This window comes from Uranotaenia lowii, chromosome 2 (genome assembly GCF_029784155.1).
Source record: "Uranotaenia lowii strain MFRU-FL chromosome 2, ASM2978415v1, whole genome shotgun sequence".
In the NCBI taxonomy this organism is placed as follows: domain Eukaryota; kingdom Metazoa; phylum Arthropoda; class Insecta; order Diptera; family Culicidae; genus Uranotaenia; species Uranotaenia lowii.
In genome coordinates this window covers 115744239-115888417 of record NC_073692.1, presented here as the reverse complement: position 1 = coordinate 115888417, position 144179 = coordinate 115744239, and the positions used below count along the sequence as shown (strand labels likewise).

Genomic DNA, 144179 nt, shown 5'->3' with positions numbered 1-144179 from the left:
TTTTGCAAGGAAAATTTATTAACGTACACCATACTTTACCTCGCAACATCCAGCTTCATCAATTTTTAATTCTGATATTCTTTCTCCATGAATCTAAATTTTTCACCGATATGCCGAAAATAAATTTACAAAAATTCTGAATCTGAATTCTGAATCTGAATTCTGATTCTGAATTCTGAATCTGAATTCTGAATCTGAATTCTGAATCTGAATTCTGAATCTGAATTCTGAATCTGAATTCTGAATCTGAATTCTGAATCTGAATTCTGAATCTGAATTCTGAATCTGAATTCTGAATCTGAATTCTGAATCTGAATTCTGAATCTGAATTCTGAATCTGAATCTGAATTCTGAATCTGAATTCTGAATCTGAATTCTGAATCTGAATTCTGAATCTGAATTCTGAATCTGAATTCTGAATCTGAATTCTGAATCTGAATTCTGAATCTGAATTCTGAATCTGAATTCTGAATCTGAATTCTGAATCTGAATTCTGAATCTGAATTCTGAATCTGAATTCTGAATCTGAATTCTGAATCTGAATTCTGAATCTGAATTCTGAATCTGAATTCTGAATCTGAATTCTGAATCTGAATTCTGAATCTGAATTCTGAATCTGAATTCTGAATCTGAATTCTGAATCTGAATTCTGAATCTGAATTCTGAATCTGAATTCTGAATCTGAATTCTGAATCTGAATTCTGAATCTGAATTCTGAATCTGAATTCTGAATCTGAATTCTGAATCTGAATTCTGAATCTGAATTCTGAATCTGAATTCTGAATCTGAATTCTGAATCTGAATTCTGAATCTGAATTCTGAATCTGAATTCTGAATCTGAATTCTGAATCTGAATTCTGAATCTGAATTCTGAATCTGAATTCTTAATCTGAATTCTGAATCTGAATTCTGAATCTAAATTCTGAATCTGAATATGAGTTCTGAATCTGAATTTTGAATTCTGAATTTTGAATCCTGAATTCTGATTCCTAAACCTGTATCCTGAATTTGAAAACTGAATCTGAATTCTGCATCTGAAATTGAATCTAAATTATGTATGAGTATGTAGAAATGAAAAAAAAAACATAAATTCATTCTTCAACACGAGTAAAAAAAACGAGGGTCATAAGATCTTCATATAAATTCCCCCCCAACGCAGTTTCCTGTACGGCTCTGCATTTTGTTGACACCCGGCATGGCTTTAGACACTATAATTTCATAAATGAAATTATAATGTCTATAGGCATGGCGGACTCTGAAGGAAACGCCCATCCGCCATTTGCTGCGTTGAAAAGCAAGAAGTGTAAGATATAAACACTGTTGCCGTATTTGCCCCAGCAGACTGAGAAACTGCCCAGACCACGGTGCGTCTTAGTAATGCCTTTTACCTATTTGAGTTTGAGCCGCTTTCAATCAAGCGTGCCGATGGTTTATTGGATAGCGCTTGCAACTTGGGATCTGAAGGGTTTTGGTTCAATTCTCGAGTTAATAAAAATATTATTTTTTTATTTTGATTATCTTCAATTTATAAATGATTGCTGGTGCTGCTGCTTCGAGGCGCCACTAGCAACTTTTTTTTATGCCATAATAAGTATGATATGTATTTGGTAAAGAAAACGGTTTCAACTATTTTGTTTTTTTCCCGTTTTTGAAAGGGTTGTGTAGAAAAAAAAATGCATTCTTTTGAGACTAAAATCATTTTAATTGTGCAGCCCAGTTTCGCAAAAACGTTCTAGACATTTTTAAAATGGCACATACAAATCCACGGACATCAACAGAACTCGTCGAGCTGAGTCGATAGGTACCTATAAAGGTATGTCTAAGACCCATAATTAATGATCTCTCAAATCGACCGATAACCAAACCTTTCTGTTAGAAAGGCAAAAATGATGCCTGATACGTTTTTTTGGGGAAAAGCGAACTGGTATGTAAGGAGCTCATTTTATGTATGGAAAGAATGGTATTTAAACAGTAGAATTTCCAAGATTTATAACACGCTGAAATGGTGCCGTGGTAGCAACCAGAACTTTCACGTTGCTGGTCACGGTTCGAATCTTACTGTTTTTTTATGCTTTTTTTTTACTGAATAAGTAAAACCAACTACAATATTGATGGATAGCCGTGACGCGTGCCCTAGCATGATACCTTTTTTAGAGCTCAACCATGCATAGAGGAAAAATTCCCACAAAAGGAGGGGAAAGTAATATGACTATTAAATGATTAATCTCATTCTGTAAACTAAATCTGAAATCTTATTCTGATTCTAAAGTTTGAATTTTGAGTTACAACACTTAGTCTAATATTTGAATATAAGTTCCAATTTCAAATTCCAGGTTGATCTTTAATCCAAATTCTTAATCAGAATTCTAAATCTGAATTCTCAATCTGAATTCTGAATCTGAACTCTGAATTTGAATTCTAAATCTGTATTCTGAATCTGAATTCTGAATCTGAATTCTGAATCTGAATTCTGAATCTGAATTCTGAATCTGAATTCTGAATCTGAATTCTGAATCTGAGTTCTGAATCTGAATTCTGAATCTGAATTCTGAATCTGAATTCTGAATTCTGAATCTGAATTCTGAATCTTAATTCTGAATCTGAATTCTGAATCTGAATTCTGAATCTGAATTCTGAATCTGAATTCTGAATCTGAATTCTGAATCTGAATTCTGAATCTAAATTCTGAATCTAAATTCTGAATCTGAATTCTGAATCTGAATTCTGAATCTGAATTCTGAATCTGAATTCTGAATCTGAATTCTGAATCTGAATTCTGAATCTGAATTCTGAATCTGAATTCTGAATCTGAATTCTGAATCTGAATTCTGAATCTGAATTCTGAATCTGAATTCTGAATCTGAATTCTGAATCGGAATTCTGAATCTGAATTCTGAATCTGAATTCTGAATATGAATTCTGAATCTGAATTCTGGATCTGAATTCTGGATCTGAATTCTGAATCTGAATTCTGAATCTGAATTCTGAATCTGAATTCTGAATCTGAATTCTGAATCTGAATTCTGAATCTGAATTCTGAATCTGAATTCTGAATCTGAATTCTGAATCTGAATTCTGAATCTGAATTCTGAATCTGAATTCTGAATCTGAATTCTGAATCTGAATTCTGAATCTGAATTCTGAATCTGAATTCTTAATCTTGTAAATCTCATTTTGATTGTTTTGCATCACACGGTTTTCAACATTGAAATTTCTTTCATCCAAATTTTTTTTTTATGATTTCGGATTTTACAACTTTTAATAGTATGGTTTTACCCCTAAAAGTATGCAGCAAACTTAATTTCAGAAAAATTGTGAAAAAAAGTTTTCACAAAACAAAATCGTGTTTTCATGCGTAATGATCTTTAAGTCATCGCAAATTTATCAAAAACTGTGCAAATTGGTATTCTTGGAGAAACAATTCCAGAATTGAAAATTGATAAAGTGAGGAGAAATTTTACGGATGATGAAAAGAGCGAAAGAACATTTTTGCAAGGAAAATTTATTAACGTACACCATACTTTACCTCGCAACATCCAGCTTCATCAATTTTTAATTCTGATATTCTTTCTCCATGAATCTAAATTTTTCACCGATATGCCGAAAATAAATTTACAAAAATTCTGAATCTGAATTCTGAATCTGAATTCTGATTCTGAATTCTGAATCTGAATTCTGAATCTGAATTCTGAATCTGAATTCTGATTCTGAATTCTGAATCTGAATTCTGAATCTGAATTCTGAATCTGAATTCTGAATCTGAATTCTGAATCTGAATTCTGAATCTGAATTCTGAATCTGAATTCTGAATCTGAATTCTGAATCTGAATTCTGAATCTGAATTCTGAATCTGAATCTGAATTCTGAATCTGAATTCTGAATCTGAATTCTGAATCTGAATTCTGAATCTGAATTCTGAATCTGAATTCTGAATCTGAATTCTGAATCTGAATTCTGAATCTGAATTCTGAATCTGAATTCTGAATCTGAATTCTGAATCTGAATTCTGAATCTGAATTCTGAATCTGAATTCTGAATCTGAATTCTGAATCTGAATTCTGAATCTGAATTCTGAATCTGAATTCTGAATCTGAATTCTGAATCTGAATTCTGAATCTGAATTCTGAATCTGAATTCTGAATCTGAATTCTGAATCTGAATTCTGAATCTGAATTCTGAATCTGAATTCTGAATCTGAATTCTGAATCTGAATTCTGAATCTGAATTCTGAATCTGAATTCTGAATCTGAATTCTGAATCTGAATTCTGAATCTGAATTCTGAATCTGAATTCTGAATCTGAATTCTGAATCTGAATTCTGAATCTGAATTCTTAATCTGAATTCTGAATCTGAATTCTGAATCTAAATTCTGAATCTGAATATGAGTTCTGAATCTGAATTTTGAATTCTGAATTTTGAATCCTGAATTCTGATTCCTAAACCTGTATCCTGAATTTGAAAACTGAATCTGAATTCTGCATCTGAAATTGAATCTAAATTATGTATGAGTATGTAGAAATGAAAAAAAAAACATAAATTCATTCTTCAACACGAGTAAAAAAAACGAGGGTCATAAGATCTTCATATAAATTCCCCCCCAACGCAGTTTCCTGTACGGCTCTGCATTTTGTTGACACCCGGCATGGCTTTAGACACTATAATTTCATAAATGAAATTATAATGTCTATAGGCATGGCGGACTCTGAAGGAAACGCCCATCCGCCATTTGCTGCATTGAAAAGCAAGAAGTGTAAGATATAAACACTGTTGCCGTATTTGCCCCAGCAGACTGAGAAACTGCCCAGACCACGGTGCGTCTTAGTAATGCCTTTTACCTATTTGAGTTTGAGCCGCTTTCAATCAAGCGTGCCGATGGTTTATTGGATAGCGCTTGCAACTTGGGATCTGAAGGGTTTTGGTTCAATTCTCGAGTTAATAAAAATATTATTTTTTTATTTTGATTATCTTCAATTTATAAATGATTGCTGGTGCTGCTGCTTCGAGGCGCCACTAGCAACTTTTTTTTATGCCATAATAAGTATGATATGTATTTGGTAAAGAAAACGGTTTCAACTATTTTGTTTTTTTCCCGTTTTTGAAAGGGTTGTGTAGAAAAAAAAATGCATTCTTTTGAGACTAAAATCATTTTAATTGTGCAGCCCAGTTTCGCAAAAACGTTCTAGACATTTTTAAAATGGCACATACAAATCCACGGACATCAACAGAACTCGTCGAGCTGAGTCGATAGGTACCTATAAAGGTATGTCTAAGACCCATAATTAATGATCTCTCAAATCGACCGATAACCAAACCTTTCTGTTAGAAAGGCAAAACATGTTGTTGAGGTAGAGCAACCAATTTACACTTTTGAGAAGGTAATGCGAGTCTAGGCATACGAGTTTTTGCATTGTGCATTAGTATAAGTAAGCAAACGTTGGGCAAACAAATGTGGCAATCCCATATGAAATGAATACAAATCGATGAAAGAATCATATTTTTCGTAGATTTTTTCGAAACTATTCAAAAATTTCTTGTGTACGGAACATTTTTTTAAAAGCTAGGACATTGTTTGACTTGTTAGTGATTTTACCTGATATCGAGTGAGGTTCTTTGAAAAAAATTAAGATTTTGTACATGATACGAGCGTTTCGAGTGGAAGCAGGATAAATATTGCTGAAGTTTCTTCATCAATTTCGTGACGAAAGCTCTCAACTTCGTCTTCCTGGTTCAATTTTTTGTTTTAGATAGGCCTGAATACGTCAACAAAGGATCTGGGAGGGGGGGGGGGGCGTTTACAATGATGGTTTTCTTATTTATCATTTTGTTTTGCTTGGTTCCGCACTGATATCCAATAAAATATTTACAAAATCGTTTGCACTTGTTAGCAAATGATTCAAAATATACTTATGATTTCTTTTTTGAGATTTTGAACATTTATTTGAGCGAAAACCAACATTTTAGTTGAATTTTGCTCTTGTCGCATATAAAAACCTCTGACTTAGCGATGATGTGGTATAGTGGATAGATTGGCGTGAGTCTGGTAACCCAGGCGTTCTGGGGTCGATTCACGGTATCGACAGGAAAACTTTTGGGTTCGAATCTGAAGTTAGTCTGAAGAGATAATTGCGAGCTAAGTGGATTGTTAACCTTTGTAGGTCTCTGAAGTTTGGATGCCTTCACCCGGCCAATGATGCCTGAAAAGCAATTCAAAGGCCAAAGCTACACAGACATAGGCTGGACCTTGCTACCGATGAGAGAATCATACATACATACATACATACATATATACATACATACATACGTAAGTACACCCAAAAGACTTTGCTCCAAACATGCTCCTCATTATATCAACGCCATTGGCATAAGATGTGAACGTCAGAGTCGGTGATTCGACTTGAGACCACCGGCATTAACCTCCCTGCGCAACCATATCGCGTATGAATGAGGGAATAAAAAAAACTGTTTTCATGTCCCTCCCTTTCCCATCACAAGATGAAGGAGGATAGAATCAAACGCCAGGCACGGCCAAGCTGCCCGAGTGTTAGCAGCTTTGCGTAGAAGCAAGCAGTAGAAGAGCAAGTTTATCGTTTTCAATTCCCTTTCCAATCATAAGACAATACTGGTAAACATCGATGCCACACCTACCGATTTTTCGGTATTCATACCAATTTTTGAGGAAATTTTCGACCAAGAATCGGTATATACCGAATACCGATTTTTGGCGAAACATACCGATTTCATACCAAGAAGTATAGAATAATTTCCAAAATGCAATCAAAATTATCGTTTTTCATAGTTTTTGTCAAATTTCGAACAAATCTGAGACTAGTTATAAGCTAGCAAGCCCCAGCTTAGTGGATAGGAACTTTGGTTATTAGATATTATAGCAGTTTCGGACGTGAAAAGTTCATTATTTATTTACATAGTATTCCGTCCGTTAAAAGATCATATCTTGAAGATGAATGTTAAAAATTTAGAAACAAAGATAAGTGTGCGCTCGAGATAAAAAGTATTCAGTCTATAGAACTCAATAGCATAAAAATACTAATCAATAATAAAGTGTTTAAAGTGAATAAGACAATATGGCTGCAGAGAAGTGTCTCCTTGACAGAAATTAGAATGTTTTAAATTGCGATACTAATCGCTAATCAAACTTTGCCTTAAGTCTGACTAATGATTGATACAAAGATTACTAACAGATGCTAAAGTTTGCTAAGAGAAAAGTGAATAAATAAAAAAATTGTTGAGGACTTCACAAAATATACAAATGATTTTTATGTACAGATTTTCAAGCAAACAGCCATAACTTTTTTGTTTTAAGTACAATCGAGTTGCAGTCTTGTGGTGAAATGTTAGTCTTAATTAAAATTTTAATAAAATCAACATAATCAAGCAATCGATTGGTAAAGACAAAAATGTACGATGAAAAACAAGTTTTTTTTTATGCTTCTTTATAACACTATGGCCCTTATTCTGCGCCTCGAGTGACGTGACGATAGTAGAGTCACCCAAGTCACTCTATTCCAGCAGTCGGTTTAAGTGAGGAACGTCACTTCGGATGAACTTTGTGAGTTCTTACCCTATTCTCGTAGTCACCGTGGGTGAGAATCGTCACATTCGGGTGACGATTTTAGGTGACAATTGTCGGTACCTTTTCAGGTCGCGACGAGATAGAAATTCAATGAAAAATTTATGAAACAGGGAATAATTTGGCTCTAAAAGTTCAACAACATTACTTTACTGACCATTTTAAAAACAATTTTCACGAACAAATCTAGATTCGCTGAACTAATTTGGCAATCGATGAGGATTGTCGGTACCTTTTCAGGTGGTGACGAAAAAGAAATTTAACAGAAAATTTATGTGCATGGGAATGAAAGGCTCTAAATAGTTAATTAAATGATAAAAGATGAAAGTTTTGAATATGTATGATTTTTTTTATTTATTGAAATTGTCTTGGGTTCTTGGACGCATCCTCGAAGATGGCGCAGTCATGTTGTAAGTTTTTGTCCAGTTCTAAGATTGCGACCACTTTTCAAATCTAAAAAATAACAATAAAATCCATTAGTAAAGAACCAGTGCGCCACAATCAACTAACTGTTCGGATCGATAATTTCCGGCATGCCACGGTGGTAACTTCGGTTGGGGAAAATATATAAACCGGCACCATTCGGAGCCGTCGGCATCTGATTTTGTTTTTTCGGCAATAATACCCAAATCCGAACCCAGCTTTGATGAGCGAAATTTCTACTTACGTCGCACAAATCGTCCGTTTATCATCCTCAAGCAGCTTGCTGTGACCGTACCATCCGATGATGGCCATTTTCGAATCGAAATTCTAAACCGTTACACAAAAAACTAATTCGGAAAATCCGAAGCGAAAGCAAAATCAAAACAGCACCAGCTAAATTCTACCATTTCGACAGATGTGTTCATTCGGCCACTCACCTAGAATGAACCTCTGTCACTTTACCCATATCGACTACGGGAATAAGGTGACAAATCTCACGGTGACTCCGAGGTGAGGTGACAATCATCACGTCACTCGCGGCGCAGAATAAGGGCCTATGTCTCAGAATCCCTTTCACACTTGAGATTCAGTGCAACCCCTTCCTGTTGTCCGATTCCGCTCAAATTTGGCATATGGCCTTCTGATGACTTTCTTAAACCATGCAAGTCTTTTTTTGCCTTTCTAACAGAAAGGTTTGGTTATCGGTCGATTTGAGAGATCATTAATTATGGGTCTTAGACATACCTTTATAGGTACCTATCGACTCAGCTCGACGAGTTCTGTTGATGTCCGTGGATTTGTATGTGCCATTTTAAAAATGTCAAGAACGTTTTTGCGAAACTGGGCTGCACAATTAAAATGATTTTAGTCTCAAAAGAATGCATTTTTTTTTCTACACAACCCTTTCAAAAACGGGAAAAAAACAAAATAGTTGAAACCGTTTTCTTTACCAAATACATATCATACTTATTATGGCATAAAAAAAAGTTGCTAGTGGCGCCTCGAAGCAGCAGCACCAGCAATCATTTATAAATTGGAGATAATCAATATAAAAAAATAATATTTTTATTACCTCGAGAATTGAACCAAAACCCTTCATATCCAAAGTTGCAAGCGCTATCCAATAAACCATCGGCACGCTTGATAAAGAGCGGCTCAAACCCAAGCAACCAAAAGTCCCATAAAACAGGTACAAAAACGCTTACTCAGCCCCATCATTGATATGAAGTACGTTCTATGCAGCTCAAAATTTAAGTTCTTAATGATACTTTCAAGTTCCAAAGAAGTCTTAATGATATTCTATTCAGCTTCCAGCGGCCTCTTAATTCAGCTTCCAAAAAAACCGCAAAATGAGCAAAAAATTTTCTCTCTATCTCAACTGAACCGTTGGCTTCGGTTCATATCACCTTCTCTTGATTATTTACTGTGTTCTGTACCGGTGCCGCCATGATGCCACGCGCCGGATTTCAAACTCGACAAATTGCTCAATTGCTTCTTTCCTACACTCAAGTACAAAACTACTTATTGAAGAAAAAAACTTGCCCGGCTTGGGGATCGAACCCCGACCTTCGTGGTGAGAATCGAACACGCTACCACGAGACCACGCCTAGATGTTGTTCTCACTGAAACTAAAACTCGAAGAGGTGATCTGATTTTGAAAGCACATCAATGCACTTTTTGTGACTTATCAAATCCCGTTTGAGCACTTTTGTGTCCTTTATCTGACTTACCAAATCGCGTATTGAGCACTTTTGTGCCCTTTATGTGACTTAAGTCCCGTATAACGTACGTATAGATCACTTTTGCAGCTTTCCAGTTCGTTAATAAGCACATATAATTCACTAATGGGAATTGGGCAAAACAAGTCACATACAACGTACATATTAATCACTTTTGCAACTTTCAAGTTCATTAATGAGTACATAAAGTTTACTAAAGGGAATTGGGCAGTTGGTTCTCTATGTCAGCCAATATGTAACTTTCAATGCTTTCATTCAAGTAAATATGTGACTTTTGGTTGCTTGGGAAACTCAAATAGGTAAAAGGCATTACTAAGACGCACCGTGGTCTGGGCAGTTTCTCAGTCTGCTGGGGCAAATACGGCAACAGTGTTTATATCTTACACTTCTTGCTTTTCAATGCAGCAAATGGCGGATGGGCGTTTCCTTCAGAGTCCGCCATGCCTATAGACATTATAATTTCATTTATGAAATTATAGTGTCTAAAGCCATGCCGGGTGTCAACAAAATGCAGAGCCGTACAGGAAACTGCGTTGGGGGGGAATTTATATGAAGATCTTATGACCCTCGTTTTTTTTTACTCGTGTTGAAGAATGAATTTATGTTTTTTTTTTCATTTCTACATACTCATACATAATTTAGATTCAATTTCAGATGCAGAATTCAGATTCAGTTTTCAAATTCAGGATACAGGTTTAGGAATCAGAATTCAGGATTCAAAATTCAGAATTCAAAATTCAGATTCAGAACTCATATTCAGATTCAGAATTTAGATTCAGAATTCAGATTCAGAATTCAGATTAAGAATTCAGATTCAGAATTCAGATTCAGAATTCAGATTCAGAATTCAGATTCAGAATTCAGATTCAGAATTCAGATTCAGAATTCAGATTCAGAATTCAGATTCAGAATTCAGATTCAGAATTCAGATTCAGAATTCAGATTCAGAATTCAGATTCAGAATTCAGATTCAGAATTCAGATTCAGAATTCAGATTCAGAATTCAGATTCAGAATTCAGATTCAGAATTCAGATTCAGAATTCAGATTCAGAATTCAGATTCAGAATTCAGATTCAGAATTCAGATTCAGAATTCAGATTCAGAATTCAGATTCAGAATTTTTGTAAATTTATTTTCGGCATATCGGTGAAAAATTTAGATTCATGGAGAAAGAATATCAGAATTAAAAATTGATGAAGCTGGATGTTGCGAGGTAAAGTATGGTGTACGTTAATAAATTTTCCTTGCAAAAATGTTCTTTCGCTCTTTTCATCATCCGTAAAATTTCTCCTCACTTTATCAATTTTCAATTCTGGAATTGTTTCTCCAAGAATACCAATTTGCACAGTTTTTGATAAATTTGCGATGACTTAAAGATCATTACGCATGAAAACACGATTTTGTTTTGTGAAAACTTTTTTTCACAATTTTTCTGAAATTAAGTTTGCTGCATACTTTTAGGGGTAAAACCATACTATTAAAAGTTGTAAAATCCGAAATCATAAAAAAAAATTTGGATGAAAGAAATTTCAATGTTGAAAACCGTGTGATGCAAAACAATCAAAATGAGATTTACAAGATTAAGAATTCAGATTCAGAATTCAGATTCAGAATTCAGAATTCCGATTCAGAATTCAGATTCAGAATTCAGATTCAGAATTCAGATTCAGAATTCAGATTCAGAATTCAGATTCAGAATTCAGATTCAGAATTCAGATTCAGAATTCAGATTCAGAATTCAGATTCAGAATTCAGATTCAGAATTTAGATTCAGAATTCAGATTCAGAATTCAGATTCAGAATTCAGATTCAGAATTCAGATTCAGAATTCAGATTCAGAATTCAGATTCAGAATTAAGATTCAGAATTCAGATTCAGAATTCAGAATTCAGATTCAGAATTCAGATTCAGAATTCAGATTCAGAACTCAGATTCAGAATTCAGATTCAGAATTCAGATTCAGAATACAGATTTAGAATTCAAATTCAGAGTTCAGATTCAGAATTCAGATTGAGAATTCAGATTTAGAATTCTGATTAAGAATTTGGATTAAAGATCAACCTGGAATTTGAAATTGGAACTTATATTCAAATATTAGACTAAGTGTTGTAACTCAAAATTCAAACTTTAGAATCAGAATAAGATTTCAGATTTAGTTTACAGAATGAGATTAATCATTTAATAGTCATATTACTTTCCCCTCCTTTTGTGGGAATTTTTCCTCTATGCATGGTTGAGCTCTAAAAAAGGTATCATGCTAGGGCACGCGTCACGGCTATCCATCAATATTGTAGTTGGTTTTACTTATTCAGTAAAAAAAAGCATAAAAACACAGTAAGATTCGAACCGTGACCAGCAACGTGAAAGTTCTGGTTGCTACCACGGCACCATTTCAGCGTGTTATAAATCTTGGAAATTCTACTGTTTAAATACCATTCTTTCCATACATAAAATGAGCTCCTTACATACCAGTTCGCTTTTCCCCAAAAAAACGTATCAGGCATCATTTTTTTATATTGAGATTGGAATTTTTCGTGTTTGAATATCTGAAATCATACTTATATGATTCAGAGGGAAGGAATCTATCATGTATATTCTATATTATTTTATATATTTCCAAATATAATTTAAACTCTGTAAGAAAGGCTCCAATCCACTGTTAAGTGTATTAAATCGGGTTTTTTTGCTAGTATTTTGATTTTAAAGTAGGTATTTATTATGATAATTTAATAAATTTAATAGAAAATATCCTAAATTGTGATTTTTATTAAGCATTTAACCGTGAATAACTCTTCACACGATGATACAAACAACATTTTTTGTTCAGCAAAGTTTAAGTGCACAAAAATCCGCACCTTTTGATGGCATTGGTATAAAAAATATTTTTCGCTTGGTACACATTTTGGTCAGTTGAATTCAAAATTTTTGGACCAAAAAAATTTTTTTCTTGGAAATAGCTTGCTTGTTTTACATTTTGATTCAAATTTGGTTCATTTTTCATTTTTTACGTATAGTATTTAACTCAAACAAAATTAAAAAAATATAAAATATTTAAATTTTGTGAAAATTTTTGGACCCAGAATTTATTTAAAATCAAATCTTTTGAAAGTGGACTTTTTTCAAAGATCGCGCTTGCGGAACCTCTAACAAATTTTTTTTTCAGTCGGCCCCATACAAAAGTTTGTTCTGCACATCCTAATCTACCATTTTGAGGGTGAGCCCCCAGATTCCCAGAAGTTATGCAATTTTGGGACACCCTAACGCGCACTGTCACTTAAAATACCCAAAGTTCAAGAAAAGTACCAAAATAAGCTACAAGATATTTTAACTGAAACTGACTTTAAAACGCGAGACATTAACGACAAATACTATACATTAGCTAAGGCACTAAAAAAAGCTGCATACAGTACTCTTACAAATTCAACAGCTCCAAGCACACCGACGAGGAAAAAAGCACTTAACCGTTTGAGGAAAGCTATGGAGTGGACCAAAAAACACCCTGACATGGAAATCTATAAACACAGGCTAGCAAACAGAAGGCAAGAACTATGTGTAGCAAATAAAAAACACATGGAAAAAGAAATCATGAACTTTTTCAACAACCTTAACGATTTTGATGCAGGAGTAAGGATTCGAAAAACTTATAGTTATCTTAAAGGGTATGTCAAGTCTAGGAAGAAAAAAAGCGCTCTGATTAGTTTGAGAACATGGGAAGATATTTTAAAATCTTTTGAGGGCCCAGAAATTGAATTTTGTAAAGAACATGATTTCATACCTTTACCAAGTCCTCCAACGCCTGAAGAGTTAAAGACAATAATAAGAAATTCAGCAAATGGGAAATCGCCAGGATCTGATAAAGTTTACATGGAGTTTCTTAAATTTGCGAACGATGACACTGTTCGAATTCTAATAGAAATCGTCCAAGAAGCTTACATACAGAACGAACTTCCGCAGGAATGGAATCAAACTGTCCAGATTCCTATTCCAAAAAAATCTGGTGCAAAAGATGCGGATGATTTCAGGAGAATATCTTTATGCAACGTTGTATACAAAATTTATGCTAGGTGGTTAGATAGCAAGCTTCGAATATATGCAGGAGAGGTAGGATTGCACCAAGCTGCATTTACTAATAATAGATCTACTAGTGATCATATCTTCATTGCGAGAAGAGTGATGGAAGAGCATTGGAATGGAGGGAAAAATTTGTTCGTGCTAGCATTAGATATCAAAAAAGCTTTTGATACAGTGAAATTAAAATGTTTAGAACAGGTTTTAGCGAATTTAAAAGTACCATCACGCTTCATTGACAGAGTCCTTGCTTGTGTTAAAAGCGAAATGACGCAAATTTTATGGGAAAATCAATTATCCAGCAGCGTTAAAAGAGGTATGGGTATCAAGCAAGGATGTCCACTATCGCCTCTATTATTCAATTACATTATGCAAGATGTCCTTCTGAGAGTACAACAACAGGTAAAAAATCTTAAATTGATTGGATTAGGTAACCTGCAACTCCCCCTTCTATTGGCTTTTGCTGATGATTTACTCATAATTTCATCTAATCAATCAGAATTAGAAGAGATTTTGTGTACAGTGGAAGAAGAGTTAGCTAAAGTAGGGCTTGTTATAAACAACAACAAAAGTCAAGTTCTTATAAGACATCCTAATGCAAAAACACAATATCATCAAAGCATGTCCTTGAATGGCAAGGAGTTCAAGGTTTGCGATAAAATTAAATACTTAGGAGTTTGCATAACTTCTACACTTAATAGGAAGATGACTAATAGAGATAGGTGCCGAAGCGCATTGCAAATATCAAAATTTATCATCAACTTTTGCAAGACATTTAAACCATCATGGGAGATAGGCAAATTGATATACAAAACTGTAATAGCACCAGCACTTTTGTACGGTACCAAAGTAGCAGTTTTAACTAAAAAAAGCAGAGTTTCTATGGCAGATTATGAAAAGTTTATTCTTTTAAATATATTTAGGAACTGCAAAAAACCGGATGGCACTAAATTTAATGCCAGGAAGCTTTTAGATGGTAAGACTATAAATAGAAGAGTAAGTGTAGGAAGGATATGTTATTATGGACACATCAGGAGACGGGAAAATGACCACCCGTTAAGTATTGCTTTTAATTTGGATACTCGTAGGAAACAGAGAGGTAGACCAAGTTTTACATGGAAGAATTCACTGTTAGCAGACTTTTCGAAGATAGGCTATGAGGTAGATGAGCATTTGGATGAAGTAATAAAAGACAAAGAGAAATTAAAAAGAAAAGCTGAAGAAATATATAAAAACTCCCATAGTGAAATCTCAGATGGAACTTCCTCCGATGAAGAAAATCAATCACTTAAGCATTGGAAAAACAAGACAATGTAGATGTACATGTAAAATGAATGAACTTGAACCTAAAATGAGTGTGTGTGTTAATGTGTGCTGCAATTACCAACCAAGGTTGAAGAAAGGGGTTGAGAAACGATTTTTAATATTTTACTAATGAACTTAATATAAATTTTATTTCCAGGTGGTTTTAAAGGTAACTTGTCTATCTAACTGTATAAAATAAAATATAACATAAATCAAATTTCGGGGTTCGGGGGGGTTCCATCCGGGCATCCGATTGAAGCGATTTTTGAGGAGAGCATTGGGCTACCTCACCAGCACTGAATCGTGAATTGAGGACGGGCTCGTCTCCCCACCCAGCTGAGCGCTCTGCATTGTAATGGTCGACTCAAATGTTAGATAGGTTTATTATGTTCTTTCGATGGAGACAACTCAATCCTTTCCCCATCTAGAGCTATAAGCGCTTCTGCTTATATCTCTTCTCCTTTGGAACAGTCCATTCAAAGGCATTTGAACTTATGAATCGGATGAGTCTGGAACAAATTACAAAGCAAGAGTTGCTCGCTGCTACCGACTGTGCCTTGCTACCTGGGTGGTAGAAATACATACATACATACATACATACCCTAACGCGCACTGTCACTTCGACTTTGAACTTCCATAAATTTTTACTCTGATAATATTTTTTGATCAAGTTTTTTGCGTAACATAGATCAACTATCCATTGAAATTGAAATTGCAATATCTCTCAAACTACGTTACGCATTTCATTGAAATTTTGCAGAGTGATTGTTGAAATATTAAGTAAGCATGTCTGAATTTTTGAAAAGTTCTATCGATGGGATCAAAAGTTACGCGAGGTACAATATTTCAAGCATGAATAAAAAAATGCGATTTCTATAGAATTTTGGACGAATGTTTCCATAGGAAAATCATATCTTATTTTCTACAGCCAGTAAATCTAATTCTTTCAAAAACTCAAAACAATATCGTGAGATTCTGATTTCAAAACACAAATTGATCATTTATTCTATTTTTTTTTTCTTTATTGCTTTTGTCAGACATTTTTTGACTGATTTGTGGATGGAAAACATATTGTTCTCATGAATCGTCCAAAATTTTCATTTTTTGGTTCATGTCTGAAATATTGCACCTTGCGTAACGAAATTCGCAACCTTTTCTTTGGGTGTAGTTAGTGATGAATGTCTTCAAATATTCAACCAAAACTTTAAGCACTCAAAGTAGAAATTTTCTAGCATTATCCTAATAATCTTATGGTAATGCATCATTTTCTTCGAGAGCTCGAGTCTTCATACCAGTAGTTAAAAAGGCAATCATGTTATTTTTGGCGCAATGTAGCGTTTCAGCACATTTTCACTTTAGAGTTAGTTGCAATCCGCATTGAAATTTCGAAACCTCTACTTTCGGTGTACAGTAAAAAAAATTGTTCTGTGTTATTGTATAAATTTCCTTTACGTTGAATTTTCACGTGGCTTCGATAGTACTCCGATACATCTTAAAATTTGTCTTACTGCATATGCTTTGCCCTAGAATCGATCTGATGACAATCTGTACAGAAGACTTCAACAATAACCTAGCACAAGAACAATAAATTAAGAATTTTTTAAGGATCTTGAATTTCTACATAAGTAAGCTTGCCCGAATTTATCAATCACGTAGGTTTTACTGCTAGAAAAAAAACCGGACAATTTTATCTGAAAACCAGAGAAAATCCGGGCATTTTATTTAAAAAAATTTAACCCAGTTTATGTAAAACCAAGGAATTATACAAGAAATCACGAAAAAATCACTTGGAACATAATTAATTTTTTTTTGAAAATTTTGAATTCTTTTTAACCCTCCATCGCATGCGAGCATATATTTATCCTCGACGTTTTTTTTTAACATTTTAAGCTTAACTCCGTACCGTAAGATTGATCACTTATTTCTATATTTTTCGATTATTTTTTATATAAAGGGGAATGTGGCATGTTTCATATTTTAATAAGCAGTACTGTACAACTATGAACCTTAAACGTGGTTGCAGGAATTTATTATACTACTTTAAATTCGATTCCGTCTTTGTTTAGAATTTGATGCTTTGGGGTAGCATTGATCAGTCTCTATTTTGACGGTTTTAAGGAGCTTTCTTGTTCATAAAATATACAAAACACCTTCATTATATTGACAAGAGCTAGTTTATCAATTGCTAAGGCAGTTCGGAACAAACTCAAATGATATAAAATTAATCTTGAAACTCTACAGAACTGATGAACAATGAAAACCATTTGATACGATTTCTAGTCATTTGTCCTAAACTGGCTTACTCTTGTAAAAAGTCTCTATTTTTTAAACATCAAAAATTACCTCAAAATACAAAAATTAATCGTAGTCCATCAGTAGAGGCTTTAAAAAAATCGTTCAAGTTTTTTTTACTCGCCTGAAAATTTAAAATAATAATAAGGTAGGTATTTCATTAAAGATTTTTGCTTGATTTTCAGATTAAGTGAAAAAAATTCGGGAAAAGTACGGACTTTAATGTGATGTGATATGTGATATTTCAAAGCTAATCGGAATGTATGGTATATTTAAATTTGCAATAGTTTTACTGGTTGGACATAGTCATGAATTTCAAACTTTAAGAAAAGTTTCATTGCTGTTTTATAAGTTGGTTATATAACACGCACGAAACTACATTAAGGAAAAGTTATAAGCCTTAATACCTATATTATTTATTCTTTTTTCTTAAAAAGCATTTTAAATGAGATTTTGGTATACCTTTTGGGTACTAAGAAAAAACTCTCATTTGATATTTAAACTTCAGTTTATCTTTTTTGATACACCGAATTTTAGCGGATATACACCATAATATAAAAACATGATTTACTGACTTGATAAAGTCAAATTTTTTGAAAGCTTTACTGTAGTATGTATTAATATGTATGTTATACATAACTAGCGAAAAGAAGAGTTGTTTCCAAATTTATTATGGTATTGAAAACATTGCACAATTAACTTCAAGGAGTACCAAGCAGATTTTGCTATTTTATCAAAAGTTTTGCTGATTCAAAATTAAGAATTTAGGAATAAGTAGTAAAAACAACATATTTTGTTAAGATATTCGTCCCCATTTCCCCCCAATTTCAATGTGAAGATAAAGATAATTAAACCGGTCTGCAAACTAGCCATCTATTCCTTTTGGTGATCTAAAAGTTTGTGCAAATTTATCAAAATAACAGTAGTTTTAATGTTATTGAGGACCTCTTGCCATTTTTAGTAAAACTAGTTTCAATTTAAGCACCATGAAGAGAGAATATTTTATGTGATAGCATAATCCGAAAACATTGTCGGAATTCCGAAGTTAAAATCTATAAAGCTTGGTGGAGACAGATCACGTTGAACTCTAAAGTCAGAATTTATGATATTGTTTTCTGTCCAGGATGAGATAGTCAACCAAAATGGGTACCCTATTTTGCCGCTGCTGTCGATCGTCATTGTTTCTTCCTTGCGGATAGTTTTCCATATCATCTTCTTCGTTTTCGTTGGTCAACTCCTCGTACGGAGGACCGAACCGTTCACTTCGACTCCTATCCGGATTGTTTCCTTCCTTGCGTGCGTCCGGCTCGCGATCCACTTCTGGTTCCGAGTAACTATTCGGTATCACCTGAGGTCTAACAGTGGAACTAATTGGTCCCCCTAGTTGGGGCAAATTGAGCTGCGGCTCCGCTTCCCCCGATATGATCGATAAGGTCCCCAACAAACACAACCAAATTCTCACCAAAACACTTTGCATTTTGACCTATTTCCACTTTAATTTGGGTTATCTTTACACTTCTGATGACAAAACGCACTTCAACTTTCCCAAAATTATGCTAATCTTATGTGGGTCGAGCAAACTTCCGCTAGGTCGAACAATATCGAGTTATTATTAGTCGTTGAGTCGTTGAGCCAGAACTGAGTCACGTTACAATTCTGTTTTTCGCTACTGGTACAAGTTGTTGCTATTTCTACAAGATGCTACAAGATGCTAAACTCTGTTTCTAGATAAACGTAAAGTTTTTTTTTTACTGTAAAGTTCTTGGAATATCTTCTAAAATTTTCGAATGTTTAAGAAAATCCACGAAACCGACCGCGACGAGCTTCCGAACGAAACTGGGAATCGGTTCCGGCCACTCGCCATTTCTGGGCTGGCACCTGAGCCCTACCAATTGTCGTTAACCTGTGAACCAGCAAACAATATGGAAAGATGCGGGCACATACTTATAGGCACATAAATTTTCCACATAAAAATAACCATTCATTCCTGCTGCTGATTAGTTGCGCGGGAAAAAAGTATCTACTTAACCCAGGCTGCACATTTCCCCCCAGGCTGCGTACATACATAAGTTACTTACCACCAGTAGTGTAATTCATAGACGGGTTGAGTCGAATTGATTGTCTTGAAATGTTAGAAGGAAGGAAAAAAATCATTTGTCCGTTGACAAGGGCCGACTAAACGTCGTCGTCGGAGAATTGGCCGCAACCCCAACAATGAAATAACTAATACACACTGTCACTTGAATCTTGGAGCTCACATGGGGCATATGAGATAAGAGCCAGGCCAGACCGAAGACTTGCATTGCCACACGGGCTGCGTGCCTGGCTACACCTACACTTTGGGAGGTGCAATTTGAATGAAAATACCTAAAACACCACGCGGAGTCGCTGGGTGGGAAATCAAAGTTCTTGTCGTCTGTGTACCACCCAAAGAACGATTTTCCGATAGAAAATCGTTTTTATTTCATACAAAAGCAAATTGTACTTGAGTTCATGTGAGGTTTTGATAATTCAACGAATATTATAGGTACGAAATGATGACAAAATCCATAAGACTGTAAATCAGATGTTTAACTCTAATACGTTTCAGATTTTTTCACCCGTTAGAATTATTGAAGTGTCAACTTGACACATCCGACGTAAACCACCATATTTCTCAACCAATTTGTAGCAAATTACTTGCTAAAAAACCTCATAATGTAATTGAAGATTTTCAAACAATATTTAGCTACAACATTTTTGCGCTATTCAAAGTCTAAGAAAATATAATCAAAAAATATTCGTCGGAAAAACAGGCAATAGATCACCAACCAAATGTTCAATAAAAAATCCCTAAGAATTCTGAAGTTTGAAGCTATATATTGCGCACAAGGATATATTTTTTTGGATTTTTTAAGAATCAAATCAACAAAAAAAACTGTAATAAAGTGGGTTTAAAACCGTACTTTTCACCAATTCACAATGAGCAAAAAATGTATTAACCTAGAAGAAATTCAATATCTTCCTTCCTACACGAAAAACAATGTATGAAAAAATACCTACCCTAACTGGAAATGGATATTCAATTAGATTCAGCTACTAACGCCGCATGGGCTTACGATCGGAAATTTAATGCCTTTATAACTAATTCCTCAAGATTTTGTGAATAATCCGCAAAAAAAGCTAACATGGACTTGAAAATTTTTAACCATAACCGACCTATCTTGTCACAGCACGCTTCGAAAACTGGAGTTATTGCGCAAACCGACCATAAACATTTTGTAGATTAACCCAAAAGACAGACCTGTGCAAAAGTTCAGCTCAATCGGACTTAATTTAGGGGTGCCTCAAAGCGCTCAAAGTTTTGGTTTTTTTGTTCCTCAAAAATCACCTAAAAGAAAATCGAAAAAATCGGAATTTTTATCATGATGCCAAATGACTTAAAAAGGAAATCTCGTGTTTTCTCGACAGCAAAATTTTTGTCAAAAATTGACTTCAAAATCATGTGAGATAGGACCTAAGGAAATCGGGAAAATCGAAATTCTATTCTACTTTTGCTGCCAAATACTTTAAAATGCATGAAACGTTCAGATCTGCTGTCATTTCGAAAAAAATTTTAGCCGAACATCAACTTTTTGGGACTTGGCCGTTTTTCTGAAGCCTAGGCGTTTTTAGGAAATCCGACTAAGTCTCAGAAAGTCGATTTATGGCAAATTTTTTTTTTTAGAAATAACACAAAATCTAGAAGTTTCATGCATTTTTAAGTTATTTGGCTTTAAAATCAAAATTTTAAATTTTTCGATTTCCCCCCTTTACGTCTCCTTTACGTGATTTTTGGAGTCAATGTCTGACCAAAATAAATCTTTTCGACATTACACCAGATTTCGACTTTAATGCATTTTAAGTCATTTGTCAAATTTCATTTTTCCTATTTTCTTTGGTCCCCTCCTTGATGATTTTCAAAGAACAGAAAATTGAAATTTTGAGCGCTTTGAAGCACCCCTAAATCAAGTACGATTGAGCTGAAATTTTGCACAGGTTAGTTTTTTGGGACAATTTACAGAATGTAAAGGGGAGAATGAGGATACTTAATCCATGGGTATACTTGATTCCTTCGTCATATCTCGAAACAGGAATGTCTTACAAATATCATTTTTTTTTTATAAAAATGTGCCAAATTTAACAAAACAACAATGCTGTTATTTCAACAAATTTGAAAAATATTATTTTCCGAGCTTTTGATCTTTGTTTGGAAAACTAAACAAAATGTGATTTGAAGATCTTTTTTTTCACTTTAAAATCTTTCCAACATGAATCAAATATAATAAAATTTTTTGTTCCAATATGTTTATCGTTAGAGTGTAATTGTATGAACTTCATAGTGCCATATTTTCATAGCAATAGTAAAATACAGTATTGAGCGCAGCAAGCTGTGCTTGCGAACGGTCGCATTTCTCTGTCGTCGCGTTTTTTCTCTCGTATTTTTTTTGCGGTCCTGAGGTTTTTTTGCCAACCGGTTGCTCCCAACCTTTTCAATGGGATTTTAGATATTTAGTTGTTTCTTTTGCGATTTTGTTAAATGAAGCGATTGAAAGCAGATTGTATGGTTTTTGAGGAAAAGTCGCAGAGAAGTCCGAATAGTTTTCCCGTTTCGGTGTCGTGGTTTCATGGGGTTCCGATGAAGTATGGTGAATTCAATCCCGGAAACTGGTTGTCTATTCGCGTGGTGGTTGGCTTATATCGTGAAATTTCAGCTGAATTTCTGAGATTCAGAGGTTTTCTGTGTGACAAAAATTGATGATGGGTTGGAAGTTGGAAGAAAAAAACGTAAAATGGCGACGCGAAGAAAATGTGGTTTCGTTTGGATATTGGAAGCTTTCATTCTTAAACTACGATAAAAATGTGTGGTATCCGTGTGAAAAGTTCCGACTGTGGTTTTGATAAAGTTTTTAACAAATGTGATTAATTTAATTGAAATGATCGAAAAGTGCTCTTCTGGTTGACAGGGATCCGAGATACATCATGGAAATGATTACCGGAGGACCGCGAGTTGGTTTTAGTAAAATTGGGACTGGGACGACATTTGCCCGATTTGCAGCACACGCGTTTTCTTTGCGGTCAGTGAAAATTCCTGTTTATAGCAATTTTTCCGATGTTTGTTTTTGAAAAATAAATAGTTTGATCGTGTGATTGAGTGTTTCTCGATGGAGTGGCATTGGATGGTGTCGAAGAACTGTTGTGAAAAAGTGTATTTTAGTATATTCATTCGGCTGAATATAGGCGAGAATTCATGAAAGTTCGACAAGTTCTTCTTTCCTTTTGGTTTTGGCGAGTGAATTGGTGCGATGATTGCGCATAATTTTTCCTTCCACGTGGATTTAAAATGTTTCTAGAACTATATAGACGGTTCAGTTACAAAGGAACTGAATTTTAAAAATCGTCGAAAGTGAAAAGTGCCGTATTTGGATATTTGATGGGAAGGGAAAAAGGGAGAAGGGAAGAGTGTTTTTTTCTAGCTTGCTTACTTGTTCGAACGAGTTCATCAACGTTTATGGTGGTATTTTTTCGATTCAATCTTCGTCAACATATTTGTCAATTTCGTGGAAGAATTCTATCTTTATTCAAATCTGTTTTATGTGAATGGTGAATTTTTTTAAAATATCGAATTCCTTCGAATGGGAATATGAAGACCACTGAAATAGCATCCAAAAACAAGACTAAACGAATTCGATCGCAGAGTGAGACGCAGCCTACTTAAACTCGGTGAGGAAATTCCAATTATTCTATATCCCTTTGCCAACACTTTTCTTTCCATCCAAACTAGCAAAATGGAATCTAAATCTTTTAAAATAATACCACATGAATAATTTTCAAAATATATTGTTGATGTTTCAAAGGTTCACTACATTTATTTTCCTGACTCGGATAATTTGTTATTTTTCATGAATTTTCTTTGCACATAATTTATTATAAAATTTTCAAAATACCCAGTGAAAAACTAACAATACAATCAAATCGTAAAAAAATTATTAGATTAAACTCAAGAAGTCTCAGATATTGTTATAGTACAAAATGCAAAGTATTATTAAAAGAAGTTTTTTTTAGGATTTCGCGTTAGGTAAATATTTCATTCACAAACATAAACATGATGTCCACCAGGAGAATAAATACAAGTTTAATGCGATTGCAGAATAAAGTCGATACATAATCAATCCAAATTGTAATTTCCTTACTTCTCGGATAATTTTCATCACAAGGATTATTTTTTTTAATAAACAGTGTCAACCTCGTTTGTACCAACAAATTCGAATAAATTACCACTTTTTCAAATTTTTATAGGATTTTTAAAACAACTCAATTGTGGTTTTTAAAGTTTTGCATAGATTAATAGTTTGTTGATAGATTTTTTACGTACTGTACAGCGCATTCATAATTTTAAATTAATTCCTCAGAGATCAATTTAATCACATCACAAAATTCTGATATCCAATTATATGAGGCCGAGTTTAGCTAGGGACAGTTAAATTAATTATTAAAATAATCAATCATCAGAAACTTTACAATCTTACAACCTATTTATCATTTTTCATTTCTTATGGCCTCTAGGCTTAATCAGGAGTTTCAATAGGAAACTGAGGCGGGTTAGGATATTAGGAGCTTAGGTTTCAAGTGGTTTTATCGCCTACCAAGGTGATTATCCATACCATATTACCTTTTCCCCCAAATATTCGGCGTGGATATTTGTGGAGGGATGGCGTACAGCCGGCCTCCGCTAAACATATCTCCACATGTGCTGCACTTCCTTTCCTCCTATCGACTACATGGACTTGGCCGGCGTCGTTATTGGTTCATTTAAAAGTAGGAGATCCTCAAAATTGTACAGTGAGATTGCGTTGCTTGCTCCCAGCACCTTTCATTTGGTTCATTGTGCAATGTTGATTATCTCGAACCAATCACGGAGTGCAACCATTATGCCATTGGCCAGGAGGGGCCGTAGGTGGACCGTAGTTGATAGCAAGCTCAAGCTCAAGCTCAATAGTAAAATACAGTATTGAGAGGCTTCAGAATCACTAACAAGAATATAAAGTATGCGTAAATGAAGGAAATCTGAAAAAATTAAATAATTAAAGTTTTCGGACGAGATCATTTAGGTCCGGCTAATTTTTCATGTTTTACTAGGATATTTAACATGATCTGAAAAGTTCAGTTCCGATCTCAAGATTTGAAGCTTTTTCAGAATTTCACCAGTGTCAGTATTTTGGACCTATTCTCTATGAAAAACAATTATAAAACGATCAGATCAGTTTTCCAGATTTCCAGGTCACCCATCTTTGACTTTGAAACTAGGTATCCTAACGGGCTACCTATATTGTCCTAACTTTTCAAACGTGTTTTTTTTTTACAAATTAGAGCTGGCTAGAAGTGTTTAAAATATAAAAGGGCAGCCACTGAAAGGGTAGGAGTCTGAGTTGCGCTCAAATACATGTATAATTTTTCCCATTTTTTTTAAATTATTTTAATTTTATTATTTATTTTCCAAAATTTGATCGTGATATAACCTTTTGATCTTACGATCGTAACCAAAAGAAATGACAGTCAAATTGTTGAAAACATTTCAATACATTTTTGTATTTCGAAATTATCGAAATTTTTCGATGAGTTTTAATATTAATCAAACAGAAGCTACTCCTCGAGTAGCTCGAAATGGATAGACAACAAGTAAATTTTGTTTGATTATTATTGAAACTCACCGGACATCGTCGATAATTTCGAAGTACAAACAAAAGCGTTGGTAAAACTAAAACTTCAATTATTATTTTTTTCAGGGATTTTCGTTCCAATTAATATAAGTTTGTCAGCTTACTTGTATGACTATCTCTCATAGTGCGTTACCATAGTTGCCATAGTTACCGCAAGAATTGTTTTATTTTCATAATAAACAAGAACAGGCGTCAAGGATAGGCATGAAGTAAACATGAAAAGTTAGGCTGGCAGATTTTATGAGTTTTTAATTCATATTGAAATGATTTTTTTTTTCAACAAAGTAAAAATAATGATCTGATCGAGCAATTCTATGTGCGTGCATGTCTAAATGAATCGAGTGCGAGTGGTGCAAAATACAATGAAATTTCATATTATGCTTTCCAGAACTTTTCAGCACGTTTTCGGGGCGGGGTCTTTTTTTTCAAAAACGGGTGAAAACCCGTGCATTCGATTTGAAGTTTTCAAATGCCGGGTATTATACGGACAAATCAGAACCAAATTTATCCATTATTCGAACAAAATCAGGAAAAGATAGGAGAAAATTATACCTTTGTTTTTTCGTCGAAGCGCATCAAATGTGTTCAATGCTTCAAACAAATTCTTTTTAATTTTGATGAAAATAATTATGAAATATCCGTTTTCGGATCAGAAATTAAATCAAATCATTACTCAATTTGTTTTTTTTTTTAGAAAATACAACAAATTATGTGAATACATCTGGACAAAAACCGGACTATTGTAATAAAATCCAGGAATCCGGACTGATACGGACTCGTCTTGATATTTTCCTTGAATATTTGGGCACGCCCGGATAAAACCGGGAAATCTAGAATTCTATACGTTCTAAAAACCGTCGATGTTAGAAAATTTTGAAATCGATTAAAAAATATATAAAATTGATTGATAAACATAAGACAAAAAATAGCTAAATTGAAAATCATTTTGATTGTTTTGAAGGTAAAGGTATATACAATGGTAATGTACACTTGCTTAAAATAAAACATTTTAATATATTAATCTAGCTTAAGCTAGCTATAGCTGAATGTTTGTTGAAACATCTGAGAAGTTTTTAATATTTTTTAAAATAATCTTTTTCATTCTATTGAAGTCATTCAAAGGTTTTTTATTCAACAGTTGAGGAATGAAATAGTTATGGCCAGCCATTTGATCAATTTACTAGCATTCAATTTACAGTTGAATTCATCTAAAATCTAAATGATTTCATGTCACCCTAACCTGATTCGTTTCATTACCGTCATCTGATAATAATAAAAAAGTTTTTAATAAATACGACAGATGGCAGATTTGTATCTCTCTAGCCGAAAACTACGCAGGAGGTGCTTAAAGAGATCCATTGTTTGTAAACTAAGTTTTTGTCATCAATATGGCTGAACAAAATTTGACCAAAATAAAATCGCCAGCTTCGATGGTGTTAGTTACTTTTTGTGATCGCGTCGAGGCGCGTCCCTCTGGTGCAAGGTTGCCGAATTCACAGAAAAATCTAAAATTTTACAGAATCTTGAACAAATTTTCATCACAGAATCTGTGTCACAGAACACAGAATTTAAGAAATATACACAAATTTGACAGATTTTTTAAATTTTGTACGTACAGACTTCGTTCGTTTTCGGCAATTTTATGTTGCCAACATCAAATGGTTTTTTTGTCACTTTTTATTTTTAATTTTTATTTCAAAAAAGTCAAATTTGTTGTGAATGTAATTTTTTTTTAATTTGACTCAATTATTTAAGCTTTAAAGAGTAATTCATGAAAAAAAATCATGTTTTTACTTATAAATCTACAATAATTAAGCCGAATTGAAAAATTTTATGCTTGTATTACGTTTTACATAAATTTTGATTAATTTGAAATGAAAATAAAAATACAAAAAGTGACAAAAAACGTCTTTATTTGGAAGTTGCCAAAATCGAATGTTTCCAAAATCGAACGAGGTCTGTATTTCCAAAATTATATTTTTTCTGAAAATAATTTTATTCATTTCATACTTTCCCAGATAACCGTCACAGAATTTTTGGGTAAAATCAAAGAATTTTTTTTCGGCAACCTTGCTTTGGTGCCGACATTACCCATAAAAATAGCAAAACTGGAAAAGAGTGTCCTTCTTGCATTAGACTATTTTGATACTTTATAGAACTAAAAGTGTGTTTCGCATGAGACACTATTTCTGGAAACATTTTCCGTTGAAAAGAGGGGTGCTCTTTTCGCTTAGGATGCTTGCTATGTCCTTATCTTCCCTCCATATGTTTTCAGTAGGGGACAGTGGGGTAACGTGGGCCGTGGAGAAACGTGGACTACTATAATAGTGGCTATATCTCAGCTGTCTATTGAGATAAAAATCTCAATCCAACTGCGTAATCATATATTTCTATATGTTGTTGACTTATGTACGCATCATATTGCTCTCTTTTCAACTAACTTTAAAAAAATACTTACCTACATAATTAAACACACATCTGCAAATTTTAATGATGGGAAATCTAAAGTTCATAACAAAAATATGCTCATGGCTCATGCTTATGGTCCTAATTTTGTCATGTTCTTTCACATGGAACAGGAATTTTCCAAAAAATTCAATAAATTACTAAAACGTTACTAATTTGCAAATCATAGTTGTGAGGTACCTTGGGCCACCTTGAATTTGGTGTTCATAACTAAAAATACATTTATCCTATCTGTAAAGTTTTCTCATGCCAAATGAAGAGTTAAGAAAAATATTCTGTCAATTTTATTCAAGTTGATAGAGACGAACATAAATCTTACATGAGGAATTTTGCCAAAACGTTTGCAAGCTAGGTTTATGAAATTATTCGACCATACACAACTCTCTTTTTATTTTCTCACCTGAAATTATTTTCACATAATATCATGAATAATAAAATTAATGATTTGAGTCAACTCTTAAACTTTGCATGTTAGATATTTGGTCAATTTTGAAATGGTGGTCAACGATACTTTTTTAAAACAGAACTCGGGAAAATAATTCAATATTGAATTAAAAAGAATTGCCTAATGATACCTTAGAAGAGAAGAAAATCATACCATTTATCTCTTTCATTTTATCAGGTTCATACCAAGCGTGATAATCGTAAATTGAAGAAGGAATCGTCTGCGCGAAGGAATACAATCTTATCGGGCCAGTAAGTTCAATCGTAAATTGAAGCAGAATGTAATAGACAAAGGACGTGCCCGGTAGTTATATTTACAACTAGGTTCTAACGAAGTAAGGCGGATGCATACTCGTGGATGACGAAACGTACGTAAAGATTGTTTTTGGGCAGCTTCCAGGCCAAAAATTTTGGAAAGCCACTGGTCCCCGGCAAGCTCAAATTCGTTTTTGCCGATAAGTTTGCAAGAAAGTGTTTGATCTGGCAAGGTATTTGCAGCTGCGGACGAAAACCCCTGGGTTTTATGACAAACAAGACCATGGACTTCAAATTGTACAAGGAGGAGTGCCTGAGAAAACGTACTCTTCCGTACATCAGATCTCACAAAGAACCAGTAAAGTTTTGGCCAGATTTGACAAGCTTCCACTACAGCAAAGAGCTACTACAGTGGTATCGGGACAACGGGTGGATTTTGTCGAAAAGGACATCAACCCACCCAACTGCCTTCAATTCCGCCCTATCGAAAAGTATTGGACAATTGTCAAGCAGAAGATTAAGAAGAATGGTAAGTAGGGCGACTCGTGATGCAACATAGATGAAGAGATAGTGGATCAAAATGGCCGCTGAGGTCAACGAACAGGGTGCCCAAACTATGATGAGTGGTATTCGACGAAAACTTTGAAATTTCATCAAAACCACATAGGAAAAATATTTTGATATTTTTCCTGTGAAGGGCAATAAAATACCTACATTTTGATTACATAATCATTTTTATTTCGTCAACATAACTCCAAGATAGATTCGTTTTGATGCGTCCAGATTAAAGATGAACTATGCTTAAGGTAATTTCCCGTATTTAAATAGCATAACCGAAGCTTTTCACGCTGTTTTGCATTCTGAAAATAGATAAAAATGTGAAACAAGCGATGTTATTTTGTTAAAGAAATGCATGAAGTTGAATTACTTGTTGATTCCTCCCAACCAACAAAAGCTCCTAGTCGCTTGTTCTCTTCCAGCATCCAATCATAGAGAGGTTGAAAATACTCAAACAGTGCATCAGCGCTCATTTTCCTCTGCCCGGTCAGAACCTCCATTGCATCTGGCCATGGTTTGGAAGATCCCATCGCCAGCATTGCTTTGATAACATTACCGGCTTCGGCACTTTGATAGATATCACAATTGTTTAACGTCTTCTCCGGGTCACCTTTCACGTATTCACCAGCCAACTCACAAGCCGATCTATGGAACTGGAACTGAACAATGTACGACACCAGATAACGAAGGTACTCGACGTCAGCTGATACGTGATACTTGGCTGGTGCATCGAAGTCTTTTTCTGAACGATCCACAGGTGGCTCGATTCCAGAGAACTTCGATCGTAGTTCCCAGAACTTGCAGTTGGCTTCCTCTGGTTTGATATCTCCCCGGAATATTCCCCAACGGTATTTGTCGATGGTGTAAGCAAATGGAAGAAACACTAGTTTGGTCAACCCGGATCGGTAGAACTGATTGATCTTTGCGTTTTCGTCGAGCTCAAAGTTGCTAAGCAGTCCTACACGTTCCAAATGTTTCGGAGTTGATACCGAAAGCGAGATAACATCTCCGACTGCTTCATGGAATCCAGGATTGGCACCTTCATGGTACATACTGGGTTGGTGTTGATATTGCAGGTAATACTGAATGTGACCGAGCTCGTGATGAACTGTGGCAAATTGTTTCATGTTCACCTGGGTGCACTGTTTAATTCGCACATCATCTTTGTTATAGAACTCCCATGCACTTGCATGACATACAAGATCACGACCGTCATCGGGTTTCTCCAGAATACTTTTCTCCCAGAAGCTCCTAGAATAGAAAGGTTGTGTAAGACTACAAATCAACATTTATAAGGAATCACAGTTTTACTCCGGTAATTTGGTCATATTTAATGACACGAAAAATTCGTCACCCATTTGGAACATTTTAATGGGATTGTAGTTTTGCTTCACCATTTCTTCGGTGACATCCAAAAGCTGACTATCCGGAAACGGTGTTGTGAAATCAGCAACGTAATCCCAAGTTTGAGCCCACATGTTACCCAAAAGGTGCATCGGAATGGGACCCTTCTCCGATACTACATCAGAGCCATATTTTTCTCGCAGCCTATATCTGACATAGGCATGAATTTGTTCATACAGTGGCATTAGCTCTAGGATTGCCGCATCGACCTGATCCTCAAACGTATCATCCTCATAAGCGTCTAACCATGCTTCAGCTCCCGAACTGAAGTCTATAAAATGGAAGAATGACATGAATTTGATGAAGTAATTATCAATTGGAGACATTCACTGTTAATTTGAGCAGCTTCCCGGTTCAACGCCACATAGGTGTCGAAATCCTTCCGAGTGGGTGCTCCTGCCGCATCATACCACTGAGTCCAGTAGTACTTCAGCTCTTCCGGATCACGACTCGTAGCGAATATTTCCGTTAGTTCCGGTTCCAACGAAAGATCACACTTGGAACGGTTCTTGTAATCGCACACCTTAATCATGGCGTAGTTTGCCGACATGCTCGAAACCGCGTTCAGCAGCTGCGAGAATTTTTCCTCCGGCAGTGCTGCATAGCCCAAACTGGTGAGTTTGCTTATTCTACGCTTCAAATCCTGATCCTCGAAGCTTTTGTAATCAAATTTCATCAGCTCACGAGCAATTTCCTGCAATATAAAACGTATCATCCGGTGAATATAATTTATAGCTGAATGTATCATTATTTCTTCTTTTAGATAACACTGATTTAAACCTACCTTGAAGTATTTGGCATTCCGAGCCTGCAGCTCATTATCAACTTCAAGATTCTCCGGGGTGAGATTCGATTGGTACGCCCAGGATGCTTCGGTGGCCTCGTTGTTGTGCCGTAAAATTTCCGGCTCCAGTCTCTCTAGCAGTCGGCGGGCAGCCTTTTCGGATTCCACATTGGGACGAGCAGTGATTTCGGTCCATAACAGAGTATTCGATAGCAGAACAGCCCAAACTACCGGGGACCAGCAAAGAAAACAACGTTTGACCGCCATATCGTTTCAAGCAGCACTGAAACTGAAACAGGACAGATAGATCAATTTTATAGGCTGCAGCATAGTGTTTCCAGCCTCTGACTTTGCTGCTGGTTTTTCGTGCTCTTGTGTTATGTTTATCTTATCAGTCTACGACTCAATAAATTTGAATATTATATCATGAAAGACTTTCAATTGGACGGTCGATAGGAATTGTCTCGTCCCAAAGGCTGATAAGTTTTTTTTAGTCTGAACTTATCTCAGGAACAAAACAATACTACTGTCATTAGATTTTGTCCGTAACGTTTGAATACTGATTCCAGTAATGTAGAAGTTCGTTTCAGTAAAATAGTTTTTTATGTTGCGGATAGTCATTTTTATAATTTAGAATATTCGATTTTGTTTGTTTTCGAAATTCGCGCTCGCTGCAGGTTTTGAACGGTTTCTAGACCTGCCTCAAGGTCACATGCAAAATTTGAGCCAGATCAGTCCCCTAGAGAGACTTAATTTGTTATGGGTTGTTTTTGAATATTTTGTTTGGGATGAACATGATAAAGCAGTTTTAGTGGTAACAGATCATCAACGGCTATTTTTGTTTTGAAGTCTAATTTATGATGGCATTTTTGTAAGGTTCAGATCAACGTTAAATCGGCCAATACTGTTTTTCTATACAACCATCCGGTGTTGAACAAATAGTCTTGTACAGCAGAAAATTTGCCCCCAAAATGCTTTTTGTGCATTTTATCATTTCCTAAATTTTTGCCATCTTTTGAATTTTATGTTATGTGTTTATCCATCTTCAATTTGCTTTAGTTTGAACGTGTTTGTTTTTGTGGATCGAACATTTCAAATAACTCCTACAGTTTAAACTTGTAATTCACCTTGAAAAGTATTATTCAACGTCATCAAAAATATCGATAGAGTTTTAAATTTAAGAATCTGATTTTAAAAACAATTTCCAGAGTTTCATGAGAAAAAAAGCTTTTCCAAAGAATAAATAGCAATACATCCTCAAGCACTAAAAACAGACCATTTTGAATATCTTCAGATACAGGTTTGTAGCTCGCAAGATGTACACAAATGTTGATGAATAAAGTTTATACGATGAGTGTCCCTTCTTTAGAACTAAAATGCCGACAATTGGGAATACCGCTTTTCGCCTTTAAAGGTTTTTCAAGTAAAACTCTCATCGATTTTAATATTAATCCGCTCTTGAGTGTCAATTTGACACTACTGGAAGTTTGGCGGCTTGTCACTTTTTTCGGGTGCATTCAAATAATAAAATTTCTTCAATTCTTGAAATTTTTAATTTTACATCTTTACTTGTTTTTCCCTGGGAAAAACATCCTAATCAGAATTTGAGTGTCAATTTGACACTCCTCGCTTAAAACCACTGTACCTCACTTGTTTCTTAACAGATTTGTACAAATTTTATAGTTTTGGAAACCTCGTAATGTAATATTTTTTCAAATATGTTATTCAGCTACAATTCTTTAGTTTTCCGTTATTCAAAGCCTAAGAAAAAATCCGAAAAAAATGTGGCGGAACAAAACTGTAGATCAGCTAAAAAAAAATCACTTGGTGTTGGAAAAAGCTTAAGTTAAAAGCTATACGTTGCAATTATTTTTTTTTTTTACCATGACCACAAAAAATGTTAAAAAGTGGTGTGAAATTAATGAATCGATAAGTGAGTGAATCTAATTTCCTGGGTTTACTTTTAATTTTGAAAGGTGATACGGTCAAAATTTGGTCAACACCAACTTGAAGTATTTGATTTAATTTTGCAGTTAAAAAACCTGAACACCCTTCATTTTGAAGGTGTGTGTGTAGAATGTTTCTCCTATTTTGATTTTGGAATTCACTCTTCAATTGTCAAAATGCCGTCCAAGGAAGAAGAGCAGTGTATCAAAATTTTACTCGCGCATCGCGAAAATTCCGAGCAACTCGCACGCAAAGCTGGCAAAATCGCTAAAAGTTGCCAAATCAACCGTTACAAATGTAATTAAAGTGTTTGGGGAACGTTTGTCGACAGCCAGGAAGTCTGGATCGGGGGGAAATCGGAAACCGGAAGCCGCTGAGACGACAAAGAGAGTTGCCGGTAGTTTCAAGCGAAATCCTAACCTCTCTCTCCGAGATGCCGCAAAAGGCTGGGTGTAGCTTCTACAACCGTGCATCGAGCCATAAAACGAGCCGGACTTTCGACTTACAAGAAGGTAGTGACTCCAAATCGCGACGATAAACAAAATACGACGACCAAAGCGCGATCCCGGATGCTGTACACGACGATGCTGACGAAGTTTGACTGCGTGGTAATGGACGACGAAACCTACGTCAAAGCCGACTACAAGCAGCTTCCGGGACAGGAGTTTTATACGGCAAAAGGAAGGGGAAAGATAGCAGATATTTTCAAACACATGAAACTGTCAAAGTTCGCGAAGAGATATCTGGTTTGGCAAGCCATCTGTACCTGTGCCTTGAAAAGCAGCATTTTCATAGCTTCCGGGACTGTTCACCAAGAAATTTACGTGAAAGAGTGTTTAAATAAACGTCTGCTGCCTTTCCTGAAGAAACATGGTTGTTCCGTACTGTTTTGGCCAGATTTGGCATCATTCCATTACGGTAAAAAGGCCATGGAGTGGTACGCCGCCATCAACGTGTAGGTGGTTCCCAAGGACAAGAACCCTCCCAACACGCCAGAGCTCCGCCCAATTGAGAAATACTGGGCTATTGTCAAGCGGAACCTAAAGAAGACCAAAAAAACTGCTAAGGACGAGCAGCAGTTCAAGGCAAACTGGCTTTCCGCGGCGAAGAAAGTGGACAAGGTTAGGGATACCATACGTACTCTTTCAAGAGTACATGTACTCTTTTTCGATCGAAAAATGAGCGTACTCTTCTTTTTGTAAAATTTTACTAAATGTACTCTTTTTTTGAGAAAGAAAATAAATGAAAATTTCTCATATAAATTAACTTATTTCATCCGATACATGAAGATTGTATTCTCATAAATACAAAAAAATCAAAATTTTTATGCATTCGTCGCGCAACACTTCAGTTTTGTTTCTTTTGTTAAATGTTTAAAGGATGGCTTCCTATGGAAGGAATAACGAGTACATTCACGACTTCAATCTTTCTTTTCGTTCAAAATTAGCGCCTTTGAGTATGCAATGAACTCCTGGTTATTAGGCAATATGCATAACAACAACTTATTTAAAGCATAGTGCACAAATCAAAAGCGAACGAATCAGCAATAATGTTATTGAAGAGTAAAAAAATACGCCGCTTTAAAAAACTCTGTTAAAAATGCAGTTTTTATTGACAACTTTGGTGTGCTTTCTCAGTATAAAATCCAGAACTGAGCATTTGTCAATTAAATCAATCTTGCAGCAAATTGGCGCTATTCTAATGGCCAAGAACATCATGGTTTTGAATAAATAGCGTTTATGTTTACAATTTTGAAAATATTTCTCAATGTACTCTTTTTGGCGTTGCATCATATGGTAACCCTAGACAAGGTGGCTGTACAAAATCTGATGGCAGGGGTTAAGCGTAAGGCCCGGCAGTTCGGATTTGAAAAAGCGAAAGCCTAACTGAATATTTTTCCTAAATTTTATACTAATTAAAATTAAAAGAGAAATTTAATTTGATTTTTTAAATAAACGATTTCATCGATTTACAAGCGTTTTCCCTTGACCAAATTTTGACCATCACCCTTTAGTTTTAGTCACGAGTGTCAAATTGACACTTCAGGGACTGACAAATAGTTAGTGAAATCAGAGCACATAATTAAAAGAAAAAAAAACTTTTTCACTACAATGAAGAAATGTTATAAGAAAACCTGGAAGATTTGTAAAGGGTTCAAAAATAGACAACTTTCAGGCATAATGTTCCAATTCCAGACTTTCCTTAAACAAAATGTTTGTTTTTCAATACAAAATTCGGGTTTAAAAAGGCTAGCTTTTCCTTACGAAAAAAATCAGTGTCGAAATGCAGTAGGTAGGTCCTGGAGGTGTTTAAAAACTGGATTCTCACAAGGGTATTTTTCGGCATTGCGAAAAAAACTGTGTATACTAGACTGCCCCAAATGTGTATGGGAAATTTAAAACCTGTGAAATGTTATGCGCTGCAGGCTAAAATTGATCCATGGGCTAGTACAAGATCTCATGCCAAATTTGGGCTAGATCGGATCACGGGAAGGGGTCGCTCAACGACCCTGAAGTTTGTATGGGATTTTGAGACATTTTTTCGGGAGAAACATGAAAAATCAAAAATTCTTCATCAATAACTTTTGTTCCTGTCGGCTGTTTTCTTTCAAAAACGGGTTTTCTTTAAGTTATTAAGCTTCAAAAATAGGTTAACTTTTTTAAGGATAGTATTCATCACTGTTAATTAGTCGGGCCGGTCGAACATATTGACGCCTCATTAGCAGTGATGAATACCATCCATAAAAGAGTTAGCTAATTTTTGAGGCCTAATAACTTTTTTATCTTAACTCTTATCGAAATGCAGTCTTCGGATGGAATATTTGTCATAGTTTAGGCTTTAAGAAAACAGTTTTTCAAAATAATTTGGCTGACGGGAACCTAAGTTATTGACTTGTTTTTGATGTTCCTCCCGAACAAAATGTCACAAAATTCCATACAAACTTCAGGGTCGTTGAGCGACCCCTTCCCGTGATCCGATCTGGTCCAAATTTGTCATGAGATCTTGTACTTGGCCTAGGATCAATTTTAGCCTGCAGCGCATATCTTTTTCAAAAGTCGGGTCATTTGGGGCACTCTAGTGTATACTTCTCGTTACAAAACTTGATTTTTAATCATTTGTCGTAATTATCCAATTCAGCAAACTTCGTTGGATAAATTTACGACCCATGTATCAACATCAAAATATTGTAATAAGGTGCGAAAATCAACAGTGGCGATGTTAAAAAAACAGTGTCTATTAATATTCCCAATTTTCCTCAGATTACAGAACACATTTCTAGGATCGTGATACATGCAATGTTGAACATTCGTGATGATTTGAACATTTTTCTGGTACATTATTATCAGTTTATGCGATAAAAAGCTCTGTTCTCTCAATTCTGTTTCAGTAAATGAATGCAAGCGATCGAATGATTCAGAAAGGTTTCTTTTTTAATGGTTGATGTTGATTGCATTCAAAAAAAATTTGACGATAGTGTACACATTGAGTTATTAAGTAACGTTTACATGAGTAAATTTGAACTTTTAGGTTTGTATGAGAAAATTGAATTTTATGTTCTGAAAAATCAAAATAATTGTTGTTTCTTCTGTGGAACCAATGTAAACGTTACTTAAACGTTACTTAAAAATTCTGCAAAATTCATGAATGAGCGTTGGACCAAACCAAGCTTTTTAGACCCCAGGGTTTGAGAAATTCAAAAATGACCCCAAATCGACTCAGTCTATTCTCCAGCCTTCCCGTCTTCCAAAATAAGGAGAGTTCATAAACTACAATAAAAACATCGTTAGGGCTGTCCCAACGGCAGATGCAAAACACGGTTTTCGACCACGCTAAAACAGTCCGGCTGGCACCGGTGGCGTAAATCACTGTTTAGCAGGAACAGGATTTCAAAATATACGACAGACCGCTTTAGTTCACGGTGAGAAAATTTTAGCCAACAATGATTTTTTTTACACATGTTTGGGCAACATTGGGTGTGATAATAGTTTCTTTTTGAGATATTATTTGAATGTTTTTTTTTGCTTCAACCAGCCTATACGTAACATAAATTGAGAATAGATGTTAATAAAACCATATCAAGTATAAATAATAGATGTCACATTATTCTCGATTTAATATAATTAAATAAAAAGCTTTTCATTAGGGCTCGACGAATTTGTGAATCCAGTCAGCGTTCTAAAATTTGAAAAAAAATAAACGAAAAGAAAATTTTAATACTTTTTCGATAAGGTAAAATAATTGTTTATTGTTTGTTCTATAATTTTTGTTTTATTTGAGATATTGAGAGATTTTTAGTTTCGTATAGATTGCTCGGAGTTTTCGTGAATAGCAGCATATTTTTCTGTATCCATATACCTACATAAATTTACAAAGTGAAACAAGTTTTTTTCAAACAAAAGTGTCGACAAATCAAAGGAAAATTTGCTTTGACTTTGGAATAAACATTTCTCAGTTCCTTCATCAATGTCAGCAATAACTTGAAAAAATTGCTTTTTCATTTCATTTTAACCTTATTCCATTGATTCAAAGCAATTTGATTGAATTAATTGAAGAATTGTTACAATTGACCTTTTTTCCTCGTTGTGTAGTCATGTTTGCTTTTAAATTAATGAAATCCTGGTAGAATAGTTGAAATCATTGTTCTGTCAAAAAGAATATTCGTAGAATTAATTTTAAGACAATTAACCGTGAAACTCAAAACTTATGCAATTTTTCTAATAAAATGGGTTTTTTCTTCTTCTCAATTATTAAGTGTCCGCAATGAAGGTGTTTCCGTTTTAAATTTGCTCCTACACCGGTGGGGAATGGGTGTTTTAGCCGATTCTAAAATTTCAAATTGTGCTTAAACTGGTATACTTAAAACAAATATTTACGCCTGAACCGTTGCAGGTGCTCTTAGTATCTAAATTGGTCGAGAAATGAAATTTAGCGGGAAACAATTATAAGTGTCTTCCCCTTAAGTTTGATGCATTTGATGTCTCACACAAACTTTTACAACAACTAAAGGCGGTCATTTTGTCTGAAATTTTTTTCAGGGTGGTTCATAAGCTTTCTGAGATCTGAAACTTATTTCTCAACTGTGTTAAGATAGAGGCCTACATTATTCTACACACAATATTGTAGAACATAACAAATCATGAAACTATGTCCAAGACACCAAACATCTATCTCTTGAACTGAAATTTTTATGACATCCGTTTTTCATGAAGTTTGAGTGAGGCTATAAATATCAGTCTTTATATCTTTTCAGGGTGATATTCTATCAAAATCATTTATTCAGCAACATCTAATATATAAAGATGAGTTGGACTAAATATGTTTGTATGCACCTTATACAAATCCACACCGCTTAACCGATCAGCCTGAAATTTGGTACAGTTATGTGTTTGTACCATGGTAAGGTTTTAGTAATAGTTTCGAGCCCCTCCCACCTAAGAAAAGGGACCCTCCCATACAACTTTCGGTTTATTCACCCGAATTAAAAGTCATGGCACCCATTTTGGCAAACCGATTTTTTTTTCCTTTGGCGGGTTTGTTTTAATCATCACCATGGGCCGGGCATTAGAAGCAACCATCCAGAGTTAACGTGTACTGGATAGCAAATCAAAGCTTGCTCAGCATTAAAAATTTGGAAGGAGAAATTTTGGCGGGTGTTTTTTGTCCTACTGTTCAAAGCACGTGGTACCGGTGCGAGGTATTTGATTGCAATAATGAGCCTTCATTTAGGATAAAAAAAACTACTGGCCTTTTAAAAATATATTGAAAAGAACAGTGGTTAAGGATCTACTAGAATATTTATGAAATGTGTAAAGTATGGATACATTAATTCATGTTCATTATGAATTGACTTCTTCAGTTGAATAACTATTTGGACTGAAAACTAATGTTCCAGCTTTAAGGAACCAACCATTTTCATATTTTCGGAACTCCCCATAGGGAAAAAATTAATAAAACTGAGGGTTGTAAGTTAAAGCTGCAATCTCAGCACTTTGATTGCAGTGTAGGAATTTAATTTACAATAGGAATTAGACAATTAAACGTTCATTTTATTCAAAGAGTTTAAACCAAGTCCAACACACGAGACTTTGAGTAATATAATCAGGAGTTTTTATTTTGGTACAATTCAATTTCATTTGTCAATTTTCGAATTTTAAGCTATTATTGATCATCGATATGTTCAATTCTACCATCCAATTATAAGAAAACTAAAAAAGCACAATGAAAACATGCAGAGGAAGTCTTTTATGAGGTTTCAGCGGAAATCTATTTAGAAATGTCTAAGTACAAATTAAAACATAAATAGGTAGTCAAACGACTCATTTTGATTTATATTTTATGTGAACCCGAGCAAGGCCGGGTAAAATCAGCTAGTTTTATATAATTATGATACGCATCATTTGTTGAAAACGTAATACCAAAATTAGTTTATGTTTTGAAGTTATGAGGCAATATGTGTTAAAAAAATGTCTTTTTTAGAGCTTCAATAAATGCATTGGCCAGTTAAGTTTCCGAGTTAACACAATAAAATTTGAGGAAAATTTGTGCCTTTTCCGACTCTGCCCTGAATAAAGGAAGGGTTTCAAATTATTCGTACGCAAACAGCCTCTCTTTGAAAAAATGGTCTCTTTTGATTGATAACAATCATATTCCAGCATATGGAAACGAGATTTGAAAGGTGAATCTGTAATTTGCATTCTGATGCATGTTAGCCCAGACTTATAAAAATATTCATTTAAAAAAATGGTGATTGGCCCAAAAATATTTTATTACCAACCAGTGGATAGTAGGATAATAAAAGCCATATAAAGTTTGTAGGTGATATCATTAAGCCAATCTGTCATACTGGGTAAACTTTTTTACGGCATCGAAAAATGTAAAATTTTGTACATCTATTGCTCGATTTGTTGTTAATTTTCTATGAGATTCAAAAAATAAAAAATAAACTATCCCACAATGAAAGAAACTATGTCTGCATCATTGAATGATGACTTTTTACATTATATTTAAATAAAAATTGAATAAGGGTTGCGTTAGGATATGAGAAGTAAATCAAGCCTAATCAAGCCAAATCAAGCTAAATAGTGAAGATTTGTGAAGCTTTGCCACTACGGAGGAGCAAACTTTACCTCCGCTCATAAAGACATCATTAAGGTGAAGGACAAGAAGCGTAGTGAGGCAAGAGCACTTAGAGGTGAGCGTCAAAGCTAACGTGCAGGCAACACTGCTAAGGTGGTAGGAACAGAAAATTGATAAGGATGACGCATGATACAAGTAATTTGAATAAAAAAATCAGGTTTCAAGTCACTTGTTTATTTCAAGAAAAATAGCCAAGTTACACCAATTTGATAGATGATTTGATTGAAATTGAAAATTGTAGAAACTAACACTTCAAACATTCCAACAACAGCTGCTTCCACGAGCCATTTCTAAATAATTACCTAGTTGCACAGTTTCCTTTCATCCTCCTGGATTAGGCCGTTTTGCATTCTAGAAAAAAAAATCAAATTCATAACTCGAAAAATATAACCTAAGACCAATACCAAGAACACTTACTTTCTGTTTCCTCCCAGCCGACGTAAGCTCCGAGCCGCTTGTTTTCTTCTTGTAACCATTCATAGAGTGGTTCAAAGTACTCAAAAAGCGCGTCAGCGCTCATACGCCTTTGACCGGTCAGCACCTCCATTGCATCTGGCCATGGTTTGGAAGATCCCATCGATAGCATAGCTTTGATTACGTTTCCGGCTTCAGCACTTTGGTAAATGTCACAATTATTCACCGTCTTTTCCGGGTCACCTTTCACGTATTCGCCGGCCAGCTCGCAAGCTGATCTGTGGAACTGGAACTGAATAATGTACGACACCAGATAACGAAGGTACTCTACGTCAGCTGATACGTGATACTTGGCTGGTGCATCGAAGTCTTCTTCTGAACGAACTACTGGTGGCTCGATTCCAGAGAACTTTGACCGTAGCTCCCAGAACTTGCAATTGGCTTCTTCCGGTTTGATATCCCCTCGGAATATTCCCCAACGGTATTTATCAATGGTGTAAGCGAATGGAAGGAATACAAGTTTGGCCAATCCAGAACGGTAGAACTGATTTATCTTAGCGTTTTCATCGAGAACAAAGTTGCTCAGCAAACCGATACGCTCCAAATGTTTCGGAGTTGATACCGAAAGCGAAATTACATCTCCAACTGCTTCATGGAATCCAGGATTGGCACCGCCGCGATACATATTCGGTTGGTGTTGATATTGCAGGTAATACTGAATGTGACCAAGCTCATGATGCACGGTGAAAAAGTCCTCCATATTCACACGAGTACACTGTTTAATTCGTACATCATCATCTTTGGAGAAGTCCCACGCACTAGCATGACAGATTAGATCACGTCCATCGTCCGGTTTCTCCAGAATACTCTTCTCCCAAAAAGTCCTAGAATTTTAAAATCTTTATAAGTCTGGTTATTTATACTCTTTAAGGAGAAACGCACTGAGGTAGCTTGGTCATATTCAATGATACGAAAAACTCATCACCCATTTCAAACATTTGGATTGGATTGTAGTTTTGCTTGACCATTTCTTCAGTCACGTCCAGAAGCTGACTATCCGGGAATGGGGTGGTGAAATCGGCAATATTGTCCCAAGTTTGAGCCCACATGTTGCCCAAAAGATGCATCGGGATAGGTCCCTTCTCGGAAACAATATCGTCGCCATATTTCTCTCGTAGCTTGTATCTGACATAGGCATGAATTTGTTGGTACAGTGGCATGATTTCATTCATAGCTGAATCCACCTGATCTTCGAATGTATCATCCTCGTAAGCAGCCAACCACGCTTCGGCTCCTGAACTGTAGTCTGTCAAACGGAAGAACAATTAAACATTTGTCTATTGGTAAGGTTTGATTTATAATAAATTACTATTAATCTTTGCGGCTTCTCGGTTCAAAGCCACATAGGCGTCGAAGTCCTCACGAGTAGGTGCTCCGGCAGCATCATACCATTGGGTCCAGTAATATTTCAGCTCTTCCGGATCACGGCTGGTGGCAAATATTTCCGTCAGTTCCGGTTCCAACGACAGATCACACTTGGACTGGTCATGGTAATCACACACTTTAATCTTGGCATAGTTGGCCGACATGCTCGAAACAGCATCCAATAGCTGGGTGTATTTATCCTCCGGCAGTGCAGCATAGCCAAGGCTGGTGAGCTTTCGGAATCTACGCTTCAAATCTTGATCCTTGAAATTATTGAAATCGTACTTCGACAGGTCTTGGGCAAGGCTCTGCAATGTGTGACAACATCATATAATTAGTCGAAGTTATTTAACTAAATACTTATTTTATTTAAGAAACTTTTTTTAAAAACCTACCTTGAAGTAGTTGGCGTTCCTAGTTCGCAGTTCGTTCAAGGCTTTGAGATTCTCCTCAGTAAGATTCGAGTCGTACGCCCAGGATGCTTCCGAGCCCTCGTTTCTGTACCTCAATATCTCGGACTCCAGCTGGTCCAGATACTGGCGAGCTGCGTTCTCAGTTTCCCAGCTAGGACGAGCAGTGATTCCGGTCAACAACAGGCAGCAGGTGCCCAGCAGAACCAACCAGACTATTGGTTTAAAACGACTAAAACGGTGTACGGCAGCCATCGTTACGAACCGAACTTAGCAGCAGCACTGGAACCCCAGCCGGGAAGATCATTCAAATTTATAGGTTGTGTGAGCTCGTAAGAGAAATTGTCACCTCTCACGTGCTTCTGATCTTTGATGTTCTTATCTTATCGGTACAAATAAAATTAATTTTTCTATGTTTCCGTGGAAGCCTTTCTAGTATGACGATTGATGGATAGGAACTGTCTTGTGAGAAATGCATATAAATAGGAATTTGCTAGAAAGATTCATTATCAGAAACACAATCGATCAGCTCAAATTGGTTGTAAATAAAATATTAAAGAGGCTATTTCGTTATACACACATTAAAGAATGAAAGCATCACTAGAGTCGTGAAAAAACACACATACCATTTTTATCAATACCACGGATACAAATGAGTTTTAACTCAAAGTGACTGAAAGCTGTTGCAATTGAAGCACATAAGCATGAGTACCACCTCCCTTCCGAAATATTTCCTCAGGGCAGTTACTGCATTGGGTTCTGTTCTAAGGTGGGTTCCGGGCGTATGTACACCCAAAGAAGAGGTTGCAAAAATCCAATGCCTGTTTATCAAATCTCTGTGCCGAAAATGCTCGGAAAAGTCTACTGTACCAAAAAAGATATTTATGTTTGGAAAAGCACTACTTCCATAAAGACTCGAGCTCCCAGGTAAAATGATGCATGACCACTACACACCACTACATTCAAGTGAAACAAGAAAAACAATTTATGGGATTTTCATCCTATTGGATAATTCATCCAGAAACAAAAAATAAAAAATGAGAATCAAACTCACTGCAACACCTCATCTCGGCTTGTCAGTTCGATTTCTTCCCCAGTGCACCATCTGAGTCGTGTGGGCGAGAAGCACATTGAACACTATCTCCTTTGTGATCATTTTGCCGTTATAGCGTATACTAATGCATTGTTTACGTCAATTAACAGATGAAAGTTAGAGCTATTACACCCACATAAAAAAAAACCTAAAAAAAGACAAAAACAATCAAAAACAGACTCCTACAAATATCAAGCGCCGATGTGGCCTAGCGGAAAGGATGGCGCGAGTCTGGTTTTGGTATGCCAGGCGTACTGGGCGATATCAGGAATCGGCAAGAAATCTTTTGGGTTCGAATCCCATAAGTATCCGACATGTAATATGTGTTGTGTTGTGCCGGAATACCTGGAAGTAAACTAGTTCACTCGTTCTTCCAATATATAACTTACACGCAATACATTCACTCCATAACAGTTCATACGGAGCCATGGGGTCCGGGTATAGTGTACGCGCTATATTTGAGATTTGTCGAACATAATAATCTAAAAGAATGCAGGCGAGTACATACTTAGACAAAAACTGCGGTGAATCCGTGCACCCATGGTGGATAACCAACATACAGCATACAACATACAAAAACTGACTCCTAAAAATGTTCGCATTTTTTATGGAAACTGGAATGTCTAACATAGATCATATTTTCTAGAAAAAAATTGCCAAGTAGAACAAACAACAAACCTATTCTCTAAAAAAAATTTAAATTATTATTTTGGAATTTCTGCACTTCGTTTTAAATCTAACAAAACATGACTTGAAGATCTTTTTTCATCACTTTAAAATATTTCCCACACGAAAAAATTAATCTTACATTATTTATGCCAATACTTATGTTAATCGTAAGAATATAATGTGAACTTCTTAATACCATATTATTAAAGCAATAGTAAACACCCTATTTTTTATAAGAAAAAGATTTCTAAAATTTATGGGTTGAGTTCACTTAATAATTGATAAAGAGCGAACACGAAATTATTGTGACACCGAATTTGTCATGCCAAATTTCTCTCATATCACTCCAGGACACTTTTAGAATAGTGGCATGGTTCCAAATCTGACCAAAATAGCGGAGCTTCGTCGTGCTGCTGCACGCTTCTCGAGGCACTCAGATTTTTTAGATCTCTCCATTTACTGTGCCCTTTGTCACGAAAGGCTCAATGCTCAGTTCGCAAGAGCAGATGGCCTGCCAAACGAGATATTTGGAGGTGAACTTTCACATTTTCTTCTTTTTAAATTTGTCGTCCATATCGAATTTTCTCTTGCCGGTGAAAAACTCCAACCCCGGAATTTGCTTAAAATCGGCTTTTATTCACGTTTCGTCGTCCATCACACGGGAGCCATATTTTGTCAGCATTTTCTCGTAGAGCTTCTCTGTCCGAGTTTTAGCCGTCGATTGTTGCCGCTCACCGTTATTTGGGAAGTTCTGTACCTTAGGGGCCGTTCAGAAACCACGTGGACAGAAAAATGAGATTTTTGACACCCCCCTCCCCCTCCGTGGACAAGCGTGGACATTTGGCAAACCCCTACCCCCCTCCCCGGATGTCCACGTGGACAGATTTGAAATTTAAAAAAAAAACTCATTCGACGGTTAAAAAACACTACTTTTTGACTTTTTTTTTATTGTAATGGCCGATTTTAAAAAAAATACAAAATAATTTTTAAATTTCTTAATGATCATATTTATTACTTGCTTTCAAGTGGTTTTTAATTGTTCAAACTTAAACTGGAAAGCTTTGAAATTTTAAGATTCAAACAGTAAGTATGTCCACGTGGACATGACCCAAACCCCTACCCCCCTCTCCGTGGACAAGCGTGGACATTTCCATATACCCCCCCTCCCCCTAAGTTGTCCACGTGGTATGTGAACGGCCCCTTATATGTTGTTCGCGATACACGAATTTGGGTGATGTGGCGCTATCTGGTTTTGAGAAATACTAGGAGTGTGAAGTTTGGACGATGAGGCTTGCTGTCATATTGGGGCGCGTTAGCAGCGATCAAACTGCGAAAGGCAGTTTCCGCCAGGCCGTCTATAAAAGACCCTTTGGGAAGAAACGTGTGACTTTCTGTTGCTGGCAGTCGAAGACGTCACTTATAAACAAACCAATTTACGTTCTTCTATCGTTGTTATTATTGTGATCAAATCGTTAAAGTTTAATTAATTTAAGTAATATAAGTGTAATCTAAGTTAATATCAGTGTTTCTTTCGTGAAATATATGAAGAATGAGAACTTACCTGTGAATTGATTTACACGCTGAAGAAGAAACTACACTTACCATCCTGGGAATAACCATCGAACCTGAAAAGAAAGAGATACTTACCGTTTTGGACATCATAATTACACCTGGAAGGATAGCAATCAGAGGACTTTAGCCGGCAGAAACGAGGTACTTTACCATATGGTCCTTCGAGCCGGATGCTCGTCGAACTCCGAGCGTTCGTAACCTTACCATTCCTGCGAGGAGTTTTTGTTTCTTACCACGTTGTCGGAAATCTTTCCTTCATCAATCCTGTTGGAGAAGTTCCTGGAAAAAAAAATTTAATACAAGGCACGAAATTGCCTTTAAAAGGTAATTATATTTCCTATATAGCTATACGTGTGACGTTTTGTGCTCCGCTGGGAATCCTTTTTCCAGATAACCCTGCACGATGGCCGCCGAGCGCAGAATCAAGTCGCTCAAGTTAAGATTACGCAGCATTGAAACATCCTTCAGCCTAATAAGGGTGTTCGTCGATAATTTCCGAGAAGATACCCAGTCTATTGAAGTCCCGGTTCGGCTGGAGAATCTCGGAGTCCTATGGGCGGACTTCTGCAAAACTCAGGCTGAGTTGGAGGCCGCTGAAGTTGACGATCCGGAAGTCATCGATCTTCAACTCAAGCAGCGTGCTCAATTTGAAACGGAATATTACCGTGTCAAAGGATTTTTGCTTTCCGTCAATAAAAATAACTCGGCACCATGCATCCAATCTTCTCAGTCCAGTGCGCACTTCCCTGCGTCGTCTCAAATTCGACTACCCGACGTTAAACTGCCCGTATTCAACGGAACGCTCGAGCATTGGCTTAACTTCCACGACCTGTTCATTTCTTTAGTGCATTCTTCCAGTGAATTGTCTAACATACAAAAGTTTTACTATTTGCGATCCTCCCTGGCTGGAGATGCACTAAAGCTCATTCAAACAATCGGGCTCAGCGCTAACAACTATCCTGTTGCCTGGAATCTGCTCGTCGAACACTTCCAAAATCCATCACGCCTCAAGCAAGCGTACATCGATTCCCTTTTTGAGTTTACGCCATTGAAGCGAGAATCAGCAACCGATCTTCATTCCCTAGTAGAAAAATTCGAAGCCAACGTCCGAATTCTGAAGCAACTGGGTGAACGAACTGAGTATTGGGATGTTCTTCTTATTCGCATGCTGAGTATTCGACTTGATGCTAAAACACGAAGAGATTGGGAAGAATTTGCATCAACTCATGAAGCAACCACGTTTCCGGATTTGGTCTTGTTTCTCCAAAGAAGGGTTACGGTTCTGCAGAGCGTCAGCAATGTTAATCTGGACACTCCGTCCATCCCTGCGTCGAAAAAACCAGTATATCGAGCGGCAGTTGTCAGCAATGGGGCCACTCAAGTTTCGTTTCGTCAATGCCATGCCTGTTCTGAACATCATCCTCTCTACCAATGCTCTGTGTTTTCGAAAATGACCACCGAGGACAAGGAGAAGCTCGTGCGTCGCCAGCAGCTGTGTCGTAACTGCCTACGAAAGGGTCATCAAGCCAGAACCTGTCAGTCCAAAAACACCTGCCGTAAATGTAGAGGGAAGCACCATAGCCAAATTTGCAGCCAGGACTCCGTTCAAGCTGAATCTAACCGATCGAAAACTGATCTCAACGCCCCCAAGGATCCCATTCCCACCGGTGACGAATGTTCTTCATCATTGTCCGCGGCAGTTCAACGGTCTCCCAGTGGATTTCGCTCTCACAAGGTACTTCTCGCAACGGCCGTGATTAATCTTGTTGATGATCGTGGCAATACTCATCCAGCTAGAGCACTTCTCGACTCTGGAAGCGAGTGCAGTTTTATCACCGAAGCACTCTCTCAAAAACTCAAGGTTCAACGCAACAAGGTTCATCTGGCGATCTCTGGCATTGGCCAGTCATCCGTTCAAGCTCGCTGTAAACTTCGGGCCACCGTGCATTCCCGAATTACAGAATTCTCTACTGTTGTCGAACTGTTTGTGTTACCAAAACTTACCCTGAACTTACCATCCACGACATTAAATATTTCCAAATGGAACGTGCCAAAGGGAATTCGATTAGCGGACCCAGTTTTCTACGAAAGCCATCATATCGATGTCGTTCTGGGGGCCGATATCTTTTTCGAACTATTCAAAACTTCCGGAAGAGTACCTCTCGGAGATTCTCTTCCTACTCTAGTGAATTCCGTTCTTGGTTGGGTAGTATCCGGAAAGGTATCGAATTTCAATAATGTTAGCACCGTAGCCTCCAATGTCGCAACTGTCGCAGACGTGTACCGCTTAATGCAACGTTTTTGGGCCATCGAAGAAGACGATTCAGCTTCCTGTTTGTCGGTTGAAGAGGCTGCCTGCGAAAATCACTTCCGCCGAACAGTTCGACGTAATTCGGAAGGCCGATACATAGTACGACTTCCTTTGAAAGAGGCCGATTCCAGAATTGGTGACAATCGCAGCATTGCCCTTCGTCGGTTCCACATGCTTGAGGCTCGCTTGCAACAGAATAGTGATCTACGGTCTCAATATCAGGACTTCATGGCGGAATACCTAGCCCTTGGACACATGCGGCGTGTAGACGAAGTTTTGCACTCCAATCCACAATACTATCTGCCTCATCATGCCGTGATTCGTGCTGACAGCGCCACTACCAAGGTGCGAGTCGTGTTTGACGCGTCTTGCAAGTCCTCGACAGGAAAATCCCTCAATGACGCGCTTATGGTCGGGCCAGTTATACAGGATGATCTACGAGCCATAATATTGAGAACCCGAATCAACCCAGTGTTACTGATCGCTGACATCAAACAAATGTACCGCCAAATCCTGGTTGACGAACGAGATACTCCGCTCCAACGAATTCTCTGGCGAAATTCTCCCGACAAATCCATCGGCACATTCGAGCTAAAAACTGTCACCTATGGCACTGCTAGTGCACCTTTCCTTGCTACCAGAACACTTCAGCAACTTGCCGACGATGAAAAACTGCATTTCCCGGAAGGCTCAAAGGTTTTGAGGAAGGACGTGTACGTGGACGATTTGGTAACCAGCGGAAGCTCTCCTGATGAAGTTACTAAAATTCGAAATCAACTGGATCAACTGTGCAAACGTGGAGGTTTTGAATTCCGGAAATTCGCATCGAATGTCGAAGCAGTTCTTGACGGCATCTCTCCGGAAAGACGTGCTCTTCAATCTTCAGTCGAGTTGGCGGCTGATCAATGTATCAAAACTCTCGGGTTGCACTGGGAACCATCGACGGACAATTTACGTTTTCGAATCCAGGTACCTGATGAACCCCACAACACGGTAATGAGCAAACGAATAGCCCTTTCACAGATCGCTCAGCTATTCGATCCCTTGGGTTTGGTCGGTCCAGTCATCGTCACTGCAAAAATTTTCATGCAGACTCTGTGGAGTCTTAATTCGGATGACGGTAAACCCTGGGGATGGGACCAGCCACTGCCTGCCTCTCTCGCAAGTTATTGGGAGAACTACACTTCGCAACTACCATCCCTTAGCCAGCTACGAATTCCACGTTGTATCGTAGTATCAAATTTCGAAACTGTTCAATTGCACTTGTTCTCTGATGCTTCCGAGCAAGCTTACGGTGCGTGCGCTTATTTTCGGTCGACCGACACAGCAGGCAACATTGCAGTTGGTCTGCTAACCGCAAAATCAAAAGTGGCTCCCTTAAAAAAGCGCAGCATACCCCGACTGGAGCTCTGCGGAGCACTCGAGGCTGCCCAACTGAGCAAAAAGATCTCATTCGCCTTTGGGAAAACTTTTCCAACCTTTTTCTGGGTCGATTCCACTACCGTTCTAGCCTGGCTAAGGTCAACTCCATCCAATTGGACCACATTCGTTGCTAACCGGGTTTCCAAGATTCAACTCGCAACTGAAGGATCGACCTGGAATCACGTAGCCGGTCAGCAGAATCCAGCTGACCACATATCTCGAGGCATTGATGCAGATACGCTTCTCGCTTGTGACTTGTGGTGGCAAGGTCCTGAATGGCTCCGATCAGACCAAAGTTTTTGGCCAGCATCATCATCGAATCACACCTTCGATACCCAATTGGAGTATCGAACAGCAAAATCCACAGTTTTAACAGCCACAATCGAACCTACATTCATTGACGCTTATGTGGCACGGTTTTCCAAATTTCAAACCATGCTGCGCGTAACAGCGTTTTGCCTGCGCTTTTCTCTAACTCGTCGGAGTCCACGGAACTCCCGAACATTCCAGCCATTCCTCACTTCGGACGAAATTCGCGATGCTGAGCATGTCCTCATCCGTTTAGTACAAGCCCAGGAGTTCTCCGACTACGTCGCAGCCCTCGAAGCATCAAAACCAACTCCCGTCAAATCTCGACTGAGATGGTTCACTCCGTTTTTGGATTCCAGCCACCTCATGCGCATAGGAGGGCGCATCGACAGATCATCGTTGACCTACGACGCCAAGCATCAAATTCTACTCCCTTATCAGCATCGCTTCTCCATCTTGCTCGTCGAATGCTACCATGAGAGACATTTGCATGCAGCACCGCAATTGCTTCTGGGAATCCTGCGCCTCCGGTACTGGATCATAGGGGCCAGGAATCTGGCCAAAACTGTCGTCCACCGCTGCGTTATTTGCGTCCGAGCTCGCCCTAAATTGGTGGAACAATTTATGGCCGAGCTACCAAGGGAGCGCATAACTGCCACCCGACCATTCACGAAAACAGGCGTCGACTACTGGGGCCCGATTCTGCTTAAGCCTCCCCAACGTCGCGCAGCCCCAACCAAAGCGTTCGTAGCAATCTTCGTGTGCTTCAGCACAAAAGCTGTCCACATCGAGCTTGTATTCGATTTGACAACAGCAAAATTTCTTCAAGCCTTGAGACGCTTTGTTTCTCGTCGGGGTCCACCCTCCGACATGTACAGTGATAACGGTAGAAATTTCCTTGGGGCAAGAAATGAGCTAAAACGGTTGCTCAAGAATCCAGAATACACCAACACGGTAGCAGCCGAATGTACTGATTTGAACATCCGCTGGCACTTCAATCCTCCGAGGGCATCCCATTTTGGAGGGCTGTGGGAATCAGCAATTAATTCAGCTCAAAAGCATTTTTTGCGCGTGGTCCGCGATCGTCCGCTAGCGTACGATGACATGGACACCTTATTGTGTCAAATAGAATGCTGTTTGAACTCTCGGCCAATCGTTCCTCTTAGCGATGATCCTACCGACTATGAACCACTTACACCGGGACACTTTTTGGTCGGCACTGCTCTTAAATCTGTTCCGGATGAAAATCATGCTGAAGTTCCGTTCAACTATCTCCGAAAGTGGCAGCAAACACAAAAATTGTTCCAAGATATTTGGCGGAGGTGGCACCTGGAATATTTAGCTACGTTAGAACCAAGGGCTAGATGGTGCAACTCACCTGTGTCGATACAACAAAATCAATTGGTGCTTCTCAAGGACGATGCAACTCCTCCGATTCGCTGGCCGACTGCTAGGGTAGCAGAAATTCATCCGGGAAAAGATGGCATCACCAGGGTGGTCACTCTCCAGACTCCTAAGGGCTACTGCACAAGACCGGTGGCTAAAATTTGTCTGTTGCCGATTGCATCAACGCCTGATGAATCAAAACCAACAGCAGGAGCCGAACAATCAACACCAGACAAAATTTTCGAAGGAATTCAACCTGATCCCGACTGCAGCAGTAAACTATAATTTCCAAGGCCTAGTTTGGCTTGGATCAGGTGAGTTCCTGTCCAATGCAACTTAAACACCAAAAAACCGCTACCGGGTCTTAATTATTCCAGGATTCACGACACAACCGACCGACTTTTCATCGCACAAGCACTTTCTACCACTTACTTGTTTTGTACGTTCCTGCTCAACTGGATTGAGCTGCCGTTCACCGTAGTTCCACCCCACTCGATTCCCGATAGCAACGGTTTCACAAAATTTCAAGGCACTTTATTACAGTGAATACGGTGAGTTCCTGTCCAATCCTTTCACTTGTTTAAAAAACCGCTACCGGGTCTTAAAATTTTCTAGAACACCTACCTACCAACAATTCAACACGACTTCACGACTGTACGATGCAATGTAAACATTGTCTTCACGCTCAACGAGAAAGGGCCATCGTCAAGTACACGCTCCAACGGACGAACTCATATGGATGCTGTCAGAAAAAGTATTTCTGAAGGGGCCAGTATGTTCGCGATACACGAATTTGGGTGATGTGGCGCTATCTGGTTTTGAGAAATACTAGGAGTGTGAAGTTTGGACGATGAGGCTTGCTGTCATATTGGGGCGCGTTAGCAGCGATCAAACTGCGAAAGGCAGTTTCCGCCAGGCCGTCTATAAAAGACCCTTTGGGAAGAAACGTGTGACTTTCTGTTGCTGGCAGTCGAAGACGTCACTTATAAACAAACCAATTTACGTTCTTCTATCGTTGTTATTATTGTGATCAAATCGTTAAAGTTTAATTAATTTAAGTAATATAAGTGTAATCTAAGTTAATATCAGTGTTTCTTTCGTGAAATATATGAAGAATGAGAACTTACCTGTGAATTGATTTACACGCTGAAGAAGAAACTACACTTACCATCCTGGGAATAACCATCGAACCTGAAAAGAAAGAGATACTTACCGTTTTGGACATCATAATTACACCTGGAAGGATAGCAATCAGAGGACTTTAGCCGGCAGAAACGAGGTACTTTACCATATGTATATAGGTCCATCTCTCTTCTTTGCATTCTGGACATAGCTCTGCGACTTGCCGATCTAGCGCATTTTTGTCTTTTGCGAACTTGTGGTTCCCAAGTTTTTCTAGAAAAACAACCTGTCGTGACGACGAGGGATAAAATGACTTTTAAAAATCGCAGCAACCTAATTTCATCTTCCCTACATTTTTAGGAAAAAAGATATGTTTAAGAGATATGTATTACAGCAAACATATTTTTTCACAAAACTTTTTAACCCTGTTTAAAAAAAATCAAAAAATTATAGAAAAACTAGGTTGAAAACGTGACGTGACGACGCAGAAATTTTGAAAACAGGTTTTTCGTTGCTTCGTCACGTCACGCTTTCATAACGCTGCAACAGCATGGCGAATCATGAACTTCCTAAACAAAAAAACGTTATTTCAATAGTGATAAGTAACGAGGCTCCTACACAAATGTTTTGTACTATGAAATTTTATGCATAAATATCAAACATTTAATATGCATTGGTTGGTGTTTGTTTTTGCGCATTTCGTTTAAATTATCTATTAAAACGTTAAAACATAACACTAAATCATGGGTGACCAACATTTTCAACAGGCGAGCCAAATTTTGAAGATGAGGTAGGCTGGGGCCACATTACCATTTTTTTTTAATATTCAGAGCAAATAAATGAATAACTTGTTTTTAGTTATGACATAATAAAAATATTTTTGTTTTAATTTGTTTCCTTTCAAAAATATAGAGGCATGGCAGAATTAATGAGATTCGGTACAAGTTTCTACTGTTTCTGCTTGGATTGATTTGAAAAATAATTTTAAAAAATATTGAAAGCTCGTTTCTCAGACCAAATTATTATATTCATTACTAAATATGAAACGTTTTATGACTAAAATAACATTTGTGTTTAACCGGACCAAATCAAATATCGATATACATATGTTATATACAGCAAGAATTATGTCAATTTTTAAACTTCTGTTGGGTAAATTTGTTGCAGGAATGTCTAATACTGTGGGAATTCCAAAGTACATGAAATATTTTTTCGTTGTCTTACTATGATACAAACAAAAAAAATTATTTTCTTGAAAAATATTTCAACTCACTTTTAACATGTGCGTATTGCTTCGAGAATGCCTCTTTCAGATGTCGTAATTTTATCGGCAGCGCTGCACAAAAATTAACGATCATTTATTTTTGCAAACCAAGTTATTCAGAAACTTATTTCAAAATAATTAATACAAAAGTCAACCAGCCCTCCATCGTTGATAGTTTACAAACTAAACTATCTTTAACAATTCAAAATGCAGTTTTGAATTATATGCGTGCTATTAAATTGGATTTTCAAACAGTGATCGCGGCTGAAGAAGCATTCAAAGAATACAATTTGCAAAACTTGACACAATCCAAACAGATTTCTAAAATTTGAAGACTGAAAATGAAACTAGAGGATCATGGAAGTGTTTGAACTAAAAAAAACACAATCTTTTCTTTCCGGCAAAGTCGAAAAAGCTGCAATTATTGTCATTTTATCTTAAAAAATGATATTCATGGCTAACGTTCTTCCTTTCATTGATTCTAAAGTTTCCTCAATCTTTTCATCATATTTGAAAAGTTGATCTTTTTAATTTTTTGAGCGTTCTATTTGAGCGAAGTTCTATTAATTTTTTAATAATTTGCACTTGCTTAAAAATCATGGTTTAAATACAATTTTAAAAAATACATCAAAGATCTAATTTTTATAATAGCAACACACATTTAACAGATTTATCTCTAATAGAATAATTGTTTTAACAGTGGAATAATAACAAACATTTTCAATGGTTTCGAACTTTTGCGAATGTATCATCGATATGGGGACAATTTTATTATCCATGGGGACAAATTTATTATTTATACACAGAAAAAATTTGGACTATTACGTGTCACTGAAACTGCAGCCTTGAAAAAAAAATCAATCTGTAATTAACAAAACCTGAAATTGTCAATTGTTTTCCTTTAAAGTTAACGAAGATTCATTTATTATTACAGCAAATGTCCTGTAAAAAAGTTGTACACTGAAAATTAAATGTCACATAATTTGCTTTTCGACCTGTAAAATTACGGTAAATCTAGAGTTTGTTTTGATTAAGTCGTATGAACCACCTAGCATGTTTTGAGAAAATCGATGTTAAAGTTCAGAAACACCTTTTTAATTCTTACTTTGTTATTACTGGTCAAATTCATCTGCAAATTCGAAACATAATATAAAACTGAACGTAGAACATGATGATGTACTTGAAACTTGCATTAAATCAGTTCTTATCAATGAAGATGTACTCACGACATACTGCATTTCTCTTCTGGCGCAAAAGCCCTTTTGATCATTTGATAATTCTGGTTACAAAAACTGATTTCATTGGCCCAAATCCTCAGTTATTCGTTCGGAGATATTTAAAGAAAAGTTTTGAATGGTAATCCTATCTGATTAGTATGCGAAAATCATTGAGCGATGGCATTTGTGATTATTGTATTGTTGGACTTGCCATTGGGAGTCCACCCGGACATTTCTGACCACTACCATTGGCGCTACTGACCGTTAAAGAAGTGTAAAAAAGCATCGCACATCTGTTTTGATTATTTCGTTTGCCTCTGTAATGAAAAAAATAATACTCATTCACACAGTGAAAATTGAAGCTGATGGTACTCACCCAACACAAATTTGGAGCCATTTATATTATCAGGACAGCTAAGATCATTCCCGAACACAGTTTTCGTTGAAATTTACACGAATTTTCATAACTCGACAAAGAAAATTTCGCGACGAAGCATTACGTCGTAAAAACCAACCTGACGAATTGTTTTTAGCGACCTTTTGCATCCCGGCAAATACACAGCAACGCAAAATGACGCAAACACCAAATTGCACTGAAAAATGAAAAAGTTTACATACGTCCTAAATTCAAATCATTGTGTTAAAGTTATTTTATGATAAAATGAAACCAATTTTTACCAAAGATAAAGTACATGCTTATCAATCGTTTGCAGCAAACAACTCAATTTTGTTTATATTGGTTCATACGACCTAATCAAAACAAACTCTAGAAATGTCCTGCTCCTTTTTGTTACAGGACATTGGCGTAATTTTACAGGAAATAATTTTAGCTGTGTAGTTTTTGGATATTGAAAATAAACGATCATTTTCGACGAAAAAGCCCGTATAAAAAATGGCTAAAAACCCTATCAAATGGTTAAGTTTGGGAAGAAAAAAGAACATGGGAACAGTGCGAGAACTTAGGGAATTGCATGAAGGTAAAATTTCATTTATTTTTTATTCCAAAAAATATTGTGAAATGTTTAAAATTTTTGCCCCTAAATGTATGCAGCAACATTGTCCATCTTTTGAGAGTATTTGTTTTTGAAAGAAAACGTTAAACATTCAATTGAATCCAAACAAAAAATTAATGTTATCGATGTTTTGAGCCTTCTGTGCTAAATGGCATCAAAACAAAAAATTTGAAAAAGTTGAGATATGTACGTAAAAACCATAGTGATCAAAATTAACCCGAAACTCGAAATCTGGTTTTGTAACAAACAATTAATTATAACCAGCAATTTGAATTTACTGCAATCAATGATCATGTTTTATACTCCTCACCTCAGAAAGTGTTTTAAAACTTTTAGGTATTACGAAAAAGCAACCCCTTCCAAAATATTTGAAAAAGAATGAAAAAAGTGATCAAACTTCCCCATGTTTACGGTACCGTCTGCAATAATGAGCGAATATTAAAATTGAGTGAAAATCTGAAGACATTCTGCGCAAATTGCCATATAAACAAGGCCGGATTAAGGGGGGGGGGGGCAAAAGGGGCAATTGCTCCGGGCCCCCCGGCTCAAGGGGGCCCCCCGAGAAAGAAAAAAACATTACTTTTATCATTCCGCTTTAAGCTCTAGAAATCTAGTCAAACAAGGATTGAAACGAGAAAATTTGAATTAATACGTAACAAAAAACAAGTAAGGGGGCCCCAGTGAAATAATTTATTTCTTATAGTTTCACTATAATAAAAGTTGAGGGGACCCCAAGAAAAAAAAATGCAGAATTTTTCCCATATTATTATTGGTTGGGTAAATCAGAACAACTTTTTTCAAAATCGAGCAAAGTTTGGGCATTTGGTTTTGATCATTTTTAAACAAAAAACGATCCAATCAAATCCAGTATACTGATCCAGTATAGTGATTATTCGAAAAAAAAATCAATAACAAAGTGACCAATACCAAACATCTTAAATTTTCATTATTTTTATCCAAACTTTTAAGCAACGTTCGAATTGTTTTTAAAACTAAAAAAAATAAAATTGCTGAAGAAAACTGAGACCGATTTGAGTTTTGTTTGAGCCAGATCATAGTTTGCTTCACTCGTCCGGTGAAAACTTTTGAAAATCATGAAAATGTTCCAGAAGCTACTAACAAATCAATAATTATTTTTTGATTATGATATTTTTTTAACTTAAAAAAAAATATTTCAACGACTGCTTACGAGGGCTAGAATAAAAATAAAACCGAACAATCTTGAATACTAATGATATAAGCATGCAAAAGTATTTGTATGAAAATTGCTAAATTATTGTTGACTTATCGATCAGTATTGAAATTGGCACTTTTATTTTACAATTATCCTCTACTTAAGCAAATAATCGGAAATCAACATGTTATTTTCTTGATTATTTTTATTCTAAAAACATACTCATAGTTGAATTTTAAATTTCATTGAGTTATTCTCTAAATATGAATAAAATTTAAATCTTATCATCTTCCAGATTTATGTATGATTCTGTGTTTTGAGCATTCTGCCACATATAGAAGAACTATTTGACAAAAGCTTCTGTCATTTATTCAATATTTTATCTGATGAGAATCTTATTCTTTATACAAATTGTAAATCATCCGCATTATTTTTTCAATTTCAAACACATTGCATGAAAACGATTTTTTGAGATATGAAATATTGAAATAAAACGATTGGATTTAAATTATAAATTTTGCAATTCCTTCTTTGGCCCTGATTGCAGCTTTGTTTTTTAATTTTGAATTGAAAATTCACTTGTTATCTTTTTTTCAAATCTTTTATTTGAGACGCAGAATTGTGGTTCTGAATGAAATCCAATTTTAGCTTTCAAATTTTTCTCTTGAACTCTTTTATCTGTTTCTCTGTGGATTTTAATTTAATTCCATTAATTTTTTTTCAAATTTTTATTTCTCAATCTAAGATCTGAATGTTATTTCCGTATTATCATGATGCTTTCTAATCTGCTTTCGATGATCTGCAATCAATCATGAAAAGAAAAACATGTTACTATTTGTCTTTGATGTTTTTTAAATAAGAGAATTTAAGGAAAGGATAGTTATTAAATGAATTGGAATAATTTTCAGAATTTTTAGAAAGTTTAACTCCTATGCAAAATTTGCAAGTGATGTGTTAACGATTATTGTTTGAAGACACCACACTGTGAATTTTTGCCTCGATTTCCAGCAAAAAAAAAAATGCTGGAAACGTTCAGCAATCCAAATTTTTGCTGGAAACCAGCAATCGGTATTCTAATTGCTGGATTTTTCAGCATTCGGTTGTGTTCTTGTCATTTTTGCTGCAAAATCAGCAATCGGTTTCCAAATTGCTGGACTTTCCAGCAATTGATCTAGTTTGCTGGAAAATCAGCAATCGAGTTGTCAAATAGAAGTCTGTTTGTTTTCGTATGCTGATGCAAGGTAAGACTATTTTACGAATTTTGGCTAGATTAATATAATTATTTTTATTTTCCTCTATATTCTAGCAACAGACATCAAATCAAGGGTGAGTTTTTATTTAACATGTAGATATTTCATAAAAGATACTAATCAGAATTCTTTTCTCAGGTGGCGAATGATCAACACTTTGGCACAAAGCTGCCACTCTAGAGCCGGTGTTGTAAAATTTTTAGAAAAAGTTCTTGGAAATAAATACAAACATTATTGAAAAATGGAAGAAAGTAATTGTTTTTTATTGCCCATTATATGCACAGCCAGTATTCAATATTTAATTTTGAATGAAATATAAATTTGATACTAAATACAGCCGGTTGTTTTAAAAGAAATAGCTGGTTTCCAGCAATCTGGACTGCTGATTTTCCAGCAATTTGAATTGCTGGAAACCAGCATCAACGTTTGCTGTTTTTTCCAGCAATTTAAATTGCTGGAAAAAACAGCGAACGTTAATGTTGGTTTCCAGCAATTCAAATTGCTGGAAAATCAGCAATCCGGATTGCTGGAAACCAGCTATTTCTTTCAAAACAACCGGCTGTATTTAGTACAGAATTTATATTTCTATTAAATTTTGAATACTGGCTGTGCATACAATGAGCAATGAAAAAGAATTAGTTTCTTCCATTTTTAAATTATGTTTTGTTTATTTTCAAGAAATTCTTTTTTTTTAAATTTTCCAGCACCGGCTCTGGAGTGGCAGCTTTGTGCCAAAGTGTCGATCATTCGCTACCTGAGAAAAGAGTTCTGATTAGTATCTTTTATGAAATCTGTCCAATAAAAACTAATCCTTGACTTGTGTCTGGTTGCTAGAATATAGAGGAAAATAAAAATAATTATATTAATCCAACCAAAATTCGTAAAATAAAGTCCCACCTTGCTTCAGCGTACGAAAACAAACAGACTCCAATGTGACAACTCGATTGCTGATTTTCCAGCAAACTAGATCCATTGCTGGAAAGTCCAGCAATTTGAAAACCGATTACTGATTTTTCAGCAAAACTGACAAGAACACAACCGATTGCTGAAAAATCCAGCAATTCGAAAACCGATTGCTGGTTTCCAGCAAAAATTTGGATTGCTGAACGTTTCCAGCATTTTTTTTTGCTGGAAATCGAGGCAAAAATTTACAGTGTGCACATAATTGTTGACAATGCAATAAACTTAGCTGGCCAGATTTCCGATTGACAAAAATAATTTTAATAACTCTACTCAAGTCTTTAGTGTAGTTTTGCAAGAAATTTGGATAAATCTGGCAAACTCTGGGTTTTCTTCTAATATTTTCAGCTTACTGGGCCGGATCGCAACTTTCCTAAATTTCGAAGCTGAATATTTGATCATGCCTGTATGAAACCGGATAATCTGGAAATACACTGAACTCGTTTCCAGTTTCCTCATATGTTTCAAATATTATGTTTTTTTCTAGGACGGCATATGAAAAAAAAATTCACAGGGGCCCCCCGCAAAAAATTGCCCCGGGCCCCCCGAAGGCTTAATCCGGCCCTGCATATAAAGTATCGATTTTCCCGTAATATTTACAATAAAAACTTCATTCGTTTCAATAAGGCATTTCCCCACTTGTCAGGCGAACAGCTGATTTCTCATGTTTACATTTTCTCGACATATCGTGGTAGGGGAAACATAACAACAACATTACGCATGTTCAATTACCAGATAGCAACAAAATAAAATTTGCAATGCCATTATAGTGGTTTTGCAAGCGCACCTTGGTGAGAAGAATATAAACTCTTTATTTAATTAATTTTAAATTCATAATAAGTTAAGACATGAAGGTATGTTAATGTTTTTGATTAAAGAAGTTTTTAAAAAGAAAGCATTGAACAGTGTTTATCATTTGTAACCGGTTGGTTACAAATCGTTTGATTTTTGTTTTCATTTTTGTAGTATTGTATATTTAGCTCTAGAAAATTCATGTTCCTTGTCGAGTCTCACAACAAGATAGCACCACAGTAGGCTACATTTTACTGCTGGCTGCTGTCAATTCACAGAGGAGGAAAAGGAGGAAAGAAAAAGAGAACATGGAAGGCGAATAGGAAGCTTGCTTCAGGAAAATTCGCTCTCTTCTGTACCAGGTGTCCGTGAGTAAAGTCCGTGTTGTGTTTAGTGTTCGTGAAATTCCACGGAATTCGCCCGGAAACACCGGTTGGCTTCCTCACGGCTCGGCCCGCAGATCCCTTGTGGTCTCGCGCCTTATCGTAAAGGATCAGCATCAACAACGTTCTCGGGGTCTGAGGACCTCTAAATATAAAGGAGAACTTCCCTTCTCGGTCTGTCCGGATACGGGGCACTCTCGTGGGCAGACCGATTAAAAGCCTATGAAGGAAGACGCCTGCAACGACCGAGTCCAGCAACGCCCGCTGGCGCCGACGGTTTCGGCACTCCGTCGATACGCCCTTAAATCGACGGCCCTCCTGCTTCCGGAACTGGATTTCCGGAGCAACGACGTCGCGACAGAACAGCAACAGCAGCAGCACATCACGGTTAGTGAAACAATTACACGCCACACAAGACACAGAACATTGTTTTATACACACAGACAACACGCCACAAGAAAACATTAATAAAAGCAAACATAGAAACATGAAATTTCCCGATTTGTTGTATTTTACCCGAAAAGTCCTTGGTTACCCAGTAGCCAGCCAGCCCTGAGGTTCCGTACTTTTAGAGTACCTTGCCTTGGCTGGTCTAGCCGCTGCTTTTCTATCAGTAACAAATGGCGCCCAACTAAAAGTCCGCGAAAGGTAACCAAGAGACGACCGCGTAGAATACAAAAATCTAAGGATTTTTTCTAACGGGAGGTGGCAGGGATTCGTGCGATCCACGAATGGCTGTCGCCGTACATTATCCCACTATTTTAGTTTAAAAAGTGCTTGATACGATGTTTTGTGTTTGTACAAGGTCCCGACCAGAAGAAGGATTTTAATCCGTTTCTAAAACCATTTTTCCCACCGAAGAATTCGATGGTTTTGGTTGATCGCGTGTTTTGTTAAATTTTATGATGTATGTTTCATGTATTTTAAAGCATAAATTGGTTTTACATAATGATTTTGATTACAAATGCTATGGCAACACTTTTTACCCACACCCGTATTTTTTCAGCAAATGATTGCTGTCACTAATCACCAGTAGCAAAATAAAAACAAATATGACCAAGCGGAAGAAATATAAAGTGAAGTATGAGCCAGTGGAGTTTCAATCGATGGACTACGATGCTGATCTTTCGGATTGCGATGATTGTTTGGAAATGCCGTGCCCGGTGAGCTCTTCGCATCCCAATTATCCGGTTGAGTGGTTGGTCGCCGATTTGCAAACATCGCTGGCCTCATGGAATAGTATGAATGCTCAGGGAAAGCTGGAACCGAAAGATTTGGTAGGTAGTCGTAGACTTATGCAAGTCTTCCAACATGGTCTACAGATCCTGCTGAAAGACGCCGAAACGAGACACTTACCAATCATCGGAGCTTGTGAGTACCGTAGAAATGACCCTTTGATCAATTCAATATCTTCATTTACTGATTCAGAGTCGAATTGTCGTGAATCAACTGATAGCTCTCACACACAAGAATTCCCACAACCTTCTCAACCTGATTCAAAATCAGGATCCGTAGTTGATGGATGCTATTGGAAACATAAGCCTCCTAACAGGCCTAAGGATGAGTATGAATCTAGTACATCCGGTTACAGCACACTAACTCCTGAATTTTGTGCCAGGTTAGAGGAAAGGTTATGTAAAATGGTCGATCGTCTGGTCGATCATCATTTTAATCCTCAGAAAAGCCAGTCGAAATCATCAAAAGTTAGGAAGAAATGAAAACCAGGTAATCACGAAGCATGTAACTGATTTAATAACGGAAAAGATTTTGAATATTGATTATGGATATGTGACATTGCAAACTGAAACTGTGATATAAATGTTTTATTAACTTTTATGTTATTTATTGAAATGTGTAATTGTCGGTTTGTTCTTTTTAAATTCCCAAATCTGCTCACTCGACTCAATTTGGAATCTGGAAGAGAAAAGAACATATAGGAGCAAATTAATTAAAAGTTGGTAGTCAGAGTTATTAAACATCCACGCAATAGACTGGAGTTCAGAGAACTTGCTAGTCGTTAAATGGTGGATGGGTGACTTATCTACCCCAGTTTTCATAGATAGAAAGAACAATAATAATAATAATTTAAATTGATTATTGAATGGAACAAACCTCTTGATCAATCTGGGAATCCATAGCGGCACATGCATCCGTCGACGATGGAAGGGGAAACCCGTTGTGGCTCTTCCATGGTGCTGCGGTTTGTGGTTTGTGCGCGAGGGGATTGCCCATTGAGCCTGGCCAGCTCTGAAATCTGAAATTGATCAACAATTGATCATTATTACCATTGATAGTTGGTGAGAAAATTCATCTGTACTCACCTATTTAATCTTTCGCTGAGAAGATATTTGATACGGTGTCCTGGGATCAATTTAGATTCGCTGCTTGTCCTTTTCGTTGAAAAGATGACACTTTAGCAGCACAGAATCGTTTCGGCAATTCCTCCCAATTAGTACGATGATCGTCAATCTAAAAATATGAAAATAAAAATAAAAGAAAAAATCATACCCTAACACGTCCTAATATATTCAATAAACTCACCTGAGCATAGCAATGCAAAACGTCGCTCAAAACCGTAAACGAACTGCTTAAAACTAACGTTTCTGGTAAGCATGATATGTTCGTAAATAAACAAAAACAACATTATGTTGTGACAGTTGGATATGACATCTGATCATGATCATCGATCAATATATTGCCCGCCAATAGTTCGCCCGCTCATGAGGATCATTTGAAAGTGATCTAATTTACGAATAGGGTACTGTATATTTGTGTTGTAAATAGGGTAGTGTAACTTAGCGAAATTATTGTTGTAATGTTTAATATTTAGTACGATCGATCGTTTAAGTGTTGCGCAACATAGGGATAAGTATTTTAGTTTATTTTAAATTGTTTTTTTTTTACACTTGTGCTTGTTGAATTAAAATTATGTTGATTTGGTGAAACAAATAAAGTGGAAAATGAAAGTTGGATTGTGCATATTACAATAGTGATGTAAGTTGAGTGAATAGTTTTAGATTATATTTGTGATGCACGTTTAAATGAATTTAACCTGTTGTGTGTTATTTATTACCACATTTGGATTTTTATTTAATGTGCGTTTTCAAATATGATCTGTGATATTCATGTTAATTTATTATTCTCTAGTTGTAAGATACTTTTAATGATTCGTGCACGTTTATTTAAATTTTGGCTTGTATATTATTTATTTATTTAATTATTTATTCACCATAGTCTTAAAGTAATTTTAATTTTCAGTGCACGTTGAATTGAAGTTTGTTTTTATTTATTATTTTATGCATGTTTAGCCCTTAAGATGCATTGCAAATATGAAAAATTTAATTATGCTTTGTCGTTTTAAATGTAATATGTCGGCCACAATTCCATAAATGCGAAGGATTGTTCTGGAAACAAAAAAAAATGCAAAACACTTCGTATTTTCACATTTTTTTATTGGAGTGGTGGATAGTGTAACCGGTTGGTTACAAATCGTTTGATTTTTGTTTTCATTTTTGTAGTATTGTATATTTAGCTCTAGAAAATTCATGTTCCTTGTCGAGTCTCACAACAAGATAGCACCACAGTAGGCTACATTTTACTGCTGGCTGCTGTCAATTCACAGAGGAGGAAAAGGAGGAAAGAAAAAGAGAACATGGAAGGCGAATAGGAAGCTTGCTTCAGGAAAATTCGCTCTCTTCTGTACCAGGTGTCCGTGAGTAAAGTCCGTGTTGTGTTTAGTGTTCGTGAAATTCCACGGAATTCGCCCGGAAACACCGGTTGGCTTCCTCACGGCTCGGCCCGCAGATCCCTTGTGGTCTCGCGCCTTATCGTAAAGGATCAGCATCAACAACGTTCTCGGGGTCTGAGGACCTCTAAATATAAAGGAGAACTTCCCTTCTCGGTCTGTCCGGATACGGGGCACTCTCGTGGGCAGACCGATTAAAAGCCTATGAAGGAAGACGCCTGCAACGACCGAGTCCAGCAACGCCCGCTGGCGCCGACGGTTTCGGCACTCCGTCGATACGCCCTTAAATCGACGGCCCTCCTGCTTCCGGAACTGGATTTCCGGAGCAACGACGTCGCGACAGAACAGCAACAGCAGCAGCACATCACGGTTAGTGAAACAATTACACGCCACACAAGACACAGAACATTGTTTTATACACACAGACAACACGCCACAAGAAAACATTAATAAAAGCAAACATAGAAACATGAAATTTCCCGATTTGTTGTATTTTACCCGAAAAGTCCTTGGTTACCCAGTAGCCAGCCAGCCCTGAGGTTCCGTACTTTTAGAGTACCTTGCCTTGGCTGGTCTAGCCGCTGCTTTTCTATCAGTAACACATTCAAGATCAAAATGGCGACCAGTTCGTGTTTACATTTTTCAAAACAAAAACAAAAAGTTACCCTACCACAATCTGTCTCAGGAAATACTCTATGGAAGCTGACAAATGAAGAAAGTTATTCCTTCAAAAATGCCTACTACACTTTGAATAATAAATGGTTCAATTTGATAAGAAATGTGTTTTGATTGTCGGTATATGATTGGGCAAGTGGACTGTAAATTTGGATCGGCGTATTGAAGGATGACACAACACTTCACTTAAAGGTTTTCTCTTTATTTTCTTCTCTAAGATATTTAACTTAACATTACTTGGAAGGTTAACAGACGATATAACGCGCGCGATTCTTGAATGGAACTGACTCGCATCACAACGCGAAGCTCTTTTTATAAGCTTATCGAATGTTCTGGAATATTCTTGGTTAGCTAGCTAGTACATATGCAGGAAAGTTCTGGAACCTTCCAAGAGAACATTTGAATCAAATGGAATGGAAATATCCAGAATATTCGATAGCACGTGGGTTATAAAACGATGGAAATTTCTAGAATGTTCTTCTGGGAAGCCTTCTAAAGTCTGCTTCATTTAATATTGGAACAAATTCTTTTGCTCATTGTGGCGCTCCTAGTGGACGGATTTGGAAACTGTTTTCACCCACGTGTCGGGAAATTGATTACCTTTCACCATGTATTTATGTCATAACACCAAACGATAGCATTTTGTAAACAACCGCCATGGAAGCCGAACGGAGAGATCAAATTGTGCACAGTTTTCTTACGAGTACGAGTACGAGAATTTCTTCGAAACAGCAATGAATAATTTTTTTAATTTTTTTTTTATTAAAGAGTAAAGAAAATGCTACATTTGTATGAAAAACAAATTATGAATTCGTTAATAAATGACTGAACTACACGCAATTGTTTGTGTTCCAATATTAAATGAAGCAGACTTTACATCCGTCGAACTTGGTCAGCACTTGGTCGTACAGCTTTCGAGCACGGATTCTGGCCACATTGTTCTGCTTCAGCGTCCGATTTGGCTGTTTGCTGGCTCGGAATGACCTTATTCCTTCCCGGAGAACTGGAACTTATTGGCCAAATCGCGGTCTGAAAGATTGAGATTCCTCTTGACGGCCTTGATGACTTTCCCACGCAGTTTCCGGTCGACAGTTCCACTCCGACGCTTCGAATGCGGCTTCCGAGCCGTCGTCAATGTTTCCTTGTACTGCTTGATAACACGCCATACGGTATTTCTGGGCATTTTAAGCTGTTTAGCTAGCTTCGATGCCGACAACAATGGATTTTCAAAAAAACTGTGCACAATTTGATATCTCTGTTCGGCTTCCATGGCGGTTGTTTACAAAATGCTATCGTTTGGTGTTATGACATAAATACATGGTGAAAGGTAATGAATTTCCCGACACGTGGGTGAAAAAAGTTTCCAAATCCGTCCACTAGGAGCGCCACAATGAGCAAAAGAATTTGTTCCAATATTAAATGAAGCAGACTTTACAACATTCTTCAAGCTAATGCTAATTGGCTTGAACAGTATAACTTCGAACTAAATTTTACCGTTTTTTAGAAAATATCATATTATTCTCTCCATGGAGCCTTAAAAAACCAGTCAAAATTCAAACCAGTGGCATGCACCCATTTAGGAGCTCATATCGCTTTTAGAATAATGGTAAAAGTAATCAAATAATGATAATTCATCGCAGACCATATCTGTAATTCGAAATGACTGTTCATGTTTCAAATATAGTAAAATAAAAAAAAATACAGGTTTTACTCCGAATTGAGTTTCGAACTCTATAATGATTGATAAAGATTTGGATAAACTACATCTCAAAATGTTACAGTAACCATCGAAAGCCTTAACTCTTAAATACAACTAAGATTTGAAAGTTGTCATTCTGGAAAAAGCTTTGCGGGTCATAAAAAGCAGCCGCGGGCCATGGTATGGCCACCCATGCACTAAATGCTTCCTTCAGCGCTGTAGCAATTTTAAAACACATCATAATGTACTAGGCGTTTGTAAATCTTGGCTCGTTTCAACATTGTAACGAAGTTACGCTATTAATTTAGTTCCTCTAGATTGATGTTCTGTATAGGTGTGCAAGTGTGCATTATACACCTGATTTTTTTTTTCAAAAACGCGACGTGATGACGAAACTTTTCGCAGGTGCGTCTCGGGAACGGTTGGACCAATTTCTAAAAAGTGCTACTTTTTGAAAAGCTTTTGCAATGATCTTGATGCAAGTTGATTGCAAGTTAAGAGAAAATTAAACAAATGTACTTTTTTCGTGACGTGACGATGCAAAAAATGTGTACCGGCACACCTCCTTGGTAAACATATTAATTATTATGATGTACTTTATTTAGCAACTTTTTTGTACATCCAGTAAACTGCTAAACTTTAAAGAATCAAAATTTGTTCAATTTTACGTCCTTTAGGTGAGTTTAAGCTTTGTACAACGATTGAATCATCCTCTCCAAGATAACAAAATAATATTAGCTGTAGGAGTTATTTGAAAATTTCGACTCTCAGGACGCAAGTGCGTCGAATTTGCCAATAGAGATATCAACTTTGAAGCACTCCTGTTAGCTAGAAAGTCAAACGAATTTCGTAGAAGTAATTTATTCGAGAAACATTAAGCGCAACACTTGTGAAAAGGAAGTAAATTTTTCTTATACGTAAGGTTATCACATGAGTCACAGAGGAATAATTAAACTTAGTCGATGTTTCGTCACTCCATGCGCTAGTTGAGTAATATGGGATGTGATTGTTAAAGAGATAATAAGTTTTCAACACATTATTTTCAGTATTGGATTATGTTGATATGCATTCTGAAAAATAAATTAAACTAATAAACAACAACTTCTAGTTGAACTTAGTAAACAGACTTACTTTTTGATTTCTCCCAGCCTATGAAAGCACCAAGTCGCTTGTTCTCCTTTAATAGCCACTCGTATAGTGGATTAAAGTACTCCAGCAATGCATCGGTGCTCATTTTCCTTTGACCAGTCAACACCTCCATTGCATCTGGCCATGGTTTGGAAGAACCCATCGATAGCATAGCTTTGATAGCATTTCCGGCTTCAGCACTTTGATAAATATCGCAATTGTTCAATGTCTTCTCTGGGTCACCTTTGACGTATTCCCCGGCCAGTTCACAAGCCGATCTGTGGAATTGGAACTGTATAATGTATGACACTACATAACGAAGATATTCAGTGTCTGCTGATACGTGAAATTTTGCTGGAGCATCAAAGTCCTGTTCTGAACGATTTACGGGAGGTTCAATTCCAGAGAATTCCGAGCGTAGCTCCCAGAATTTACAGTTGGCTTCTTCTGGTTTGATTTCGCCTCGGAATATTCCATAACGGTATTTGTCGATGGTGTACGCATATGGAAGAAACACTAGTTTGGTCAATGCAGATCGATATATTTGATTGATCTTAGCGTTTTCATCAAATTTGAAATTTTTCAGTAGCCCTATACGCTCCAAATGTTTCGGAGTTGATACCGAAAGAGCAATAACATCACCAACTGCTTCATGAAAACCAGGATTAGCGCTATCGCGATAAATCCTTGGTTGATGTTGATATTGCAAGAAATACTGAATGTGACCAAGTTCATGATGGGCAGTGAAAAGATCTTCCATATTCACCCGGGTGCACTGTTTGATACGCACATCGTCTTTCTTGTAAAAATACATTGCACCAGGGTGACAGATGAGGTCTCGGCCATCGTTTGGTTTCTCCAAAATGCTCTTCTCCCAGAAAGTCCTAAAAAAAATAATAATAAATCTTCTAAATGTAAACAAATGTTGAAGAAGTACTCACTGTGGTAATTTGGTCATATTCAATGATACGAAAAACTCGTCCCCTATTTGGAACATTCGTGTTGGGTTGTAGTTTTGTTTAATCATTTCTTCAGTTACATCTAGTAGCTGACTGTCCGGGTACGGAGTGGTGAAATCCGCAATATTGTTCCATAAATCAGCCCACATGCTGCCTAAAAGATGCGTGGGAATAGGTCCTTTTTCCGAAACCACATCATTGCCATATTTTTCTCGCAGCTTGAACCTAACATAAGCATGAATTTGTTCGTATAACGGCATTATTTGTTTTATCGTGGAATCGATTTGCTCCTCAAATGTTTCATCCCCGTAATCGCTTAACCATTCTTCTGCTCCCGAACTAAAGTCTGTAAAATGTAAAAATAATTTGTTTTCAAATAAATTAGCAACTTCATTCGATTGAAGTTACTGTTCAACTGGGCAGCTTCGCGGTTCAAAGAAACGTATGTGTCGTAATCCTTCCGAGTGGGTGTTCCAGCAGCGTCATGCCACTGAATCCAGTAATACTTGAGCTCTTCCGGATCGCGACTTTTAGCGAATATTTCCGTCAGTTCCGGTTCCAGCGAAAGATCACACTTGGAACAGTTCCTGTATTCACACACCTTCACCTTGGCATAGTTTTCCGTCATGTTTGAAATCGCACCCATCAGTAGAGAAAATTTATCCTCCGACAGTACTGCATAGCCCAAGTCGACGGAATCACCAAATTTCAGCAGAACCTGAGCACCCTTCTGCAATGCGATCGAAAGTCGTATGATGAGTCTTAGTAAAAAAATACTTCTTTCCTATTACAAAGAGTTAATTAAAACGTATTTTTAATAGTTCTAAGAAGCCTAAAATAGATAAATGAAATACAAGTTAACAGTTTTTTATAATAATTTTATAATAATTCAAATAACTAACATTCCTCATATAAATCCTCAACGGTTCCAAGCTACAATGGCGATGTAACTCAATGCACCTTATAACTTTTTTAAAACATTAAGCAGTTTCACGTTATAACATAAAATAAAGATTGATAAGCCTACCACAAAGTAGCTGAGTATGTGTTTCGAGTTAGTAATTGGTAATAAACGTTTTACAGAGTCAGATTCTCTCCGTACGTTCAGGATGCCTCAGAACATTTGTTGTCATGTTTTAAAAATATTTGATTCTTCTGAATTACTTCTTGCACATACTTGCAAGAAGGAATGGTGAAAACAGCGGATGGCATCGTTCCGAAATGAGCAGAATAAAAACACGAAAGCTTAGTTATACCTCCTTGTTAAAAACAACAAATTTCGACAAATAACCTTAAACGTACCTTGAAGAAGTTGTTATTCGAGATTCGCGCTTTCATCAAAAGCTCACGATTTTCCGCTGTTAGATTCGTTCTGTACCTCCAGATGGCTTCGGCGAGCTCGTTCTGCCTTCTCAATATATCGGGCTCTTGCTGATCCAGATACAATTGAAGAGCGTTTTTTTCTTCCGAAGTAGGAAAAGCTTTGGTTTCTACCCACAAAAGGCTGGTTCCCAGAAAAACTAACCAAATGAACAGTTCGGAGCGACTAGAATGGCGAATGGCAAACATCTTTACGATCAGACTGAGGATGCACCTGGGATGAGCTCTCAATTTTATAGTATGGGATAAACGGTGAATTTCAGTAGTAGCGAACAAGTACTTATCGTTTGAAAATATTTATGACCTGTTGTATTTTAAAATTACTATTAAAAGTTTAATAGATTTTCGGAAATATGGTGTCATAAGTGAATTGTAGTGAAAAAAGGTGGTGGTTACAAGTCTACGTTTCTACGAAAAGTCCTTCACCTACCAAACATTTAAATAGGGATACCGCAGAAGGAACAGGGATAAAAAAAAACGGTTAATAATATCAGAAGGAATAATCTTACTAAACTTACTAAAATAGCATATAGCTACAAAAGTGGAGGCGATATAGCGATAATGACTAAATAGATTTCAAAACGGATTTGCGATTTCATTACGGGAAAGGCTATTCAATAAATAATGGGTAAAAAAGTGAATAGTGATAATTCCAAAACTAAGGATTGAGAATTACAAATTAAAGTTCGACAATTTTTCAAATTTGTATCAGCATTGAAAATGAATGAAAATTTGGAATCTGAAAATCTATTTGAAAACATAATCGCAGGCTAAATTTTTGTTATCAATAACTGAATTGACATTTGAGCTTCTGAACACATTCAAAATTTCAAGTGTAATACCTACCTACCTAAGGGTCCGGCGCCGATTGACCGACACATTGGGCTGAGATAAAGGATCTCCACTGCTGGCGATCCGAGGCCAGCATCTTCACTTGCTGCCAGTCAAAGTTCTCGTCAACTGTGCGGATTTCAGCGGCTAGACTACGCCGCCACGAGCTTTTGGGCCTGCCTCTTCTTCGATGCCCGTCTGGATTCCAGTCAAGCGCTTCTCTGCAAATCTCGTTTTCATCTCTTCGCAGCGTGTGCCCAATCCATCTCCACTTACGTTCCCGAATCTCGATGCCCAGCGCCTTTTGATGACCAAGTGCGGATGATGTTCGGCAGGCAGCGATTTCCAAAAACTTGCAGTTTTCGCGTCGTTACCGCATATAATCTGGCTACCAAGATACTCGAAGCACTCCACTTTCTCAACCTGTTGTCCAGCTACCACGCAATTGGAACGATTTTCTGTGTTGATCCCCATCGACTTGGTCTTTCCGGCATTGATTTTGAGACCTGCTGCCTTGGAGCTTTCGGTGAGGTCGTTGAGTTTGCCTGCATGTCTTGTTGTCTTTGGGCGAGCAAAACAATATCGTCTGCCAGGTCAAGGTCGTTCAGCTGCTCCATTTTCGACGGATTCCGCGGCAATCCTCGGTTTAGTTTACAGTCAATCGATCCAGTCAAGATCTCATCCATTACGATGAGAAAAAGCAGCGGTGATGGAATACATCCTTGTCTCACTCCAGCAGTTACCGCGAAAGGTTCGGACAAGACACCGTCGTGCAAGATCTTTTACGAAAATGCCTCGTACTGAGCTTCGATGAGATGGACTAGTTTCTCTGGGACCCCTCGTCGTCTAAGATGTTTTCGTGGTTCAGTCGGTCGAATGCTTTTTCGAAATTAACGAACACCAGCAGAAGAGAGTCATGGAATTCGTTGATTTGTTCCAGTATGATTCGTAACGTTGTGATGTGGTCCACACATGATCGTCTGGATCGGAATCCAGCTTGTTGTCGTCGGAGTGTAGCGTCGATTTTATCCTGGATCCTGTTCAGATCACTTTGCAGAGTACTTTGAGGGTTGTACAGATCAACGTTATGCCTCGCCAGTTACCGCACTCTGTCAGGTCTCCTTTCTTCGGGACCTTTACGAGGATACCCTACTTCCAGTCGGCCGGGAATGTTGCAGTATCCCAAATGTCAGTGAAATGACGGTGCAACATTTGTGCTGACAAGGCAGGGTCGGCTTTGAGCATTTCAGCAGGAATGCAATCGATTCCAGGCGTTTTGTTGGATTTCATGTCCTTGATTGCGCCGTACTGTTTGCGCCTCGAGCTGCGGATTCTGTTGGCTATCGTTATTTCGAACTCGGAAGAATTGTTCAAAATGCTCAGTCCAACGTTTGAGCTGATCTGTTCGATCTTGTATTAGTCCTTGCAACACTAAGGCGGCGAGAAATATCATAAAGCAATCGGATATCCCATTGGGGGCGGCTCTTTCTCCCACTTCGGTTAGGGAGTTTGTCCAGACTCTCTTGTCCCGTCTACAAGCTCGTTTAACTGCCTTTTCCAGCACCGCATATCGTAAGCAGGCGACTGCTTTGGCTGACCCGATACATGCCTGCTCAATTCCGACTTTCATCGATCATCCTCCAGGCTTCATTCGACATTCATTCACTAATTCTTCCACAAAATTTACTGAGAGTAAGGGGTGTGTCACAACAAATTGCATCACGGAAAAAACGCTGTAGTAATCCGCCCAGTAGACCGATCCTTCTGAAAATTTTAGACAGTAAAATAAAAGCTATTAAACAACTTTTGGCGTTTTCTTTTTAGTCATACTTCGAGCACAAGCCCGTATGCTCCCCCCTTCCTCTTTACCCCGTCCATAAGGTTCTGGACAACGCCAGGATGTAGTTTTTTTTTTGAACAGAAATCCATTTTCTCTTGAAGTCCGCCTCCGATTTGACAACTTTTGGGTTCTTCCGGAGGGCCTGCTTCATAATCGCCCAATATTTCTCTATTGGGCGAAGCTCCGGCGCGTTGGGCGGGTTCATTTCCTTTGGCACGAAGGTGACCTCGTTGGCTTCGTACCACTCCAACACGTCCTTTGAATAGCGGCACGAAGCGTGATCCGGCCAGAAGATGGTCGAGCCCTCGTGCTGCTTCAATAGTGGTAGTAAGCGGTTCTGTAGGCATTCCTTAAGGTAAACCTGTCCGTTTACCGTGCCGGTCATCACGAAGGGGGCGCTCCGCTTTCCGCAAGAGCAGATCGCTTGTCACACCATGTACTTTTTGACAAACTTGGATAGTTTCTGCTTGCGAATCTCTTCCGGAACGCTGAATTTGTCCTCTGCGGTGAAGAACAACAGGCCCGGCAGCTGGCGAAAGTCCGTTTTGACGTAGGTTTCGTCGTTCATTACCAGGCAATACGGCTTCGTCAGCATTTCGGTGTACAGCTTCCGGGCTCGCATCTTCGCCACCATGTTTTGCCTTTCGTCGCAGTTAGGAGGAGACAAATTCAGCTTTTTGGCGACATCCCGGACCGAACTTCTCGAATCACCTCTAAACTGCTTTACTACGCGCTTGTGATCTTTTTCTCTGACGAAGCATCCATTTTTGCCGTTCTTCACCTTCCGATCGATGGTTAGGTTCTCGAAGTAGCGTTTTACTACTCTGCTGACCGTGGATTGGACGATTCCCAGCATCTTACCGATGTCCCGATGTGACAACTAAGGATTCTGGAAATGAGAGTGCAGGATTAATTCATGACGCTCTTTTTCGTTCGACGACATTTTTCCAAATTTACAAAAAATTGACAGTGAAGCATGGCCAACGTGATCTATACACTCTTATCTGATTATAAGCGAAAGCCGAAGAAATAATGTATGTATGTATGTATGGTTCCCCCATCGGTAGCAAGGTCCTGCCTATGTCTGTGTGGCTTGGCCTTCGAATTGCTTCTCAGGCTTCCACGGCCGATGGTTCGTCGATCGTCATCCAACCTTCAGAGACCTACAATGGTTGGCAATCCACTCCGCTTGCAATAGTCTCTTCAGATTAACCCCAGATGCATTCCCTCTGAAATATATAATTATTTTATACAATGAAACACATCTTACCTGTCGACAACTTACGGGATTCGAACCTAAAAGTTTTTCTTGCTGATACCGGGAATCGAACCCAGTACGCCTGGATTACCAGACTCGCGCCAGCCTATCCTTTAGACCACATCAGCGCTTATAAGCGAAAGCCGAAGATATAATTCCTAAAAAATAATCCGACTTTCTCCTCTCGCCGCTCGGCACGCGCGACTCTCAGTCGTATCCAGGCTTCCGAAAAGTACTGGCGAACGACAGTATTCTTGCGAACGTCGCACATGCACCTCGATGAAAGCTTCTCGAATAGGGGCCGTCCACATACCACGTGGACAACTTAGGGGGGGGGGGGGGAGGGGGTTATGGAAATGTCCACGCTTGTCCACAGAGAGGGGAGTAGGGGTTTGGGTCATGTCCACGTGGACAAACTTACTCTCAAAATATTTTCTAAAGGTGAAAAAATATTAAGATGTTTAAATCAAAATCTGAAATTTCAAAGCTTACCAGTTTAAGTTTGAACAATAAGTAGCTACTTGAGGCAAGTTTTAAATATGATAGTTTAGAAATTTAAAATTGATAAAAAAATTTCATATCGGGAAATGATCAATTTTTGTTTTATTAAATCAGCCATTTCAATAACAAAAAGGCAAAAAGTGGTGATTTCTAACTGTCAAATTAGATTAGGAAAAAAAATTCAATTCTGTCCACGTGGACATCCGGGGAGGGGGGTAGGGGTTTCCCGAATGTCCACGCTTGTCCACGGAGGGGGAGGAGGGGGTCAAAAATCTCATTTTTCTGTCCACGTGGTATCTGAACGGCCCCATATTTCTTCCCCGACAGTTTTAAAAGGAGCGGTCGTGCGATGTGCAGCGATGGCTTGTTTTACCTCATGCGAGAGTTTGTTCGTGGGTATGAAATTTTTTTAAGCTTCGTGACAGTTTTGGGAAAATCTTCGTGACAGTTTTCAATGCGTTGAATTTCGCATGACAGTACTACTTACTCCGTCCGACTGTAGCCGAGATTCGCTCGGGCTGAGTTGATTTCGAACGAACGTATTTTCCTTTTGCTTGAAGCTACTGCGGCCCCTCCCCTTTTCGCCTAACCTGCACCGGCACCACATATCGAGTTACGCGCCATCGTATGCTGCTGCTCGGTGCGAATAGATGGCTCGTTCGATCTATTCGAAACGAGCAGCAGCGCATACGATCAGGCATGGGTACGGTATGGGCACGACAGTCACCCGTGACAGTCCTGCCCAAACTGTCACGCCCTGCAGCCGACAGTTAGGATGAAATTATTTTCGAAACAGGAGGCATGAAGGGATGAAAACCAAACTGTCGGTTGGGTTCGCTACAGCTTAAAGCACAACACTTTCGGCAACGCATGCTTTGAACAGATTGTTCAGATACAGCCTGGGTTCTCGCACGTGTGCGATGTAGCCGAAGCATTACGATTCGTTACCGACGGTACAGAGCGAACCGAGTGGTAAGGAAAACCGAGACAGTTTGTTTGGCAAGAAAAAAGCTGTCATAGCAAAGCTGTACTTTTCGGAAGCCTGGTCGTATCTCATCAAGGACGAGGTGATGGTCAGCTATGCAATGACTGCTCGTCGTTTGTTGTAGACATCAAGAAGGCTCCTTCTCCATTTTCGGCTGATGCAGATGTGGTCAATTTGATTTTCTGTTCGGCCATCTCGAATACCCAAGTAACCTTATGTGCTGGTCGATGGAGGAAGAGTGATCCACCGATCACCATGTTGTTGTTGCCACAAAACTCTACAAACAGCTCTCCGTTTTCGCTCATCTGTCCTAGACCATGGAACCCTATGATGCGCTTAAAGTCCTGATTATCGGAGCCAATCTTTGCGTTGAAGTCACCTAAGGGGATTTGAATGTCACCCTTCGGAATTTCTCAACCACGCTGTTCAGTTGACAGTAAAACTGGTCTTTCTCCTACAAATCGGCAACGTCACTTGGCGTATAGCACTGGACCATTGTAAGGTTTCAGAGCCGTGTTCTGAATCTGGCTAAGATCATTCTTTCGTTTATCGGTTCCCATCTAATGAGGACCGCATGGGCCTGCGGACTTAATAGGAAACCAATTCCCCATTCCCGAGTAGCATGTTCTCCTCGTATGCCAGAGTACCAGAGCTCAGTTCCTAAGCTCTAGCTTGAGGCGGGTAGCTTCTCTAGTAAGTTAAGCCAGTTTACCTGGTTGAGCAAGGGTCAACACATTCCAAATTCCAATTCGTGTCCGTGTTTTCATGCTAAAAGTCGTTGCCAAAGTTCCAATTCGGTTATTTCTTGTCCCACTTTCCGTAACAGTTTTATAAATTGGAAGCAGTAGGTTGTTAGCCTAAGGTCCCTATCCCGCGATGGGGCTGCCATCTTGGACTTAGCTGGCAGGAGCCGCATTTTATGAATTCTGCCGCTCGCAGCGAGAGTCGCCCCTGACCTGGAGAACAGACGCGTGCGGCCGCTTTCTCAGTCTGCATGCGACCAAAGCATCCACCGGGGTTGGGTACCCGATCTCCGCTTAGGTTACTCGCATCTCAGCTGGTACCACGGGGAGGTTGAGATAGGAGTTGTGAATAAGAGGTTATATGACCACTATGGGGTCTCCTGTTGCACATTATCCACCATTCGCCAGCCCTTTCAAGTGTGATGCGTGCAGCCAATATTTACCAACATCACACAAACTTTGAACGATGTTTCAGTAACGAACCTATTTTTTTTTTCATTTTTGATTAGGAGTTAATCACCGTTCATTTATTATACTAAATTTATGTTTCGGAACTTTAAACTACCCTTGAACTGATTTTGCCAGTTAAAATTTACTGTTTCATAATCATTTGTCATAAATTTTTAATGCAGGCTACACAATCACAAGCAATAATCTATGAATAATCTATGACGTTTTGATTTTCATTCTTTATTCAATCGTACGCACAATACTGAAGAATACCATGTGGCATAGAATAAGATTTTTAATTTTTCAGATGCATTAAATTCTGAAGACACGTTCGCTTGATGTCATGAATCTTGAGTTGTCAGGAGCATAATTTTTGAAGATTAAATTTTTCGGCTTCATAAAATTCAGTTGAATTTAACCTCATACTTCTGGATTTTTTAAAGGATTTGCTAAGTCTTAGAAATGTCAAAAATAAATCGAAGTCATCCTATGGACGAACTATTGGTGGTTTGATACCAGTAAACTTCGAGCGTGCCTCCCAGCATTTGCAATTAGCTTCTTCCGGTTTGATATCCTCTCGGAATACTCCTCATTGGTATTTGTCGATGGGGTAAGCACAGGCTTATAGTGTAAGCGTATGGAATAAGTACTAGTTTGATTAATCCAGATCGATAGATCTGATCGATCTTAGCGTTATCGTTAAGTTTAGAGTTTTTCAGTAACCCTGCATGCTCCAAAATTTTCGGAGTTGACACCTTAACCGAGATTACATCTCCAATTTCTTTCGTGGAATCCAGCATTGGCATCATACGGTACACACTCAATTGACGTTGATATTGCAAGAAATGCTGGATGTGACATAGTTCATAATGAACGGTGAAAAGGTCTTCCATATTCGCCCGGGTACACTGTTTGGTTCGCACATTGTAAAATGGCATAGGACAGCCATCGTGCTGAACGAAATGAAGAACTCAAATTTATAGTTGATGGCACGTTGGATGACCAAGCTTTTGAGAGAACCATAATTATTTTTCAATTATTTGTGCCTTGTAGAACTTTTATTTAATAATAAGGGATATTATCGACTTTTATATACTGTCATGGCATGGATGTATGAGCTGGAACAGGTGGTGCAGCTTAAGTTACGTCACACTCGAAATTCTGTTCTTCAGCACGAAGGAGGATAAAAAAATCCGCTTGCGATGTGTGGAACTACAAAGGCAGTTCGATACCTCGTCGAAAAAACCTTAAGACAAGAGAGAATGGGCAAAGTCCCAAGTGGAGGCACTGGACTGTACGTCATTAACGGTGTCACCTTAGAAACTTTCTTGTTAGTAGAGATACTCAGGGCAGATCTTTAAACGAAACTTTTTTATAGACAAGTGGTTTTTTATTAGGATATATTGACAGTTCTACACGAACACCACCTTAGCAGGAGGCCTCAGCCCTAACCTCAAACCATGGGAGAACAGACTCGATTTTTGAGAAGGGCGCACGATAAACGCGATTTCCCGGTACTAATATCGAGAAATTCGCCCTGTGGAAAAGCGACCATCTGTGTTCGTGTTTTGGTTTTTTTGGGTGTTCAGGGGTGCCAAGTGCATTGATATTTGGATAATGATTTTATTTTTTTAATTGCATTGTTATTGAAAAATCTTTTCATGAGTACTGAGAATTTGCAACTTTCCCGTAGATTTCTATTCGAATATGAAATTCAACGCATCATTTATCTGAACGAAATAACAACTGTCTGTATCGCACACTTAAATTATGTAGCGAATAATGTGGATATGTTTAAAATAATCAGAGCATGTAGGCGATTATTTTTAAAGTCAACATAGACGGGGCTTTCATTAATTTACTTGTTTGTAACTGTAAATGATTTTGCATACGTTTAGAAGTTGGAAACAACTCTTTTTTAATCTACCAAGCAGTACATGAAAATATATTTCAGATGTTTTGAATTCACCTTGAAAATACGTTTGCAAAAGATGGTTTATCTTCATCCATTTGGGGACGACCCGTAATGAATTCAAACGTTCAGCTGTTGATAGTTAAACACTTTAATCAATTCAGAAATATTATGAGTTTAAAACAAGCAAATACTGATTCTAGAAACACTCCTAGCATCACTGGTGAGGCCACCAGCTAATCAATATTTGAGGTTATGGCTGAGGCCAATTTTTCGCCAATACTATTGTCCGTATATACCCTTATAGGCATTTTACTTATGGAGTTTTTATGTGCCGAAAGTTATTTAAAACGAGTCATCAAGAAAAAATTTCTTTGTAGAACAAACAACTCAAAATGTGTCGCAATGATTCAAATTTTTATTATACGTAAAGTTATCACATTAAATTCAACTATAAGAGGAATAAACTATATCCGTAGCGGATTCGCCGAAACGTACGTACGTTGAATGTTTGGGAACCAGATTGCCAAAGTAATGATAAGTTTCCGACACGTCTTTCTTCAGTTTTTGATTTTGCTGATTTGCATTCTAAAATATAAAATAACAAATAAACAACAATTTCAAACTGAATTTAGGAAAAACTTACTTTTCGATTCCTCCCAACCGATGAAGGCACCCAGTCGCTTGTTCTCTTCCAGCAGCCACTCGTACAGTGGATTAAAGTACTCTAGTAATGCATCGGCGCTCATGTTCCTCTGACCGGTTAACACCTCCATTGCATCTGGCCATGGTTTGGAAGATCCCATCGAAAGCATAGCTTTGATCATATTACCGGCTTCAGCGCTTTGATAGATATCACAATTATTCACCGTCTTTTCCGGGTCACCTTTAACGTATTCGCCGGCAAGTTCACAGGCTGATCGGTGGAACTGGAACTGAACAATGTACGACACCAGATAACGAAGATACTCGACGTCAGCTGATACGTGATATTTGGCAGGGGCATCAAAGTCCTGTTCTGAACGAACTACTGGGGGTTCGATACCAGAGAACTTGGTTCGTAGCTCCCAGAACTTGCAGTTGGCTTCCTCTGGTTTAATATCTCCTCGGAATATTCCCCACCGATACTTATCAATAGTGTAAGCAAATGGAAGGAACACAAATTTGGCCAGTCCAGATCGATAGAACTGATTGATCTTGGTATTTTCGTCAAGAACAAAGTTGCTCAGCAAACCGATACGCTCCAAATGCTTCGGAGTTGATACCGAAAGCGAAATTACATCTCCAACTGCTTCATGGAATCCAGGATTGGCACCTTCACGATACACGCTCGGTAGATGTCCGTATTGCAAGTAATACTGAATGTGACCCAGCTCGTGATGAACGGTGAAAAAGTCTTCCATGTTCACCCGGGTGCACTGCTTAATTCGCACATCGTCCTTCTTGTAGAAGTCCCATGCACTAGCGTGACAGACAAGTTCACGTCCATCGTTGGGTTTCTCCAAAATACTCTTTTCCCAGAAAGTTCTAAAAGGAAAAAGGATTATTCAGCTGTCTTTTACTTACATATTTAAAAAAGGTAAACTTACTGAGGTAATTTGGTCATATTCAACGAAACAAAAAATTCATCACCCATTTGGAACATTTGGATTGGATTGTAGTTTTGTTTTATCATTTCTTCCGTCACATCCAGTTGCTGACTATTCGGGTACGGTGTGGTGAAATCGGCAATGTTGTCCCAAGATTGAGCCCACATATTCCCCAAAAGATGCATCGGAATCGGTCCCTTTTCCGATACTACATCGTTGCCATATTTCTCTCGCAGCTTGTATCGGACATAGGCGTGAATTTGTTCGTACAAAGGCATCAGTTCTTTCATCGCGGAATCAACCTGGTTCTCAAATGTATCGTCTTCGTAAGCGTCTAACCAAGATTCCGCTCCCGAAGTGAAATCTATTAAAATAGAAAAAAATCTCATAAGCTCAATCGAGAAAATATTTCGAAAAGCTTACTGTTCATTTGAGCTGCTTCCCGGTTTAACGACACATAGGCGTCGAAATCCTTCCGAGTGGGTGTTCCAGCCGCATCATACCACTGAGTCCAGTAGTACTTCAGCTCTTCCGGGTCACGACTTGTAGCGAATATTTCCGTCAGTTCCGGTTCCAGCGCAAGATCACACTTGGAACGGTTCTTGTAATCGCACACTTTCACCTTGGCGTAGTTTTCCGACATACTGGAGACCGCATCCAGTAGCTGGGTAAACTTATCCTCCGGCAGGGCTGCATAGCCCAAATCCGTAAGCTTACGGATCTTGCGCTTCAAGTCCTGATCCTTGAAGTTTTTGTAGTCGTACTTCAGCAACTCACGGGCAACATCCTGAAATTGATGTGAAAAGGTGTAATTAGAGATATGTTTTGTTTCAAGAAATACTTTATATAATTAATATCAATCATCGACCAAAATGTCTCCCTAGCAGATTTTTGGTAAAAGATAACATAAGTTATTTTCGAGTACACAGTGATTGACAAACACAATCGTGATTACAAACCAAGTTTGCGGAAGAAAACAATTTATTTTGTCATCAGAATATCATGTTACAAAATTATTCGAGAATTGGAGGACCAACTTTTGAATCGTCGTTGTGCTAAGTTGAACTGTAAGAGCATCTTCGGAATCACCTGAATTGACCCCAAGCAATTCCAACTGTTTTCAGTCCTTAAAAGCATTTTTCTTGGATAAATGAAGTTAAAATAGCTTAGGAAGGTAATTGTCAACCCTAAGGTTTTCAAAAGATGTGTTAATTGCTTGGAACCAGTCTTGAAAATTTTCATTGATTTGAATTTTTGAAAACTGTTTTCTACGTTTGAAAGCCTATTAATTGAGTAACAAATAGGCAAAATTTGGTTTGTATCTGAAATTTGTTTTCTGCTAGTAAAAATGTTATTTCAAAATTCTAAAATATCTATCTTTTCCAAGGCTCGCAAACAAACAGCTCTCCTGATGATACCAAAAAGCATTTAGAAGCAAACGAGATGTTGAATGTGAAAGAACAACTTTTTTTCTTTGTATTTGTGTAGTTGTAGTGCTATTTTTATAGGCATTTAGTGATAAACTTTTTATATTTAAAAATAAAGGACGTTTTCCAAGAGTAAGCCCGTATTGGGAAAATGGCTATGAACCCTATCAAATGGTTAACTTTTAAGAAAAAATGAAAATGGTAATAGTGGGTGAGCCTAGAAGAACGTATGAAGGTAAAATTTCATTTGTATTTTGAAGCTAAAACTATTTAGCAATTGTTATAACTTTTGCCCCTAAATGTATGCAGCATCAGTGTTCTTTTTTTGATTATAAATGTTTTTAAAAGAAAAGGTTAAAAACTAGGTCAAATTAATGAACAAGCATTTAAAATTTTATTATTAAGGTTTTTTGTATTCTTTATGATCAAGAAAACTCGATAAAACCGTCAAAATAGAAACTGATCAAATAGAAAGTGATCAATCTTACCCCGGATTACGGTACCATTCATATTCACGTGATGTAATTAAAAGTCACGTATGAGAAGAGTGGGCAATGAATGAAATTTGGGAACCAAAGGAAATCTTTAAAAAGGCGTCTAGAGACTCTATCTCTATTTTCTTTTTTTTTATATTATTATTGATTATTATCGTTTGTCATAGTACAGCATACTCAAAAAATGCTTGGCAAACAAAGTTGCCAAAAATGGCACTGGTGATTTTTCTCATGACGCATTTTAATCATCATCATGACCGAAACATTGGAGATCTCAATGATCAATGACATAATGGAAAAAACCTTTCTTAACCAAAAAATCATTCATAGCATGCTTTAGTTTCTTGTGATACAGTAGGATGAGTGCTCCTATTTTGAACCTAGAGCCTACTTATGTCCTAAAATGCAGAAAATTTTAAATAATTCATTTTTCAAGCATAGGATAAGGGTGGTCTTATGCACACAATGAACTCTAATTTATCCTGAATTTTACCCTACTGTCTATTGCCGTTAAAAGTGTTTCTGATAAAATTTTCTACGTTTTTAAAAATTTAATTCCTCATCAGTTGTAAATCAGACAGCTCAATAAGAGGGTCTCGTTATGAGAAACAAGATTTTATGAGAAAAAAACACGTATTTTACTGTCCAACCCAAGGTAGAAGGGAAATTACTTTTACTGTGAAGAATGTGAACGCATTTTTCCTAAAACAAATGAAAATCGGAGTCCTAAAAAGAAGACTTTTAACTTTGATGTTCCATTTTTAGACCTGACATCACCAAATACATAGCTTAGATATTAAAAGCTTCGTTCTTGTCGTTTCGGAATTTCTTTTATCTCAATTGATACAACAGGTATTTTTCCTGCCTAAATTTGCCTGCTTCGAAAGCTTTTATTGGAATTCTAAAGTCTTATTCCATGCATCAGGTATGGTTCTGTGGCAGGTCGAGGTTCGAATCTCCTAACTGTATCCAAACTTTTCAAGAGTTATTCAAGTTTGAAACAATACATGAAAGTTTGATGCAAGGCAGGAACAATATTTATAATATGAGATATTTCAACATCCTACGAGTTCTAAATTACAGTTGCGTTCAAAAAGGAATGAAATCGCGTGAAGCTGCGCACCCACTTCCAACTTTGATAAGCTGCCATTTCTCTCTCGGTTAATAGTTTTTCATGAAATTTTCACATAATCTAATTCAATTATCCAACTAACGCTCTACAAAATTTGAAGTATTTACAATGACGGGAAACTAAGATACAGCTATTCCCGTAAAAAGGAAAATTTGGAGTATCAATTTTTATTGAAAATCTTGAAATTTGTTCCAATGATGTAAAAATGTTTGATCTAGTACCAGGCTAAGTTTTGTCAAAATCGATGAACGTAATCAAAACAAAGCACGAATGAAGTTGCTATTTATTTACAACATTCTTTGTGATAAATTTTGATTTTGTGAAAGAAAAAACCAAGAATACGTGGATAACGATGTTTTCTATACAAACATTCGTCAAAAAAGAATGGAATCGTATGCTGGGCGATAATGAAAATCACGTTCATCGATTTTGACAAAACTTAGCATGGTACTAGATCAAACATTTTTACATCTTTGAACCAAATTTCAAGATTTTCCAATAAAAATTGTCAAAGATACTGCAAATTTAGTGAAGCAATTTCAAATTTCCCTTTTTTATGGGAATAGCTGTATCTTAGTTTCCCGTCATTGTAAATACTTCAAATTTTGTAGAGCGTTAGTTGGATAGTTAAATATATTATGTGAAAATTTCATGAAAAACTATCAACCAAGAGAGAAATGGCAGCTTATCAAAGTTGGAAGTGGGTGCGCAGCTTCACGCGATTTCATTCTTTTTTGAACATTTTTTTTCCTTCTCTTCCTACCACAGTAGTTTTTTTTTTTTTATACGGGATTTTCATCCTCTGGGATGATTCATCCCTATTCCTACCACAGTAGGCAAACAAACAGCACGAAACGATATTGCTTCTTCTTCCTTTTCTTGTTGGGAAAGAACCAAGCCTACTGAGTTGCTTTAGCGCTGCTCCCCTACACTTAATGTGGTGATTTTTTTCTCTTGCTCTCACCCTGGCGAAGCGTTCTCTGCTCTTTGATTGGGTGTACGCCTGGCGTCTTAACAGAGCAGGGCAAGTGTTTCAGAACGAAAAGTTCAGTGAGTTTCATTTTTCAAGCCGCTCGGGGAGAAATGGACAACCATGTCGGTGGGGAACCTAAAGTTCATAACAAAAATATACTCATACGCTTATGATCTTAGTTTTGTCATGTTCTTTCCCGTGGAAAAGGAATTTTTGATGAAACATCAATAAGTCACACAAACGCAATCAATTTGTAAATCATAGCTGGTGGGGAATCGTGGGCCACATTTTGTGGGATATCTTGTGCCAGCTATATTTTGGTGTTTTTATACACATTATGAACTTAAAATACGTTTTTTCTTATTTGCAAAGTTTTCTTATGCCAAATGAAGAGTGTGAAAAATATTTTGTCCATTTTTATCCAATGTGATAGAGACGAACAAAAATCTCTTATAAGGAATTTTGCCGAAACGTTCGCGAGCCAAGAATTCGGAAGAATTCGATCATACACAACTTTCATTTTTCAATTTCTCATCTGGAATTGCTTTAAAATAACTAAATGAATTATAAAATTTCAGTTTTGGGTCAACTTATAAACTTTGCTAGTCAATTTGGATTAGGTGGCTCACGTTTCTCCACGATTTTATAAAATCCAAAAAAAAAACTTATTTTTAAACTGTCAGAACCCGGGAAATTCATGAATTTAAAAAATGAACAAAAATGCGTAATGTTACCTTAAAATTATAGAACCTTTCCCTTTTTTTCTTTTTTTCTTTTATAATAAAAAATTATGAAGCAATAAAAAAGTGGCTCATGATATCCCACTGTCCCCTACAATTCTCGTGACGTCACAATGCTTAAAAATAAATACTTTTATCACCGATTCCAGATTATGAACTTGCTGTGATTATTCTTAATCCAATATTATGCCTGAAAAATGGCTTTTTAACAATCATTTTGCAATAATCATTTTTAAATATCCTGCCGACCAAAAGTTTGGGATCACCCCCTCAAAAACATGAAAATTTTTATCGGCCATATCTTTTTACATATTGAAATTCTTTTGATCTCATTCAAAAGATCGTGAGTAAAATCTTATTTCAAATTATTTGACAAAAGTGAATATTGAGTTTACATGATTTAAATTTAGCTTAAAGTTGGGACATTTTGCAAAAACCGAACTTCAGGGGGGGAAGGGTAGGGTGGACCAAATATCAAAATTCGAGTTGCATTCGAAACTTTTTTTCATACTTATTAAAATACATTTGTTTGAATTTGTGCGGAAAATTTGCGTTGTACATAAAATATATAAAATAGCTACTTAAGTCATCGTCCAAAAGTGTGGTGTACGGCCAAAAGTTTGGGATCAGTCCTCTTAAACGTGCATTTTTATTTCACGCATATCCTGTTATCAAACAACGAATTGTTTATCTGGTAAGCTGATTTGGAAGCTATTGTATTGAACTTGCTTCATGGATATTTAGTTGAAATATATTTGAAGACTAACTTCTTAACTTTTCATCATTTTCTGATGATTTTCACCAAATAGTCTGACCGTTTGAAAATATAAGCAAATTTGTGTTATCCATAACTTAGTTGTCTTAAAAGTTATTGATCACCGGATTGGCTTATTTGAAAGCTAGTCTACAACATATTCATTTAAAAAAAAAGGTAACTGAATAAATTTTGATGAAAAAAGGAAACTCTAGAAACAACCTTTCTAATGCTGTACAATTTATTTATGAATTATGAAAAATAGAAATCGGTTTTCCAGTTGAGGGGCCCTTGGAATAGGTCATACATATATATAAGAGAGAATGGGGAGACTTGATCCCATTTTCTTGATTTCTTCATATCTTTGTAAGAAAATTAAGCAACTCACCACTTTTGCATTTTTTGATAGACTAATGCTCCAGAAATTAGAACGATACTTGATCCCGTAGATGAACATAGAAGCATTTTCGTGGAGCGAAAAATAGTGACAATTTTAAAATTTAAGGAGACTTGATCCTTTGTTAATGAATATTTGATCCTTTATTCCCTCCTAACCTTTGGCAAAAACCAATTAAAATTGGAAGATCGATGGTGCAATCACTATATTCGACCATATCTATATATATAAAAAGCAATTATCTGTATGTTTGTTTGTTTGTTTGTTTGTTTGTTTGTCCTCTATAGACTCAGCCGTCTTAAGAGCTAGAGGTCTGAAATTTGGCATGGATACTCATTAGGACCAGGAATGATGAAAAATGTTTTTAGATTTTTGGACGACCCCTTATGAAGGGGGTCGTCCATACAAGACAAACATTGTTTTCACGTTATTGACGTAATTTTTTGTCGGATTGTGATGAAAATTTGCACATGAGTGTTTTGAGAGACAAACAATCGATTACAGTTATCAAATTTAGAGTCAGGGGTCGGTCAAAGGGGTCGTCCATATTCACTGATTAATGTTTTTGCGATATTGGCTTTATTTTACATTGGATTGTGATGAAAATTTGCACATGAGTATTTTGAGAGACGAGCAATCGATTACAGTAACCAAATTTAGGGTTAGGGGTCGACAACAGGGGTCGTCCATATCCACTGATTAATGTTTTTGCGATATTGGCTTTATTTTACATTGGATTGTGATGAAAATTTGCACATGAGTGTTTTGAGAGACGAGCAATCGATTACAGTTATCAAATTTAGGGTCAAGGGTCGGCCAAAGGGGTCGTCCATATTCACTGATTAATGTTTTTGCGATATTGGCGTTATTATAGATCGTATTGTGATGAAAATTAGCACATGAGTGTTTTGAGGGACGAGCAATCGATTTCAAGTTTCGAATTGCATATCAGAAGTCGGCTGAAGGAGTCGTCCATACCCAACTTTATTGTTTTTGCGATTTTGACGTTATTCTACATTGGATTGAGATGAAAATTTCCGCATAGGAGTTTTGAGGGACGCTCTTTTGCTTTCAGGTTTCAAATCTTGACTCAGGGCTCGGCAAAAGGGGTTATTATCTGTTCACTGTTTTGACGATATTCTCTTGATTGAGCATTGAATTGTAATGAAAATTGACACATGGGAGTTTAACAGAAAAGATAATTGATTTCAGGTGTCAAGTTTTGAATCGTGGTCAAAAAAAAGGCCGTCCATGTTGGTTGCTCACTGTTTTCGCGATATTGTCGTGATCATGCATCGGATTGAGATGAAAATGTTCAGATGAGGGTTATAAACTATGAGCAATTGACTCCAGGTAGCATGTTCCGTGTCAAGGGTCGGCGAAAGGGGCGTCTATATTCACTGTTCACTTTTTTAAACTTCCTGACGATATTTTACATATAATTTGAAAAGAAAAAATGGCACAAGGGAGTTATGAGGAACATAAAATTGGTTTCAATTATCGAATTTCGGGCCATGGGACAGAAAAAGAAGGTTTCATTGAAAGTTCAGTGTTTTGTGCAATAATTTTGTTGGAGGCAGTTTATTGATACCAATTTAAGTGTGAAGGTCAAGCAAAAGAGTCGTGCACATACACAAATAGTACATGTTTCTGCCATAATGTCTAGATTTTGCAACCGATCGAGAAGAAAACACTCTCACATAAATTTTAAGAAAAAGCCAATAAACTGTTTAATTTGAATTTCAAGTAAAAGTTATAGTAGTGACTTTAAACACTGTTGAATTTTTTCCCCAAAATTGTCGAAAGAATGTTTCGTATTCATTTTCTAAACTCATTTTGACGTACCAATGATTTAAAGCGAAACGAAGTTCGTACGGGATCAGCTAGTTACTTTATATTTCACAGTAATTTTTGTATTATTGTCATGATGGAAACCTTTGAAAATGATGAAAAGATCTCCAAGTCAAATTTCGTTCAACTTCCATTCAATAACTCAAAAAAATGAATTTGTTAAATTTTATGAGCTAACAGCATAATTTTAATACATTCCAGTTTCAACATATAGCTAAAGAATCAAGTGACCCGAGTTTCAAGTGTCCTCACTCTCCCTACAATTTTTGGAAACAAATCCAAATCATATCAAACACTATAAGGGTATATACGGACGATAGTATTGGCGAAAAATTGGCCTCAGCCATAACCTCAAATATTGATTCGCTGGTGGCCTTACCAGTGATGCTAGGTGCGTTTCTAGAATCAGTATTTGCTTGTTTTAAACTCATATTATTTCTGAATTGATTTAAGTGTTTAACTATCATCAGCTAAACGTTTGAATTCATTACGGGTCGTCCCTTAATGGATGAAGATAAGCCATCTTTCATGTACTGCTTGGTAGATCAAAAAAGAATTGTTTCCAGCTTATTAACGAATGCAAAATCATTCGCAGTTACAAACAAGTAAATTAATGAAAGCCCCGTCTATGTTGACTTTATAAAAAAATCACCTGCTCTGATTTTTTTAAACATATCCACATTATTCGCTACATTATTACATTATTCGGTACAGACAGTTGTTATTTCGTTCAGATAAATGGTGCGTTGAATTTCTTCTTCTTCTTCTTCTCCTCTTAATGGCGAGCTTGTTCAGCTAAACTGCCATAGATTGTCAAGTCGTAGGGGTGAGTTTTTGGGCTTCAATTTGCCTCTTTAGCTCGAGTTGACGTTTTTGATGTTGATGTTTCACATTCAGTGGCACCATCCAGGAGGTGGTGATTGTTTTGATTAAAGTTGGTAGAGAGAATCTCGTGTTTCTAGTCTAACTACTAAACTGATATGCTATTTATTTTTATGAATCCAGCTATTTCTTTGTTATAATTTATATTTACCAGTTTAAGTAAGTCGTCTATGTTACTGTATGTTTTGAAGCAAGTGAAATTATTTCTATTTTGGAATTTTGGGCATTGGAACAAAATATGGTTTAGGTCTTCCGGTACGTTGCAGTGTTCGCATTTATCGTCGTGTGTAAGTCTCCATTGGTAGAGTTTTGTTTTGGTCAAAGTGTGGTGCGTCCTAATTCGTCCGATTGTGATTATTTCGTCGCGATCGAGATTTAGGTCATGTATGGGAAGTTATGTGCCGAGAAGTATTTCTTTCCTTTTACTTTGGAGTCTTGGGTGAAGTTATCGGACAAATCTTTGTAAGTTTCATTATAAGCCAACAGAATTCCGTCACTAAGTGGTAGTTTGCAGTATATGATATTAGGGCTCGTGCTTCCTCATTCGAATAGAAATCTACGAGAAAGTTGCAAATTCTCAGTACTCATGAAAAGATTTTTCAATAATAATGCAATTGAAGAAAAATAAAATCATATTCCAAATATCAATGCACAATTGGCACTTCTGAACACCCTAAAAAATCAAAACACGAACATAGATGATCGCTTTTCCACAGGGCGAATTTGTCGATATTAGTACCGGGAAATCGATTCTGTTCTCCCATGGTTTGAGGTTAGGGCTGAGGCCTTCTGTTAAAGTAGTGTTCGTGTAGAACTGTCAATATATCCTAATACTCACACAAAGCTGAAAAGTTAAACATTCTTCTGAAGTGAATTAATACTTCGAAGTACTTCCGTTTGATCTGCGGAATTGTTGATTTTAAGTTTTCTAAAAAAACACGTATTTTTAATGTATTTTAAAATCCAAATTAACAATTTGAAAGAAATAGGACACTTTCTTTCGCTAATAGCTCATTTGCTAGTAATCGTACATTCAAAATTTTGACAGCATTTTATTTATTTATTTATTCATAACTAGCTGATCCCGTACGAACTTCGTTTCGCTTTAAATCATTGGTACGTCAAAATGAGTTTAGAAAATGAATACGAAACATTCTTTCGACAATTTTGGGGAAAAAATTCAACAGTGTTTAAAGTCACTACTATAACTTTTACTTGAAATTCAAATTAAACAGTTTATTGGCTTTTTCTTAAAATTTATGTGAGAGTGTTTTCTTCTCGATCGGTTGCAAAATCTAGACATTATGGCAGAAACATGTACTATTTGTGTATGTGCACGACTCTTTTGCTTGACCTTCACACTTAAATTGGTATCAATAAACTGCCTCCAACAAAATTATTGCACAAAACACTGAACTTTCAATGAAACCTTCTTTTTCTGTCCCATGGCCCGAAATTCGATAATTGAAACCAATTTTATGTTCCTCATAACTCCCTTGTGCCATTTTTTCTTTTCAAATTATATGTAAAATATCGTCAGGAAGTTTAAAAAAGTGAACAGTGAATATAGACGCCCCTTTCGCCGACCCTTGACACGGAACATGCTACCTGGAGTCAATTGCTCATAGTTTATAACCCTCATCTGAACATTTTCATCTCAATCCGATGCATGATCACGACAATATCGCGAAAACAGTGAGCAACTAACATGGACGGCCTTTTTTTTGACCACGATTCAAAACTTGACACCTGAAATCAATTATCTTTTCTGTTAAACTCCCATGTGTCAATTTTCATTACAATTCAATGCTCAATCAAGAGAATATCGTCAAAACAGTGAACAGATAATAACCCCTTTTGCCGAGCCCTGAGTCAAGATTTGAAACCTGAAAGCAAAAGAGCGTCCCTCAAAACTCCTATGCGGAAATTTTCATCTCAATCCAATGTAGAATAACGTCAAAATCGCAAAAACAATAAAGTTGGGTATGGACGACTCCTTCAGCCGACTTCTGATATGCAATTCGAAACTTGAAATCGATTGCTCGTCCCTCAAAACACTCATGTGCTAATTTTCATCACAATACGATCTATAATAACGCCAATATCGCAAAAACATTAATCAGTGAATATGGACGACCCCTTTGGCCGACCCTTGACCCTAAATTTGATAACTGTAATCGATTGCTCGTCTCTCAAAACACTCATGTGCAAATTTTCATCACAATCCAATGTAAAATAAAGCCAATATCGCAAAAACATTAATCAGTGGATATGGACGACCCCTGTTGTCGACCCCTAACCCTAAATTTGGTTACTGTAATCGATTGCTCGTCTCTCAAAATACTCATGTGCAAATTTTCATCACAATCCAATGTAAAATGAAGCCAATATCGCAAAAACATTAATCAGTGAATATGGACGACCCCTTTGACCGACCCCTGACTCTAAATTTGATAACTGTAATCGATTGTTTGTCTCTCAAAACACTCATGTGCAAATTTTCATCACAATCCGACAAAAAATTACGTCAATAACGTGAAAACAATGTTTGTCTTGTATGGACGACCCCCTTCATAAGGGGTCGTCCAAAAATCTAAAAACATTTTTCATCATTCCTGGTCCTAATGAGTATCCATGCCAAATTTCAGACCTCTAGCTCTTAAGACGGCTGAGTCTATAGAGGACAAACAAACAAACAAACAAACAAACAAACATACAGATAATTGCTTTATATATATATAGATTTACATGGCCATCAGCACATAGAGGCTATTCAGGTTGACAGCATTTAGCTGCCTGTGAAAAGTACTATCAGCCCTATTTTGCAAAATTTTAAATTTACGCGTTTCTGAGATACTTACCATGCAAGATAAAAAGAAAAAAAAATTTCGCACAGTTTCCTTCAAAATTCATCATTTTTAAATTGATAGCTGACAAAACTGTTGATTATTCAAAGAATTTCTGTGTATGAGTTATAAAAGTATGCAAACACTGTCAAAAATGTAAACAAAGCTCAAATCAAGCATCAGAGTGAAACACATAATCGTCAATTACGATTAAGGGTCATCAGGGAAATCAAGTCTCATACCACAATTTTTCATTTTTAATAAGCGAAAAACTAAATGCAGATCGCAAAAATATTTGAAAAAAATTACTCAGATAACCCGAAAGTGTTGCCTAGTTATGAGTAATTCGAACTTAACCTTAAACAACAAGTTTTTGCTAGTTCCAGAGCTCGTAAGCTGTATAGTCGGTACCGAGGCAATGAGAGAGATGATTTCTGATGGACTTCAAAACTTATTAATAATCCTATTTCAAACAAATTCCAGCGTCTGAATCCTATAACATTTCTGCTAGTGGCATAGTCCCTAGCATATTAAAGTTTAGATTTTCTGGTTGTTTTGTATAAACTATAATGATTTCGAAAAATTTTGCTCCTGTGGAAAAGTACAACAATTTTTAAAACAAAAGCTTTGATTTTCGCTGTTTTAAGAAGCCAAAAATTAGGAATCTTGTATGTACCCTTCGCAACCTACGATCTATACTATCCGATTATACTTTAAATTCATTGTCTTGATGGTTTTTCTCCGTTATTGACAGATTTTTCTAGCAGAAACTCCATTAAAAATGGCTCAACAGTAATCAAGTTTTTTTTTAATTTCAAACAGCTGAATCCACAAATTTACCTTTACAGACACGAATGCCACAAGGATGGTAAAGTGTCGTAAATAAAAAAAAACAAACAAAATTACCTTTAGTTTCTTTAAAAAGAGAAGTATTGGACCGAAAATTAGCAGAAACTGAAAGAGGAGAATGCATTTACCTTAAATACAGATTAGACGAAGTATAAGTTGGAAAAATTGAACAATATCATGACTGAAAAAAGTGTGCGCCGAACGATGGGAGATACCAAGAATAAAGTAGCAATTTTTCTCACAGAAAAACGATAATTTATTTTTTCATGAATTATCATAAGATAACCTTCATTTCCTTTATAGAAAGTATTTCGATCAAACGAATGGGTTTTGAGATACACGCATTCGTAACTGTCCCATTTCTAGTTAAATGCACACATAAAAAAAAAAAGCTTTATAATGCGAAATGTGTTCAAATCTCAGGCAATTAGAAAACAACTTTATATTATCAGCTTTCAAACGTACAAATTAGTTTTTAGATACATGAAATTTAGACATAAGTTACTTATTGTTGATCTACTGAAATTTTCCGTGTTGATCAATGTTACCCCGGTGATCAACGTAACACCTGTTTACGGTACGTTTCGTGAAATGGTCATCAACTTTCATCAGATCCTATTGGTTGAGGGGCTCAACTCCGAAAGCTTAGCCCCTCACATTTATCCATGTTCCTGAATAAATGTGATTCAAAACTAATAATTACATTTGACATCAAACGTAAAGTTTACACAACAACAATTGAGCGAAGATGATCAAGGTCATGAAGCGATATTGATTTATATCATAAAAAATTCATATGTAGATTCAACATTTGTGCTGACCCTTGAACGAGTCGTAAAAAAAACTGGAGCGTTGCCATTTTACCGTTGCTGCTCATATCAAGGCTTAGAGACTTTGCCGTTAGATAACACTACACACTGACCTTTGAGAATTCTGCATTTTCCACCGATACTTTCTGTGAATACTCGGCATTTACGTCATTGATGTTGCTCTCGTACTCCCAAGAGGCGACCGTTTCGCGATTTATACGATCCAAAACTAGCGGCTCCAGGTAGCGCAAAAAAGCGGCCGCATTTAACTCCGTCGCGGATCTTGTGCTAGCCGGCTCCCCAAGGCCCAGATTTGTCAACGCCACCGTCATCAATAATAGCCCAATCATTTTCGATCAAACAATAATTGGATCAATATTTATCACAGAACGGAATACTGATAGGCAGGTATTATCTCATCACATCAACAAAAACCCCTCAGCAATTTTTCCTCACGTGTTCATTGCCCGAACAAAAGCAAAACTTTTCACTGATGCTAGTGCTAATCATCAGCCCAACAAAATCGGAACTGAGAGATGATTGGAAATAAGTTTCGCGACTTGTTCGCGCGTTAAACATCCGCAGCCAACTAGGTACTTGCTGCCTGGACAGGGAGATTCTAGCTCGGCTCATCTTCTAGGCGTGGGGCGTTTGAATGTTTGTTTGATAGCGCGTTAAGTCGAATTTCGTTCGCTCTGTTATAGGTAGCATGAATAAGCGCCGGTAGATTGAGGAAGGCTTTCGATCTCATTAAGCTTCTTTCTATCTGATTTATGGATGCTACTGTAATTTCGTCCCTGAAGTTATTCATTAAAAATCGTAGATATTAAGGTGGAAGTACCTTTTAAGATAATTCACCTTTGCAAAGCTACAATTGAAGGTATTTGATCTGAACGAGCAACATCAAAAGGGTGGCGCATGAACCGTAACTTAAATCTATTTAGCTGACGAGAAACCAAGATACATCTTACAGTGACAGCAGATACAAATCATGAAACTTAATTTTAATTTACAGGAAATCGCTTGCAGTTTCAATGAGATTATATTGTTGATTGTTTTGATTTGATATATCTCTATCAGGTTTGTTATGCTGGTTATTTTTTTTTTAAATTATGGCTTCAAAAAAAAGGAAAAATATCAAAATATCATGCTTATATATCAATATATGTATCGAGCATTCGTATTAGTGCTTCAAAATATGCCAAAATATGTATTAAATTTGAACGCGTGTGCTGAATAAACTGATGTCTTTGGCTTTATCATAAGCTTGCCAGGTTGCCCGGATTTATCCGGGTTTGCCCGGATATTTGATGCAAACAAATGACATCAGTCCGGTCCGGCCCGGTTGCCCGGATATCGTGAAAAAAGTCCGGATATTGCCCAGATTTTTTCACAATTTTCACAAAGAAACCAAAAAAAAATCTAAGTTTTTGAGTAAGTTTCAGCAAAATCGATGAACGGTATTGAAATTTTCAACGGTTATTTCAAATAATTTCGCTGATTTACTTTTATAAACCTTGAAACATTTAAGTGTTCCAAAAACTTTTTGGAAGTCTGCAATTACATTAATAAAATATTAATTTCTTTTTTTGCATTTTTTCTTTGCTTTTATATATAACTAGCAGACCCGGTAAACTTCGTCTTACCATGTTCAACTTGGCGTCCATTTTCCATTTTTTCCTAGTTTTCTTTACATTTCCCTTCTTTCCCTTTACTAGAATCGTCCCGCTTAATTCTATCAAAATTTAACCTATTCAACGGGTCTTTTAAAATCCATTTTTTGTAACTTGTTCCATTAATAACTGTATGTTGATAATATGTTTGTTTCATTTGCTGTATTCCATTTAGTAGATTTATTCCGTTTTGTTCGAGTTCACATTAAGGTTTAAACCAAAATAAAAAGTTTCTCATTTATTGGAATATATTGCTTATGAATCTTTTTTAAAATAGAATATTGAACATGAGACAATTTTTGGAATATTGGCCGAATATTTAGTCTAACGCAGCGCTTTCAGCTCTCAATTAGCTTTGAATGGTGTATTTTTTAGAGCTGAAGAAATGAAACACATAAGAAAAGATTTTTCACTAAACTTTTTCAAACAGCTTTTTATTCACCATCCTCATGCTTCGAAGTAGTTTGAATTAAAATCCATATTTTCACCAAAATCATTTAAAAAAAGTTTCGCCTGATACCTCAGTTATAGACTTTAAACATTTCAACTAAAAATGTTCCAAAACAGCACTTCTCATGGCATTTAATCTGACGATTTTGAATACTGCAAAATCCTTTTTTTTATTCAAGCAAAAAATGCAAATTAATTCCTTTGAACTTTAACCCAATGAATCAAAGAAACGATTGGTTTTGAAAGGAGGAAAACATATGTTTAGATATATTCACCCATTATTTTAAAGATTCTAATTGAAGCAATGGGATGTTCTGATTTCAAAACTTTCTGAACATTGTTGGTGGTGATCTGTAATTTCATTTAGGATTATGTAATATTTTTAAGATTTAATAACATTTAATTGTAAAGCAGATTTTTTTAAATTTAATAGGTCGAAATGAAATAACCTGTTCAGGCTTCGATGGTTTCGTGAGTTCATTTCAAAAATTAAACACCGAGGCAAATGCAAACGAATCACCACAGTTCAACTTTCATTTTTTCTGAAAAAAATAATATTTTCAAAAAAAAAATAGTTATGTTGACAAATAAAAATATCGAAGTATACATTTGTCCCATTTATTTGGGCAAGTGAAAATACATAGGTCTTTTTCAGATGCGTCAGTGAAAAGACTTTAAAATGAATTTAAATCTTATTCTTGTTTGTCTGTTTTATCAACTTTCATTGATATATACTAAGTTTTCTCCGGAATAAATTAATGCTTGGTACTTCAATTTCACTGAATGCTGTTCAACCAAAAACCTTGATTAACAAAGACCTTTATAATGATTTTGAATATCCGCTTCAGATTCAACACTCGGGATATCCTTTCTGGCCATTTTGGAGATAAAATTCTTGAATTGTAGGTGTTTCATTGCTAAATGGCGCGTTTTCACTTATTCCACCTAAGAAATTATAGGAATTTATATTACTTTTAACACTTTCAGGTCATATTAAAAGTTCATCATAAAAATCAGTCTCGCGCGTGATCCCGAACAGAACGGTTCGCTTTTCGTGCTCTCTTAGATTGTGTTTTTTGGTGGCCAAAAAAGGGCAATATTGATTATTAGTCGTGTAATAAGGGATGATTTTGGGATTGGGTGCCTCTATTTGTATGTGACAACAGTGTTTGAAAGGAAGATTTTGGTTAAATTCATGGGGAAAGCGGGACCGAATACCCTTTTGGGATTGGTTTTCGTGCTATACGAGAGTCTCTGATTGATGACTTTAATCCAGTTGGCAATTGAAGCATTATATCGAAGTGAAAATTAAATGTGTTGTGTACATCTGTTTAAAAGTGGAAGCGGCTGGAATGTCGCCTGTGAAAATGCCAAATTCAGCGAAAAGTCAACCTGCTTCATTCTACCATTTTCGAGACATGTCCGAACATGTTTTGTGGAGAATATCGGCAACAACAATACTGGGAACGTATGGTACTGTTGTCCACGTTTCTTCCTCCCCTGGTTCCAGTCGTCTCTGCGTCCAATACTGCACAGTGGGCCCGGCCTAGATAAGATGAATAGTGAATGTATTTTTACTATTCACCGGGATGCTGGCAAGATCTGGCTGTGTACGTATCATAAGCATAAGCATAAGCAAGCATATCGGCAACAACAATACACGGAAGAGTGGACGTATCGGGTGAGGAAATTCCAATCTACTATAACACTCTCTCTTTTTATCTTTACTTCTTTTTTTTTTCAAGGGAGTTTAACTGCCAGGGTCATTCTTCCCTAGGTCTTATTATTATCTTTACTTCCCAATCGCAATCATTGATATATCCCCAGTAAAATAGAGCACATCAAGAGGGAGGGAAGCATCTATGCTGTCAGTTTTCTTTCTCTCTGTAGCTTTGGCGCTGATTGAGAGGCCTTATGTTGGAGAGCGAGAGCGACTGATGGTGATAGCTTTTTTTTTCTTTCACAAATAGCGTATGTGTGGAACTAGACAGTAAAAGAGACGATAAATGTGTTGCATATTAACGTCAGGCGTATTTTCGACGTCGGCGACCGCCGCTTGCATTCACATGCAACATAAAGTTCCCAGATCAGTATTAAGATAATTTATCTGAATTTTCTAGATTTTTTCATGAATGTGACTATGATACATAACGCTACGCAACTTACTCATGTAAAATATCCAATAACTTACCCACAGGGTAAATTATTCTCACATTTACTCACCCAATGTTGTTCTTATATATCAATTAATTATTTTTTTTTTTAGAAAACATTCGTAAAACAGATTGTATACAATTCAATGGTTTATTCATTATCTCGTGCTTTGAATCAGTATTTGATCTCCAAAATCATGAGTAAAATTTATTAATACCCTTGTTTTCAGCTTCAAAAAAATATTGGATTGCAGCAATGAAAAATGTATTTTTTAAATTTCAGTCATTTCCGTGTTAATCTTGGTGTACAACTAAGCAAAGAATTGATTATCATTTTAATTTCTTATTGTTTCGTATTGATGTATTTCATTAGTGCATGCAATCCTAATGTAGGTTTAATTGTTAGCATCTTGATGCATAAGGGCACCATTGATAAATTTTCATAATATGTATTATACTGATGTTTTCAGCACTGTCAAAATAATGTCCGGTTCTCCAGGAGGTCCTTACGGTTTGGTTTTATTTATTTAAAAAATAGAACCATATTGTATTCAAAGACAAATGGTGAACTTGTAATACATTAAATGTACTAAAATTGACTCCTTATTTCCTTCGAATAAATCGTTGCTCGCATTTCGCAATGAAAATCAAAATTTAAGTTGCAACATTGTTGAATAGTTAATAACGATTCATAACCATTTCAGCTCCTGTAACAACATAATTTTAATTTCCCAGTTATCAGTACCAATGGAGAAAAGCTGCGTACCATCAACTGTTGATTATTTAAATTTAAGTAATTTTTATTATGAATTCATTGTTACAGCTGCATTACTTTTTATTATTTCAATATAATTAACACGGATTGTTATTGAATTTCATTAAAATATCCATGAAAATTTCATTTAATGAAATGACATGAGCATTGGTTTATTTTTAAAAGAAGAATCAACTAATTAAATCATCTTAATGCGAAATTTTATTTACAGGTTTGATATCAGTTGTTGTAGTGCGTGGTGCACTTAAATGTAGCGGTCAAAAGCACTGCGAATAAAAATTAGATAATCCGAGTCATTATTTTTTCATCAGATAAAAGTTTTCCCAATTTTATTGTACATATATGTTTGTTCATTATTAATTTTATTTTAACTTTTTTTTATCATAAAACCATGTTTTAGACACGAATGCCATAATGCTGGTAAAGTGTCAAAAATAAAACCTAAAAAAAAAAATAAAACCATGTATTTTTGTTGCAGTGTGAGAATAATATACATATTAATTTTATATTTACTACACATAGTAATGTTTTGTGCTAGGTATAACAGCGTTCCTGTATCATTCGAAGACCGAAGATATTTTTTAAGTTGTTATTAATTGTTTCAGCATATACTGTCGCTATAATACATTATATCAATTTTTTTATATGATTATATTATATTGTTCTATTTTTTAATACTACATTGATTATATTTTATTGTATTGTTATATTTAATTATATGAAATAATAATATTTTTATAAAAAAAAATCATAATAAAAACATAAATCAATATCAAGGGTAGGGGCATCAGGGTATCCTCACTTTGCAAAAGGAGCGGGTAGCAGTATGTTCTTGTTACCCGTTTCGAATACTGGACGTTCCTCAATTCATGTCAAGGGAATTTGGCATGGTTGTGGAAAATATAGTATTTGATTACTTTTTGTAAAACAAGAAGGCACTCTTTTTTCGGAAGCCTTGGGGGCGGGATTATAGCTTGCATGCTATCTTGGTTAGTCAACAAAATGGTTATAGTTACTCGAGACTTCTCCCACTTGTAACCCTGGATACCATAAGTGCCTCTGCTTACGATTCCATTCCCTTGAAAGTCTTATTGAGCGGGTATAGCTGTCTTGCGTGGTAAACAAGATGGACGCGTGGGTTATTTTTTTTTGGCCATAACCGCGGCGCTGCCGCAAACCCAAGGTGGATACATACATACATACATATATACATACATACATACATACATACATACATACATACATACATACATACATACATACATACATACATATTAAAAGTTCATCATAAAAATCTGCTGCCCCTGGAATATCAATCACAAAGAAACTTTTCAACAAAAAAGTGAATCAAAAGTCTCTTCCATGTAGCCAAAATATGTTGAACAAAAACATACTTTTCATGTTAAGTTCGTACTTGAATTGTGTGTAAACAAACAGTAAACGTGTAAACAGTTTTTTGTTGAATGATTATAAAAGAGTTGATTTTCTTTAACCCTTCGTTTCATAAAGTAACAAATTTGCAACAATTAATGTATGGAAAAAGTGAAAAATCGTATTTTATTTTAATTGTTTTCCTTGATGTACTCATCATTTCCAACTGTAAAAAGAGATTTTTAAGGAAAAATAAAAAATCATGAAATGAAGGGTTAATCAGATAGTTTTTTTGGGCCCAACAATTTTTAGATGAAGAAATAATGTATACATTTTTCGTATAAGTTGCACTTGCTCTAGTTTACTTTCTTGATTCAAAATTCTTCCGGAAAATGCATATCCTAACTTATGGTTATTGAAAACTTCAACTTACGTTTGCAAAAAATCAAAAAGTTAATTCGGCATTTAAAAACTTAAATCCTATCTAATCTATTTCTAAGAACAGACTCTCGTTCAGTTAATATGTCCTTCAAAGCTTCCCAATTTCTTATTTTCAAACGTCCGCAAAGTATCATTATTTCATATTTATCATTACCAAATTCATATCTTTTGGACAACAATTTACTACTAAAATTAACACGAATTAAAAATGGTTTTAATATTTGAAATCGTTTATATGGTTTTGATTCGATCGATAAAATATGAATCCGTGTCACAGTCACATCGTCATTTATGACTAAGCTTGCAGATTGCCCGGTTTTATCCGGGTTTGCCCGGATATTTGATGCAAAATTTAGAGAAAGTCCGGTCCGGCCCGGTTGCCCGGATATCGTGAAAAAAGTCCGGATATTGCCCGGATTTTTTCACAATTTTCACAAAGAAACCAAAAAAAATCTAAGTTTTTGAGTAAGTTTCAGCAAAATCGATTAACGGTATGGAAATTTTCAACGGTTGTTTCAAATAATTTCGTTGATTTTCTTTTATAAACCTTTAAATATTTAAGTGTTCCAAAAAGTTGTTGGAAGTCTGCAATTACATTAATAAAATATTAATTTCGATTTTTTTGCATTTTTTCTTTGCTTTTATATATAATAACACCAAAATTTTGATCGGTTTTTGCCCGGTTTTTGGATTTGAAAAATTGAAATCCATGCCCAGATTTTGCCAGGTTTATTTGAAAAAATGCCCGGAATTGCTAGGCCCGGATGGTAGTGAAAAAAAATCTGGCAACCTTACTTTATCAGTCAATATGCTCCAAATTTATTTGCGTCTGTTTCTCTTTGATTTTCTCTCATAAAGGGCGAACACGGAATTATGTCGACAACAGGGCATAACTTTTTTACCATTGGGTAAAAATCAACCAAATTTAGCACACTTTCTTGTTGATGTGTATTGTTTACATGCTGTCAAACTCGAAGTCGTGTTTTTCGATTCAACAAAAATGGAGGTGAACCAACGCAACGCAAGTCGAGAAAACAAATTCTTTCCAAACACCTGGAATTTTCTGACCTGTTGCAGCGGCAGTTGGGAAAAATGTTGAAAATTCATCATTCAGCTGTCTCCAGAGTGTATAAGTAGTTCCAGGAGCGGTTGACGTTGGACCACGGCAAAGGAGCTGAAAGAAACCCGGGACCGGAGAACAAAAAGACGGAGGGAAAGGTGAAGCGGATGATTAAAGCAAATCCCAACGTCTCAAGCCGTGATTTGGCTTAAAAGATCGGCATGTCAAAGAGCTACGTCCAGAATGCAAAGAAAAGAGCTGGACTACATACATACAAGGTATAGAACTTCCCAAACCGCGATGAGCGGCAATAATCGACGGCTAAAACTCGGACACGGAAGCTCTACGAGAAGATGCTGACAAAATATGGCTACTGTCTGATGGACGACGAAACGTATATAAAAGCGGATTTAAAGCAAGTTCCGGGGTTGGAGTTATTCACTGGCAAGGGCAAGTTCGATGTGGACGACAAATTTAAGAAGAATAAAATGTCGAAGGTCGCCTCCAAATATCTCGTTTGGAAGGCCATCTGCTTTTGCGGACTGAGGAGTGAGCCTTTCGTGACAAAGGGCGCAGTAAATGGTGAGATCTACAAATCTGAGCTCTTGCAGCAGCACAACGAAGTTCCGCTATTTTGGCCAGATTTAGCATCATGTCACTATTTTAAAAGTGTCCTGGAGTGATAGGAGGCCAATTCTGTCCATTTTGTTCCAAAGGACATGAACCCGTCAAACTGTCCGGGGCTGCGCCCGGTTAAGCAGTACTAGGCAATAATGAACAGGGAACTTCGGAAGAGCAAGAAGACAGTCAAAGACGAGAAGGACATGTTTAGAAAATGGAAAAAAATGAGAAACTTATAGCCTCGAAATTTTCGTTCGGATGAGCTATTATTGGTCTTTAGAGCTCATCGATACATGAAATTTTTTTCTGAAGTATTTTCTGGAGTCAGGACGAAGAAGTTAAACTTCGTGAGTCACGTCACTCGAGTCGCAGAATAAGCGCATAAATGTCCGACCAGGACATTCAATGTGAAATGCTTGCCGTTTTGTCAAATAACCGATTTTAACTATTGGTGTAGCGCTCGATTACAATTTTCAATGTGTTTCTAATATTTGATTTTGGATGATATTCACTTGATAGTTCGGAAAGAAGTAAGGGCCATTTTTCCGCCCTTGTCAATTAAAATAAAAAATTGCATAACCACAGGGGCTTAGGAACATGACTGGACGATTTGTGATGCCGATAAAAATTCACCTTCATTCCCTATCAAAAGAAAGCTACAGCTAATATAATAAAAACGTGATAAAAATGTAAAAGGACCTTTTTCGGAAAATTATCATTTTATTGGCATCATAAAGCGTTGGTCCATGTGTTTTTCGATCTGAAAAAATTGTTGGAAGTTGGGTCTGAGAGTAACAACCATTCTGAATAGATTTTTTTTTGGAAAAAAAATTATCCTGTGTTGGTTAGAAAACATGAAACATAAACCCCGCCCAAAGGCGGAAATATGTACGAAAAAATTGCCCCAAATTTGTATGGGAAATTCAAAACCTGTGAAATGATATGCGCTGCAGGCTAAAATTGATTCAAGTCATACCTAGTACAAGATCTCATGCCAAATTTGGGCCAGATGGGATCACGGGAAGGGGTCGCTCAACGAGCCTGAAGTTTGTATGGGATTTTGAGACATTTTGTTTGGAAGAAACATGAAAAACCAGTTTTTCATCAATAACTTTGGTCGCTGTAATAAGAGCTAAGTTAGCCTTGCTCGAGTACGGTCGCATGTTTTTCCGTGGTCGCGTTTTGTTTCGTGATTCCTCGAAATATATTTTTTCATTACCTTCATGACCAAGTTTCAATAAGTTGCCGTGAATTCTTTTACATCAATCGAGTTTTGATCGGCCTTTTTGTTCAATGTGAATATATTTTTATACGGTTCACAGCTATGACTACAGCTTCTGGATTCTAACTTGCATTTGTGTAGATCTGAGAAGAAAATGCACGTTCTGCAATTGTGAAAAATATACGAATTTCAGTCGATTTGAATCGCGGATCTAGTTAAATTTCTTTTCAAATAGTGATAAAAAGGGAAACTTTCCACTTATTATTGAAAAGTTCCCTGATTGTGCGTTTTGTGACAGGAAGAAATATGTGATAGGAGAGATAAAAACTCAAATTCCAGCGCCCGGTGGAAGTTGTTTTTTTTTTTTGGTGGCCTGCTAAGCTTAACTAAAAAAGTGCTAACAATTTTTAAAATCCGGAAGATTTAAATTGATCAAGTGATAGGTTGATCTAGACGGATGGAACCAGTTCAGTGACCACCATCACCTTCGGAGCTTCAAAAAGTGGACTCCTTCGTGGATTCAAGGACCAGTGTCTCCAGGAGGACTTTCAGATCAACAATTAGCATCTTTTATAACATTTTTGGTGAGCCCGATCCATTTTTCACTTTTGTTTTTGATTGCTTTTTGACTTTTCAGTTTTATTTTTGAAACAATGCAACATTCGTATTTAAATTAAGTGTATCTTAAAGATTTCCTGATTTTATTTTAAACTGACATTGTTGATACCTAAGTATCAAATTCAAGTTTTTAAAATAAGGCTTCTCTAAGTTGATCCATGATGCAAAACTACTTTTTATTTTGAAATAATTTACCAAAAAATTTTGAACATTATTTTGTACATGCAATAAAGCTCTAAAAGAGGCAAAGAGAAGAAAGAATTGAAGAATTTTCAAAATGGTATTAATCACGAAAAATAGTTTGAGAAGTTTTTGTCGGCATACTATGAAAAATACATTCAATTCAAAATATTGTTTTTTTTTTCAACCATAAAAGCCTTTTGATAATTCTTTGATTTAACAGGAATTCACTGTTAGGGAAAAAAACTAGTTTGATAGGGATGAAATGTGGATGGTAATAATTTTCTTCCAATACTTAACTCAATATATATTTATTTAACGTTTATCGAATGCCTCGTAGAAGTAGGAGTTTCCTTATGAAATGTCTAGGAGCATAGAAGGTGTAGAAAAATACGATCGCACCATTGACCAAAATGGATCCTGATCTTTACCTTTTTCCAACTAACACAACCCCTTCCTTTGATACTTGAATATGGATTCGCAGACGTACAGACGGTTTCCATAGTTGGTGATACTTACTTATTTCAGGTTCTGACTATTTCAAAATTATTTTTGGAGTATGCAGGAGCATGAAGTTGCTTGTTGAACCTAAAGAGTATCAAACTAACATTCCTTCCGTTTTCCCCATTGACTACTAGGACGTGGCCGGCGCCGTTATTAATCATTTCAAAAACGGAGAGCATGAGTTTTGTACATTGAGAATGAACTGCTAATCCCAAGCACCATTCTTTTGGACTTTGTGCAAAATTGATGGCCTCGAGTAATCACGGAGTAGCAACCATTGGCGACGTGGAACTTGTTCTGCTTCGACACGCCAGCGATCATGGAATTCGAAATGCGCATGAATTGATAAAAAATAACAAAAAAGTCATCATTTTTTTTTTTTGAAGTACGTATTTAAAAAGCATTACCATCCTCTGAAACAATTAAATAGCATTTCGAGTTCAATGATTTAAGGTGGATATGAGTAGTCATACAAGCTATGCTAATAACTTTGGTCGCTGTAATAATAAGTAATGAATACCACCGTAAAAAGTTTAGCCCATTTTTGAAGCCTAATAACTTTTTTTTATCTCCACTGTTATCGAAATGCAGTCTTCGGATGAAATATTTTTCATAATTTAAGCTTTTAGAAAAATTGCTTTTGAAAGAAATCGGCCGCCGGGAACCAAAGCTATTGATGAAAAACTGTTTTATTGGCATCACTGTGGTTATGCATTTTTTTATTTTAATTGACAAGCATTTTTCAGCCCTTACTTCTTTCCGAACTATCAAGTGAATATCATCCAAAATTAAATATTAGAAACACATTGAAAATTGCAATCGAGCGCTACTACAATGGTTAAAATCGGTCATTATTTGACGAAACGGCAAGCATTTCACATTGAGTGTCCTGTTCGGACATTTAGTCGCCTCCTTAAAACAGTGATGAATGTCACCCTTAAAAAAGTTAGCCAATTTTTGAAGTTTAATAACTTTTTTATCTTAACTTCAATTGAAATGCTACCTTGTGATGAAGTATTTATCATAATTTAGGCTTCAAGAAAACCCGTTTTTGAAAGAAATCGGCCGAAGGGGACAAAAGTTATTGACGAAAAACTGGTTTTTCATGTTCCTCTCGAACAAAATTTCTCAAAATCTCATACAAACTTCAGGCTCGTTGAGCGACCCCTTCCCGTGGTCCGATCTGGCCCAAATTTGGCATGAGATCTTGTACTAGGCCCAGGATCAATTTTAGCCTGCAGCGTATAACATTTCACAGGTTTTAAATTTCCCATACAAATTTGGGGCAGTCTAATGGATGATCTTAATGCTACTTGATTATTATTTTGATAAAATCTTTAAAAAGCTTTATCATTTGGAAAAATTTCTAGAAAAATTTAAATATTATATCAATTCCCGTTTGTTCCTATTCGCAGGCCTGACAAAGGAAAAAAAAACTTCGCATCAACCATGTGAAAATTCATCCAAGCTGAGTTTTATGTTGATAAAATTCTCTACAGGTTATCAAATGAAATAATGGAAATTTATTTTTAGTTTTCTAAATTTATGAATATTTATAAAAAAAAATATTGCCCCTCCTAAACCCATTTTTTTAAAGTTCACAAAAGCTTAGTTTTATAATAACAAGCAATGGCTTGTGATATAGCTCAGTTGATAAGTCCGTTGCCTCCTGAGTCGATGTCTGCGAGTTCGAGCCCAAGAGTAAATATCGAACACAGTTGTACCGGATGAGTTTTTCAATAACTGTCCGCCAACTGCAACGTAGATATAAAGTCGCGAATGCCATAAAGATGGTAAAACGACTATAATCGACAAAAAAAATTAACAAACAATTTCTGTTCTATTCTATGAAAAACTCTATAGACCTGGGATTTTTTTGATATTGTTTTAACCCAAGCCGTGTGGAGAACTTCTCTCAGATTAAAGCTTTTTTGTCATATTTAACCTTCTTATCATATTTAACTCTAAACGTACCGGAGGCGATCAAATGACGGTTTTTGAACTTTAAACGATGATTACGCCTTATATAATTTTTTTTCGCAAATTAAACGACAGGACTATTTTTGTTTTTGAAATGCAAGTATTTTTGCGTTTTAAATTTTTTTTAAGTGTTGCGGTTTTCGAATAACGCATGTGGTATACCTATTCATACCGCGAGCGGTCAAATGACGGCAAACACCGTTTTCGCTTAAACTCCCTTGTTTCTCAACCGATTTCTAGAATGTTTATAGTTTTGAAAAGCTTTCATTAAATATAGTTTTATTGCCTAAACCTTACGTTAACGTACTCAAAATCCAGTGCAAAGCTGAATTTGGGTGTAGGAATTGTCACAGAAAATCCAGATTCATAAAAAGTTCGAAAAACAACTACCTTTGAAAAGCCGTAAAAAATTACGTATTTAGGATTTTAAAAATCTTAAGATGCCTAAATGTGCCAAATTACGTCAACTTTCGAATTTATTTTTTCAAAATTTTCTACTGTAACAGGAACAGCTTTGGCGGTAGATCGATTGAAAAGTTCGTGTTTTACACAACTTTTTACATTTTTTGTGGCCATGATCTCAGAGTTTAAAAAAAAATGTTCCATATGTGCAACATATAGATTCTAACTTCAGCTTTCTCAGGCACTAAGTGAATTTTTTTCGAGCACTTAATCCTGAAGCATGTTTTTCCTGAAGCATGTTTTTTCATAAAAAAATCTTGTACTGTAAATAGCTTGAAAGTTATTGATTGTAGCTGAAAATTGTCTGAGAAACACATTTGAGTCGAGTTATTAGCTTTTCAAAACTATAAATTTTGTAGAAATCGGTTGAGAAACAAGGGAGTTTAAACAAAAATGATATTTGCCGTCATTTGACCGCTCGCGGTATGAATAGGTTTATACAAAGTGTCGGTACACGGTGTGTTTCGTAGAAGGACTTTGAGAAAAAAAATACAGTAATGCTAATTTTTGCATGGGCAGAAAGTAGACCTTTTCCCGATTCATTTCCACCAAAAATTAAAATATTTGGTCGGTGACCCCCCATACAAAATTTTTTTTTTAAATTTTACATTTGAAATCTTCAAAAAATATACATATATTTTAAGTGTTTTTTAGTTTCAGAGGCGCTTATTCTCTAAGTTCTTGCTTTCAATATTTTTATATTGAACTGGTAGCACAACTATCATATCAAAGACTTTGAAAAAAAAATTAAAATTTTTTCTAACTAGTTACAGAGCTATTAAAACGAAAAAAATTGCACAAAAATATCTTCTAACCTAAAATATAAAAAACAGCTGGCAAATCCTGTCAGCAGTCTGAGAGGGGAAAATTCTTCTGAAATTCTTAGAATTATCTGGAACTAGCTGATTTACCCGGCCTTGCTCGGGTTTGCACAAAATATAAATCAAAATGAGTCGTTTGACTTTACGAAATTTTGGTAGCTTTGTATTCAATATGTTTAATATATTTATTTTGAGAAAATTTAACCCATGTTGTGCCATGTGCCATGTATGTAAGCTTTGAAAGTTTTGTTAGTGTTTTTCAAGTTTTGAATGAGAATGTTTACTGTGTTTCCCTTTTTCATATTTTTGAAACACATATAGGTAGTTATGAGGTTCGTATTCATAGAAATTAAAAATAATTTCCCATGAGTGCTTTTTTATTTCATCACGAAAAACATGTTATACCCACTCTTTCTTAAAGGAAGTTTGAATAGCTTTGGCTTTCTATTTTTTTACCTTCAAATGATTAAACTATATTTTTATCTTTCCAACCCTCCATATAATGAAGTCTCTTTTGGAGATGATCTCATCGGACGCTCCCCCGTATGCCCTATTTAAGTTTTATTTGCGCAGAAAATTCTAAGAAGGCTTCCGAAACTTGCGGCAGCTCGTGGCCTTAAAGACTTCCAAGCCAACGGCCATGAGTTCGAATCCCAGTCACGGCATACACGGTAAACTTTTGTGGCTTAGTGGTTTAAGCATTTGTGAGATGCTAGCCATCATATTCTCGAAAGATGTACGCTTAGAATTAAGTAAAAAGAAAACTCTTCGAGGAAACATTAAGTTTCATTGAGATTCTGTATGTGTTCGTATTTGGTTTTTTAAACTTGTTGAAGACTCATTTTTCATGTTTTCAAATGTTTGTGTACTTTTCGTTGATTTTTCCACACAGTTTTATGATTAGTTTTTTTTTAAATGTTCCAAGTTCCACTTATAGTTTTTTGAAGGGATCTAAAAGAAATTTTCTCGGAATCCAAATCGCCAATTTTATCATGTTATAACAAAAGATTTTTTTTCCAATTTTTCCATTCTTGGAAAAACAAATCTCATTAATTATTGTAAAGAGTGATAAAGTAAAAATTCTTGGAAATAATTTGATTGAATTCGTAGAACTTAAGGGTTTAAGTTTTCACATAATTGGATGGTAAAATTGAACACATCAATGATGTATGTATGTATGTATGTATGGTTCCCCCATCGGTAGCAAGGTCCAGCCTATGTCTGTGTGGCTTGGCCTTCGAATTGCTTCTCAGGCTTCCACGGCCGATGGTTCGTCGAGAGAAGGCATCCAACCTTTAGAAACCTACAATGGTTGGCAATCCACTCCGCTTGCAATAGTCTCTTCAGATTAACCCCAGATGCATTCCCTCTGAAATATATAGTTATTTATACAATGAAACACATCTTACCTGTCGGCAACTTATGGGATTCGAACCCAAAAGCTTTTCTTGCCGATACCGGGAATCGAACCCAGTACGCCTGGGTTACCAGACTCGCGCCAGCCTATCCACTAGACCACCTCAGCGCTCTACAGTGATTCTTATCGAATTTTTGTACACAAAATACAATACAAAATTATTATTATTTATTAGGTAGTGTCAAATTAGGCCTTTTTTTTAAATAAAAGGTCCAGAGATTTGGAAAAAAAGAGAATAAGGTACGCGGGATTTGATTAAAAGTTCGGTGTAAATAATTTTCATTATAAGGAACTTCTTGAAAAAAGATCTTGGGTTACCTGATTCCGTTGAAAAATTCCCGGATTTGGTTTGTTTTTGAAAATCATAGTTATTATAGTTATTGATTATAGCGTCAAAAACAATTTTTTTTGAGTAAATTTTATTAAAATAAACGTAAACATTTTTTTTTTTAAAGCCTAATATCCAATTGAATTAGTGGCAAATTTACCCGAATATAACCCAGATTTTGAGCTGAAAATTTTGAGTTCAAATGACCGGATTGCGCCAGGTTTTAAAATAAAATGGTCCAATTACGTTAAAAAAAATCCCGTTTTTCACGATTTTCCCAGATATAATTTGCAATTTTGCCGATCTAGATAAATATGTTAAAACATCAGACAAAGTCACTAAAACTTTGATTTATCAGTTCAATACTCTTGGGTTTACGTTATGCATTTTTTTTTTACAAATAACGATGATTTCTATTGAGATTTTTGAACCTTAAAAAAAAACAATCACCACAAAAAAAAACAATGTTGTAAAAAAAATACTTAGAAAAAAATATTTAAAATCTATATCTTCCATAAGTTTAATATTGAATAATAAATTTCATTGCTTAATTTAATTTAAAATTTTAATATTTAATTTAAAGTCCGAATATTCATTAAAATTTTCTTACAGATTTCATTGGTTTATCTTTTTAGCATTTATTCTTTTCCACAACAATTCCAAATATATGTTTCAAGCACTTTTTTTATGCGGCAGTTTGTGAGAAATCACGGGGTGCACTTCCAGCGGCAAATAGAATTAGACAGCTTATCAATACATTCTTCACATTTATTATTCTGTTTTTTTTTATTTTTTTTTTCTGAAAATTGTCTAAACAAGTTCTAATCAATCCAATGATAATGTCAATAAGTTATTTCACTCCTCAAATGTATCTATAGGTATGAGCTAAAAAACAGTTAAGATAAATTGGAATTCAAGTTTTTCAAGAAGTTATATGTAGTTGATTTTTTTTGTCATAGTAAATTATAAATCAACCATTCAGATTAAGACGAACAATTCAGAATTCGATTAGTTATTTATTATGTACATTATAATTTTCATACTGTCACTCTGCCGGATAAATTTCGAAATAAAAACTTAATACTAAAAATTGCCTCCCAACTAAGGACCGGTATAACCTAGCTGTAATGAATAATGGACCAATATAATATTTACGAAAAAAAAATTAAATTAAATATTCCATGAATGAATATGGAATGAACACTAGCGTTTGTATTTTTTCATCTAAATCAATCAACAATCATTGTTTGAACAATATTCATCTCTTATTATGATACAGAAAAAAAGAGTAAACAATTTAACATTGAAGACAAAAACCAAAAAGAAAATATTTTAGATAGAATTCCAAATACTAATAGGTGATTCAATCAAAACAGTTCTCATTTGGCTTGTAAATTATCAAGTGTATTTTCTTTTCTTGATGAGGCACAATGGTTTCACGATGCCTCGTCAGATGGCGTATGATTCTGGGCGATTTGTAGTTGTATGGGCTCAACCGCCGCTGATCAGTCTGGGTATCTGGTGTCTGCGGTTTAATATTGAATCCTAAATTTCATTGCTATATTGAATTTAAAATTTTAATATTTTATTCATAGTCCGAACGCCTAAATCTTCTTTTTTTGTTGTCTCCCTTTTGGCTCAGACCTGTCCTATCGATCCAGAAATGCCAAGTCTTGTGGTTTTGGACTTCTATCGGTTCGTGTACCTATTTTTTTTTAAATTTGAAACGACCGTTTACTCTCATTGTGTGGGGTTAGAGGTATGTTTTATCGGTTTATATAGCATAGCATAGCAAAGTGTAACTACACACATTTTGCATTGGCTGATACACATGGTACAACTAATAATGAAAACCAGCAGAAGATGCCAAAATGAGAATCTGGATTACATTCTCATTTCAAATGTTGATTTTGAAGATTAGTGTGGTACCATAATGCACACCGCGACAAGTCAATGTAATCATGGTAAGGAAAATCTGAAACAGTAAAATAACTCTTTAGGTGCAGAGAACTCATACGACTATAAACTGTTAAATACGCGGCTTGGAATAGCAGAGTTCTACACTTAGCCGGAAGAGCCGGAACAGTTTCAGAATAATCAAACTAGCTGGTGCTGCTGGGAAACATAGAGGCTAGCATTTTAGCATGTCCGTTTAGCAAGCAGCGGGAAGAACGAACCTGGTGGACTGATGTAGGAACTTTTCACTTATCACCACAATTCAGTTCACTGCTTTTAGCGATTAAGATTATTTAAATTTAAGACTATAGTTTAGGTAGGTAGGTTATATAATAATTTAGCTAGATTTTTCAATTTTGCATGCACTTTGCGCGGGTGGTAGAAAATGTTTTCCGGAACTCGTCTTTTCCAAACGCGAGACATCTACGGCTGGCCACTGAACTGTAGTTTGGCATTTGGCGTCGCGTCGCTTCAAATTGGCAGTGCTCCCAGTTGTCAACAGCCTCCCCCCCGTAACACTGGTCAGGATGATCCCGGGTTACCTTTAGTCGCAACTCCCAGTACAGCTAATTTTGGTACCTCAGCCTCAACGTCAAGTACAGCTAACTTCGAGACCGATTGCCTAGTGAGCCCCCTATGAGTTTGAACAATTGCCTTTCTTACACGCCCATCTTGCCCTGGAATGACTTCATTAACACGTCCGCGGACCCAACCATTTCTTCTAGCCTCATCCACAATGATCACTAAGTCTCCTACACAAATGGGTCGAGTTTCACCCTGCCATTTCGTGCGCCGAGTCAAATCCGGTAAGTACTCGCGAACCCATCGACGCCAGAAGTTGTCTGCTTGGTGTTGTATTTGGTTCCAGGTATTTTTAAGCATTAATACTTCGTCTACCTGCTCTACAGTCGGCTGCTTGACACCGTTGGAGCTTCCGATTAACAAGTGATTAGGTGTAAGAGCTTCTTGTTCCGCTGCCTCAATCGGAAGATACGTAAGCGGTCTGGAATTCACAATTCCCTCAGCCTCGATTGCTAGAGTCCACAGGCCCTCATCGTTCAGTTTTCTACACGAGCTCACGCTCGTCTCCATCGCTTTCTTCACCGAACGCACCATGCGCTCCCATGCGCCGCCCATGTGTGGTGTTCCAGGAGGTATAAACACCCATTTCGTTGCAGTGTTGGTGAACGTAGATGCCAGCCCTTCTTCGATGTTTGACACTTGTTGCTGCAGCACGTTATCGGCTCCCCGGAAGTTGGTGCCGTTGTCTGAATAGAATTCTAGTGGTGATCCTCGCCTACCAACAAACCTCCGAACCGCCATAATACACGACTCCGTACTTAGGTTGAATACTACTTCGACATGGACAGCGCGCACTGTCAAACAGGTGAAGAGCGCGATCCAACGTTTAACCGAGCTCCTACCAACTTTAACCTGGAGTGGACCAAACAAATCCAACCCAACGAAAGTAAATGGTCGTGTGCACGTTGCTAACCTCGCCGCTGGTAAAGGAGCCATTCTTGGAATTTGGGGTCGAGCGTTGTTGATTTTGCAGTACTGACAACGCTTCACAATCTGCTTCACACGGGATCGTACTTGTGGGATATGGTAAACCTGACGTAATTCGTTCACCACGGTCTCGAAATTAGCGTGATGGAACTTACGGTGATAAAAATCGATGATCAAATCGCTGACACGGTGTTGTTTCGCGAGAATCACTGGATACTTGATGTAGTTGTCCACATTAACCGCCGCTCCAATCCGCCCGTCGACTCGCAGAACTTGGTGCTCGTCCAGGTAAGGTGACAACTTGTACAGTTTGCTGCCTTTTCCAACGGCGACCTGCATCTTATTCGGCTCGCTGATTTGTGCCAGTAGCTGGTGCACTTCGTCTGGAAAAGCTTCTCGTTGAACCATTCGGAAAAGGTAATCTTCGGCGAGCCTCAACTCGGATTGCGTGGGATACAAACTACTGATCTTGCAACGTGTTTTCTTGCAGTTGTTGAAATATCGGAATACGTAGGCCATTGCTCTGGTCAGTCTCTCCCACTTAGAAAATCTGGATACATCAACCAGCGGCTCTGGACTTTCTAGGCTTTGATGGACCCCACACATTTTTTGTTCTTCTACAGTTGGTTGAATTGACTTGGGACGCGGCCACTCTGCCTCTTCCTCTTTCAAGAATTCCGGTCCGTTGAACCATGGACCATCCACGTCCAGTTGGCCACCTTGTCCCCATTTTGTGGCCAGGTCAGCAACGTTCATCTTCGTTGAGATCCATCGCCAATCAGCGATAGAAGTGGTAGATAATATTTCAGATACTCGACATGCCACAAACGACGAATATCTTCGATGGTCCGAGCGTATCCAGGCTAGTACTGTACTCGAATCCGACCAAAATACCGTACGATGTATTTGCAATGTATGGCCTTCTTTAATAAATGTTTCTAGTCGCGCAGCTAATACAGCAGCTTGGAGTTCAAGCCGGGGAATCGACCAATGTCGTAGAGGAGCTACCTTTGTCTTTGACGCAACTAGAGCGCACTTATATTCCTTGCTGTTGATGGAAATACGAAAATACGCTACGGCTGCGTAAGCATCTTCGCTTGCATCGGCAAATATATGCAGTTCAAGATTATTGTAGAGTGTTTCAGTAGCATCTAGATAGTAGCATCTTGGAACCTGGAGGTCTGCTATAAGTGGGAACTGATCTATCCATCGGGTCCATTTTTCAAATACTTGGTCGTCGATTTCTTCATCCCATTGAGTACCGGCTCTCCAAATATCTTGGAGAAGTATTTTGCCTTGAACGACAAAGGCCGCTAGAAGACCGAGAGGGTCGAATACACTCATTAAACACTTCAGTACTTGTCGTTTCGTTGGCCGCATTCTGTTTGAAATTATGTCGTTTATTTGTGGCTGAAAATTGGTGGAATATGCCAGAGTATCTTCATTGGGAAGCCAGTGCATTCCAAGAACCCTCTCGATGATGCCGTGCTGTGTGTGTAGTTCTTTGGGATTAGGATCTGTTGCCTCTCCAAGCCCTTGGAGAATTTTCATGCTATTGGATCTCCAACCACGAATGTTGAAACCTCCTCGCGCGTGAATGGCCTTGACTTCTCGAGCTACTCGTTGTGCTTCTTCCTCTGTCCCAAAGCTATCGACGTAGTCGTCCACGTAATGGCAGTCGATGATTCCTTCAACAGCTCGAGGATAGACATCCGCAAACTCTCGTGCGTTCTTATTCTTTATGAATTGAGCAAATGCTGGGGAGCAAGTTGAACCGAAAGTGGCCACCTGCATAACAAAAACGTCGAAAGCTTTATTTGGATTGGTCCGCCAGAGAAAACGCTGAGCTTGTTGATCTTCGGGACGAATACGGATTTGGTGGAACATCTCGGATATATCACCAGAGACTGCCACAGCATATTGTCGGAAACGGAAGAGGACCCAGGGTAGTGTTGTTAGTTGATCTGGTCCTTTCAAAAGCATGCTGTTCAACGAGACACCTTTAACCGTAGCAGCTGCGTCCCACACCATGCGAATCTTCTCCGGCTTTTTGGGGTTTACTACAACGCCGAGTGGTAGGTACCAGGTTTTCCGAGGATCTGAGTTTTTGATTTCACCTTCGGTGGCGAGACGGGCATAACCTTTCATCTGGTATTCTTCTATTTGCTTAGTAACACTTTCCATCATCTTTGGGTTTCGTTTCAGCTTACGTTCCAAACACTCGAAACGTTTTTCAGCCATAAAACGGCTGTCAGGAAACTCATAATAATCGGACTTCCAAAGTAAGGCAGTTTGGAATCTATCACCTTGGCGACTTGTGTGCTCTTCAAGGATTCTCTTGGCCCGTTTATCGTTCTCAGATTCTAGATTGGCTGTCCCGGTTATCCCCACGTCTTCTAAAGCAAAATAGTTCCGAACAGCTGTGTGCAATGAATCATCACCAGAGCAACTACAACGGTGCACGTACAAAGATGTATCTTGGTATCCTGTTCCTCCGTAGACACACCATCCCAACCTTGTTTTAGTAGCTATTGGGTCTTGCGGTTGACCTTCTTTTGTACGAAGTGGAACGGTCAAATGAAGGTTGTTAACCCCTATCAAAACACGAGGAACTGCATTCCTGTAGCTCGCTATCGGAAGTCCTCGTAGATGCCGAAATGAAGCCGACAATGTCCCAAAGTCTAGTGTTTGTGGGGTAAGAGCTAATTCTTTGACTGTGCGAGTATCTTGTAGTTTATGATGCCTTTGATCGGTTCCGGATATTTGAAGCTCAATCACCTTGGAGCCATGTTCCGTTCTCGTCTTATTGCCCGTCCATTTCAAACAGAGTGTTCGTGGTTGTCCTTGCAACCCGAGTTCATCAACCAGTTTTTCTTCGATAAGCGTGAGTGATGAACCATCATCCAGGAAAGCGAAAGTGTCAATTTTCAGATTTCCCTTCCCGTGTAATGTGACCGGCACAAAGCGAAGCAGGCAAACTTGAGGAAAACTTCGATGCACGTGGATGTCGGCGGGCGGACTGGGTTCGAAAGCGGATGGTCCACGACCATTGGAGTTGGACTGATGATCGTTTGAACGAACTGAAGATTCGCCAGCATTATTCTGCATCTGCTGACCCCCGATGGAATGGAGAAGAGGGTGGTGGCGGACTGTACAACCATTAACATTGCAATATCCACTCAAACGACAAGGTCGGTGGCCGTGGAAATTTAGGCAATTACGGCATAGTCTTTCTTGCTCCACGACTCGCCTGCGTCCTTCAAGGGTAAGCGTTTTGAATTCGTCGCATTCCTTCAGTTGGTGGTTCCGGCTGCACATGCTACATCTCCTCTCTCTGTGGTTACTGGCTGGGTGACTGCTCTCGGTATGCGCGTGTAAAGCTCCTCGCTTTGGCCGAGTCCGTTCCTCAAGCCGACTGGGTACAACACATATTTTCGAAGAAGTAACTTTGCTTGCTCGTTTCATTAACATTTTCATAAATTCACCAAATTCTTTTAAGCTCACTTCACTGTTGTCGTCTGTATATGCTGACCACTGCATTTGGTAATCGACCGGCAAACGGTTCACTAACGCGGCAAGCAATGATGGATTTGACAGATGGGCGTTTTGATCAGATGCTTCCAGATGAGCGCAGTAATTTTGAACGGCTGTGCCGTATTCTATCAGGGATTCTAATTTTTCAGCTTTGGGGGCAGGAATATTCCAAAGTTTTTGTAAAAGGCCATTAATTATCAAGTCAGGTCGGCCAAAACGAAAGCGTAGCGTGTCAATTATCTCAGGCACTAAATCGGGCAGAAGTAAGCTGCTTCGCACCGATTCAAGTGCTACTCCTTTGAGGCAACGTTGAAGACGAGTCAAATTTTCAACAGGGTTGTAGCCACAGGCTAAAGTGGAGGTAGTATAATGGCTAATAAATACTGGCCAATCTTCCGGGTCCCCTGAAAAGATAGGGAGATCCCGGGCGATAACCTGACGTGCTGCTAGTTGAGATGGGGTAGGCGAAAAACTATTCATGTGTTGGGTGATATTTGCGTACTCGCTTGGGGGGCAATGTCCCAACTGTGATATCAGGGACTCATGGGGCTCATTACTTGGATCGGAATTTAGGCGAAAAGAATTAGGAACGGTCTTACCTTGACGTTGGTTTCTGTTATACTTGTCTTGAGGGGGGTGAGGCACAGGCGCACTGTCCTGGGATGGCACACGTGGAATTGGTGTTACCTGCTCGCCATGGGGAAAGAAACCGGCTGGATTTCGATGATATTGTTGTTCGGGAGTTCCTACCGTGGCTATCTTATCGGCAAATTGGACTGCTGACCTTCTCTTTCCACCATGGTTGTCGGTTGACAACTGCTGCATCCGTTGACCCAAGTTGGCTTCCGAAACAGCGGGAAAAATTTGGGTAGATGCTGAATCCGGAACGACCAACCAGGTCGGTAGATGAGTACCACTGATACTCCGACCACTGGTTGTGGGGAAAGTTGAACCAGCGATAGGTTGGTTTGAACCCGTCGGATGTGTGTTAGAAGTTGGATCGTTCAGCTGGCCTGTAGGGACCGTCGGAAAAGTTGCATCATTGGTTGGAGCACGTTCGGGAGTTACAACGACATCGGATGTGCTTTCCAACCAATCAGTCGTAAGCTGACGACTAATCCTCCTGCTCACCCGGCTCTGAGTGTTGTTCGTTTCATCCACATCGTTGACGGTGGATTGCAAAAGTTTGTACTTCGCATCGACCAGTCGTTTCTGGGCTTCGATTGCTTCCAAGCGGATCTGTAGAGCCTTAAGCTCTAAGCTACGGTTTTCCTCCAATTGCTCCAACTGTAGCTGAACCTTTCGGGAACGTTTACTGGAAGCTGTCGCACTGCTGTGAATGCTGAGCGCTGGCTGGCATTTTGGACAGGACCAAGGGCGGAACTCAACGGATGCTGTAACTCCTGCGCAGGTTAGATGGTACCAATCATCGCATACGTCGCACTGCACCATGTTCCCTGCCGAATCAGGGAGATTACACGCCACGCAGTTGGAAACTCCATCATTGGGCGTCGCTGGAGATGGTGCATCGTCGTTCACAGTTGCCATCTTTCGCGGTGGATGATGATTTCTTGAAGAATTGTTCCGAGTTGTATGCAAAGAAAATTTACACCGGTCTCGATAGCGATCAAGCAGCTTCAAGCTGTAATTTTATTAATTAGGATTAGATCTAAAATACGTATCTAATATAGTATCAAACTTACAAATCAGTGTTGGAAGTAACTTCTCCTACAACCGGAACAGTTCTAATACGGTTCTTGTACGAATGCTGTTAACAAACAAAGAATTAGCTTAAGCCTTCTCACAAAGTTAGAATAGCAAACCTGGTACGTTACTGTACGGCTTAAGTCAAGCTAGCTTACTTGGCTGGGAGAGCCGTAATGGTTCTTAATCGAACTGTTTGCTTCTGCTAAGTAAACGAAAGGGAGTTAGCATGAACTTTTCTGTTTCACATGTGGCAAAGTAAATTAACCTTATAAACTGTTAAATACGCGGCTTGGAATAGCAGAGTTCTACACTTAGCCGGAAGAGCCGGAACAGTTTCAGAATAATCAAACTAGCTGGTGCTGCTGGGAAACATAGAGGCTACACAGAAAAAATTTTTGACTTTTACGTGTACTTCAAAATGGTTGCCTTTAAAAAAATTCAACCTGTAATTAGAAAAACATTTGATTTTAAATGCATTTGTCTGAAAGTAAAGAGAATATCATTTAATTTTACAGCAAATGCGCTGTAACAAAAAGGAGCATGACAGCTACCGCAATTCTACAAGTCAAAAAACAAAAACATGTCGCAATAGATTACGTGCCCAATAATTTTCAATCAAACACCAAAAAATTTCAGTTCATCTGGCATCCCAATTAGCCAGCGCAAAGAGAAACGAGAATCCCTGAAAGCGCCCGCGTTTTGTTTTTCCTTTCGGTTTGTTTTGTTCTAAAGCTCCGTTCGGGTGAGCAAACTTTTTGAAGTCGTCAAAAGTGTTTGCTTTGTTTTGCGACCAGCCAGCAGCGGCAGCTGTGCCAGGAGCACAAGCAGCAGGTTTTGACGGCATTCGGCCGGATGAAACAGTTCGCCGTGTTCCGGATGAGGTGCCTCACGAGTAAGTATTTTTTTAGTCTTTTCCCGAGAAAATAATTTCACCGTTCGTCTTTCCCATCGGTAGCAACAACGGCCACGTCTGGCGCAGCTTCTGTACACTGTTTTCGCTGGGTACGCGGAGACGGGGAAGAGGAAGCTTTTACACTACCGACCAGAAGATGACGGCGAACCTCCAAAAGTACGGGGAATATTTCCTCGGTATCAGGAATCTTCCTCGCAACCGGAGGCCAGAATCTGGTGCTTTATCGGATCACCATCCATTAACCGTAACATTTCCAGGTGAGTTGAAAATTGTTTTTATTGCTTATTCGAATTAACTAAAGAAACTATAGGCTCGTTAGAATTAACCAATTAGATTTTTTTTAACCACTTGATTGTGCATAGTTTGATTTGTTGCCGTGGTTTTAAAAACTGTTAGAATTTGAAACAAAATGAGCATTGATAAATAATATCCGGTCTTAATCTTTTTTTTTCTTTTCTTTCCCAGCATATGAAATCGATTAATGCTGCCAAATTAACCAAGATGTCCAACCAAGATGACCCCTTCAGACATTTTGTTTGCGCCGAGCCTGGATTGCGAATTGGCAGGAACTCGAAGGAGAAAACCGTATGTTTAAGCTACAGTGATAGCCAGAAAATGTGCCAGGGAGTTAGGTTGAGCAGTTCCGGGAATAGTAGAGAACCTTCATACATAAGATCATGAAATAAAAATGGAAATTATTTAAATTTTTACTTATTATTTCATTATTTTCGAAAAAAAATCCAAGCAAATAAATGAAAAAAAAATACAGGCCTGTAATTTTAAAGGCAATTTTGATTGATACGCTCACTGAAAATTAAAGGTCCTTTAATTTATTTTCGGCCTGTAAAATTACGGGAAATGTCCTGCTCCTTTTTGTTACAGGATATTTGCTGTAATTTCACAGTAAATAATTTTTGCTGTGTAGCATTTTAGCATGTCCGTTTAGCAAGCAGCGGGAAGAACGAACCTGGTGGACTGATGTAGGAACTTTTCACTTATCACCACAATTCAGTTCACTGCTTTTAGCGATTAAGATTATTTAAATTTAAGACTATAGTTTAGGTAGGTAGGTTATATAATAATTTAGCTAGATTTTTCAATTTTGCATGCACTTTGCGCGGGTGGTAGAAAATGTTTTCCGGAACTCGTCTTTTCCAAACGCGAGACATCTACGGCTGGCCACTGAACTGTAGTTTGGCATTTGGCGTCGCGTCGCTTCAAATTGGCAGTGCTCCCAGTTGTCAACAACCCATAAAGCTGTTTCAGATAGGAACGGTAAGGGTGCAATTGAGGGAATCCTACATGGCAAATAGGATTGATGAATGATATACACGCAGCGAAAAGATTTTTTATTTCAAAGGAAAGTGCAGCGAAAACAAAGGAAAATTTCCTTTGATTTTGGGATAAATAAAAATTTCTTTGTTTCAAATGCGTTTTCGTTTGTTTCAAAGAATTTTTCTTTTGAAAAATCTTTGATTCAAAATATTGATACTTTGAAACAAAAAACAGTTTATTTTGATTCAAAGTTTCTTTCTTTTGCCACAAGGGAATTTAATTTAGATTTAAAAGCATTTATTCATTGAACCATTTTCTATTTATTCCAATTGGATGCATTATTTTCTGTTGTTTTGAAATTCCTATTAGGAATTTCAAATAATAAAAAGAAAGGATTTCAAATTTAAAATTTATTTTTATTCACAAATAAATGAAACACTGGATTACACACTGGTTCACTTTAATCGAATCATCCGGTTTCATGGACCTGATCGCTGAATAGGAGCGGTGTCACCTCGGTTGAGGCATCCAGGGACTTGGAAACCATCTATCGGCCATGGCCCTGTAAAATTTCAAGCACTTATTGAAAATCTTCAATATTCATTCTTTAATTAACATAAACTTACCATACTTTATCCTGAATCCTCCTAACTAAGCTTTCTCTGATCCACATTTTCACACGACCATCAAACCGATTTTTTGTTTTAAATTCTCCTTGCTCAATGCAATAAACCTTCTAAGTTTGAAGTTTTTATTTTAAGAAATTATTCCTTTGCATTGAATACATTTTTCTTTGGTTGAAAAAAAATTTACTTTGTTTCCAAATAAATATGCAATTGAACAAATGACTTTAGAATCAAAAAATTAGTTTAAAAACAAAGTCCAAAATTATTCGATTCAAAAAATTAATTCTTTCTTTCAACAATTATTTATTTGAAACAAAACCATAATTCATTGATTCCAGGAAAACAGGAGATTGAATTGAAAAAATGAATTTTGTGAATCAAAGTCAGTTTTGTTTTGTTTCAAAATCCAAGTTTTCTCTGCGTGTAATGAATGAAACATAGGTATCGGTTTATATGAGGTGAAAAGATATTTATTTCAAATTGACTTAGTAATGTATATAATGTATCTTTAAATATTCTTTCCTGTATTTCTCAAGTAATCAGACAAAGTTTCATACTCAGTGATGTTGTGACTATTTAGTATTTCGATCGGATCTTTATTACTGTTTAGGATATTGTAGTTAGCTCTTAGGGGCCGTTCAGATAACACGTGGACAGAAAAATGAGATTTTTGACCCTCTCCTCCCCCTCCGTGGACAAGCGTGGACATTTGGCAAACCCCTACCCCCCTCCCCGGATGTCCACGTGGACACATTTGAAAAAGTTTGTATTTTAAATACCCTTAGTTTGACAATTAGAAAACACCAATTTTTGCCTTTTATAGAAATGGCTGATTTTGTAAAACCGAATAAGAATTTCCTGATATAAAAATTTTTTAAAAACTTTAAATTTTCAATTATCATATTTATTACTTGCTTTCAAGTAGCTTCTTATTGTTTAAACTTAAACTGGAAAGGTATGCCATTTTAAGATTTTTTTTTAAACATCTAAATATGTATTCCCCTTTAGGAAATATTTTGAAAGTAAGTATGTCCACGTGGTGCACAAGTATATAAGAGATAGATTTTCCACAGTTTTACAAGTCTCGCATAAGTCTGAACTAACAGTTTCCACTTAGCAAATCTTTCTTTTGTTGCTGTGTGTCCTGATTTCATTCTGTTAAGTAATATGGTGTCTCCTAAATCTTCATTCATTTGTCTTTTTAGCATTTATTCTACAACAATTTCAAATATATGTTTTAAGAACTTCTTTTATGCGGCAGTTTGTGAGAAATCACGGGGTTCTTTTGAGGCCAAACTTCTTTCCGCGAGGACTGAAATTTGGATTCGGATGCCTAATTTTTTTTCGAATCTAAGGTAATTCGAGTCCAGAATTAGATTATCTCTCTGTTTTTTATTCAATTTAAATCGGAATTTCACAGCAAGATTTAAAATTTCAATGTTGAGTCAGAATTAGACATTTTAATATTAAACCTGAAATGTGGATGGTTTTTGAGTTCAAGTTCTGATTTAATGGTTGACATCTGGATCCGATCTCTTAATTTGGTGCATAAATCTTATTTGAATCATTATTCAAAATCTGTAAGTACATATCTGAAATTTTATGCTGGACCTGAATTTCCAATTGAGGCGCTCGGGATCAGAGGGGTGCAAGTGCCTATATGATACTTTCAAGGAAACGCGTTTCAAAGTTGTGAAGGTGCTCGATTTTTCATATGTTTTTCGAATTCGAGCAATTTTAATTCAATCGAAAAAAATTGTTCAAAAAAATTATAAAAAATCGAGTTTTGCACCAGATGTACATTGGAACATGAAGAATCGTCAGGTATACTTTACTCAAAATTGATGATTTTGGCATTATATAACGATCTTCAAAATTCTTTTTTTTTTTTTGATTATGAATTAATTAATCAATCAATTAAAAAAAAATGAATTTGGAAGATCGTTTATAATGCTTCTATTTTTCTAAACATATTGGAATGAAATTGAACACATCAATGATCAACATTTATACAAAAGTCATAGATTGACCGATAAAATTAAATTGTACAAAACTTAAAACCTCACACTTAATTTTAAATAAAGTTTCTTGCGTTGGATTTGTTTTTTTTTTTCAGATAATGCACGTTAAATTTTTGCGTCCTCTATTTAGATTTCTCGACGGCTTTCAAAGCATTGAAATCACAGCTCTCAACTCATAACTCTGATAGCTTGATTTTGAGAAAATAGCTTAACATGTTTTCAGCACTCCATCCAAATTCATAATGAAGATAAATCATTGCATCCATACTTCACACACTGTATATTCTTATAGACTCCAAAGCCCTGTAGCAGTGGTAGAGAGTACTTTAAAAACCACTACAATTCAAGTCAATACATACTTTACAGGTTAGTTGTATTTTTCAATCCGAAATGTTAGCTCATTATTGCAACCAAAAATCTCGTAACTACCGGTACCATGTGCTTTCAGCAGTAGAAGGTACAAAAAACACCCGCCAAAATTTCCCCTTTCAAATCTTTAACACGCTCAGCAAGCATTGATTTGCTTTCCAGTACACGTGAACTCTGGATAGTCGTTTCTTACGCCCGGCCCATGGTGATGGTAAAAACAACCCGCCAAAGGAAACGAAAATCGGCTGCCAAATGGGTGCCATGACTTTTGATTTGTGAAAATAAAAACGAAAGTTGTATGGGAGGGTCCCTTTTCTTAAGTGGGAGGGGCTCAGAACTATCACTAAAACCTTACCCTGGTCCAAATACATCTCTGTACCAAATTTCAGGCTGATCGGTTTAGCGGTGTCGATTTGTATAAGGTGCATACAAACAAACAAACATATATAGTCCAACTCATCTTTATATATTAGATAATTTTAATCCATTTGAATTCTTTATCTTTAGATATTCTGATTGTGCAAACACTGCACTGGAGGGTATTTTATTTAAAAAGTTCAATGATTAATAAAATCAGATAATATTAGGAACCGCTATAACTTTTTTGTGATAACGCTCATCGTGATGCGATCTGGAGTAGAAACGTTTGTCTTAATTAATGGTTTTAAAATATTAAGAAATCAATTTTAAAAAGTAAACGATTCGTTAAAAACAATTTTTGGTGAGACTTCACTTTTTATACTTCTTCTGAGTCAAATTTCTTAAAATCCCTTTCGCACTTCAGACTCAATGTAATTTACAACAGCAGTTTAATCTTGCTTATATTTTGCATGTTACTTTTATTTGATTAAATGATCATTACAAGCCAAAAGTGTTTTATAAACGTTTTATTTCTATCATTAAGCAGAATTTTAGTAACCCTCCTGTACACTGCGATTCTCCAATTTTATTCAAAGAGCAAGCATTAGTTTTAAGGTGAAATAATCCTAGCTTCTACAGTTTTCAACCCACTATATTATTATGATAATTTCTTAAATTCTTTGTTTTAAATTGAATTTATAAGTTTTCGGATTTTTTTTTAAATGCATGAATCTAGTCTAAGACTGTGATAAATTTGAAATTATTCAAAAAAATGCATTTCTATCTTTTTGTCGATCTTAAATTTACAAAAATCAATAGTATTGTTGGCAAAAAGAATTGCAAATGATCGATAACAAACTAGCCTGAAACGCGTTAAATTCATCATGTTTTGTTCCTCACATATTCATTTTAGTTATTCTACTAAACACTGCAGTTGTTCTTTATTATTTTTTAGAACATAAATGAATCATTTATGTAACAGTAGAAAATCATAATTTCTATAATTTTATACCAGTTGTGATAAAAACCTCTAGAAATCATAAGTTTGAATTAATCATAGAAATCCATTAAGACTAAAAAAAATTAGGATGCAAAAATCTGGTCTGAAAACGTCGATAAAATTAAAACTTCTCCAAAAAAAAAATAGTTTTTCATCCTTAGTTCATTAATTCAAAAATATCATCAGTATTTGATTCTTACCCAAAAATGAAGTTCAGATGATTGATAGAAAATATATTCACCTTCAATATGAGAAAAAGTAATTTGAAATTGATGTTATGTTGCCGATGATGTACGGATTTCAGTGCAATCTTTTTTACTTTAAACTAAATTTAATATTTTAAATTCTTTTGAAAACTGATCTGCTGAGATTTGTTTAAATTTTAATCTAAAGTAAAAGAAAATGAAAAATACCATAAGCGAGTGGTACCATCAAAAATATAATTTTTTTCAAAAATCCGTATTCATATGCATTTGAGCATAAAAATATTGTGGGATTAATTGAAAGAACAAGTTTAAAAAAATACATTTTTTAATATTTTGTTGGAAAGCAATCAAATAATGCTGGACTGTTGTTATTCATGTATCTTTAAATTACATTACACCAGAATAAGGTTTCCAAGATATACACATATGAATGTAAATATAAGTAACAATTGGGTTACATCAATTATAACAAGGATATTCCAAATAATAAATTTCAAATAGAATTTTCATATAAAATTAGTTTTTCCAAACAAATTACTTATCTTTCTAGGCTTTGAAATCGTTTTATGTTTCAGAATGACATCAATTTGAATAAAAATTAAAAAAATAATTTTTAAAGATAAACATTGCAGTTCCATTGCTCTGGAATAATTTTTCAGATTGATTTTTTTTATAAATATAGACTATAAATCTTCAAAAAAAATAAGTCGTATGGGGACTCACCGACCAAATATTTTAATTTTGGCTGGAAATGACTCAGAAAAGGCTAAATTTTCAATTTCTAAAAAAATTAGAGTTACTGTTTTTTTTCTTTTAAACATCTTCTAGAAACACACCGTGGGTATGTTTAGTGTTAAGCTTTCATCTCCAATGCTCTCAAGGCAAAAAAAAAACTTAAATCTGATCAAAAAATCGAGACTCACTGATACTTAGCAAATAGATGTTGTTCACACGTTTTATAGAGAAATCGTGTAACGTTGCCTACTCCTGGGGCTGAGGAACTTGGATTTCAGTACTTTTTCCGTTGACCTGTTTAGAAGTCAGCTATTCTAGATCCCAAGTTTTGGATTCTGCTGTTCGTATTATTTTTTAACCATCCTGAAGGGCAGCGTAAAACTCGCTTAGTAGTATGGGCAAAAAAAGACCTCGAAAAAATATTCAATCAAAAATGTCTCGAGGATGAAAAATATTATAAAAGGGATTTTGATTGGATCTCACGCGAAAACATCAATCTGAAAAAAGATGGTCAATCAACTCAATTGCTCGATAGAATTCCACTTGATAAGCTAAAGCTATGAGCTATGTTTCACATAAAGATACATTCAGTAATTTTTTGTGATGTTAAAGGCATACATTACAAACTATCCATCAAGCGATAATTATGTTTCAGTCATATTTAGAGAAGGTTTAAAAGTTGAATTTGAATTACATTGATATAACTAGGTACTTGGATTCAAACAGTTATTTAAGTTTAAAAATGCTTTCCAATTTAGTTTTTTAAACAACACAATGAAAATTAAATGCAAGCGAAATTGAAGCTTGTAATCCATAAATATTTGTTAGTATACTTTATTTTCTTACATCACATAAATTATTTTTGAAAACACTTAATCTTAAGAAATAACTTAACCTTCTACTACATGAATTATGAAAGCGAACTAAGAAAAATCATTCCCTAAAACAAACTTTTATCAGGGGATAGAAAAAAAATTGTTATTTATGCAATATGTTGCTTAAAATAGATTTTTTCATCTCAAGTTTTACATTCACGCTACGAGGCTTGCCGAGTTGGATAATTACGACGACTAAGAAGAAATCGAGTTTTGCAACGAGTTCCATATAAAATTTTGAAAGTCATAACTGAAGAGAAACGAATTCAGTGAAAATTATATTGAAAATATATGTTTAAAACCCTTTTATCAAATTTCATGTCTCCCGATGGAATGGAAAATTTCGAAAGAAAAAACAAGGATAAATGTTCAGGACGAATTTTCGAGTTCCAAATTTAAATATGAACTAAGCACTGGGAGATGACTTATCATCATACAAGCAATAGAAAGATTCCCTTTAATTCAACTAGGGTATAAATAGTTCAGATAACCGGTAGGTACCAATCTTCTACAGTAAGCGTTTTCGAATGAATCGTAGTAAGTTGCTATCGAAATACCGGTTTCTGAACTTCTCTTATACCGTGGTTGAATTAAAGGGAATCTTTCGATTGCTTTGATTCAACATTTATTTATATGTGTTTTTCAAATTTTCTATTAAAAATGCTCTTAGCTTATTTCACACTCAGAAGCTTTGCATCTAATCTAAACATTCTATCCGTCTTCAATTTTGTTACTACGTTCTCTTACATTCAGTGTTGAGTTACTTTTTTTATTAAACTGGAGAAAACCCCAACTTTTGACTAAATTTAAGCCAAATGCAACATTGTTGATCATCTAATTTATCAATCTGAAAATGGAAAAAAAAACAATCTTACTTAAAATATTTTGAGCAACAAATTTTTTTTCAACTTTTCAAGTCAGTTTTAATATTTAATCAATGATTTTTTAATTCTTCTGCCGGAAGGATAAAAAGAAAATTATATAGTGGATACTTAAATTGAACACCATAAGTACCCATTCGTCAAAGCTGTTAACGTGTTCCCATCGGTCACCCATCATTAAATCAAAACCGAAACATTTGTTTTGAAAAAATGAACGGTTCAATTTGTGGATTTGTAAGCAACTGAACATAAACAAACCCACTGACTGCCCATTTGCCGGTTTATGGACCATTACGTGCACAGAACAACGTTACACTACTGTCATAATCGGTTCGTTACGCTAAATTCAAGCGGCTTTTTATCAGTTCATAGTGGAAGCGTGACATTTGCAACTCACCTTTAGCTAACTTGAGAGGACCTTAACAAAAATAGTCAATAGTCAGAAGATAATCAAGTTTTTTTTTAAATATTGGTGAAGCCCTTTAAAATTTAAATAATTGACTGAATAATTTTAAAAAGAGAAAATGGTTGGTGACCCCAATAAACTATGAGTTTGTTTTATATGCTGCATCATAAAAACTTATCGACCCAGAATCATCTCAAAAGATGCAAGACGAAAAGCAAGAATAAAAGTACCAATCAATCATGTCATGAATATTGAAAACCGGCCCAGCAAGTTTGGTTGAAAGTAAACATAAAAAAAACCAACAACCGTTATCTTTGGGTCAATGAAACTCAAACGTAATTTACCTCAGAGGTAGTTTAATTCCCCGTGAAGCTCACGATACAATGACATCGTCAATTTAGCGCCTAGCATATGAAATTGCAGTTTTATCGCAAATTGAAAGCTTGGTACACCCCCGTAGTTTACTTGAAACCGTGATTGAAATTCTAAGCAGATATTTACAAACGTACTTACCTTGAAATATTTAGCGTTTTGCGCTTGGTTCTCGTTGAAAACTTTAAGGTTTTCCGGGGTCAGATTGGATTCGTACGCCCAGGATGCTTCGGTGGCCTCGTTGTTGCGGGATAAAATTTCCGTATCCAGCTGGTCCAGGTACTTCCGGGCAGAGTCTTCTTCGGATTCCTCATTGGGCTGGGCTGCAATCGCTTCGACCAATAGCAGACAACAAACTTGCAGTAGAACACCGAACCGAGCGACCGATGAAAGCCGACCAAGACAACGTGCCGCAGCCATCGTTACGAACGGAACTTCGGAGCCACACTGATGCGCGAATCGAACAGGTTCGGTAACTTTATACTTTATGCCATCATAGCATGGGAAGGTGCCGCGAAATGATGAGATTTCGGGTTGACCGGAGCAACTTTTACCTGCCTACTGAGCTTTTGAGAGAAAATTCAAGTGCCTGTGTCGAATTGACAAAATAATCTCTTCTTGAAAATCATAATTATCATGACTAATTTCAATGAATTTAAATATTTTGTCAGTTAATCGGGATAACATATATTCAATAAGAACATATATGTAACTAGTAGAACACACGCCTTCCTCCGCCCACCTTGCACCTTCTGGATGTTCCATCCTGAAGTGCCTTCGTCAGCTTTTTGGTATCCACACTTTGCCGATTTCTTCCTCGGAACCTATCCGTGCGCAAGAATGAAATAAATTAATAAGCATTTTCCTCTAAATCAGTGAGTTGCAAAAAACCCTTTTAATTTCCGAGATGAATTATCTAATCTTTCTAAAATATTTTTTATCATTTCGGCGAGTTGTGAAAATAATCAATTTCTTTAAAGATTTCTCTCGCTTATCCAGGTTCGATATTTAAATTTCTAGAAGCACTAAGGCTGGCTCTTGAGAATGTTGCCTTATCACAGAGATTACAATCATCTTCCTAATTTCCCTGGTAAGGAACCCTTACTGATTATAACTCTTACAAGAACCACTGATTGGTTCTCAAAGATCTAGATACACATGAATAAATTAAAGCTTCCCAGAGCTTATCATATTGTTTACCTACCATGGTAATTAGCAAGATTACTATCTTCGCAGGGTCTAAAGGTTGCTCTTCAATAAAAAAAAATTCTCAACAGGGGTCAATTCAAGTTTTGCAGAGCTTCTAATCCTCGCAAAGAATACCAAGTAGCATAATTTTTGTCATCGTCCAGGGAGTCTTGGATGTTTATTATTTTCATACTACTATTCAAGGTACTGTCTCTCCCAAGATGTTTGTATTTTCATTCTAGTACTGCCCCTCTCAGGAAGTTTGCATTTCAATACGATGTACTGCCCCTCTCAGGGGGTTTGTACTTTCATTTAAGTACTGCCCCTTGAAGGGGGGTTCGTACTTCCAATCAATGTACTGCTCCTCTCAAGGGGTAGGTACTTTAATTCAATGTACTGCTCTCCTCATGGGGTTTGTACTCCCATTCAACATACTGCCCCTCTCAGGGAATTTGTACTTTTATGCAAGTACTGCTCCTCCTAGGGAGTTCATACTTCCATTCAATGTACTGACCCTCACAGGAGGTTTGAGCTTCAATTCAATTCTTTCCCTCTCAGGGGGTTTATTCTTCCATTCAAGGTATTGCCCCTCTCAAGGGGTTTGTAATTCAATTCAAGAACTGCCCCTATCAGGGGCTTTGAACTTCCATTAAGGACTGCCCTTCTCAGGGAATTTGTACTTCAATTCAACGTACTGCCCCTCTCAGAGAGTAAGTCCTTTCTTTCAAGCACTGCCCTCTCGGGGGCTTTGTACTTTCATGAAACACTGCCTTTCTCAGAGGTTTTGTACTTTCATTCAAGTACTGCCTTCTCAGGGGGTTTGTACTTCAATTCAATGTACTGCTCTTCTCAGGGGGTTTGTACTCCCATTCAACATACTTCCCCTCTCACCGGATTTGAAATTTCAGTCAAGAATTGCCCTCTCAGGAGTTTTGAACATCAAGTCAATGTACTATCTTTCTTAGGGGGTTTGTACTTCCATTCAAGTGCTGTCCCTCTCAAGGGATTTTTACTTCCTTTAAGTACTGCCCTTCTCAGGGGATTTCTACTTCAATTCAATGTACTGCCCCTGTCAGAGGGGTTGTACCACATAATAATAATGTACTTCAATTCAATATACTGCCCTTCTCAGGGGGTTTGTACATCCATTAAGTATTGCCCCTCTTAGGGGATTTGTACTTCAATTCAACGTACTTCCCTCTCAGAGAGTTAGTACTTTCTTTCAAGCACTGCCCTCTCAGGGGCTTTGTACTTCCATTCAAGTACTGCCTTTCTCAGGGGTTCTGTACTTTCATTCAAGTACTGCCCTCTCAGGGGTTTTGTAATTCAATTCAATGTACTGCTCCTCTCAGGGGGTTTGTACTTTAATTCAATGTACTGCTCTTCTCAGGGGGTTAATAATCCCATTCAACATACTGCCCCTCTCAGGGGATTTGAACTTTCATTCAAGAATTGTCCTATCAGGGGTGTTGTACATCAAGTCAATGTACTATCTTTCTTAGGGGGTTTGTACTCCCTTTTACGTACTGTCCCTCTCAGGGGGTTTGTACTTCCTTTAAGTACTGCCCTTCTCAGGGGATTTGTACTTCAATTCAATGTTCTGCCCTCTCAGGGAGGTTGTTCCACAGACTAATTATGTACTTCAATTCAATATAATACCCCTCTCAGGGGGTATGTACTTCCATTCAATGTACTGCCCTTCTTAGGGTTTTGTACTTCCTACTTGTACTGCTACTTATATGCGTCTTCGGAACGTTTTAGATATACCATTCTACCCAACACTCTATTCCTTCAAATAATTTTACATCCTTCTGGAATAATCAATACTCGACAATTTTCATATGAATATTCGATTAGGAAAAAAAACTGTACATCTTCCAAAATGTCGTAATTCGGAAATCTCATGCAAATAATTTCAAGAATCTTCTTTTACGCTTAGTTTGACGGATAGTCGACAAAGTTTTGTTTTCCGTATAAAGGATGATACGGTCAAAATTTGGTCTATATCAACTTGACGTATTTCTTTCAATTTTGCATTTAAAAAACCTGAACACTCCTCATTTTGAAGGTGTGTGTGTGCAGAATGTTGCTCCTATTTTGATTTTGGAGTTCACTCTTCAGTTGTCAAAATGCCGTCCAAGGAAGAAGAGCAGCGTATCAAAATTTTGCTCGCGCATCGCAAAATCCGAGCTACTCGCACGCAAAGCTGGAAAAATCACTAGAAGTTGCCAAATCAACCGTTACAAATGTAATTAAAGTCTTTGGGGAACGTTTGTCGACAGCCAGGGAGTCTGGATCGGGGGGAAATCGAAAACCAGAAGCCGCCAAGTCGACAAAGAGAGTTGCCGGTAGTTTCAAGCGAAACCCTAACCTCTCTCTCTCCGAGATATCGCAAATAAGCTGGGTGTATCGTCTACAACCGTGCATCGAGCCAAAAAACGAGCCGGACTATCGACATACAAGAAGGTAGTGACTCCAAATCGCGATGATAAACAAAATACGACGGCCAAAGCGCGATCCCGGAGGCTGTACACGACGATGCTTTCGAAGTTTGACTGCGTGGTAATGGACGACGAAACCTACGTCAAAGCCGACTACAAGCAGCTTCCGGGACAGGAGTTTTATACGGCAAAAGGAAGGGGAGAGGGAGCAGATATTTTCAAGCACGTGAAACTGTCAAAGTTCGCGAAAAAATATCTGGTTTGGTAAGCCATCTGTACCTGTGCCTTGAAAAGCAGCATTTTCATTGCTTGCGGGGCTGTCAACCAAGAAATTTACGTGAAAGAGTGTTTGAATAAACGTCTGCTGCCTTTCTTGAAGAAACACGGTTGTTCCGTACTATTTTGGCCGGATTTGGCATCTTGCCATTATGGTTAAAAGGCCATGGAGTGGACCAAGACCACTCCACCAAGAAGACCAAAAAAACTGCTAAGGACGAGCAGCAGTTCAAGGCAAACTGGCTTTCTGCGGCGAAGAAGGTGGACAAAGTGGCTGTACAAAATCTGATGGCAAGGGTTTAGCGTAAGGCCCGGCAATTCGGATTTTGAAAAGCGGAAGCCTAACTGAATATTTTTCCTGAATTTTATACTTATTAAACTTGAAAAAGAAATTTAATTTGATTTTTTAAATAAACGGTTTCACCGATTTACACGCGTTTTCCATTGACCAAATTTTGACCGTATCACCCTTTAGCATTCTATTTTGAAATATTTATTTCACAATGTAATTTACAATATAGACCTGTATCACACGATTAAAATATGAAATTTGCAATACATTCATTATTTTTCGGATTATACGATCATCTTTCAGTGATATAACTTGGGTATATCTTAAATCGTATACATATATAAATAACACTGGATATTTATGTTTCAGTATTCTGCTTCGATGAGCATTCTGAAAATTAAAAAAAAATTAAATTACATCCCATAAGAGTTCGTTGTGAAGCTTTACTTTCTGATTGATCCCACCCAACGTAGGCTCCATTGCGTCTGTTTTCTTCAACCAGCCAGTCGTAAAGTGGTTTGTAGTACTCCAACAAGGGTTCGGCATTCATTTTCGTCTCACCAGTCAACACTTGCATTGCAGCCGGCCAAGGTTTGGAATGTCCCAACGATAGCATAGCTTTGATTACTTCGCCAGCGGCAATGCTTCCATGTATATCGCAGTTGTTTAAAGTTTTCACTGGATCACCTGGAACGTATTCTCCGGCCAATTTACAAGCAGATTGATGGAACTGGAACTTTACGATGAAGAATATCAGATACCCGATGGACTCTTCGTCGTTTGCCACGAAATATTCAGCTGGAGCATCAAAGTCTGCTTCCGAACGCTTGACGGGAGGTTCAATGCCCGAGTACTTTGAGCGTAGCTCCCAAAATTTGCAGTTCGCCTCTCCACATGCTACTTCTCCACGAAAAATATCCCAACGGTATTTGTCAATGGTGTACACAAATGGTAGGAACACTAAATCATCCAAAAGTGTCTTGAAGTAATGGTTGATCAACACTTTCTGTTCATCCTGACGGTTCCAACTTAGAAGTCCTATTCTTTTCAAATGTTTAGGTGATGTTACCGATAATAAAATGAACTTACTGAAAGCTGGGCGGAATGAACGAGTAGCAGTTTCACGGAAAATACTTGGTAGATGTTGAAATTGCAAATAATACTGAATGACTGCTAATTCTTCATGGATTCTGAACAAAGTACGCATATTAACTTTAGAACAAATTTTTATACGGACGTCATCCTTCTTGTAGAAATGTCTAGAAACAGTTTCGCAGTCAGTCCGTCGCCCGTCGTTAGTTTTCTCCATCATACTTTTCTTCCAAAAAGATCTGTGAAAACGACATTTCAAACTTTCAACGGAATGTATGAATTGAAAGAAAGGATACTTACTCGGGAAGATAACTCATGTTTAATGAAACGAAAAAATCTTCTGCCATATGGAACATCCGAGAGACGTTGTATTCCTGCCTTACCATTTCCTCAGTAAAATCAGGCAAACTGGTTTCGGGAAATGGCGCAGTAATATTGTAGATACCTTCCCAATTACTAGCCGTCAGATCTCCTAAAAGATGCATAGGAATCGGTCCCCTCTCGGGAACGATATCACTACCATAATTTTGACGAAGTTTAAATCTTACGTATGCATGCATTTGCTTGTAAAAGGGCATAATTTGATTAAGCGCCGTTTCTACTTGGCTCTCGAACGAATCATCTTCATATTCATTTAACCATTCGTCTGCTGCCGAAAGCAATCCTATAGAATAAATACGTAAATCAAAAACATTTTGCAGTTCCAACCAAAGAACATACCACTGGATATAGCAGATTCGTTTTTAAGCTGCACATAGTTGAAAAAATCGTTCTTGGCGGCAGTTCCAGCTGAAGCATACCACTCAATCCAATAATGCTTCAGTTCTTCGGGGTCCTGGCTGCTCAAAAATATATTGCTCAAGTCCGGCTCCAACGCCATATCACACTGGCTACTGTTTGTAAAGCTACACACTTCTACGTTATTGTAATTTTCACTGACAGGTCCAATAGATATGGAATCATTTTCCCATCGCTCAGGAGAGCGTGCCAAATAATGCCATAGTCTAAGGATACGTTTCAAATCCTCGTCCTCGATATTCACAGTTTCGTAACGAAGCAAGTCGGTTGATGCATTCTGTAAAAATGTGATGCGGAATTGAAGATTATTGGAGGTTAAATGACAGAATCGGAGCAATACATAACTTTTTCTATTTTCCGATGGTTGCAAACTTTAATACTGGAAATAACGCGCAGTACTTACCCTAAATTCTTCAAAACATTCTTGAACAACAGCGCTCATGATATCGTGATTTTCATCAGTTTGATTAGTTTCCCAGTTCCAGATTGACTCCATCGCCCTATTGAACGAATCTAATGATTTAATTTCCCACTCGTCTACAGCTTGCCTTACATTTTTTTCTGAATATTCAGGTGAAATGTATTCACCCTGAATTTTCGATACAAAGATATTGACGAGCCAGCAAAATAGGAATGTCTTGCGAACTTCGAAAAACTGACCCATTGTGATCAAAGCGCGTTCTTGAATAATCTTGCATCGCAACTTGAAGCTTCATAGCCACCGTTTACCGTGAGGACACTGGTTCACTTGAACAATTTCAGCTTTTCAAACAGATTGCATGAATGTGAAAAAAAACAGTAAACAGTGAAGAGTTTTTTTATGCAATCACTATGGTATGGAAGCAGGTGGCATAGGGCCTGGTAGCAGGCGACGTGTTACAAGTTAAGAATAAGTTGGTGCAGAAAGCGCCTCTCCCCTAACGACTCGAGGTCCGACCGGGACCGAGGCTTTACAACCAGGATTCAAGGTGTGCGAATCCAAGACCGAGGAATCGCCCAACACGCTACAACAGCGAGCACACGTCTTACCTTGACGGTGACCCGCATACGAAAGAGGACCCATTTTTTTTTTTACTTAAAATTTAATCTTTATTTAGGGATTTTTGTGTGGTTACATATTTAATTTTAAGTGATACATAATCTTCTTTTCAGCTTTAGTGGAATTGTCCAATCTTGTGGAATTGTTCAGTTTGATTTTTTTTTAAAAGCTACATATGTATATCTACTATGTACAGAACCTAATACTACTATTTACAACCTATCATACTATTTACACTCTAATCTAATATATACAAATTTTGTGTTGTGTGTTCGGTTGTGTTACATTTTTGTACAAATCTATTTTTAGTGTCGGATATTCGCTGTTCCACTAACTGAACGCTGTAACCATGGGAAAGTTTCTAACCAAGATTGTCAAGATTTATCGCGTAAATGTAAATGTCAAGGAAGTGCTGGTGATTAAGTGTAGAGTGGAGCGGACCTGCTTTTGAACCCCGAAAGAAAATCTCGGACGCAGCCAACCAACATAAACGTCTGGAGATGGTACGCTTCAACAGATGGCAGCACATGATAGGCTTCTGAGTCCAGAGCTGGATATATGTAGCAGCAGAAAATGGATGCTGAGCTGCTGAGGGGAAATCGGAAGAAAGGATAGAGGGGCATGAGAGGTCAACGGTCGGGTACGGGAGCAAGTAAAGCGCCAAAGTATATTTTGCTCCAAAGGCCAAGTTCCTTTTTAAATAACCCGTTGAAGTTACGGTGACCTTAGGTCGAGATAGCGAAAAATCAAATTGTGTGTGTGTAGAGGACTCCCAGGTAACACAAAAGCCAGACTGCCAGTAAAGTACCCGACCTAACGCCATTCCGCCATTTTGTTCCCTCTATCACCAGGACCCCGTATTTTACCCTTTTAAAGTCCGGTAGGAGTACTCGAAGCAGTTTTCCTGAGCGTCAATCCTACCTTCCACCCACGACGTGTCCGGAACCGTGATTGCCTTCCAAGGGCGTCGCCAACTAGCGTCATAACCAGTGTGAGGGCCGCTCACCATCCAACTAGACCGTCCGACACAGCAGGCGGCACCCTATACTTTGGAGCGCGCTGCGAGCTACGGAGGCGTTCGAACCCATTAAACCCGCATAGTAGGCTCAATACGCAGCACGACGAGTTCTGTATCTCTGGTACATCGCAAGGAGGAGGTGCGCGCAGGTCAGAAGGATTCGGAAGCAGACGACTGAGGTAGGAGATATTTACCGCTATCTAGGGAGAAGTAGTGATCTGTCGGGGGCGGGGGGGGGAGCAAAGCTCGAAGCTTAATTATTTAGCGTTTTCTTAAGTCTTGAATTCAAAAAGCCGACTCTGAGGCAAGAAGTAGGGGAGTCTTAACAGTGCTGGGTAGTGACACAACCCTATGTTACAACGTCTGCTTCTTCATGTAGATGAGAAATCCTGGTGTAGCGGGAACGATTCAAGATCATTCTTAGGGCGCCACTTGGAGTTTGTTCCTGTGAGTTTGGGCACTGGATTCCCATACCGCAGATGCGTAGTATATCGCTGGTGTGAAGATTTGTTTATAGATCGCCAGTTTGTTGGTAAGTGAAAGCTTTGACCTTGGATATATGAGGGGATACAAGCTCCGAACCAGATTTGAACATTTGATCAAGGCCCTTTCGATATGCGAGCGGAATAATATCTTCTCATCAAACAGAACCTTCAAGTATGCAACCTCGCAGGACCAGTCGACCCTTGTGCCATTAATAACCACTGTACATGTAGGCGGAGGTCTAAGTTTCGGAGATTGTCGGTGTAGAAACATTATTGTTTTTGTTTTGGCTGCGTTTATTTTGATTTTCGTATTGGTGTATTCGACGAAGGCAATGTGGCATCTTTTGAGTTTGTTCGTGATCTCACGAGGAACGATTATTGCCTTGACGATTATTGCTGTATCATCAGCAAACAGATGTTTCGGAGACTTGCAAATGCAAAACGGGCCTTTCTGATCCGGGTATCGATGTCTTTCCTGGCACCACCTTCCGAAACATCTGGCGGTCACGCCAGATCTCTCTACGAACGAAAATCCGAATCTTCAACTCAAACGTCAAATCCGTATTGCTGTACGGGTGCGAAACTTGGTGCACATATGCGGCGACGACGCAAAAACTGCAAGTATTTGTAAACCGCTGCCTGCGGAATATCATCCGCCCTTGGTGGCCTGGCAACTGGATCTCGAATGAGGAACTACATCGCCGGTGTCATCAAAGGGCGCAAGAAATCGAGATTCGGGAACGTAAGTGGAGATGGATTGGGCATACGCTGCGAAAAGATGAAAATGAGATTTGCAGAGAAGTGCTAGATTGGAATCCAGAAGGACATCGAAGAAGAGGCAGACCCAGAAACTCGTGGCGGCGAAGCCTAGCCGCTGAAATCCGAACTGTCGACGAGAATCTTGACTGGAACCAGGTGAAGACGCTGGCTCCGGATCGTCAACAGTGTAGGTCTTTTACCACGGCCTTATGCACCGGAGGATCAGCGCAGGATCATTAAGTAAGTAAGTAAGTATCAGCAAACAGGAAGAGTACTCCGTCATCGCCCAGAGGAGGAATGTCGGATGTATAGAAATTGTATAGGATCGGGCCCAGTAAACTACCTTGTGGACCTCCTACTGGGATAGTGAACGTGTCCGTACAGCAACCGTTCAAGGAGACTCTGATCGATCATTGTTGAAGGTAATTTTGGATGATCTTGATGAGGTGCAGTGGAATGTTGAAATTACTAAGCTTGTATATGAGGCCATCATGCCAGACATTGTCGAATGCCTTTACAATGTCTAATAATGCCATTCTCGTCGACTTGGAAACAGCTTTAATACTTTTGATGTTATTCATCACCCGAATCAGTTGATGAGTGGTTGAATGGCCTTTCCTAAATCCAAAATGTTCGGAAAGCAGGATTTTATGTTCGTCTACAAAGTTAAGAAGCCTATTGAGAATGAGCTTTTCAAAACGAAAGAGGACCAAGCTTGCTGTTGTGCACAAATCGTGATTACTGGGATCGGGGCAATCCGAACGGTGTTGGTTGCTAACCTTGCTAAGAAAAGCGTGGCATTCCTGATTGCTTGGATACTTTTCTATCACGCGCTGCAACTGATTCGATCGGCCCAACGTTTGCCGTAGCTAAATGCCGTTAGCATTTAAACCGCCAACACACTTGATTTGTGGGAGCATTCTCGATTGCTCTGGTATTTTCTATTTCCTCGCGCGCCCGTTGAGCCATTCTTGTTCACGGTCACACATTTGCCTAGCTAGCCCGATGATTGCTTGCCGTGCGGTCATCATGCGCTTTTGGTTGCATCGTACAACCTGTGGTACAACTATGCTACGCTTTATTGTATATTGTGGGACAACGAGTACATAAATATCTCGTATTCGTTCGGATAATGCTACAGCCACACACAAGGTTCGCTACTATTTTCTCGCCGTGTGCCGGTCGAGAGCAGCATATCCTAGACTTGCGCCTGTTACAGCACACACACACATGGCCTAACGTAATTCCCGACGAAGAAATCATCCCACACCAGATGGCTCACCTGGAATAACCCTTTCCCAACAGCTTCCACTGCGAAGAGGGTATAGTCTCAACCCCGCAGCTCCGATCGTAGGGAAGCGCACTACTCCGAAACTTCCCGAAGACAGAGCATCCTGCGAACAACCGCGACATCTCCACGGCATCCGCTACGCAAAAGATGCTGCCTTATCTTTGTAGCTTCATACCGTGGGATCGGACGCACTTTTCTCGAAAGTTCCCCACCGATGGGGTCAGACTACTCGGACCGTTGTCCGGTCTTCTACTCTCCCTTTAGCTGACAACCCTATGATTTTGTGCCCGTTTTGTGCCGAGACAATAGCAGCTTGTTTTAAACTCATGCCTTGGATTGCAGGGAAGTTCGACATCATCCGTGTGAATGCGGCCATGGCCATTGCCACTCTTTTGCACACGTAATCGACATGACTCGTGGAGTTGAGTCTGTCGTCATACATTACCCTTGGTTATTTCGCGTTTAGACTTGGACACGATTTCGGACGGACCAACTACGATGGTACCAGTTTGAGATGAGATCAGGTTGGTGATCAACACAATATCGTCTTGTGTCTGTATGCTCTGTAGTTGGCGGTTGTGGAAGTAGCTTCCACAATCTTATACAGATCCGGGATCCTCATTCGGATGAGCGACGACGCAATCGCTACCCAACTGACGCTGTTGAAAACGTTCTTCACATGCAGAGTGACAACCGCACAAAAGGCAATCCCTCTCCTCTTTGTTAGCCTGGTTCTGCCCATTGTCTGTTTTGCATTCTCCTGCATTCTCTCAACATGTCCTGTCCAGCATATCCGGCCAGCCTTCACCACCTTCTGTACTGGGTTCGCCGTAAAGACGCGCGAGCTCGTGGTTCTTCCTTCGCCTACACACTTCCTGCACGCCACCAAAGATAATTCTTAACTCTCGTCGCTCGTGTGAGCTCGAATACTGTCTTCCAGCATTATCCATTTCTCGTACCCGTAGAGAATAACCGGTCTGATGAGCGTCATGTACAGGTTACACTTCGTGCAAGGACTAAGTCTTTTCGACCGCATTTGCTTGTGAAGTCCATAGTAGACACGACTTCTGCTGATCATTCGCCACCGGATCTCACCGCTAGTCTAATTGTCTGCGGTCACCAGTAAGCCGAAATGGACAAAGTCTTCAACTATCTCCAGCTCGTCGCCGTCGATCGTGACCTTGTTATAACTGGACAAGCGGGTTCTGTCGGTCTTGTATCCGCAGGCCAGCATGTACTTTATCTTGGACGTATTAATCATGAACCCAATCCTTCCTACTTCGCGTTTCAGTTTGCGATAGATCCCCTCCACCGCCGCAGATGATCTGCCTACTATTTCATCGGAAAAGTAGATAAGTTGAATGGATCTGTTGAAAATCGTGCCCCGCATTTCACCCACTGTTTGAAACGTCCCTTATCACTAGAGATGTACCGAATATTCGGTCGGCCGAATCTTCGGCCGTTGTAAAAGCTACACAATCATCAAAAACTTATGGTTTCAGCAAAAAATCTAAGGTTTACCCGAGTATCTTTCACTGTAGATCGTACAGGAGAATGCTGAACAGTATCGCTTTATACTTTGATTATAGCTCATTCCAGATTTTCTGGATATATTCAGGTTTGCCCATACATCCAGTAAAGAATCCAGATCAGTCAAATCTGGCCGGGATGTTCAGATATTGCCGTTCGCCGGAATACCACTATTCGGTACATCTCTACTTATCACTTATAACTTATTGTTCTTCCACAGATCTTATGTCTAAATCCCAAAGATTAATAAAAGTATGTTATTATTCTTCTTTTCATTTTTCATACTTAAAACGGAAGAAATTTGATGGCTTTCGGGCCCTCGCAAACATATTGTGGCAACTTTTGAATTTTGCAGAAACTTCAATAACCCAATTTAAAATTTTACAGTAAAATTGTCAGAGACTTACATTCAAGTTGTTTCGGTCGTTTGACGGCCTCTCTGGGCTTTCTTTCGCCGCTGCCCTGCAATATTCGGCGTATTTCGCATGCATATGCAAATTCCCGCGATAATTCCGCACTGATTGCGGAATGTTGACGGATTTGTTTCCGAATTCCGAAGCGTGTATTCGCCGCAGAATAGCCTCCAGTCTCCCGTCCCTGTCGGTTTAACTTTGGTCTTGACGTCAAAACTCAGCCCCTCATGCCATCTCATTCAACATTTAATGCTTAAATAACTGATTTAACAGGAAAAGCCCGATTTAAAATACTTGACAGTGGATTGTAGCCTATTTTTCAGTATATTTCTGTCGAATTTAACCACAGAGAAATTTTGTTTCTATGGAATGGTTTTTCGCATTTATTTAAATAAATGAACATGCACACGTAAAAATTTCTGTTTATTTTACTTTTTTGATTTTGTCATTTTCACAAATTGTTTGTCATGTATTGAATTCAGTTCTATTGGGTTTCGAATTCTTAAAATAATTAGATCGCCTTTTTTCTTCAATCGACATTCGAAGTGTCACAAACCATCAAATAAATAGTAATAAATATTTCATAAATACGTTTCAGCGCTGGACAACCTGCAGTCCGTTTATTATCTTGAAGGCGGACACTCTGTAAGGTGGTAAGGTGAATGGTTAAGTCAAACATCTTTTTCGCATCTGTGTGGTTCTATGAAGTACACTTACTAGTGGATTCCACCCAACCCAGGGGAACGCTATTCATGACATTGTAATCGACTAGCCATTCGTAGAGGGGTTGGAAGTATTCAACCATAGCTGCGGCGTTGATGCTCCTACGTCCGGTAATGATCTTGATGGCCTCCGTCCAAGGTTGTGAGGATCCCAGTTGCATCATCTTCTTCAGTTTGTTTCCAGCAGATGTGCTCTCGAAGATATCACAATCGCTCAGTAGTTTGTTCTTGTTGTTCTTCTCGTACTCTCCGGCATCCTTGCACAAAGCCTGATGGAACTGGTACTGAATGATCGTAGAAACGAAGTAACGCATGTACTCAACATCTGCTGCAATGTGATACTTAGCGGGTGGATCAAAGTTTCTCTTGCTCCGCTCTACCGGAGGTTCAACACCGGCGAACTTGGAACGCAACTCCCAATACTTGCAGTTGTACTCCTCACCGAAGTAGTCTTCACGCAGTACGTCCAGACGCCATTTCTCCAAACTGTGGGCAAACGGCAGGAAAACAACCTTAGACAAGGCAGCCATGAACAGCTGATTGACCTTGGCCCGTTTGTTCATATTGTAGTTGGTAAGAAGCTGAATACGTTCCAAATGCTTTGGAGTACCCACAGACATAGCGATCACCTCACCCACGGCCTCATGGAATCCGGGATTAGCTCCCTCCTGAAACACTATTGGCTGTTCACTGTAGCTCTTGAAGTAGTTGATGTTTCCCACCACGTGGTGAACCTTGATGAAATCGGCAAAAGTAACACTGGTACACTGCTTCGCACGGTAGTCGTCGGTCCGGTAGAAGTCCCAGGCACTGGCATAGCAAACAATCTCACGACCATCAGTCGGTTTCTCCAGGACGCTCTTCTCCCAAAATATACTGTAAAGAGAGGGTCGAATGTGAATTTGTTAGAAAGTGTTAACAATTTTGAGAAGATTCCAACAATACTCACTCAGAGAGAGTACTCATGTTCAGCGAGGAGAAGAACAAGTCGGCCGTCTGGTACATTGCAGCTGGAGTAAACTGCTGATTGATGAGCTCCTCTGTGGCATCTACAACCGCTACGTCCGGATAGGGCATGCTGAAGTCGGCAACGGCTTCCCACGACTGACCCCACATATCTCCCAACAGACTGATGGGAATGTTACCATACTCACCGATGCTATCTTCTCCGTACTGCTCCCGCAACTTGAACCGAATGTATCCGTGCAGTTGCAAATAAAGTGGAGCCATAGTTTCCATTGCCAAAGACATCTGGTCCTCGAAAGTAGGTTCATCGTACTCGTCCAACCAGTAATCGGCAAGATTTCTGAAACCTAAAACAAAATTTGTATTAAAACCTTATCTACCAAAAATAAAATTTAACAATCCCACCGTTCAACGTAGCCGCAAGATTAGCTAGGCTAACATAGGTATCAAAAAGAGGCCTGGCCGGGGTTCCAGCCTTATTGTGCCATTCGGTCCAGTAGTGCTGCAGTTCCGACGCATTGCGGCTAGTGGCCATGATGTTTACTACGTCCGGTTCCAGCGGCAGGTCGCACACGTGCCGCTGGCCAAATTTGCACACCCTCGTTACGGCATAGTTAGCCTGCATCCCATTGATGGCGTCCATCAGCTGCTCAAACATTGGCCCTTCCAGGGCCGAGTATCCTGGTTTGCGCAGCTTGCGAATGATGCGCTTCAGCGTTTCGTTCTCGAACAGGGTGTAATCGAACTGTTGCAGCTGCATCGCAACGGTCTGGAATTATGGAAATAGGAAGACAGTGGTTGTGAAAATTTGTATCGATAAAAAGAACATTATATACACAATAATTTGTATAAGAAAGATCAGGTATATCATATAAATACGGTATGCTAGCCGAAGTTTCAAGGGTCATGAAAAAGTAAGCATCTCAAGAAAACATTCGACAATGCGTTACTTAAATAAATCATAATGTATTAGAATTTAGCATACCAAACAATAATCAGTTCAAAGTTTAAAAATAGGGTTTTCTTAGGCAAGTTCACTGATGATATGAAATTTTAAAAGACGATTCTTATATTCATAATTTAAATATTAAAAACGAACACAAACACATACAGATTCTTTGAACAAAAATTTTAATGGTTTTTCTTTTTAATTCATGTGGAAATCGGAAATTCAACAAATTGAAGCTTTCGGCAAAGTTGTAAATGATAAGATATGGGAATATGAGACAAATTCTGAATGCCAATATCAAGGTAGGTTAAATACCTATATTAAGAAAAATAGATTAGTCTTATATTTTTTTTTACTTCTTATCATTTAAACATTAAATCTACGCTCAAATCACGATCTTACAGCGAAAAAAGAAGAACTTCATACTGATCCGATAAAAATACGATATGAACAAAATATTACCATGAAATATGGCCATATAGCATACCTACATATGAAACTATGTATCATGCAAAAGAACTAGTGATGTGAAAATTTCACCAAAATTTCAGCCTTGACGTATGCTTAACATCCGTTTCTACCATTTTCAATTAAATAATATCAAAATATTGCAAGTGTTAGTGAAATATAGCTAGAAACATAAATATGCGCATTTAGCCCGCCAGTTTCGGAAATAGGCTATTTTGACTTCTTTTATTATAAAAATAATTTCACAAAAACTGTAAGAGATATTAACATAAAAATTACTCTAACGTATATAAAACAGATGTCCGCTCATGTGTATATAGTTTTCAGACTCCAATATGGGCTGGAATCCAATATGGACTGGAATATGGGAGAAAATGGGTGCTTTCCATAATATGCGCATATAGCCCGCCTCTCCCCTAAGTGTGAATTATGCACCAAATTGTTC

General features: G+C 37.3%; 9 protein-coding genes across 10 annotated transcripts in view; 1 reads left to right on the top strand and 8 right to left on the bottom strand.

Annotated features, from left to right (window-relative positions):
• LOC129749948 (angiotensin-converting enzyme) overlaps positions 1-19009 on the bottom strand; it is a 405427-nt gene extending 386418 nt beyond the window's left edge. The window contains exon 1 of the mRNA XM_055745102.1: positions 18568-19009. Within this exon, the coding sequence (XP_055601077.1) occupies positions 18568-18894 (327 nt within the window). The 5' untranslated portion in view covers positions 18895-19009. The remainder of the gene's footprint in view (positions 1-18567) is intronic.
• A 10053-nt stretch (positions 19010-29062) lies between these two features.
• Positions 29063-31326, bottom strand: LOC129747580 (angiotensin-converting enzyme-like). Its single transcript, XM_055741867.1, has 5 exons — positions 31068-31326; positions 30614-30977; positions 30191-30554; positions 29250-30130; positions 29063-29181 (listed from the first exon to the last, which is right to left on the bottom strand). The coding sequence occupies exons 2-5, from the start codon at positions 30957-30959 to the stop codon at positions 29165-29167; spliced, it is 1608 nt and encodes a 535-aa protein (XP_055597842.1). The 5' UTR covers positions 30960-30977; positions 31068-31326; the 3' UTR covers positions 29063-29164.
• An 8983-nt stretch (positions 31327-40309) lies between these two features.
• Positions 40310-42671, bottom strand: LOC129747184 (angiotensin-converting enzyme-like). The gene is made up of 5 exons (XM_055741233.1): positions 42386-42671; positions 41935-42298; positions 41508-41871; positions 40569-41449; positions 40310-40502 (listed from the first exon to the last, which is right to left on the bottom strand). Exons 1-5 carry the CDS (start codon positions 42653-42655, stop codon positions 40486-40488), a joined length of 1896 nt encoding a protein of 631 aa, XP_055597208.1. The 5' UTR covers positions 42656-42671; the 3' UTR covers positions 40310-40485.
• A 3466-nt stretch (positions 42672-46137) lies between these two features.
• On the top strand, positions 46138-51447 carry LOC129741794 (uncharacterized). The gene has a single exon (XM_055733582.1). It carries the CDS (start codon positions 46138-46140, stop codon positions 51445-51447), a length of 5310 nt encoding a protein of 1769 aa, XP_055589557.1.
• A 15940-nt stretch (positions 51448-67387) lies between these two features.
• Positions 67388-70110, bottom strand: LOC129747438 (angiotensin-converting enzyme-like). Its single transcript, XM_055741667.1, has 5 exons — positions 69846-70110; positions 68952-69273; positions 68526-68889; positions 67588-68468; positions 67388-67526 (listed from the first exon to the last, which is right to left on the bottom strand). Exons 1-5 carry the CDS (start codon positions 69879-69881, stop codon positions 67510-67512), a joined length of 1620 nt encoding a protein of 539 aa, XP_055597642.1. The 5' UTR covers positions 69882-70110; the 3' UTR covers positions 67388-67509.
• Positions 70111-72619: 2509 nt separating this feature from the next.
• LOC129741793 (uncharacterized) lies at positions 72620-72979 on the bottom strand. The gene has a single exon (XM_055733581.1). The coding sequence runs from the start codon at positions 72977-72979 to the stop codon at positions 72620-72622; it is 360 nt and encodes a 119-aa protein (XP_055589556.1).
• A 5862-nt stretch (positions 72980-78841) lies between these two features.
• On the bottom strand, positions 78842-128512 carry LOC129744993 (angiotensin-converting enzyme-like). Of its 2 annotated transcripts, none has more exons than XM_055737817.1 (5): positions 128149-128512; positions 80456-80819; positions 80033-80396; positions 79090-79970; positions 78842-79031 (listed from the first exon to the last, which is right to left on the bottom strand). In XM_055737817.1, exons 1-5 carry the CDS (start codon positions 128425-128427, stop codon positions 78895-78897), a joined length of 2025 nt encoding a protein of 674 aa, XP_055593792.1. In that variant the 5' UTR covers positions 128428-128512; the 3' UTR covers positions 78842-78894. The 2 variants fall into 2 exon arrangements, with proteins under 2 accessions (XP_055593792.1, XP_055593793.1); XM_055737818.1 differs by lacking the exon at positions 128149-128512 and adding an exon at positions 93300-93718.
• Positions 128513-132389: 3877 nt separating this feature from the next.
• On the bottom strand, positions 132390-134766 carry LOC129748322 (angiotensin-converting enzyme-like). Its single transcript, XM_055742870.1, has 5 exons — positions 134498-134766; positions 134017-134371; positions 133597-133960; positions 132652-133535; positions 132390-132594 (listed from the first exon to the last, which is right to left on the bottom strand). Exons 1-5 carry the CDS (start codon positions 134756-134758, stop codon positions 132563-132565), a joined length of 1896 nt encoding a protein of 631 aa, XP_055598845.1. The 5' UTR covers positions 134759-134766; the 3' UTR covers positions 132390-132562.
• A 6269-nt stretch (positions 134767-141035) lies between these two features.
• The window catches only part of LOC129747513 (angiotensin-converting enzyme-like), a 10013-nt gene continuing 6869 nt past the window's right edge, over positions 141036-144179 (bottom strand). The window contains exons 2-5 of the mRNA XM_055741770.1: positions 142723-143086; positions 142301-142664; positions 141347-142227; positions 141036-141272 (exon numbers count right to left, since the gene is read on the bottom strand). Of these exons, the coding sequence (XP_055597745.1) occupies positions 141253-141272; positions 141347-142227; positions 142301-142664; positions 142723-143086 (1629 nt within the window). The 3' untranslated portion in view covers positions 141036-141252. The remainder of the gene's footprint in view (positions 141273-141346; positions 142228-142300; positions 142665-142722; positions 143087-144179) is intronic.

What these genes read in the sequence shown, in the direction of transcription:
- LOC129748322 (XM_055742870.1), bottom strand. Translation starts at nt 134,758, where the DNA reads ATGGGTCAGTTTTTCGAAGTTCGCAAGACATTCCTATTTTGCTGGCTC. An exon ending in AACATGAGTTATCTTCCCGA is followed by an intron (nt 133,536 to 133,596) that starts GTAAGTATCCTT and finishes TCGTTTTCACAG; the next exon opens with ATCTTTTTGGAAGAAAAGTA. An exon ending in TGGGTGGGATCAATCAGAAA is followed by an intron (nt 132,595 to 132,651) that starts GTAAAGCTTCAC and finishes TTTAATTTTCAG; the next exon opens with AATGCTCATCGAAGCAGAAT.
- LOC129744993 (XM_055737817.1), bottom strand. Translation starts at nt 128,427, where the DNA reads ATGGCTGCGGCACGTTGTCTTGGTCGGCTTTCATCGGTCGCTCGGTTC. An exon ending in AAAACGCTAAATATTTCAAG is followed by an intron (nt 80,820 to 128,148) that starts GTAAGTACGTTT and finishes CATCAATTTCAG; the next exon opens with GATGTTGCCCGTGAGTTGCT. An exon ending in AATATGACCAAATTACCTCA is followed by an intron (nt 79,971 to 80,032) that starts GTAAGTTTACCT and finishes TTTTCCTTTTAG; the next exon opens with AACTTTCTGGGAAAAGAGTA.
- LOC129747184 (XM_055741233.1), bottom strand. Translation starts at nt 42,655, where the DNA reads ATGGCTGCCGTACACCGTTTTAGTCGTTTTAAACCAATAGTCTGGTTG. An exon ending in GGAACGCCAACTACTTCAAG is followed by an intron (nt 42,299 to 42,385) that starts GTAGGTTTTTAA and finishes CACACATTGCAG; the next exon opens with AGCCTTGCCCAAGACCTGTC. An exon ending in AATATGACCAAGCTACCTCA is followed by an intron (nt 41,450 to 41,507) that starts GTGCGTTTCTCC and finishes TTAAAATTCTAG; the next exon opens with GACTTTTTGGGAGAAGAGTA.
- LOC129741793 (XM_055733581.1), bottom strand. Translation starts at nt 72,979, where the DNA reads ATGACCGGCACGGTAAACGGACAGGTTTACCTTAAGGAATGCCTACAG.
- LOC129747580 (XM_055741867.1), bottom strand. Translation starts at nt 30,959, where the DNA reads ATGAAATTTGATTACAAAAGCTTCGAGGATCAGGATTTGAAGCGTAGA. An exon ending in GGAAGCTGCTCAAATTAACA is followed by an intron (nt 30,555 to 30,613) that starts GTGAATGTCTCC and finishes TCCATTTTATAG; the next exon opens with ACTTCAGTTCGGGAGCTGAA. An exon ending in AATATGACCAAATTACCGGA is followed by an intron (nt 30,131 to 30,190) that starts GTAAAACTGTGA and finishes TTTCTATTCTAG; the next exon opens with GAGCTTCTGGGAGAAAAGTA.
- LOC129741794 (XM_055733582.1), top strand. Translation starts at nt 46,138, where the DNA reads ATGGCCGCCGAGCGCAGAATCAAGTCGCTCAAGTTAAGATTACGCAGC.
- LOC129747438 (XM_055741667.1), bottom strand. Translation starts at nt 69,881, where the DNA reads ATGAAAGCGCGAATCTCGAATAACAACTTCTTCAAG. An exon ending in CGAATAACAACTTCTTCAAG is followed by an intron (nt 69,274 to 69,845) that starts GTACGTTTAAGG and finishes ATCGCATTGCAG; the next exon opens with AAGGGTGCTCAGGTTCTGCT. An exon ending in CGAAGCTGCCCAGTTGAACA is followed by an intron (nt 68,890 to 68,951) that starts GTAACTTCAATC and finishes TACATTTTACAG; the next exon opens with ACTTTAGTTCGGGAGCAGAA.